Source organism: Natrix helvetica (genome assembly GCF_964273705.1).
Source record: "Natrix helvetica genome assembly, chromosome: 2".
Taxonomy (NCBI): Eukaryota; Metazoa; Chordata; class Lepidosauria; order Squamata; family Natricidae; genus Natrix; species Natrix helvetica.
The window spans coordinates 285,695,475-285,816,114 of record NC_138552.1 but is presented as its reverse complement, the minus strand read 5'-3'; the positions used below and the strand labels follow the sequence as shown (position 1 = coordinate 285,816,114).

The 120,640-nt window shown below is 45.4% G+C and overlaps 1 protein-coding gene across 2 annotated transcripts; it reads right to left on the bottom strand.

Annotated features, from left to right (window-relative positions):
* Positions 1 to 2,256: 2,256 nt before the first annotated feature.
* On the bottom strand, positions 2,257 to 109,811 carry CLUH (clustered mitochondria homolog). 2 transcript variants are annotated; one of them, XM_081944344.1, is made up of 26 exons: positions 109,565 to 109,811; positions 66,439 to 66,623; positions 61,357 to 61,528; positions 59,015 to 59,158; positions 58,011 to 58,138; positions 53,119 to 53,273; positions 50,870 to 50,995; positions 48,216 to 48,363; positions 43,765 to 43,857; positions 39,151 to 39,845; positions 32,308 to 32,537; positions 31,060 to 31,164; positions 30,761 to 30,861; positions 27,831 to 27,983; positions 25,119 to 25,181; positions 23,251 to 23,495; positions 20,961 to 21,045; positions 18,884 to 19,037; positions 16,456 to 16,595; positions 15,358 to 15,438; positions 14,110 to 14,235; positions 10,817 to 10,938; positions 9,691 to 9,784; positions 6,520 to 6,654; positions 4,652 to 4,725; positions 2,257 to 3,926 (listed from the first exon to the last, which is right to left on the bottom strand). In XM_081944344.1, exons 1-26 carry the CDS (start codon positions 109,659 to 109,661, stop codon positions 3,779 to 3,781), a joined length of 3,999 nt encoding a protein of 1,332 aa, XP_081800470.1. In that variant the 5' UTR covers positions 109,662 to 109,811; the 3' UTR covers positions 2,257 to 3,778. The 2 variants fall into 2 exon arrangements, with proteins under 2 accessions (XP_081800470.1, XP_081800471.1); XM_081944345.1 differs by lacking the exon at positions 109,565 to 109,811 and adding an exon at positions 108,949 to 109,082.
* Between the last annotated feature and the right edge of the window lie 10,829 nt (positions 109,812 to 120,640).

The following is a 120,640-nucleotide window of genomic DNA, read 5'->3' as shown; positions in this document are numbered from 1 at the left end:
TGGTGAAGAGTAAGGTTCTACATTTAGGCAGGAAAAACGAAATGCACAGGTACAGTATAGGTGGTACCTTGCTCAACAGTAGTAACTGTGAAAGGGATCTTGGAGTCCTAGTGGACAACCATCTAAATATGAGCCAGCAGTGTGCAGCAGCTGCCAAAAAAGCCAACACAGTTCTAGGCTGCATAAACAGAGGGATAGAATCAAGATCACGTGAAGGGTTAATACCACTTTATAATGCTTTGGTAAGGCCACACTTGGAATACTGCATTCAGTTTTGGTCACCACGATGTAGAAAAGATGTGGAGACTCTAGAAAGAGTGCAGAGAAGAGCAACAAAGGTGATTAGGGGACTGGAGATTAAAACATGAAGAACAGTTGCAGGAACTGGGTATGTTTAGCTTAAGAGAAAGAAGGACTAGGGAAGATATGATAGCAGTGTTCCAATATCTCAGGGGTTGCCACAAAGAAGAGGGAGTCAAACTATTCTCCAAAGCACCTAAGGGTAGAACAAGGAGCAATGGGTGGAAACTAATCAAGGAGAGAAGCAACTTAGAACTGAAGAGAAACTTCCTGACAGTTAGAACAATTAATCAGTGGAACAGAAGTTGCCTCCAGAAGTTGTGAATGCCCCAACACTGGAAGTCTTTAAGATGTTGGATAGCCATTTGTCTGAAACGGTATAGGGTTTCCTGCCTAGGCAGGGGGTTGGACTAGAAGACCTCTAAGGTCCCTTCCAACTCTGCTATTGTATTTGTATTACTCCTTCTTAGTTTATTTCAGAAAGCCCCCCAAAATCTAATTCATTGCCACATAGAATGGATTCTGCTTAAGCAGAATGGACAACTACAACTGAGGATTACAGGTAGTCCTTGATTTACAACAGTTCGTTTAGTGACTTCAAAGTCACAATGGCACTGAAAAGTGATTTATGACCATTTTTCAGACAACCATTAGTCATCTGATCAAAATTGAGATGCTTGTCAACTCACGTTTATGACGGCTGCAGCGTCTGGGCAATCTTCTAACAAGCTACTGTAAGTCACTGGAGAAACCAGATTCACTTAACCGTGTTACTTAACTGCAGTGTTTCACTTAACAACTGTGGCAAGGTTGTAAAGTGGAGCAACATACACTTAATAATGGTCTCACTTAGCAACAAATTTTGGGCTCAGGTATGGTCATAAGTTGAGGACTAGCTGTATTGCAAAATTTAACTAGAACAGTATTCTCTACTTTGGCTGCTTGTGTTGAGAGCTTCCTTCCAAAAGAATTCCGGGAGTTGAAGTCCAGACATCCTCACATGGTCCCCGGTTGAGAAGTGTTGGATTACACTTCATCGTCTAAACACTCTTCTTATTGGATTTGGGGGCAGGGGAGACACATTTTGAGGCCTAATATGTCTGCAAAGTACCTGTGAACTCTGAACAGCATTGTTTTACCTGTCCACAACAACACATTTTTAGGGTCGGCTAAGATGGATGCTGTACCCTGGCAGGAATGTCCCGATTTCTTCTGTTTCCATAGAACAGGGGTGTCAACCTTGGGGCCCGTGGGCCGGATGCGACACACGCTGGCCACGCCCATGCATTTTAGCGAAGGGGGGGGGGGTCGTGATATGTCACGTGACAACACGAGTTCGACACCCCTGACTTGGAAAAACAAAAGGACCCACAGTGGGGAGAGGTCTCTTGTTTTCAGCATTGGAGGCAAGGGTGAAATGCTCTGAACTCTGCTACCAATGCGCCTGCGCACTGCTGGTGCTTAGAAGCCTTTTCTGAGCCTGCAAAGGTAAGTAGAACAGCGAGGGGGGGGGAGAACATCTTTGCCGCACGATTTAGATTTGCTAGAAAGCGGGATTTCCTGCTTTCTAGCGAATATAAATTGCACAGGACAGCTGATCGTCAGAACTTTTTAAAAACTTTTTTTAAAGCATGCTTAAAAACTCCCGGTTCGGGAGTTAAAAATGCTTTAAAAAGTTTAAAAAAAAGTTCTGACGATCAGCTGTGCCGGCGATCATTGGAACTTTAAAAAAAAAACTTTTTAAAGCATTTTTACTACTGGTTTGGACAAACCGGTAGCATTTCACCCCTGATTGGAGACTGCCTTTTTGGAAAGCAGGACTGGCCCCAAGGCCAAGCTCTGAGAAGAGAGATAGCCAGCCCCACCATTCCCAAAACACGTCGGACCTGTACTTCTCTACCTGGGGAAAATATGTGGCTTCGCACAGAGAGAAGAGAAATGAAAGCAGATGCAGCATTAGATTCATGATTCTTGGTTTTTAATACATTCACAGATAAACCTTAGAAATAAAAGAGACATTGATTGATTCGATTCTACTGCTGGGGCAGTTGCTTGTTGTCCTTTTTCTCCATGGATGGTATTCGTGGTTGCATGTGTCCGCTGCTTCTCTCCCACCCACTTCCCAATCCCACCCCTCTGTTCCAAGGACGCTCTGGGCAAATGAGTTTCCTTTTGTGCAAATTGTCCCCCCTCTTCTGGAATTGGGGAGGGGGGCAGGGAGAGCACACAGGCACTGAGGGTTAGCCAAGAGGCAGGTGGGTGTGGGACAGTGCAGTGATGGAGAAGTTGACAGAATTGAAGGGCGGTACGAGACGATCAGCGCTTCTTCCCAAGTTCTGGAACTAAGTGGCAGTCAGTGGCACGCTCGTTCCCATTGCTTTGGGCCCCAGGTTTAACCATTCACTTGCAAATGCCTGGGAGGCGGGAGAGGGAGGGAAGGAGACACCTTCCTTGAACCAATATTAAAAATGGGGTTTTTAACATTCCGGTTCCTGTACTTTCTTTGGGATGTTTTTCATCTTATTCCATCTTGTGTAAACCCAAAGGAATATTATTGAGGCACTGTTTTCTTTTTCCTGGGACATGACGGGTTGCAAACCACAATAATAAAATGCTCCCTGTTTTTCTTACCCTCCCCTAAAATAAAGCTAAACCTGACACCTGAATGGAACACAGTGGCTTTTTCTTCCTAAATGTGAGCGCGGTGGGGGGGGGAGGGGGAGGGAGAGATAGGGAGGGATTTTTTTTTTTTTTAATGTGCCTTAAAATTTTTCTCTCTTCCGTACCAAATCCATTTGGGCTTTTTTAAAAAAATTGATATTCCAATAAAAATATGGCTGAATTTATATTTAATATATAATATTTATAATGTTGCAGACACCTAAACAGGGTTTAAGGGGCCGAGGCTTAAAGGCAGGACGAAAGAAGGAGAAGGGGAAAAAATACACTCTTAAAATCAATAGTTGGTGGGCTGATGGCCAAATATTTTTGCAAAGTTAAATGTCTTTTTTTTTTTTTTAAGTCAACATAAAAATGACCTGAGAAATATTATATTATCCCTCACTTGGAATTAAATCTCTTATGTACACAGTAGAAATGGATGGATGATACACTCACACACATACACGCAACGTACATCTCCTGCCCCTCTTCTTCCTCTCTCGCCACCTCGATGCGGCATCCTTGGTCTACGTCTAAAGTTGGGCCGTTTTGGGGCACAGACCTTTTGTTCTCTTCCATGCCACCTGAGATGCCTGCGGGTGGCTGTTTACATACAGGTAGACTTCATTTCTCAAAATTTTGTTCTTTTGCATTGTAAATTCATTGTACCAGTGCAAATCAAACACAAACAAAACAAAACAAAATTATCCCTCCCCAGAAACAAACAACATTGCCAAGATTGTCCCAGGGTGAGGTTTGAATCACCTGGGGCAAATTCTGTGGTGAGGACCAGTGAACTAAAAAGCTCTTTAAAGCTCTAAGGGGTGTTGGGACGGACGGGCTGGCTTCGGTCTTCCTCTTCGGGGGGCTTCTCTTCGGTCTCCGGCTGATCACTGCTCCGGAAGGATTCTTGCAGCTGCTGCCTTCTCTGTACTTCGGCCTTAAGGCTCTCTAAATCTTTTTGGCTGTGGGAAGAGAAGCAGAAAAATTGGTTCTGACCCAGGTTTCCTTAGAAAGCAAGAAGGAAACCTCTTTTATTTACACGACTGGATTCCTTTCATTCACACTCAGCAAGGCTTATTAAACAGTCTTTCAGAGGAATGTTTATCAACACAAACCTTATCTTGCTTGGACAGCTGCCAGATAACGACTGTATTTTTTGGAGTATAAGACACACCTTTTTTCCTCGAGAAAGCAGCTGAAAATCTGGGTGCTTCTTATACACTAAATACAGCATTTTTTGCCTCCCAAAACCCCACCCCCTTCACCAAAATGGCCGTGTATGGCCTTTATAAAGCTTTCAGAGTACTCCTGGGAGCTGGGGAAGGCAGAAATGAGTGAAAAAGGGGCTGTTTTTTGCTCAGTTTTGCCCACCCACCTCACAGCCCCAGGAGCTCAACAGCATCCTCGGAAAGTCTACTACGGTTTTACAAGTTAGGAACAAAGGCTGAAAGCAGGTAAGAGGACCAAAGGGATGTTTGGGAGAGAAGCAGGGGGAAAAATTTTGTCTTAAAGACAAAATTTAAACCAGTCAAAACACACCGGGCCCTGAAGAGATTTCTCTCTGCCCAACTTCCACCCCTTACGTACAACTTGCAAACTGTGTGGACGCCTCCTCAAGAGAACTGCGCCTGCTATTTGGCCTGAAGTGAAGCAACGTTAGGCAGTGAGTGCCATCCGGATCCCTTACCTTAGCGGAATGAAGAGGATTCCATTGATAATATTCAGCTGCTCTAAGACGCTGGCCATGCTGGGAGCTGTGAACTAGGACAAGGAACAAGCCGAGTTAGTGCCACGTTAAGAAAAGACGGCAACCCAAATTCACGTTTTGCTTCTCATCCGAGAAGCTTCTTCCGTTCTAACTCAGAACTGAAGAAGCTTCTTGGATGAGAAGCAAAATGTTTTAAGGAGAAAACACACACTGTCTCTCTCTCTCACACACACAAATCCACTTGCCTTTTGGAAAGCAGCTTTGGAACAAAAGCATGAATATGTTTTGTTTTGGGGAAGGGAGCTGTGTTCAAATCCATGCTCAACCAACAAGCTGGCTAATCTATCTTCAACATCTTTCAATTGAAAGACAGAGATTCTTCCCTTCATGTGGTGGCGATGTTCCTGCAGGCGCAGGGCAAAAATCTGAAGCCCATTTTTTTATTTGGAATTGTCAATAGTTAAGGCAAAATAAATGTGAAATGTTATGTCTAAGAAATGCTTCGTACAACTCTTTTTTATTTACAACCCCCCCCCGGGGGGGGGGGAAATGTTGCTACTGAAAAATATTCATCATCATCATCATCATCTTCATTTAATGACCCCATAATCCCTTGCAAGCTAGTCTGGGCAACTGAATGGAGCTAGCAGATTTTTTTAATGGCCGGATGCTCTTCCTGTTGCCAGTGCGGAGTTTTGTTCAGCAGATATAGTCTCAGTGTATCCAGAGAGAGAAATATCTGCCTCTATCTAGGCTCGAACTCACAGCCTCCTGATTCTAAGGCGAGAGCTCCACCTCTAGGCCACCACGCCTCTCCTTACTGAAAAATAACATTCTGTCCTCAAATTTGATTTTGAAATATTGGGGGGCTCTTAGAGCCCAGATGTGATTGGGGAACATCTTGAAGCATCATGAGATATGGCTGAGACTAGTCAAGAAGGGGCTGCAACCGACATGGACTCTCCCAGCTGTAAAACAAAAACCCCAATAACAGCGGCAGAGAATAAAATGGACAAGCTTGTTGAAGTACCGTATTTTTTGGAGTATAAGACGCACCTTTTTCCCTCAAAAAAGAGGGTGAAAATCTGGGTGTGTCTTATACACGGAATACAGCATTTTGGCCTATCGAAACCCCAGTCCCTTTGCAAAAATGGATGTGCATAGCCTTTAGGAGGCTTTCAGAGTGCTGCTGGGAACTGGGGAGGGCAAAAAAAGCAAAAAACAGGCCGTTTTTGTGTCCCCCCCCCAGGAGTACTCTACAAGCATCCCAAAGCCTCTGCATGCCCTTTTGTTTTGTAAAAAATGGGGCATTTTGGAAAAAAAATGGGCCGTTTTTTGCTCATTTTTGGCCCCCTCCAGCCCCCAAGAGCACTCTACAAGCCTCCCAAAGCTCTGTATGCCTTTTTTTTTTTTGCAAAAAATGAGGCATGCAGAGGGTTTGGGAGGCCTGCAGAGTGCAAAACCTTTTTTTAAAAAAATTTACCTCTTCAAAATCATGGTGCGGCTTACACTCTGAAAAATACGGTACATTGCACAGGTTACTTTCCAAAATTAGACTGGCCACTCCACCAGTGAAAATGGGAGAGATTGGGTTGGTCCATCTCTGACATCCCTGATAGGGCCGTAGCCCCCAACCTTTTGGGCACCAGGGACCGTTTCCATGGAGAGAGGTTTCTCCGCGGACCGGAGGGGGCATGGTTTCATGTACTGCCTGCATCCCTTCGATGGGGTTTCGCTTGTTTGCGCAGACCGGTTTCTGGCATGCTGTGGACCCGGTGCCGGTCCACGGAGCGGGGTGGGGTGTGTGTGGGGACCCCTGTGACAGGGGACAACTTTCAGCAACTCACTTTCAAGGGCATAATGTTGGCGTTGGATCCGTTTTTGTAGATCTCATTCATTGTGCGTTGGAGGGCCACAGCCTGTTGAGTCAAATATTTCAAGTACTCCGAGCTTTCTTTGGTCTTCTCGTGATGCTCACCAAGCTAGGCAGAAAAGACACAGGTGCGTCAAAGAGGAATTAAGAGGAAACCAACTGCAAAGCGTGGAGTTACGTGGAGCTATCCTCGAAGAGCATCTGGAAGCTGCAGCTGGTTCAGATGTCAGAGTTCCAAACAGCATCCAAAAGTAAATCAGAGACCAAGGCCAAGTATTGCTCAAAGTTCCAATTTATACAATAATACAGTAGTAGAGTTGGAAGGGACCTTGGAGGTCTTCTAGTCCAACCCCCTGCCTAGATAGGAAACCCTATACCGTTTCCTATAGCGATCCAACATCTTCTTAAAGACTTCCAGTGTTGGGGCATTCACAACTTCTGTGAATGCCCTCTCTTATTAAGAGAGCCATGTGGGCACATCTGGGAAAACCCGAATCTGAAAGTTTCCAGGTTTTCCCCACCCAGTTGAAAGTTCAAATTCTTGGCCCCACACCCACAAGTCCATCACACGGTCCAATCTCCTACTGCCATGCTGGCCGTTTCACCCGTCCAATTCCGGTCAGGTGCAGAGACAAAGGATGACCTTGGCTTTCTAGAAAGAATTTTGTTTTGGCTATACAGTAAGTAACTCTGTACAATCCTCCCTCCCATTTTCCCACAATAGAAAAAGGCATAGTAGAATAATAGAAAGTGTGGCAGGCCAAAGATCTAAAAGAAAACTGCAGGCCTGATAGCAGAATGCAGTGGCACGAGCAATACCAATAGCTCTTAGACTTCTATATGACTTCATAGTGCTTTAAAGCCCTCTCTAAGCGTTTTACAGAGTCATCATATTGCCCTCAACAATCTGGGTCCTCATTTTACCCACCTCGGAAGGATGGAGTCAACCTGGAATCGGTCAGGATCAAACTCCTGGCAGTGGGCAGATATGCAATATTGCATTCTAACCACCGTGCCACAGGGGCTCACTTTTGGTTGCGCGTGCAACACCTCTGCCAAGGAAGCTGCATTGAATGCCAGTTTGCTTCTGGGTCCAATTTAAGATGTTGGTCATTAGGGTCAAAGCCCTTCAGGGTATGAGATCAAGTTATCTGAGGAAGTATCTTGTCTCAATTAATCAACACATCCCACCTGGGCAGGTAATATTGAGGATGCTGCTGGTTAAAGAAGTTTGACTGGCAGAGTCTAGGAAGAGAAGCTTCTCTGCTGTGCCTCCACCTTCCTATGGAATTATTGTGGCCTGTCGGCCGCCGGTTCCTCCAGCAGCCAAATCAGAGGAGGCGAGGGAGGCGTGGGCATCAACGCAACGTGAGAGCTCCGAGGGGGAAGAGGGAATGGAGCTGGCAGAGAGAGAGGGACAGAGGCGGAGCTGGGGCCGTCCTTCAGCCCTCAGATAGAGAGTCAACAGCCCCCAGGTACTCCAGACTTTAAGTTGCCAAGGTTGGAGACCCCAGCTCTAAGACATCTCCAATTTGCCCAACTACTGTTTTCAGTACAGCATGGAGAAAGTACATTTTGGGGAAGCCCCCCCGCCCATTTTCTTTTCAAAGTTTTCTTTTTCAAATAGGCAGGGGGTTGGACTAGAAGACCTCCAAGGTCCCTTCCAACTCTACTATTGTATCGTATTGTATTGTAAATACACAGAACAATCTTAAAAGAGGAAGGAATCCCACTCGGTTAGCAAATAGGCTGTGCACAGATCCTAACATTTAAACAAGTGCTTTGTTTTCAGTTTGGTCGGACCGGTAGCGGCGGCTGCAGAGGCTCTGCCCACCTACCCTGACATAATGCGCGAGCGCTGCGCAGATTTGCGAACCGGTAAAAAAGGTAAGGGAATCCCAGCTCTGACCGAGGCACTTCTGGGTTCTTCTGGACTGAAAGGATTAGGAACCACTTCTGGGTTGAAAGGATTAGCTGGTAACATCACTTTCGCCCTGGGGAGGCCCAGTTGGGGGACTCCTTTCATGTCTCCGGAAGAAGCTGGAGTGAAGGATGAGAGCTCAACCCCACCCCACAGCAGCACACAGGGCTCGAACACGGGCTTGCTAAATTCCTACTCAGCAGCCCACCCACTTGAGCCCCCACCCTCCTTAACAAGTGCTAACTACACAATTTGTATTGGAACTTTGCTACCTGACGTCCAACGTACCATATTTTTCAGAGTATAAGAAGCACCAGAGTATAAGATGCACCAAGATTTTGAAGAGGCAAATAAAAAAAAAGTTTTTGCACTCTGCAGACCTCCCAAAAATGGCCCATTTTTCGTCAAAAAAGGGCATACATAACCTTTAGGAGGCTTCCAGAGTGCTCCTGGGGCCTGGGGGGGGGGGGAACGAGCAAAAAACAGCCTGTTTTTCACTCATTTCTGCCCTCCCCAGCCCCCAGGAGCACTCTGGAAGCCTCCTAAAGGCTATGCACGTCCATTTTTGCAAAGGGAGCGGGGTTTTGGGACACTAAAAATGCTGCATTCAGTGTATAAGAAGCACCCAGATTTTCACCCTCTTTTGGGGGGGAAAAAGGTGTGTGTCATACTCTGAAAAATATGGTACCTGTTGATCACTTCCCTGTTTCTCAACCATTTCCCCCCCGATTGTGAACATTCTACGACTGGATCTTGTTAGAATATTCATGACTGGGAGAGACATGGGGACAAGGTCAGCCAATGAATAGGCATAGCAACTAAGTCAGCCAATGGGAGTTCAAATAGATCTGAGTCTGTGCTGAGAATCGAAACTAAAACAGGACTGAACTCTGTCTGCTCTGAACTGAGAGTAACTGTTCTCTCCTGCTCGTGTTCTGCTTGTAGCTTCTACCACGTTGAAAGAATCTACTATTGGTATTGGTCATTTATTCATCGGTTATTATATATATAAAGAAGTTAATGTATCCAGATGAATCAGTGATCTGTGTGTGCTTTCTGGATTTGATTTTTCTGCAACAAGCTCTGACAGATCCCGCCTGAATGCCTGGTAGAAACACCACTTTCAAAATACATTGCTTAGTAACCTGCAGATTAATTTTGAAAGGACGGAAGACGTCCTCGCTCTATTAAGCCAAGCAAGGAAAAGAAAAAACAAAATCCAACCTGGTTTTTATAAATTGTGTAGCCTTCTTTCTCGTGCTGCAGTGCTGACCGAAATTCAGCTTTACTCTCATAGACCCGGGCTACCAAGTGATGGCTGAAAGACAGATAGAAGAACAGAAGATGGGAAAAAGTTTCTACACATCACTGAAAGAAAAGTGCGTGTGAGACAACCAGAAGGGTGAAACTGCCTGGGGTGGAAGAGTGGATACTTAACATCTCTTAGAGATAGCCTTCTCAGCCTACTTAAGAGCCAGTTTGGTCTAGGGCAGGGGTGTCCAAACTTGGCAACTTTAAGACTTGTGGACTTCATCTCCCAGAAAGCTCTGCTGGCTGGGGAATTCTAGGAGTTGAAGTCCACAAGTCTTAAAGTTACCAAGTTTGGACACCCCTGGTCTAGGGGTTAAGGCACCAGGCTAGAAAGCAAGAGACCGTGAGTTCAAGGCCCTTGCAAGCTAGCTGGGTGGCTTTGAACCAATCATTAAGAGACCGTGAGTTCTAATCCTGCCTTAGGCATGAAAGATGGCTGGGTGACTTTGAGCCATTCACTAATAGACTGGGAGTTCTAGTCCCTCTTTAGGCATGGAAGGTGGCTTTGGGCCAGGGGTCGGCAACCTTAAACACTCAAAGAGCCACAAACGTTCTAACCGGAAGCCCTCGTTCAATTCTGGAGCCGACCGGAAGTCCGGTTTCCCCACCATAGAGTCTCCACCTAGCAGAGTGTCCTTTTCCTCTACCTGTCCTAACCGAAAGCCCTATCAATTGTGGAGCTAACCGGCAACAGGGAGCCGCAGCAGAGGGATGAAAGAGCCACATGCGGCTCCAGAGCCACAGGTTGCTGATGCCTGCTTTGGGCCAATCACCAGGAGCCTGTGAGACCTTAGGCATGGAAAGTAACTTTGGGCCAATCACTGTCTGTCTGTCTGTCTGTCTGTCTGTCTGTCTGTCTGTCTGTCTCTCGTGTGTGTGTGTGTGTGTGTGTGTGTGTGTGTGTGTGTGTTTGAACACTTTCAGTTTCAGTTACCTCTACATGTTGCTGGCATACCCTGAATAGATTCATGCAAGTTTCTACAGAGGATGGGTGTTTTCTGTTGTCACCTGTTGACGCTCCTGGGAAGAGGAATCTCACCTCAGTGCAACTTTTAGGGACTTGGCCCCGTGGAACTTGGAGTTGATCACAAGCGCGTTCTCCAGGAATCGCAGTGAGAGGTCGTATTCCATAACTCCATGAAGGACCAGGCCGATATTGTTCTAGGAACGAAGATCAGGTGCCAGTTAGAGCCTAACAGGGCAAACGTTCAGCTCTTCTATGTACAGAATCACAGAAGGGTAAAAGGACCACCAAAGACGTCCATCTCAACCTACAAGTAGCCCTTGACTTCTGACTACATTTGGGACCATAAATTCTGTCACTGATCTGACCGAGGCTTCTCAAGAGCATGAAGCCGACTCCTTGTCCCGACAAAAACCCCTTTTATTAATTGCCTGTGAATTCTGCTCATTCAAGAAAGTCTTTCAAGGGAGGATTTACAGCCACAGACCTTATCTGGCTTGGAGAGCTGCCAGGCCGATATCTGCAAAACTTGGCAAGGAGTCTCAGAGTCACAAACCAATTAAGTGAACTAATTGTCTCCTGCAAACTCCACTCCCCTTTCGCTCCCCTTTTATTTCCTCTGGGAGGGGCCATTCATCGTCCATCTGTGGCTTTACTCCCAAGTCGACCCCTGTTCTTTAGCTGTTCCCATCATCTGGCAACTCTGTGCATGCGCACACTGGGAACAGGTTCCCGCTGTTCGTCTGTCTGACTCTGAAGGAAGCTGATAACTGGCATACGGCACTGGCCTCCTCTCTGCCTCCAACACAGAGCCCTCATCAGAGCCTTCCCCAGATTCCAGGATTTCCCAGGTTCCTCCCCAACCTCCTCACTGTCCGAATCTGTTGCCAGCTCTGCTGGGCCACAACACTAAGCAAAGTATTTCTCAAGTGAGTGGTGCCCCAATTTTATGACTTTTAAAATCATGGTTATTAAGTGAATCTCTGCAGTTAAGTGAATCACATGGTCATTAAGCGAATCTGGACTTTGCTTGTTGGAAGCCGGCTGGGCAAGTCGCAAAAGGTGATCACATGGTCCCAAGACAGTGCAACTGTCGTAACTACATGCCAGTTGCCAAGCACCCAAAGTTTGATCACATGACTGTGAGGATGCTGCAACAATTGTTAAGTGTGTGAGGATTGGTCACAAATTGTTTTTCAGTGCTCCTGTGACTTCAAATGGACACTAAACGAATGGTTGCAAGCCGAGGACTACTTATACAAAACACCAGGTTTGGATGCAAGATCAAAGTTTGAACAAAGAATTGGCAGGCCGATGCTGTTATTTCCGGCCTAACCCTCCCCAATTTTTAAAGTTCTGCTTATACATCAGGGTTTACCAAGTTAGTTTAAAGATTTAGCTGCTTCATTGGCAAAACGAAGGTAGACCTCGACTTAGTTCATTTAATGACCATTTGAAGTTGCAATGGGACCGAAAAAAGTAACTTCTGTTTTTCACCCTTAGGATTGTTGTAGCAACCTCATATCGTGTGATCAAAATTCAGAAGCTTGGCAACTGGCAGGTACTTATGACAATTATACTGTCCCAAGGTCATGTGATCAACTTCCTGCTCAGGCAGGAAACCCTACACCACTTCAGACAAATGGTTGTCCAATCTCCTCTTAAAAACCTCCAGTGTTGGGGCATTTATAACTTCTGGAGGCAAGTTGTTCCACTGATTAATTGTTCTCACTGTCAGGAAATTTCTCCTTAGTTCTAGGTTGCTTCTCTCCTTGATTAGTTTCCACCCATTGCTTCTTGTTCTACCCTCAGGTGCCTTGGAAAATAGTTTGACTCCCTCTTCTTTGTGGCAACCCCTGAGATATTGGAACACTGCTATCATGTCTCCCCTGGTCCTTCTTTTCATTAAACTAGACACACCCAGTTCCTGCAACCATTCATCATCTGTTTTAGCCTCCAGTCCCCTAATCCTCTTTGTTGCTCTTCTCTGCACTCTTTCTAGCATCTCAACATCTTTTTTGTATTTTGGTGGCCAAAACTGAACGCAAAATTGGTCATGTAATAGCTATGCAGAGAAGTGTTTTAGTCTGGCAAGATTCCTAAGCAACACTAAAGGAACTACTCTGTAGTAATTCCTCATGTCATTCTTGGTTCCTTGGCCCTGACAGACACAAACAATAACAGTCCTCTGAACTAAAAGCACTTTAATTCCCTTTAATTAATTCAATGATGGCTGGGGAATTCTGGGAGTTGAAGCCTCAGATGCTTTGGAGAATAGCTTGACTCCCTCTTCTTTGTGGCAGCCCCTGAGATATTGGAACACTGCATTTCAACACTTAAATTAAATTCAAGAGTGCAGAGAAGAGCAACAAAGATGATTAGGGGACTGGAGGCTAAAACATATGAAGAACGGTTGCAGGAACTGGGAATGTCTAGTTTAATGAAAACAAGGACTAGGGGAGACCTGATAGCATTGTTCCGATATCTCAGGGGTTGCCACAAAGGAGAGGGAGTCAAGCTACTCTCCAAGGTACCTGAGGGTAGGACAAGAAGCAATGGGTGGAAACTAATCAAGGAGAGAAGCAACTTAGAACAAAGGAGAAATTTCCTGACAGTTAGAACAATTAATCAGAGGAATAACTTGCCTCCAGAAGTTGTGAATGCTCCAACACTGGAAGTTTTTAAGAAGATGTTGGATAACCTCTTGTCCAATATGGTATTTCCTACTGAAGGTTGGACTGCTATTCTGGCTTCTCTCCAGTTATTTAGCTAATGGTCTCTCCCTTCCACTGCATCAAAACTACAATTTACTAACAACATTTGGAATTTTGGTGTCTGTTAAAAAAAAAAAAGAGCTTGAGGACTGCAAGCAGTCCTGGATTGTTAGATCTGATTAAGACAAAGAGTGACATGAATCACTGAACTGAATCAGGATGGCAACACTCGCCCCAGGGGGAGCATACACAGCTACAAGGGAGTTACAATTTTTATTTTCCAAAACAGGTCAGGCAAAGCAAAAAGCTATGAGTGAAGCACAGTTGGAAGAGATGGCTAAGCCGGGGTGTGTGTTTATTTACCCCACAAAACTCTCCAGCGATCCCCGGGGAGCCAAGAGGTGCATAATTTCCTACCCACTGGGTGCAACACATTCTTTGCATCTGAGACTTTGCAGAAGAGCCTCTTCTTCTGCAGATTCGTCAGATTTAAGCATCCTGTGCACTGCATCTGGCCCAAGGGCCGGATCCAGCCTACCTCTGGCTCTAGGGGAACTTCCCCTCCTAAGACCACAAACCCCATGAGCATCAAAAGCTGGAGAAGAAAAAAATCCATATTTTTCAGAGCATCGGTAAGCAGAAGGGGCGACTTACATCCAAAAGGGCCATCTCTGGGTGGTCCTCCCCAAATACCAACAGCATGAGGTAGCGTGCGCGGTACAGTAGATTGAGTGCTGTGGACAACTGGCTGTTTGCAAAGCAGTACAAAGCAAGATGCATCTGTAAAGGAAAGAAGGAAGGAAGGGGAGAGATCAGTGGTGGGTTTTAAAAAAAATTAGAACCTCTTCTGTAGGTGTGGCCTGCTTTGTGGGAGTGGCTTGCCGGCCATGCGACTGGGTGGGAGTGGCTTGCCAACTATGTGACTGAGTGGGAGTGGCTTGGCCCTTCGCAACCAAAATGTTGGCTCAGAAACTCTGGCATTTGAAGCACGGAAGACTTAAAGCTGTCAAGTTACAAGACCCTTGCACCCCTAACCCTTTAGAAAAAAAAACCCCGGGGGTGTTCAAACTTGACAGTTTTAAGACTTGTGGACTTCAACTCCCAGAATTCCTCCTCCAGTCATGTTGGCTCAGGAACTCTGGCATTGAAGCATGCAAGTCTTAAAGCTGTCAAGTTACAAGACCCTTGCACCCCTAACCCTTTAGAAAAAAAACCCCACGGGTGTTCAAACTTGACAGCTTTAAGACTTGTGGACTTCAACTCCCAGAATTCCTCCTCTCGCTCTTCATCTTGATGATGTGCGGACGGGCGGGGGGAGGGAGCTGGAACCGGTTCTAAACGGCACTGTAGATTTGTGGAACCTCTTCTATAGAAGAGGTTAGAACTGGCAGGAACCCACCCCTGGGAGAGATGCTCAGACACACAACGGCTGACCCACCAGGGTGTCCTCTTGATTGAATCCTTTTTTTAATTATTACTTTATAATATAAAATACAAAAATACCAAGGAAAATAGTAGGAAAATAAGGGAGGGAAAAGTGTAGGACGACAGAAAAGCCCCTTTGATTTCCAACTCCCTTTGGTGTAGTAGGATAAGACAATAGCGTCAAACGTCAACTTTTTACTGTTACATAATAATATAAAGTCGCCGTTTCGATAACAATGAATCTATCTCGTCGGTAAAACCCAAAACGGCGTTTCATTGGTGGAGTTAGCAGAGACGGCCAAACTAACTGCTTTGATCAAAGAAAAAAAAAATGCAATGACTTTTGTTTCTACTTGGAAACCACTTCTGGACTTTGTGCTTGAGATGGATCACCTTTTTTTAGGCCTCCGCTATGGCAGGGAAAGAAAGCAACCCCCTTCTTCCCACCAGCCCTCCCTGCTTTGTTATGCTACTTACATATTCTTGGATTGTGTTGGGATGCTCAATGCCCAGGACCCTTTCACTCATTAGCACCGCTTTCTGTTGATTGCTTAAGGCCTAAAAAAAGAAGAAAACGCAATTGGAGAAACTAAATTAGCTGTTGTGGCCGGCATTTATCGGAAAGCTCCCATTTTGTACAGGGGAAGCTGTAGCTCAGGGATTGGGGCTTCAGCTGCTGCAAGCCTCTAGACCAGGGGTGTCAAACTCAATTTCATTGAGGGCCGCATCAGGGTTGTGTTTGACCTCAGGGGGGCCGGGAGGGGGTGCTGCCCAGGATGGGCGTGGCCAGCTTGCCGTCACTCCACCGAGGCTCCATTTTCGGCCGCGATAGCCTCCTGCAGCCCTCTGTCAGCGAAAACTGAGCTCGGCGCACGGCTCGCCATAGCTCCATTTTCACTGGAGAGGCACTGCGGGCTCGGTCCTTTGCTGTTTCCAGGGCGGCTCCGCGGGCCAGATCTAAGCACCCCGCAGGCTGGATCTGCCCCACGGGCCTCAAAGTTTGACACCCCTAGTTAGGCAGAACAGAAGGAAACATTGGTTAAAAGCCCATGAAATATGGATTCTACAAGTTGTGGCAATGTCTTCCGACTAACGCTAAGTGGGAAAGCCCATCCATCATTAGGATTGAGAGAAGGGAACCCTCTGCCAGGTATGCAAAACCAGGTGTATATATGTCAGAGTTTGCTGCAGAAATCAAATCCAGAAAACACACATAGGTAACTGATGCAGCAGGATTCATTAACCTTCTCTTTACCTACATAACATAACACATAAGACATATATACAATACCAAGAGTGGCTCTTCCAACATGATAGAGAGGAGACAGATTGGTTTCGGTTCCAGCAACAGACTTAGTTTTTAGCTTTTGCACAGACTCAGAGCTAAAGAGCTAAGCCACGCCCAAGCTCCAAAGTGTTTCAGCCCCCATTGGCTGACCTGGTTGCTATGCCCTATTCCAGTTCATGAATATATCTACTCTGACAATATGTTTGTCTTGATTTGCCAAGGCTCTTCGTGATTACGTAGAACAAACAGAGGCTTTGAGCAGACTCACGGTTTCTGTTTCTCCGTACCTCTGAATAATCACCCATGATGTAGTTCAGGCGCGCCAGCAGCCGAAGGCAGGCACAGATCTCCACGTGCATCGCGCCGTACACGTTATTAAACAGGTTTAAGGCTTCGCTGATCAATTCACAACCCTCCTTCAAGAAACCTTAGGAGAGAGATGGAAAAGTAAGATCTCCTTCCCTTAAGACGCTAAACCAGGTTGCAGAAAGCTCTCTGCCGCTTTGCAAATCCATGTTTCTAATGCAGGGGTGTCCAAACTTGGGAACTTTAAGACTTGTGGACTTCAACTCCCAGAATTCCCCAGCCAGCATGGCTGGCTGGGGAATTCTGGGAGTTGAAGTCCACAAGTCTTAAAGTTCCCAAGTTTGGACACCCCTGTTCTAATGGAACATTCGGTTCTTCTTCTTGCTCATTTTAAATCCACGGTCCTAATCTTCATAGCAGTGGATACAAGGGTGGGATTCTACCAGTTCAGACCTTTTCGGGCGAACCGGTAGCTCCGACCATCAGCTGGGAGCGAACCGATTCGCTCTGAAGATGACGTGGGCCCGCCCACTCACCCCTGCGCTTAACTCACCTTTCTCTTCTCAGCTGAGTCGCGCAGCAGAGCCAATTGCTGCGCCTCAGCTGTTTCCCTCCCCGGCAGTCATGCGGAAGTTTAGTTTAGTTTAGTTTTATTGGATTTATATGCAATGCAGAAGATACTTTTTCTCAAAACTCTGCACATGCTCATACCGCCCGATCACCGAACCGGTGGTTAAACCGGTAGGATCCCACCACTAAGTGGATAGATAACCTGGTCCAGCCAGCTGATTGAAGGTGGGGCATTTAAAGGAGGAGATTTGTTGCTTCCAGGCCTGGTTTAAGAGCTTCCTCAACGTTTTTCCACCCTTAGCTTATACCCAGGTTATAAGGCTCAATAACTCAACATTTCCACTAATTCTGTGGGGAACAAAATTCCCCGCAGATCCAGTTATGGGAAAGGCTGAATTTCAGCAGCAGCTGGAAGATCAGAATTTTCCCATGCCCACTTCAGCACGTTTATTTATTTTTTCCCCTTGCCTTTATTATTTTTATAAATAACTCAGGGCAGCTAACATACCTAATGTTCCTTTCTCCTCTTATTCTCCCCACCACAGCAAGCAGGGGTGGAATTCACCCTGTTCGGATGAACCGGATGCTAATTTTACATCTAGTTCGCCGAACCGGTATTTCCAAGGACTGGCTGGCCCCGCCCACCCCGCTCTGCCCCTCTCAGGAGTCCCCACACGGCCCGTTTTGGATGCCAGGTAGGTGCAGGGCCCATGCGGAGGCTCTGGGAGGGCAAAAAATGGACCTCCTGGAAGTTCTGGAAGTCCGGAAACTGGCTGGTTTCCGGCCTCCGGAGAGCCTCCAGAGCCCGGGGAGGGTGAAAACACTCCTCCCCTGTGGTGCAGGAGGCCGAGTAGGCCACACCCACCCAGCAACCGGGCATACAACCGGTTGCTAAAAATTTTCAATCCCACCCCTGACAACCACCGTAAAGTCACCCAGCTGGCTTTCAGGGCTAATTCACAGCCTCCTGGTTTCTAACCTGGTGCCTTAAATTATTATAAAATAAATAATTGACTTTTTCTATGGAGATTTACAGTCATCTAGGTCATGGTTGTCCCAAAGGTGCTTTTTCAGGAGGCAACTGGACTTCCTTATTTTTTCTTTTGAAGACGTTTCGCTTCTCATCCAAGAAGCTTCTTCGGTTCTGACTGGATATTGGGGAATGGAAGGATTTATGCTCCTTGCAGACAGCTGGTCATTTGCATCCTTTTAGGGAGTTGTTGAGGCCACTTGGGGTTTTACCTGTGTCCTCAAGGTCACCTGAGTGGTGCAAATGGGTGTGGAGCCTTCTTGGAACTGCTGAAAGGACTGTGTTGTAGGCTGATGATGTCATATCCCCCCCTCTGTTGAGAGAGGTCTCTTTTGACAGAGGGGGAGGGATACGACATCATCTATCTCCAGTCTACAATACAGTCCTTTCAACAGTTCCAAGAAGGCTCCAAACCCATTTGTACCATTCAGATAAACCTGACAACAGACAAACCCCCAAGTGGCCTCAACTACCCTCTAAAAGAATGCAAATAACCAGCTATCTGCAGGGAATATAAATCCTTCCATTCCCCACCATCCAGTCAGAGCTGAAGAAGCTTCTTGGATGAGAAGCGAAACGTCTTCCAAAGAAAAAAAAGAAAGCCCAGATGCCTCTTGCAAAAAGCACCTTTGGGACATAATAACTGAATCCTTGAGATCTATATACCCCTGTAACTGAACTTAGGGAAAAATGGTACCACGCTCATTTCAAAAGGAGCCAGCATCAGATTTAATCGGCAACCCTCTCCCACCACCGACTCTTCCTTTCCCATGTGACGCTCGCAAGAGGATTCATCAGCAGTTCCCCACCTTGCTGAACTTTGGCCTGCCCACTCTGGAAGAAGTGGAACGCGTCCGAAGCTTTGGGGTTGACGTGCTTCACCACGGGGAAAATGTTGAGGATGTCCTCCTCGGTGAACGTTGGCTTGTGACGGCTATCAAAGTTATACTCTTTCAGCAGGATCTGAAATGCACAAAGGCCAGAGTTTTCTAGGCTTTCCTGATGTCCACAGGAAGACATACGGAAAGGAGATCACCTCCAGCTACCTAGGGACTGGACGCTGTGGTGGAATATACCGTATTTTTCGGAGTATAAGAAGCACTGGAGTATAAGATGCACCAAGATTTTGAAGAGGTAATTTTTTTTAAAAAAAGTTTTTGCACTCTGCAGGCCTCCCAAACCCTCTGCACGCCTCTTTTTTTGTGAAAAACGGGGCATGCAGAGAGTTTGAGAGGCCTGCAAAGTGCTCCTGGGGGCTGGGCAAAAACAAGTAAAAAATGGGCTCGTTTTTTGCCAAAAAAAAAAAGGGGGCATGCATAGGCTTTGGGAGGCTTGTAGAGTGGTCCTGGGGACTGGGGGCAGAAATGAGCAAAACATGACCTGGTTTTTGCTCATGTTTGCCCTCCCTAGCCCTCGGGAGCACTTTGCAGGTCTCCTAAACCCTCTGCACATCCGTTTTTGCGAAGGGGGCGGCATTTCGGGAGGCCAAAAATGCTGTATTCAGTGTATAAGACACACGCTGAGATTTTCACCCTCTTTTTTGTGTGTGGGGGGGAAAAAAGGTGCGTCTCATGCTCTGAAAAATACAGTAATCCAAATTTGCAGGAGGGAGGGGCTCTTTTCCAGGGAGCAAAGAGACATCATCGCTTGGACTTTTGGGTATGCAGAAAGAGGGTGGAGGGTGGACACCTTCTAGCACCGTGATGGTGGTTCTTCCCTTGGAGATGTGGCTGGGCTTGAAGCTGCTCTAGAACAGGGGTTGGCAACCTTAAACACTCAAAGAGCCACAAAGGTCCTAACTGGAAGCCCCACCCCTCCGTTCAATTCTCGAGCCAACCAGAAGTTCGGTCCCAACACCATAGAGTGTCCTCCTAGCACGGTATCCTTTTTCCTCTGCCAACTGGAAGTCCAGTTCCCCCACCGTGGTCTCCTCCTAGCACGGCGTCTTTTTCCTCTAACTGTCCTTAACCAAAAGCCCTAACCCTAACCTTATCAATTGCGCAGCTGGCGGGTGGAGCTGCAGCAGAGGGATGAAAGAGCCACATGTGGCTCCACAGCCGCGGGTTGCTGACCCCTGTTCTAGAAGGTCCAAAAGATAGTCTTTGAACAGGATTTGCCCAAAATAGGGCAATTCTTTTACACTTGTTATATTTCATGGTGTTTTTGATTTATGCTGCACACCACTCAAGAGTCCACTAACATTGGGCTGGTATAATAGAATTCTAAATAATTAATCTCGTTACTGTCTCCACCCAAATCAGGCATGCAGATGCTAAGGAGACGACCTAAGGAAGCTTTCATCATCCCATGGACTTCAAATGTCAACCCTGAAGCTGACCTGACCGAAGGCATCTTGGAGCTTCAGCGTTGCCACACTGGAGCTGAGGGATAAGAGGGGGGGGGGGGGGAGGGATTTGAGATAGTTGGGACTTTGTAGCCAAAATAAAACACCTTCTCTTGGGAACCAAGGACATTCTCACACCTGGTCAGAGGAAGGAGGAGCGATGTCACCAGGCAACCAAGACAGAGCCGTGATTGGACCATGTGACTGATTGTTTTGAGAAAGTGGAAAAAGTTTAATTAGGTGAAAACCATGGGAACTTTCAGAGCCGGTTTTCACCAGATCTGTGCCAAGACGATGTATCCAATGAAGCTATCCTTTGAGGAATCTACCTGCCTCCAAGTTTTGCTTGCTAAGGGTCTATTACTTGGAACCCTGACGTCAAAATTCTGCCACGGTTAACTACGCTGGCTGGAGAATTGCACGCTGGGAAGGAGTGCAGGTTGAAAAGGCGACCCTGTGCATGAAATATTAGCAACCGGCTTCCTTTGAATTTGGTTGAAGGTGTGGAGAACAGAACCATGGTTTATGCATGCCGATCTCACCTGAATTCCAGTTTTGAGAGAAATCTCCCGCAACAGGGTAATCTTCTGTAGGTTGTACATTTCTACTGCTTGATCAATACTTTCACTGCAAAAGGAAACAGAAGTTCAGGAGGAGGGAGCAGACAACCAAGCAGATCAAGTGGATCGACAAACCCCTCAGTTAAGGTAAAGATGCTACTTTGCAATCTAATTCAGTAGCAACAATGTGGAAGCAGTTGGGCTGTTTCTAAGATGTGTTTTTCCAACCTCTCGGTATAGTAATCCTCGACTTATGATCATTCATTCAGCGATTATTCAAAAGTACAACAATGCTGAAAAAATGACCTAGGTTTATGTCTAGCTCAGATCCCGATCCTGGCAGAATGGAAGATCAGCACAGAAAAGTGACAACGCTGGCACAGATGTTTGGCCAAGTGGAAAAAAAATGTGCATTTCAGCACAGTAATTTCAGCAAATGTTAGGGGGACAGAAAGCTTGCATCAGCGGGAACATTTATTTTATTAAATTTATCTGCTGCTCATCTCACTTTGCAAAGCAACTCTGGGTGGCTTATAGTTAAATGAGATGACTTTGCAAAGAGGCTCTACCAATTTCCGAATGATGGTGGTGGGTTTTTCAGAGTTAGTTGTCCCTGCCAAAAAAATCCTTCTAGAGGATCACTGCCTGCTTTATCTTTAGAGAGCGTCCTACTTCTCCCAAAGTGTCCAGAAAGGCATTAATGCTAAATCAAGGGGATGTTCTTATGTGGAGGCTGCCCAGACCTCTTTGGATGGTTCTCCCTTTGAGATGATACGGCCAAAAATGGGTGGCAAATGATACAACAGGGATGCAACTTTCCGTTTAAAAGCTTATTAAACCCATATTATGCTCAATGATCTTGTAACGGTGGAGAGAAAAACAAGAGGGATAATTGTCATTTCCTAAGGATCTTGATCAGGGGTGTCCAACTCAATTTAATTGAGGGCTGCATCAGGGCTGTGGTTGACCTCGGGGGGCGGGGCAGGCATGGCCAACTGGGTGGGCATCGCCATCTTGACACGATTTACTGGGTGTGGCCAACTGGGTGGGCTTGGCCAGCTTAATACTACTCCTCAAACTGCTGGCATGTTTCCCCTTTGCATTGGGTAGACCGGGTTGAAGCCACACTGGCCCGATGTTTCCCCTTTGTATTGGGTAGACTGGGTTGAAGCCACGCTATCCCGATGTTTCCCCTTTGCATTGGGTAGACCGGGTTGAAGCCACGCCGGCCCGATGTTTCCCCTTTGTATTGGGTAGACTGGGTTGAAGCCATGCTAGCCCGATGTTTTCTTTGCATTGGGTAGACTGGGTCCTAGCTCCTTACATTTTCCAGGATGGCCTTGCAGACCGGATCCGACCACATCGCAGGCCAGATCCAGCCTTGTGTTTGACACCCTGCCCTTAGACAAACATCACTCTACAGATCATAAAAAGTTGCCTACATCTCTGATGGCTTCCATGATAGCTAAGGGATTTTTCAACTTATAATGCACTAGATCCAGCCTCCTAGAACAGTGTTTCTCAATTTGGTTACTTGAGGAGGAGTGGACTTGCAGAATTCCCCAGCCAGCCGTGAATTATGGGAGTTGAAGTCCATTCATCTTCAAGATTGAGAAAAACTGCTCTAGAATCAAGGAAGGCTTTATAGTTCCAAGGGATACGACAGAAGCATCCTGCCAGACTCTGGATCTGCTCACAGCTTGGATGTGACAGCCACTGCATATAGGATCTCAAATTCTAGAAGGGAAATATGGTACTGGTAGTTCTCGACTTACAACAGTTCATTTAGTCACCATTCAAAGTTACAATGGCACTGATGAAGTGACTTAGGAGCGTTTTTCACACTTAGGACCCTTCTAGCAATCCCAGGGTCATGTGATCAAAATTCAGACACTTGGCAACTGGCATGTATTTATGACGGTTGCAGTGTCCCGTGTGTGTGTGTGTGTGTGTGTGTGTGATGGGATCCCCTTTTGCGACCTTCTGACAAGCAGAGTGAAAGAGGAATCCAGAGTCACTTAACAACGGTGTTATTAACTTAGCAAATGAAGCGATTCACTTTAACAACTGTTAGAAGGCGGCTGATAAAATGAGGCAGATTTCACTTCACTATCTTGTTTAGTAACAGAAATGTTGGCCTTCGTTGTGGCCGTCACTCGAGGATTAAATTAAAACATGCACGAAATACCCAAGGGCGTTGAGATCTCAAGTCGTGCGCTGCTGGCTTGATCTCTAAATCAAATCGGATTGCGACCGTTGGTTTTCCACTCACATTTCCAGGCCAAAGTCGAAGTAACTCTTGGCTTCCGAGCAAATATTCTTCCACAGCTCCTGGGGACTCATGGCAGCCCAGGCGGTGTTGTCGGCAGTGCCCAAGTTCCGGTTTTTCCTCCGCTTGTTCTTCTTCCGGGAGACCAGCTCGTCGGCAGGGAGGTGACCCACGGGGTTAGGGAATGAGCTTAGGAAGCAGTTGAGGAAGTGACTGATGGCAGCCGATAACCCCGAGAGTTCCACTCCCTGTGGGGGAAAGAGAAGAGCCGGGGTTGGTCTAGGATTCACTTAATGACCGCATTGCTTAGCAACCAAAACTCCATTCCTAATTACAGTCATAAGTTGAGGACTACCTCTGTAACTATTATTATGGGTGTGTGTGTGTGTGTGTTATTTATTTGCATCCCACCCTTCTTACTTTTAACAATGACTCAAGGCGGCGAACAGATCCCAACACACACCTTCCTCCTCCTATTTTCCACACAATGGCAACCCTGTGAGGTGGGTTGAGCTGAGAGAGAGGGATTGGCCCAAAAGTCAGCCAGCTGACTTTCATGGCTAAAGCGGGACTTGAACTCGTATAGTCTCTTGCTTTCTAGCCTGCTGCCTTATACACTAAACCAAATGGACCGTTTCTCTCCTGCACTATTAAAAGAGCGAGCGCAAAAAAACCCAAAAGGCCTCAGAGAGGTATTATACTGTAAACCACGCTCAACTATTGGGGAACCCACTTGTAGATGAGACCCCGGTTTAGAAACTGTTCCAGCCACACATACCGCATTTTTCGTACTATGAGACGCACTTCCCCACCCCCCACCCCCCAAAAAGTAGGTGGAAAAATCTGTGCGTCTTATAGAGCAAATATTGCGGTGGGCCGAGGGGGGTTGGTGACCACCTCCGCTTGTTACCGCTGCCGCCGTTAGCAGCCCGCCTGGGAACACTGCAGTCTTCACTGCCGAACAGCTGATTGGCAGATTGCCGAACAGCTGATTGGCCTCCGGCCTCCTGCTGATCACCTGTTCTAGGCGGCAATTGCTGCTGCCAATCGCCACCGCCGAATGGCAGCAACAGGTGAAGGTGGCGGCGAGTGGCAAATGGCGGCGATATTCTGGGAAGCCGATTCAACTGTCGATCAGTTGCTCGACAGCAAAGGGTCCAGTGTTTCCCGCCGGCGGCAGCAGCTCAGCTCAGTTGACTGGCAGTGGGCGGAAAGGAGCGGAGCTCTGACGGCAGATATTTTTTGTGTGTGTGTTTTCCTCTTCTAAAGCTAATGTGCGTCTTATAGTCCAAAAAATACGGGTAAATGTGCAGAGGTGTTTGGGAGTTAAGAGTTAGCATGCAAAATATATATATATATATTTTTAGCAAAGTGTCTTTATTCCAGAAAGAAATCCAAAGAAGGTTGCAAAGTGTCCCGAGATCTGGCTAACCAAGAATGCCGCTAAATGTCCCTTTTACTCAAGGTGAGACTTTCTTTTTAGCTGTGCCCAAAACAATCCACAACCTTCATCTGTCCCCACCCCCCCTTCCTTTGCTTTTCAAAGGGGAAACGCCAAGGAAGATGGAAACCTGGGTGTGAAATCTTTGCAACAGATGCCCGCATGCGTGCGTGCAAATGTTGCTGCAGCCATCAAGAGAGACATCCCCGCCCCACCCCCGCTCCGCACAGAGGCCTGTACCTATTTTAGGTCCTAATGAGATTGCATTTCCAGTTGCTAGGCAACCGTCCCAAGGGCCTAATGAGGAAATGGCTTCTCTTAGTTTGAGGAAGGAGACTGGGGAGGGCGCGAGTGGGTGGGTGGAGAAATAATCGCGCTAAGGAAAGGGTAGCGAGTGACGACATTCAAAGTCGGAGAACCCAATTCATACCTGCAGGTATATCTTGAAGATGTGCTTGGCTGACCGAGTGATCAGTTCCGTGATTCCTATTTTCTGTATTCCAAAGAACAAAAGCAGTTATTACAAAAGCCTCGGGCTGCCCTATGAAAACAAAACTTCTCCAGTTCGACATAGGATCTTGCTTGGCATTCTTTCTCTCAAAGACAGAAATAATTCTGGATTCTTGATTTGGGGCTCACTGGTATGTTAGAACTACATCTCCCAGAATTCCTTAGACCACTGAAGGTGAACCTTTTTCTTGCGGCGTGCCAAAATTGCGTGTGCGCGCTATCTCGCGCCACCACCCCCTCCCCGAGCATGCGCACATGACCCTTCCTCGGGCTCCGGAGGCTTTCCTGAAGCCTGGGGAGGGCGAAAACGGCCTCCCCCAGCCCACCAAAGACCCTCCGGAAGCTGGAAACAGATAATTTCTGAACTTCCGGTTGGCCCGTTGGGGCCGTTTTTCACCCTCTCTCAGCTTCAGAAAAGCCTCCGGAGCCTGGGGAGGGCGAAAAATGGCCCCAACGGGCCAACCGGAAGTTTGAAAACGATTGGGAATGAACTTCCAGTTGGCTTGTTGGGCCTGTTTTTTGCCCTCCCCAGGTACGGAGTCATTCCTGAAACCTGGGGAGGGTGAAAACGGCCTCCCCCGGCCTTCTGGAAGCCCAGAAAATCAGCTGGCCGGCATGCAGATTTGTGCCGGAGAGGACTGTTAGCATGCCAGCAAATATGGCTCTGCCTGCCACCTATGGCACGTATGCCATAGGTTCGCCATCACTGCCTTAGGCAGTGCTCAGGTTGGCTCCAAATTCAGGAAATGTTATGACTTTCCCTAAAGAAAGAATGGTAGAAAGTTCCAGGCTGCAGGAGTCACAAACTATCCCCGTTTGAGACTGGTGACTTTTCAAAAGAAGGAATTGTTATTTTATTTCTTTTAGATTTTCCCTCCCGCCTTTATTATTTTTACAAATAATTCAAGGGGGCAAAAATATTCCTTCCTTCTCCTATTTTGCCCCACCACAATAAACCTATGAGGTGAGTTGGGCTGAGAGAGAGAGAGAGAGAGAGAGAGAGAGACTGGCTCATAGTCACTCAGCTGGCTTTCATGATGAAGTTGGGACTAGAACTCACAGTCTCCTGGTTTCTAGCCTGGTGCTTTGACCTCCACACCTCGAACAGTTTGACACAATGGTCAGATATGGGAGATTCCATTCTATACCACACATTTGCAAAGTGACAGAGGTAGAAGACCTGGCTCACATCTTATTTGATTGTTGCTTGTATAAGGGGTTGAGAGACAGATACCTTGGTCTATATACCGAATGAAGGACCCATTGGGATCCCCATATCAAAACAACTGACTTTATGTGCGGCCAGAACCTTGAAATAATATTTAACACAGCACAGTGCTTAAAACAAAACGGTTCGGTTGAGACTGATTGGGGTCGATTGCACGGGTGACACCGAAGTGTAATTTTATCATATTTTATCTACATCTTAAATTATTGTATTCTATTCCAATTTCGTTTTAGGCTGCATTTTATTCCAATTCCATTTTAAAATTGTATTTTATCAAATCCTATTTTAAATTGTATTTTATCAAATTCCATTTTAAACTGCTTTTTATCCAATTTTAGTAATAACTTTGCACTTTGACATGGCCCAAGGGCTAATCGATAAAGACTCAATGCAAGCAAAAGAAAACCTCCACACCAAACTTGCTTTCTTAATGGAGCTTTTCAGCCCAAATCCCTGCTTGCCTTTGCTATTTTCATAGCATCACTGAATGGAGACTCGGTGACCCTATATGGGCTGTGTTCACGCTGCACGCTTTTCCCAGGGCAATTAAAAGCACAGTGGAGGTATCTGCATAATGAGTTTTAACCTTGATTTTGTTTTTCTAGGTTAGCATACTGTGCAAACCCAGGCTTTGGGTTAATTGATGATTCAGGTTTTGGGGGTAATGGTTCCAAATAGTAGGGAGCCATAACAAGATAAAGAGATCTTTTCTATGGTTCCCGAGTCACTGCTAACAATTCACCAATCTCTAACCAGGAACACCTTTATTTTAATGTAGAAGCCATCAGGTGTCCTATAGGTGTTTTTTAAAGAAGCAACAGGATTCTCTGGTTTTTCTTTGAAGAGGTTTCACTTCTCATTCAAGAAGCTTCTTCAGTTCTGACGGGATGATGGGGAATGGAAGCAGAGGTGGTATTCGGCCGGTTCTGACCGGTTCTAACGAACCGGTAGCAGAAATTTTGAATAGTTTGGCGATCTACGTATACTCGACATATACACATGATGGCGAACCTGTGGCATGCGTGCCTGAAGTGGCGCATCAAGCCATGTCGCCTGGCACATGTGGCATCGCCCATTCCTCTTCCAGATTTCTGGAGTACATGCGCACGCAACGATCAGCTGCCCTTTGTGTGTGCAGTAGTGCCAGAAACTGGAAGTGCTGATCTTCCATTTTCCGGTGTGAGCATGCACATCGGCCAGCTAATCAGCATGTGCACATGTGCGCCAGTACCCGGAAAACTTGCTGGTCGGCGCACATGTGCGTGCCGGAAACCAGGCAGCTCCTCTTCCAGGTCGCGGCCTTGACGAGCGCTTCAGCACTTTGTGCCAAAAAGCTTCGCCATCACTGTCATATACATTTGTTTAATTAATTAGAGGACAAGTGGGAAAAACCAGAAGGCTTACATGGATGTGATCAAGTTGATTCTGGGCGGGAGTCTCCAGGATGAAGGTGACCACTTTCCCCAGATAGCGCATGTTGATACCCCGCTGATGCATGGCTTCTGCTAAGGTAGTGCCATCCATTGGCAACATGGTGTGGTCGAGGCAGTCTTTGACCTTCAAGAGAAAATAAAACCGAAGAGGTGAAAAGGGTCTAGCAAGGTGGTAGTGGTAGGTAGTGTCACCGCTTTCCATCTCTGGAGGCTCTTAAATAGAAAGTGGACATCTACTTATCAAGGATGGTGTCAGGCCTGGAAGCCATATTTTGCATTGGGCCTTCTGTCAGCCACATTCAATGCTGTGGGAAAATGGGAGGGGGGATTATATGGAGTATGGGAGATATATAGTCCAAATAACATTCCTTTCTCAGAGAGTCAAGGTCATCCTGCCCTGCACCCGGAGTGGCGTGACTGGGAGGCATCTCCAGTTGGGACAGTGGCTGATTGGGCCATGTGATGGACATGTAGGTGCTGGGCAGGGAATTGGACTTTCTTTTGGGTGGGGAAAACCTGGAATCTTTCAGATTCGGGTTTTCCCAGATGTGCCAACATGACATCTCTAATAAAATGGAACTTTGAGGAAACTCAAGCCTCGGAGTCTTCTTTCGTTGGGGGGTTGTTACTTGGACCCCTGACGGATTAGTTTCTTACGATTTACAATTGTGATTAGTTTCTAATGATGGGTTAATAAGTACAGGTAGTCCTCAATTTGCAACAGTTCACTTAGTGATGGTTTGAAATGACTACAGCACTGAAAAAAGTGAGTTATGGCCATTTTCCACCACTGACGACCCTTGCATCTCTCAAGTGGTTTACCTTTCGGATGCTTGATAACTGGCTCACATCTATGACAGCTGCAGTGTCCTGGGGTCAAGTGATCCCCTTTTGCAACCTTCTGACAAGCAAAAGTCAAGAGGTGAAGCCGGATTCACTTAACAACCGTGTTACTAATTGAGCAACTTCAATGATTCACTTAACAACGGTGGCAAGGAAAGTCGTAAAATGGGGCCAAACTCCCTTAACCAAATTTCTTAGCAACATAAATTTTGGGCTCAATTGTAGTCGTAAGTTGAGGACTGTCTGTATCTTATGATTGATGATGATTGTATTTTAGGATTATGATCATGATTTATCACTTGTTGCTTGTCTGTACACTGAGAGCTCGTACACCAGAAACAAATTCCTTGTGTGTCCAATCACACTTGGCCAATAGAGAATTCTATTCTATTCTACTTTCCCTCTCCATTGTTGGGATGGACAAGAGCAGGGGTCTCCAACCTTGGCCACTTTTAAGACTTGTGGACTTCAACTCCCAGAATTCCTTGGCCAGCATGAGAGTTGAAGTCCAGAAGTCTTAAAATGGCCAAGGTTGGAGACCCCTGGGGCTAGAGGACCCTGGTGGTCAACTCCACAGTTCAACAATAACTCTTTTCTTTCGCCGTTCCTCAACCATGAGCCTGCTGATGTAGGTCCTAATCCACTGCAATGGCCTACTGAAATGAGGATGAGACTCCCAGGTTGCCAATCCCTAACTCAGAGGACAGACCAAAGTCATCTTTTTATATCAGATCATCCACAAAAGAGGAAGGGGATTAAAACCTCCCCCAAATAAGCAGCTTAGCAACCCAGAATATTCAAATGAAGCTTCTGAACACTCGTCCTTCGACCCAGCCAATCACCAGGGAATAATGAAGTAGGATTGTAACTTTGAGGTGGAAGGAAATGCTTTGGTTTGTCCATCCTTTACCCAACTCAGATGCTTTCCAGTCGTGTGGCCTTCAGCTCCCAGAACTCTCCTGCCAACATGGTGGCCATTGGTGAGAATTCTGGGAGTTGGAGTTTATACCTGTGGAAAATGCATAGGACGAGGGAGTCCAGTTTAGTCTATCATACTATTCTTTCAGGATATTTAACAAGATGCAATTTATTATCCATATCAACACTACTCATTCCTGTTCTTTATATACAGTGGTTAAATATATTACATATAAGTTCCATGGTGGCGCAGTGGTTAGAATGCAGTATTACAGGCTAACTCTGCTAACTGCCAGCCGTTCGATCCTGACCGGTTCAAGATTGACTCAGTCTTCTTCCGAGGTGGGTAAAATGAGGACCCAGATTTTTAGGGACAATATTCTGATTCTGTAAACCACGTAGAGAGGGCTATAAAGCACTATGAACGGTATATAAGTGTTAGTGCTATATTGCTTTTGTGATGAGATTGGCGCATATATTGCATTGAAATATTTGTTGGTAATCATAGGTTTTAGCAAAAGTATGTGGTGGGATTAATTTTGTTTCTTCTTGAAGAAATTGGACTGGAGGCTAAAACATACAAACGGTTACAGGAACTGGGTATGTCTAGTTCAATGAAAAGAAGGACTAGGGGAGACATGATAGCAGTGTTCTAATATCTCAGGGGCTGCCACAAAGAAGAGGGAGTCAAACTATTCTCCAAGGCACCTGAGGGTAGAACAAGAAGCAATGGGTAGAAACTAATCAAGGAGAGAAGCAACTTAGAACTAAGGAGAAATTTCCTGACAGTTAGAACAATTAATTAGTGGAACAGCTTGCCTCCAGAAGTTGTGAATGCTCCAACATTGGAAGTTTTTAAGATGATGTTGGATATCCATTTGTGTGAAGTGGTGTAGAGTTTCCTGCCTAAGTAGGGGGTTGGATTAGAAGACCTCCAAGGTCCCTTCCAACTCTGTTATTCTATTCTATTCTAAAGTGGGAACATAAACTCTTGGTAGACACGTGTATCGTTATGCATATCAGACATATCATTTGCAAACGCCAGGTGGCTCTTGTGTTTTTCTCAAACACAACACCCATCCCCCCTTAACCATGGTGCTTTCCCAATCCTGTTCCTTAACCTTTTGAATGTTCACTCACCAAGCCTGGAATTTGATACAATACTAGAAAAGCAGCTGCATCCTTCAGTAATCTCTTTTGATCCTGAATTTGCTCTTTGCTGGACTCTGGAAAGCGGACACCTGGGAGATAAGCAGATTGTGGGGTTTTTTTTTCCATTCCCTCTTTCAGATTAAGCCGAAGCAACCCCCACCTCCATCTGCAAACTGCACAAGATCTGCCACCCCTCAGTTCAAGGCTGGGCTGTTGAGATTGACAGCAGAGGGCCAAAGAGTAGGACCTGTTGGAAAATGCCAATCCACCTAAAACACGACCCTCACCTGGCGAGAAGATATCTGGATTAAACCGTATATCGAAGGATGTGTTACTGATGGAGCCAACAGCTTTGCAAGCATTCTGAATCACTTCTCTGCTTTTGGGGTCCACTGTGTGAGAAAAAGAGAAAATGATGTGAACCGGGGTCCGAGAAACATTTATAGACATTAAAAACTGAAAAGCAAAGGGTATCAGTAAGCAAATAGTTCTCAGTTTATGGTGTGATCCAATTTGAAAAAAATGATGTTTTTTGTGGACCTGCTGCAAAATTATAATAATAAAAAAATCCTGCAGACATGGGAAACACAAGTACTCAATTTCTCTCACTCCCAGAGCCCATGTGGTTCAACTGAATTAGGAATGGAGAGACCCAGGGTATAGCTCTCCCCTCAGCACCAAAGCACCTGGTGAATTTGTGCCTCAGGCAGGAATGAACTAATTGTCTCTTGCAAACTCCCCTTTCTCGCCTCTTTTATTCCCTATGGGGGGGGGGGGGGGGCAATTCACTGTCCACACTGTCCAGAGTCAATCCCTGTTCTTTAGCTGTTCCCTTCGTCTGGCAACTCTGCGCATGCACACACTGGGAACAGGCACAAGCTGTTCGTCTGCCTCACTGATGTCTGACTCCGAAGGCAGCTGATAACAGTCAGACGGCCCTGGCCTCCTCTCTGCCTCCAATGCAGAGCACTCATCAGAGCCTTCCCCAGACTCCAGGACTGGTCCATGTTCTTCCCAAACCTCCTCACTGTCCGAATCTGCTGCCAACCCTGCAGACCGCTGGTGGGCCACAACAGGAAGCTCCCTGGCTGACTTTAGGCCACGGGTGGGAACTATGGCAACTTTATGACCTGTGGACTTCAACTCCTAGCATGGCTGGCTCAGGAATTCTGGGAGTTGAAGTTCACAGATCATAAAGATGCCATAATTGCCCACACCCGCTTTAGGGCAATCTCGCAGTCATACAGCCATTGTGTTGCAGTGATGAAGGTATCTCACTGAGAGTGAGAAGAACCCAGTTCTAGTCCCTCCTTCAACCATGGAATCTCACAGAGCAATTTCGGGCCAGCTGTTCTCTCTCGACTCAACCTACCTTATAAGGTTGCTCTTAGGTGGAAAACGGGAGGAAGGACTACTATCTATGCCACCTTGAGCTCCTGTGTGAAAAACAGGATGTAAATCTAACCATAAATAAAACCACCTAGCATGCGGAGATGGAGGACGCTGAAATGGATTCCCACCACGAGAGTTGATACCTGCTCCATCATCTGATGCGATGGTCTCTGTGAGCTCTTTCACCTGCTCTAGACCGGGAGTATTATCCTCCATCTTGCTGTCTTCTAGCAGAGGGGTCTCCTTGTCTTCCACACCGTTCTCTGGAAAAGTGATAGGACTGCTGCTCCCGTTTCCCACCAAGGGGCTACTTGGCTTGTTCGCCTTTTGCTGCATTAACTGCAGAGCAGCCAACTTCATGAACATAAGATACCTGTTGTAGAGGGGGGAAAGAAGAAGAAAAGAGGAGTTGACTCGATGAGTAAGGAAGACAGAAGGAGCAGGGTATATTTAGCCATGAAGGTTCTGGATCTTCTAGAGCAGGGGTCTCCAACCTTGGTACCTTTAAGACTTGTGGACTTCAACTCTGGGAATTGAAGTCCACAAGTCTTAAAGGTGCCAAGGTTGGAGACCCCTGCTCTAGGGAACACTAGGAGCCTAGACATCACAGAAAGCAGTAAAACTAAAAGGGTTTGGATTATTGGTTTTGTAACTCTGCAAAAAAATTAAGGATGGGAATAAACAACACAAGATCCTTCCATTTCTCTGCAAAACACACACAGATGCATCTTTTTTAGGGGTGGGGAAATGGAGAAGCCAGGCCAAAATCAAGCTGCAGATTAAATCTGCAATTAAGCAATTAAATCTTGGCCTAAGTTTTCCTAAAGTCTGCAGCAAACAGACCCTTGCTGTTTTTAGAGTACTTCTGAACACAACAAACCAGAATCTGTGTGTGTGTGTGTGTGTGTAAAACAAAGGCGAATCACTGCAGTGGTTTCATTAGTAACACAGTCAAATTGGCTGTTAAGGGAATCTGGCTTCCCCATTGACTTTGCTTGTCATAAAGTCACAGAAAGTGACCCTATGACCTTGGGACACCGCCACGGTCGTAAGTATGAGTCAGTTGCCAAGCCTCTGAATTTTGACTATGTGACCATGGGGATGCTGCAACAGTCGTTAAGTGTGAAAAATGGCCCTAACTCACTTTTTACAGTGCCGTTGTAACTTCGAACCGTCATTAAACAAATGATTGTAAGTCAAGGACTAATTAGTAAGGAACTCTTACGGGCTCTCACTTTTCTGAAAACGGCGGTTAAGTTTGAAATAAAATCTGATTTTTCCTATATTCAAATGCTGGACAGATTTTGCTTCCATGTTAATATCATTTCAGAAGTATAGAAGCCGCGTATCTTCGCTGACTCTTCCCCCTTTTAGACCTAGAGTCTGCCCTGAAGATAAGCAACCGCTTAAAACAAGGTATTCTTTGTCTCCAACCTGTTTGTCACACCCATGCGCCACGGTTTGGTGTGGCCTTTTCTATGCTCACTGGAGCATGACTTTCTTACCCCCTTAGGCCAATTCCCAGCTGCAATAGTTAAGATTTTGATGTTTAACTGAGGCAACTGGGGAAAAAAAAAAGGTGTTGTGAAGACAGGAATGAATGGAGAAACATTTCTGGAACTGATGGCTTTTAACTGCCAATTTCACAAATGGATTGAACAGCAGGCGTTAAAAAAATAAAGAACCTCAAAATGGCTGTGAATGACCCCCTTTTTAAAAACACTCCACGTCGCCAGGCGTCAATTTTGGTGGTCAAAGATGAGATCGGAATTGGAAGATTACGTAAAAAGCTGTGCTACTTGCGCAACGATGAAAACACGGCCGGGGAAGCCCCCTGGATTACCACAACGAGTGGCCAGACCTAGCCGACCATGGGAGGAGATCGCAATGGACTTTATCATCCAGCTCCCAGATAGCAGCGGGAATAAAGTAATTTGGAGAGTTATTGATTTGTTTTCCAAGCAGGGGCATTTCATCGCTTGCTCAGGGTTGCCAAATCAAAATCACGTGAAGTGTTAATACCACTTTATAAGGCCTTGGTAAGACCACACTTGGAATACTGCATTCAGTTTTGGTTGCCACGAGGTAGAAAAGATGTGGAGACTCTAGAAAGTGTGCAGAGAAGAGCAACAAAGATGATTAGGGGACTGGAGACTAAAACATATGATGAACGGTTGCAGGAACTGGGTATGTTTAGTTTAATGAAAAGAAGAACTAGAGGAGACATGATAACATTGTTCCAATATCTCAGGGGTTGCCACAAAGAAGAGGGAGTCAAACTATTCTCCAAGGCACCTGAGGGTAGAACAAGAAGCAATGGGTGGAAACTAATCAAGGAGAGAAGCAACTTAGAACTGAGGAGAAATTTCCTGACTGTTAGAACAATTAATCAGTGGAACAGCTTGCCTCCAGAAGTTGTGAATGCCCCAACACTGGAAGTCTTTAAGAAGATGTTGGATAGCCATTTGTCTGAAACGGTATAGGGTTTCCTGCCTAGGCAAGGGGTTGGACTAGAAGACCCCCAAGGTCCCTTCCAACTCTGCTATTGTATAGTATTGTATTGTGTCCAAAGGAGGCGTGGCTTTGATCATTTGATTTATAGCTGGATTTTTCTGACCATGAGCCACAGATGTCCCTGAAAAATCACAGCAGTTAGATGCAGCACAGAAATCACATCCAATCTACACGATTGCTTCCTTGATTACTAGTTTTTTTTTAAAAAAACTCCATTGGTGCCAGTTGAATTTAGAAAATGAATCTGTCTGCTGATGCTCAAACCAGATGTGCAGATGGACCCACAGAGGTTCCAGCTATCTTGATACTTTCAGGTGCATGAACAAGCCTCTTCTTGTTCCTGAATTTTCCAGAAATATTGTCCCCAAATGTTCACAGTTACATTTTAAGGTTTAGAATTATGTTAGTTCCCCATCCTTTCAGAGGACAGTTTTTAAAATGTTGCTTTAAAAATACAGAATCACAGTTCTGTATATTGGTTTATCTAAACACGGCCATCTTATTGAACAACCAATTTTATATTCAGTTGCAGGGCGAGAATGTCTTTAATTTATGGAAAAAGTCATAAAAAGAAACCTTGCTCAAATAGACAGCCAGGGTCAATTTGAGACGGTTGGATTTAGAGCTTTGCAAAGGAAATTTTGCTAACAAATGAATATCAGGAGCCTTAATTTGGGAAAGTGTTATATATGAAAAGTGCTTTGTTTTTAAGAAACACTGGTTTGATTTTAATCTATGAACTCAAAAGTTGTTGGTAATATATGTTTTGTTCGCTGCCTGTGGAATGAGGTGTCAGTAAATAATACACTATATAAATACATTTTAATTAGCAGTTTCATATTTCCTCCCTTTTCTGTGCAGTTATAAATGTAACAATACACAGAGGTGAAATCTGTAATGTATTTCTGGTTTCTTCCCCCCTTTGGTTGTTTTTTAAATTATCTTTTGAGTTAATAACTTTAAAATTTAATTGCGTTGGGAGCTTCCAGGAAGCTTCAACAAGTATTTAGGCAATAAATCTTTTCGGAATAGAAATGCCCCCCTTAAGATCTCTGAACAGTTAGCATGTTCCACAATCACAAGATGTACCTCAAACAGAACCTCAACCATAACCTGCAACTCCTAATTAAGGAGAATACAGGTGGTCCTCGAGTTACAACCGTTCATTTAGTGACTGCTCAAGATTACAACCTCACTGAAGAAAGTTACTTATGACTTCTCACCTATGACCACCGTAGCATCCTCGGGTTAACGTGATCAAAATTTGGGCATTTGGCAACTGATATGTATTTACAACAGCTGCAGAATTCGGTGTTCACTTGATTGCCATTTGCAATCTTCCCAGTCAATTTCCGACAAGCAAAGACAATGGGGAAAGTCGGATTTGCTTAATAACCATCTGATTCACTTAACAACTGCAGCGATTAGCTTAACAACTGTGGCAAAAAAAGGTCATAAAATTGGCCTTGACTCTCTTAACAACTTCCCTGCTTAGGAATGGAAATTCTGATTCCATTTGATTCGAGCATTACCTGTAACTAGGTTCATAACAATAAACCACACCAGGTTAAAATGAGATTGGATATGTTGCATCACCTACGGTATGATTTAAGCTAGGATTCAGTTTATTCTGGACACAGCATGTTTGCTAGCCTAGATTCAGGGTTTGGGACATTGGGTGAACTCCATCAAAGAGTAAGGCAGGAAAGCAGAAAATTCAAAGGAGAACCTGGATTCCTAGACCTTCTTCTACTCCCTTACAGAGCTGAAGAAGCTTCTTGGATGAGAAGCAAAATGTCCTCAAAGAAAAACCAGAAAGTCCAGTTGCCTCTTGAATAAAGTACCTTTGGGACAACCATGACCTCATGACTGAGAATCTCCACAGACATCTCTTAACACCACAGACATCTCTTCATCATCTCAATGGTGAAAAGAGTAAGGTTCTACATTTAGGCAACAAAAACGAAATGCAGAGATACAGTATAGGTGGTACCTTGCTCAACAGTAGTAACTGTGAAAGGGATCTTTGAGTCCTAGTGGACAACCATTTAAATATGAGCCAGCCGTGTGCAGCAGCTGCCAAAAAAGCCAACACAGTTCTAGGCTGCATAAACAGAGGGAGAGAATCAAGATCACGTGAAGGGTTAATACCACTTTATAATGGTAAGGCCACACTTGGAATACTGCATTCAGTTCTGGTTGCCACAATGTAAAAAAGATGTGGAGACTCTAGAAAGAGTGCAGAGAAGAGCAACAAAGATGATTAGGGGACTGGAGACTAAAACATATGAAGAATGGTTGCAGGAACTGGGTATGTCTAGTTTAATAGAAAGAAGGACTAGTATAGACATGATAGCAGTGTTCCAACATCCCAGGGGTTGCCACAAAGAAGAGGGAGTCAAACTATTCTCCAAGGCACCTGAGGGTAGAACAAGAAGCAATAGGTGGAAACTAATCAAGGAGAGAAGCAACTTAGAACTGAGGAGAAATTTCCTGACAGTGAGAACAATTAATCAGTGGAACAACTTGCCTCCAGAAGTTGTGAATGCCCCAACACTGGAAGTCTTTAAGAAGATGTTGGATAGCCATCTGTCTGAAACGGTATAGGGTTTCCTGCCTAGGCAGGGGGTTGGATTAGAAGACCTCCAAGGTCCCTTCCAACTCTACTATTGTATTGTATTATTGTAACATTGAAAAAAAAATGCCTTGGAGATCCAATGTGACCAGTAAGTAATAAATTATTATTTATTATCTAGTGATTGCATTTTTATTGCCTCTTTCTTCCGAGAGCTCAAGGGAAGTCTTTCTTAATTTGTTTTCCACAATTCTTTTGGGAGGGTAGGTCAGACTTAGAAGCTGGCTATTTTCTGACAACGCGTTTAATATCTGAAATAACCTATTCTCAAGGTCTGATGCGGCTCTTGGCTAACAAAAATGGCTGAATTCACACAACCTGCTTGCTGAATGCGGATCCAATACTGGAATTCTTTGGTCCATGTTCAAGACCTCAACAAAATTACCCTGGTACTGGAATTGGTAGCCGTTTCGAAGTTTTGTGGGGAATCCTGAAGGGTGGAAAGTAAGCTCACCAATATGTTCAACTGAATTTTCCTTCAAATAAAATTGAAGGCTTCCAAAAGGCCGTGAAGAAAACCTCATGCCAACGTGCCTGCAGGCCCCAATGGGGTTGTGGCACTTGGGATGTGGATGGTAGAAAAGGCCCCACCATCTCCTTCCTGCTTAGTTTTAAATGTAATTGAAAATTTAAATTTACGATCCTTGTGTATTGTTTCCATGTTTCAAAGTGCGTATGAACGGAATGTCTGTAAGCCGCCTGTAGTCGCCCTCCGATGAGATGGGCAGCATACAGGTTTAATTAATAATACATGGAGCATTATATGGGTAGCCCTCGAGTTACGGATGTAATGGAGCCTGCCCATTACATTTGTAACCTGAGGATTCGTTGGAGTGAATCACGTCAAACAAACGTGACCACTCCCTGCTTTCGCCCATGCATTCCCTAATCAAATGCGCAAGTTGTTAAATGCACATGAGATGGGTGGGGAAGGCCATTGGGGGGGCGGGGAACAGGCTACCTGCTTAAGACCACCCAAGGCCTCCCCCAACCCACCGAGACACCTCATGCTTCCTCCCGTGGGGTGCCCACAATTGCTCCCACCCATCCTGCCATGCAGGTTCACTTATCTTGTGAAGATCTAGCGAGCTGTCTCCTTTGCAGTCACTCCGCCGCGGGTTTTTTGCCTGCTTCCAGTCTCGGCGCCCAAAGTGTTTGGAGCCAACAAGACTTTGGGGTGGCAAAATCTCATTGCTCCAAGCCTCCCATTGGCTTGCAAATGCTTTTCACGCCAAGAATGGAAGCTTCTGGGGGCTGTGATCTCGCGCAAGGTAGTCACCAACTCCACTGAGCCCAAAATTTCAGTTGCTAAGTGAGATTGTGCGAGTTTTGCCCCAATTTAGGATCTTTCCTGCCAGAGTACTTAAGTAAATCATTGCAGTTGTTAAGTCAGTAATACAGCTGTTAAGTAAATCTGGCTTCCCCACTGACTTTGCTTGACAGGAGGTCACAAAAAGTGATCACATGACCTTGGGGCACGGCAACCGTCGTAAGTATGAATCGGTTGTCAAGCAGCTGAATTTTGATGACATGACCATGAGGAATGCTGCAATGGTCATAAATGTGAAAAATGGTCATCAGTGGCTTTTTTTGAATGATGTTTCAATTTTGAACGGTCCCTAAATGAACTGTTGCAAGTCCAGGAGTTACTGTATTAACTTAACTGTAGTGAGTCACTTAACAACTGTGGCAAAAAAGGTTGTAAAATGAGGCAAAATTCACTCAACAAGAGTCTTGCTTAGAAACAGAAATTTTGGGCCCAGCCGTGGTTCATAAGAGGGTGGACTACCTGTAGTAAGATGGGAGCAAAAGAGAAAGGAATACCAAGGGGATTCACCTATGTTCCACAAAGGCATCAACCAGCTCTTGCCGGAGACAACAAAGCTTGTGCCGGTGTTGCTTGGGGAAGCCCATCTTCTGACATTCTTCTGGCATTTCCTCCCCCTCCACAGGTAGAAAATTCAGGTCGGGGGGAAAGGTGCGGAGCAAGTCAAGGATGTAATGGCGCCCGTCATTGCCAATGATCCCCTTGCATTCCACAGAAGAACACAACTCCACCTCCTCACTCTTGTCGTTGAGGACCAGGTGTTTCTGGATCTTCAGCGGTCGGCTGGTTTTCTCCAGCAGCTCCAGATACTTAGGGTGGGAGACGACTGTCTTGCCAAAGTCTATGGAGCCATAGATGACGCTCTGTTCTTGCTCCCGTTCCAGAATGCCTGGAATGATGGACTGAGCCGTCACCCGGTACCCTCGGTAGTCCACCACCACTGTGCCCAGGGTGTATAGTCCTTCAATGTCCACAGCATTGTACGTCCGGACCCCATTGAGGTCATTGGTTGGAGCCACGTAAGCGGCCACATCTCCTCCGAAGTCCTTATAGTGGTCCCGGACGTCAAAACCCAAGCTGAAGAAGATGTTGTTCCAGATAAACATCTGCATCTTGGTTTCCTCGCTCGGATTGATAGCCATCACGTTGCCATCAATGACAGCCATCGCACCTCTGGTGGCCGCTGCAGTGAAGTCACTGTGAACCTGGGAAGGACAAAACAGTCAAAGGATGACTAGATTGCAAGAACGGTGGCATTCCTTATTTTAGTCAAGTATTCTGCGTGTCTGTTCTCAAGTGCACGTGCTCAACTTACAAAATTCATTTAGTGACCGTTGGAAGTTACAGCAGTACTGAAAAAAGTGACTTATGACCGTTTTCCCCACACCTATGACCGTTGCAGCATCCTCATGATCACGCGATCAAAATTCGGATGCTTGGCAACTGACTTGGACTTATGACGGTTACAGTCTCCCGGGGTCATGCGATCAGCTTTTGTGACCTTCAGACAAGCAAAGGCAATGGGGGAGCCAGATTCACTTAGCAACCGTGTTACTAACTGAACAATTGCAGAGATTCGCTTAACAACCATGAGAAGAAAAATGGGGCAAAATTCATTTAACTGTCTTGCTTAGCAGCAGAAATTTTGGGCTCAGTTGTGGCCGTAGGTCTAGGACTGTCTGTATACCCCAGCCCTTCTGCTTTTGCTTAAAAAGAACTTCACTGGAAAATGTTGTTACAGACCCTGTGTCAGGCCTGCAGCCATCTTTTCTTTCGGATCTTTGGCCTGCCACACTTTCTATTATTCTACTATGCATTTTCTATTATGGGAAAATAGGAGGGGGGATTGTAGGAGTGACAGATGCTATGTAGCCATAACAGAATTCTTTCTAGAAAGCCAAGGTCATCCTTTGTCTTTGCACCTCACCGAAACTGGATGGGTGGAATTGCCAGCATGGCAGTGGGAGATTGGACCATGTGATGGACTTGTGGGTGTGGGGGCAAGATCTTGAACTTTCAACCGGGTGGGGAAAACCGGGAAGCTTTCAGATTTGGTTTTTCCCAGATGTGCTAACATGGCTCTCTTAATAAATTGGAACTTTGAGCAATACTTTGCCTTGGACTCTGATCTACTTTTGGATGCCGTTTGGAACCCTGACACCCTGGATGACTGCTGTCAATCAAAAATGTTGTATTTGCACACTGATCCCAGAGACCACATCTGCGCAGTGCGCTGTCAAATCCCGTGCACCTGGGCAAGATTAAGCAAGCACAGATTTTAGCAAAGCTCCTTTAATGCTAGGCTAGGATGAATACATGAAAACACTAGGATCACTTTCCCAGCTTCACGTATAATTAAAAGTTGAAGCTCTTTGAATGAAAAGTTTCTTCCCAAGCTTCTGGCCACCTGGGCTACGTTGCCCTCCATGTGCTCAGCTGCCAGTTCATTCACCTGTCTCTTGCTCGATAATGTCTGCGATCAGTTCCCTGCCCTTCCCCAGCCTTGTTAAACTCTCTCCTATTCACTAAGTGAGGGCTCAAATGGTTAAACACATTCCAGATGACACAGTAGATCACATCGGATGGTGGTTTCTCAATCCCCTTTTCTTTTTAGATCGACTATTGCTTGCTCAGATTTGGTTTTGGTTGCAAAAATGAATGAAATGTTTTCGTAGTTGCCCAACTGGAGTAGAAGTATTGCAGGCAAATACCTAATCATTTTCATGGCCTCCTTTCCATCCCTTCCCTTCCTTTCTTTTCCTTTCCTCTCCTTTCTCCCCTCTCTTCTTTTAATCTCAGATTTATTTTTTTATCAACTCATGGTGGGATATAGCCTCTATTTTCCCCACAACAGTCCTCTGCTTATGCTGTGTTTTTTAAATATCCGTTTTAATTTATTTGCATTTGTCACTTTGGTTTTTTTCATTTTGGTAATTGTACATTAAAAAAAAAACACAACATGAAAAAGGAATTCTCCCAGATATACCAAGATTACAATGAAAAGGAGAAAGCTTTTTCTTGGATTCCATCCTATCAAGCTGCAGAATATAACAGACAAAAATACTATCGTGAAATAACATTATTTTTTAAAATAAAGGGAACAACCTAATTTCACTTTTTCTTATCCTTTACATTTTAGGCCTCCAATATATAGAATCAGGCTCAGGTACTAAGGCCCTGGTGCTAAGTGAAGGACACTAAATCATTCACCGCATCAACAACAGGAATTTAGAAGCTGGGTTGATTCACCTCAGTGCTTCTCAATTGTGGCAACTGTAAGATACGTGGACTTCTAATCCCAGAATTCTGGCTGTGGATGAACTTCTACTATGTGTATGCTTCTACTGCCACCCTGGCTGGGGAATTCTGGGAATTGAAGTCCACACATCGTAAAGTTGCCAGTGGCCAAGACTGAGAAAGACAGAACTAGCTTAATACTACCTACAGCTGAAGTAGGTCATCTATTAGCTTCCAGATGTATATACTGTATTTTTCAGACTATAAAATGCACCAGAGTATAAGACGCACTATAATTTTGAAGAGGTAAATTAAAAAAAAAGTTTTTGCACTCTGCAGGCCTCCCAAACCCTCTGCACACCTCATTTTTTTAATGAAAAACGGGGCATGCAGAGAGTTTGAGAGGCCTGCAAAGTGCTCCTGGGGGAGGGGGAAGCAAAAAAATGGCCTGTTTTTCGTGAAAACGGGACCATTTTTTGCAAAACACAGGACATGCAGAGGCTTTGGGAAACTTGCAGAGTGCTCCTGGGGGCAAAAACGGCCAGTTATTCACTCGTTTTTGCTCTCCCCAGCCCTCAGGAGCACTTTGCAGTCCTCCCAAAGCCTATGCACGTCCATTTTCATGAAGGGGCGGGGTTTCAGTAGGCCAAAAATGCTATATTCAGTGTATAAGACGCACCTAGATTTTCTTCCTTTTGGGGGGGGGGGGTGCGTCTTATACTCTGAAAAATACGGTAACTTCACCTTCCACCAATTCCAACCATATAGTCTGAACAAGGTTGTTTAAAAGTTGTAATCCCGTAGTTGTAGGCTGCCAATTCTTCTAATTCTAGTAGTTTTAATCTGCCAATTCTTGATCTACCCTGACTGGCAGTGGCCATTACTATCCCCCCCTCCCCCCCCCAAGTCTTCCTGGAGATACTGTTGACTAAACTTTGGAGCAGTTCTGATGCTACGGTTGGGTCCTTCTCTATCACCTTCAGTCAGACGGACAATTTGAATCTCCCATTATCTGGAATTTAACTGAGGAAGGGAAGGATTAATCTTAGAACTTCTGGCATGCCAAATTACAAACCGCTAACCTTTGACCGCTAACCTATGATCTCTTTCTTAATGAGACTCTGAGGGCTTTGGGACTAAAACACCCAATGGTCACCTCTTATGCAAGAAATGTCCAGCCTTTTGCAATTTACCTTTGCTTTCCGCAATCCAGTGGCTTATGCCAACTGATTTTAGGGAAAGGATTAGTCCTGTAAACTTTAATTATTGACCAAAGGAAGCAAATTTATCTTGTACGGCGTCTTGCCTTAAACCAGACTCCATGCTCTTGCTGAAAAAACAGCCTTACCAGACAAATTTAGCACTGAGCACGAAAGGAAAATGTTAGACCTGGAAGCCAGCTTTAACATTTCAGCCTTCAGGCCTGCCACATTTTCTACTGTGGGGAAATGGGAGGGGGGATTATATATGGAGTATGGGTGATATAAAGTCAAAATAACATTCTTTTCTCAGAGAGTCAAGGCCATCTTGCCCTGCAGCTGCGATGATGTGACTGGGAGGCATCTCCAGTTTTGGATGGTGCCTGATTGGGCCATGTGACGGACACGTGGGTGCTGGGCAGGGACTTGGACTTTCATTTGGGTGGGGAACACCTGGAAACTTTCAGGTTCGGGTTTTCACAGAGGTGGCAATATGACGTCTCTAACAAAATGGAACTTTGAGGAAACTCAAGCCTCGGAGTCTTCTTTCGTTGGGGGGTATTACTTGGAACCCTGACATAAAATATGACTTAGGTTTCATCCTTCATAATGGTAAGGATTAGAAACCTGTGGTTGTTGCTGTGTCTTTCTGGATTTGTCTATTTCTCCCGCAGGGTTTGAAATTTACCTTAAAGATCGCTCGCTCCCTCAACAACCTTTCCGGCAGATTTTTTCGCGGCAGCTCTCGGGTTGTCTGCAATTCTTCATTCCAATCTCTGGTCTGAAAGGAGATCAGGGAAGAGGCTAAATATATTACATGCAAGCACACAAAGACACCAACTTTCCAACCTTGGCTCACTGAAAATTTCTGGCTTTTTCAAACCACGTTTCCTTTTTGAGCTGAGCTACTGCGTTTCATTCTACCCAGCGGTGGGTTGCACATTTTGTTACCACCCGTTCACCCGGCGCACATGTGCCTTCTGTGCATGCGCTTTGCTCGCACGCGCATCCAGCCTTAAAAACGTGCCCAAATAGGATAGCATAGAGCTGGGGGGCCCACCCACGATTTCCGCTACCAGTTCGGGTGAACTGGTTCGAACCGGCTGAATACCATCTCTGATTTTACCGTATTAACCAGGATTATCTGTGGCTTTCCAGTTCAAATGGATCAAGAAATGGTGGCTTCTCAGCAGTAAAACTGAGCAGGTGGCTCATTTGCAAGAGAACAACTCATGAGCTTTTTATTCCTTTTTTTAAATTTATCTATCAAATTTAGAGGGGAAAATCTCATCTCTCTCACAAAGCAACTTTTATTTTAAGAAGGCAGGAACTGATATTTTTGCATTTACCTTATTACCTTGTGGGAAACATAATTTAGAAGCTCCTAGAAATACTACAGTAAATAGTTTGGCGTAATTTGAAGAGAGCAGGTAATTTGCCATTTAAATCCAATTTGCATTGATTTATATAATCTGCATTATTGTAAACTGACATAAATGACACAGATGAACAAAGATGGGGGGGGAAAAGCAAGACTACATCAGAAACAACAAATGGTACGTTAAATGCGAGTAGTCTCCAAACGGCAAAAATGTCTGCTAATTGAGGTCTGTTAAAACAATGATTTATGGGGTGTGAACCACATAATGTACTCTTATTCGCTAAGTGGCTTTAAAGGATCAGTACATTTTTCTTTTTCCTTTAAAAAAAAGTAAGGTTTTAGTCCCTAAAAGGGCTTCTCAAAGCACTTGACTAAATGGAAGGAGACATAACGAGCACTTAAACAAAGACCTTAAGGTGAAATGGAACTGAATTACATCCTTGATTCATACATTAAAAGCACCTTTCAAGACTGCAAAGGGATGTTAATGTGTGCCAAAATAAAAGATGAAACAGTTCAAAACAAAAATGGTTATTTTAGTAGACCTGTGGGCTTTTTTTTTTTTTTTGGGTCGATGGAGATTCTCGATGGTGCTTTTGGAAAAAGGCAGTTGGACTTTCTTGGGTGTTTTTTTTCCCTTGAAAACATTTCGCTTCTCATCCAGTTCATCCAGTTCGCTTCTCATCCATTCTTCAGTTCTGACCAGTGGTGGGATTCAACCGGAGAAACAAACGGTTTGCTGAGTGTCCGCTTAGCGCACTTGCAGTGTGTTTGAAAACAGCTCTAAAACTTACCTTCTACTGCAGCCCCCTATGAATAAACAGCTGAGGTGTGGCAATCGGTTCTGCTGGGCCTATCAGCTGGACTTCAAACAAAGGAAATATAGGTCGGACTAGCGCAGGGACGGGTGGGCGGGGCCCACTGATCACCAGAATTACCGGTTCGCCCGAACCGGCTGAATCCCACACCTGGTTCTGACTGAATGGTGGGGATTGGAAGAATTTATATTCTTTGCAGCCATCTGGTCATTAGCACTCTAAAGGTGAGTTGTGAGCTCTCTGAGAGTCATTGAGGCCTCTGGGAATTATCTGTATATATCCTCAGGGTCCCCTGAATCAGAGCGCAAATGGGTGAGGAATCTTCTTGGGAATGTTGAAAGGACTGTGTCTAAACAAGAGGTAAGTGATGTCGGATCCTCCCCCCCCCACTCCACTTCCTATTGAGAGGGCTGTTCAATTTTCACATTAGGTAACTTCTTTAATCCCTCTTTCTGAGCCCTGGTGGCCCAGTGGTTAGAATGCAATATTACAGGATAATTCTGCTGACTGCCAGCAGTTCGATTCTGACCAGTTCAAGGTTGACTCAGTCTTCCGAGAACCCAGTAAAATGAGGAACCAGATTTTGGGGGGCAATTTGTTGACTCTGTAAATTGCTTAGAGAGGGCTGTAAAGCACTGTGAAGCAGTATAGAAGTTTAGATGCTATTGCTATTTCAAACCAGTGATAATCTCTGTCCAGAATGTGGACTTTGCTGCTTTCAAAAGAACAACCTTTGTATTTCGGAGGCCGATAGGCCATTGAACCTTATCCCGATGGGTTTTTTTCTCTTGTGTGAAGTGATTGTTTTATTTCCCCAATATATAATCAGTATCGGTCTCATTGCATTGTATTGCATCAATCACATTGCTCAGTTTGTATCTGGGCTTTTTATTCTTGGGGTGGATAAGCTCCTGCTTTAATGTATTCTTGGGTTTAAAGTGTGTGCGGATGTTGTGTTGGTTGAAAATCCTCCTGAGCTTTCTGGATAGTCCTGCAACATATGGAATGACAACATTGCTTCGTTTGTTCTCTTTGTTTGTGGGAACTGGGTATGTCTAATTTGATGAAAGGGAAGACCAGGGGTGACATGATAGCAATGTTTGAATATTTGAGGGGTTGCCACATTAGCTTGATCTAATAAACCAACTTTATATATATATATTTTTTTACTTCTCACAACCTTAATCTTTCGTCCACTCAAATAATGTCACAGGACTTGATTTATTTTCATTTCTTCTTTACCCATCCTCATGAAATTCTTCAAAGTTTTAACAACTTTAGTTTATAAGTGGTATCTAGAAAATGTATCCAGGTTATTCTCTTGCATATCCCTTTTAGTTATTTTAAAAAATCATATGGTTACTTTTGTAATGTCTTTGTAGCATCTTTTCCCATGTAATTCTTGTAGCCTATCACTCAGTCTATGTCGTCAGGTAAAACCTGCTCTTTTTCTCATGGCTTTTGGTCTATTCCTAGAGACAGATATTGCTGTTGACATTGTTAATATTAACCTTTGACTCGATTTTTAAAAAGCGTCCTTCAATATTTCCAGTGTTAAGAATATTTTGCAACAGTCTGTAACTGTTAATCGTATTTGTGTGCTCTTCCTTAACTGAAACCTTTCGTTCCCTCTAGTGTCCAATTTTTAAAGTCTTATTGTTTTTTTTAAAAAAATCAAAACAATTTAACTTTCCCACAGGAAGTATTCATTATAATTAATTCAAAAAGTCTTAGTTCAAATTTATTTGGACCTTTAATTAGTTTATGACTTTCTAAAATAAAAATAAAAGCTTTTTACTGTTTATTTCAATTTCTTTTTTAAGAACTGAAGTTTGCAGTTAGAATTTCTTTCATTAAGGATTGAATTACCAGTGTTTTCAGATCTGTCACTCCAAAGATTTCTGATAGCTGAGAAGTAGCTAGTAAGCAATTTCTGAATGGGATTAGAAAAGTATAAGGATACAAATCCAGTGTCCTTTTAAGATGCCAATCGTGGTTTGAACAAGAGGGCTATTACTTTTTCTTCCAGTGCGCAAAACCTATTTTTGTTTTGTAGCGTCCTAGAGAGGAGCAACTATCCCTTGTGGACAATCTCCTATCCACTCTTTGTTCAGAGAGATATATGAAGAAGCCATCTATTCATCAGCTCTTCGTTTTTCGCCATGGTTGTCTCCTCTACATTTGACAGGCCTGTCTTCAGCTTGTCATTTCTTCCTCCTTTTCTCCTTCTGATCTTTAATTATATTAGAAACAAGAAACTGCTCAGAGGTTATCAGCTTTCCTTTGGTCTCGTTAGGCCTCAAGACATTTGGTTCTCAAAGTAATTTTTTTTTACCTCATGAGACTTAAAAGGTGTGGTGGCCTGTCGGCTGCCGGCCCCTCCAGCAGCCGAATCAGAGGAAGAGGAGGCGACGTGGAAGTCAGGGTCAGCATCAAGGAAACCTGAGAGCTCTGAGGAGGAAAAGGAAATGGAGCTGGCAGAGACAGAGGTGGAACCTGGGCCATCCATCAGCCTTCAGATGGAGAGTCAACAGTCCCAGGTCTGGAGGTGGCTGATGAAGAAGAGGAGGAACAGCTGGGTCCAGTGCCTGAAACGCGGACGCATAGAAGGCAGAGGAGAGGAGAGCAGTGGAAACCTACAGGCCGATCCCTGGGATGGAAGAGCCACCACTGCAACTGAAGCCCCACCCTAGCTGTGGGGATAAAAGGCAGAGGGCGGAGATGAATAGATGTGGCAGACAACTATTCATCATCCTGATGGATGAACTTGTCAGCCTGCACTCCTACTAAAGGAATCTTTGAGTTCACTTCAGAGGGTTTAGTCGTGTTGAGGAGTGGATTCAGAGCAGAAGATGCCTCACAGACAGTAAGAATTAATGGAACATAGAGACTAACTGTAAAAGTAAATGAAGAGATCCACAAAGCCCAGTGTGCCTTTACCTGTCCCGGGATATGTTCTTCGTAGCCCAGTCTAGAGGTGTAAGCATCTTCTGCTCTCACACAATCCATGACATGTTCGGCTAGAGGAGCTGTCCATGTGTATACTTGGAAGGGGGTGGATATTCTCTCTAGTGGGTGCCTCTGGACCCTGGTTTGGAATAAAATGAAACACATCATTACCACTCTTCTGAAACACACCTCCCCCCCCCCCCCCAATAGTCTACAAATTCCAAACTAAGATTAATTTCCAGAGAGGAAATTTAGAACTTGAGAACCACATGATAAAAATGGAATTTGAAAGGATGTCTTTTTTCTTTAGATTTCAAAATGTAATTGAGACTGACATTGAAGACTTGAGGGAGATCATGACAAAAATGTTAGCTGAATATATTAAAAAAGACAAACAACAGTTAGGATGGGATATTGACGTGGTTTATAGAGTTAATTCAGCTTATGCTAGAACACACAATGTTCCAAGAGAGGTTCACATTAAATTTCTTAGAAAGGCTACAAGAGATGAGATTCTGGGGGCACAAAGGGGGCAAACGTTAAAATACAAGGACAGAGAGATAGCCACCCTGAAACAAAACCCGAAGAAAGTAAGAGATAAAAGAAAAAAAATGCACTATTAGCAAAAAAATTATTTGATAAAGGATTCTGGTTCCGGTGGCTTCTGCCAGAAGGTATGCTGATATTCTGGGAGGGCAGTAGAGTTAGAATTAATACAACTATGGAGGCGGAGGCCTTCATGGAAAAAAACAAAGCCCTCCTAGATAAAGTGGATGACACCACACAAGATATGGGAGGTGCCGAGGCTTTGCTGGCAGGCGGGGGGGAGGAGGCAACAATGAGAAAACTCAGATCACAGAAGTAAGTTAGAAAAATAGTGCAATTGCTGATATAAGGAATCTTTTTGTTTGATACAAAATAAATGATTGAAACCATTGAAAGATACAATGTAAAAATAAGCTGTCAAAATCTAGTTAAGCAATAAAATCTTGTTTATCATTATGTAAAAGTTATGAGAATTGGGGGGAACACCATTTCCTGCATGATGTAGCTGTCAAAATTTGTAACCATACCCATCACCCTTTTCCTTAAAATTTTGTAAAACTAATAAAAAAATTTTTTTTTTCAAACTAAGATTAACATATTGTTTAAAAATGGAATTAAAAGTTGTGGTAACTCGGCTGACTGTGAGGTTCTTCTTTTACAAAATCTGCTTTTCCCCCCTTTACTGTGGACGTTTTGTTCTAGTTCAGGGGTGTCAAACTCGATTTGAATGAGGGCCGCATCAGGGTTGTGTTTGACCTCAGGGGGCCAGGGTGGGCGTGGCCAGCTCAACATCCCTCCTGTGATCAAATGCCACTTTCACTAGTAAGTTTGTTTTGCTAGCAGTCTGCCAGGGAAAACTGAGCTCGTGAGGGCTACGCTCAGCCCTCCCGGGCTCCATTTTCACTGGCAAAGCGCTGCAGGAGGCCGTCATAGCTGAAAACGGAGACCGGGAGGGCCACCTGCGGCCCTCTCGAGCTCCGTTTTCACTGGCAGAGGCACTGCAGGCCAGTCCTTTGCTGTTTCCAGTGGGGTCAGATCTAAACACCCTGTGAGCTGGATGCGGTCCCTGGGCCTTGAATTTGACACGTCCTACTTCATTGTGGAAGTTCTTACTGTACTTGATTGTTGTATGCTATCAAGAGCCCAAATGATTCAGCCCCAGATGTGTTTATATAATAATAACAATTCCCCAGATAGGCTTTTTCAATGTGGGTTTTGAAATGAGATGTTAAGTATTTTTGCTGGTTTTTTTTTTAATGTTATCTGCCTCGGGTGCTCTACCAGCAAAAAGCAAGAATTACAAACAAACATGTAAAAAATAAACAAACAGCCAGTTTCATGTAAGATATTGGTCTAGAAATCAGGAAATGGTGAGTTCTAATCCTTCCTTAGGCATGAAAACCGGCTGGGTGACTTTGAGCTAGTCACTCTCTCTCTCTCCCTCTCTCTCTCTCTGCGCAGCCTACCTCACAGGGTTGTTGTTGTGGGGAAAATAGGAAAAAGAAAGGAGTAACAGGTATGTGCACTTCCTTGAGTTACTTATGAAGCAATAAAGGCAGAGATAAACATCTGATAAATAATAAACTGTGCATCCTTAAAATGCTAAAATGTAACACAAAGAATGGAAAGGAAACAACACATGAAAAAATGTTTATCAGCTGGAATGAATAAAGGGTGTGTGTGTATGAGAGAGAGAGGGAATAAGGGAGGAGGGATTGAGAGGGAGGGAGGAAGAGGGATTGAGAGGGAGGGAGGGAGAGGGATTGAGAGGGAGGGAGAGTGTGTGTGAGAGTGGGAGGGAGGGAGGAGAGAGAGGGAGAGGGAGGGAGAGGAAGGGAGGGAGAGAGTGAGAGGGAGGGAGAGGAAGGGAGGGAGAGAGTGAGAGGGAGGGAGGGGAAGGGAGGGAGAGGAATCGAGAGGGAGGGAGGGTGTGTGTGAGAGTGGGAGGGGGGAGAGAGAGTGAGAGGGAGGGAGGGAAGTGTGTGTGAGAGTGGGAGGGAGAGGGAGAGAGGGAGGAAGAGTGAGAAGGAGGGAGGGGGAGAGAGGGAAGAAGAGGGGGGGAAGAGAGCGACTGCAAAAGGCTAATAGAGAAAAAATACCGTTTCTTCTGCAGAGCTGCAAAATTTCTTTTGAAAGTGGGGCTAATTTGGTTCAGAAGCTCGACCAGGGAATGGCTGAGGAAGCTGGGATTAGCAGGTTTCGGGTTGAAGTTATAAGCTGTGGACCTGCAAGGAAGAAAGACAAAGATGTTTAGGGGCAATGCCACAGCTAACCACAGCCTAATCTTTAGGAGCGAGAAAAACCAAGTCACCAAGCCATTCAGCAAACCAGAAATCAACCCCCGTTTTGATTCTGCAGATTCCGGATATAACAGGCGAGTTGCGTGGCGCCTGATCAACTCAACTCTTCAACTCAAATGGTTTTTCATGGGGAACCAGGTCCCACTAACCTGTTTGTGAATGGCAATTTGACCTCTCTATAAAGAAATACCATGTTTCCCCGAAAATAAAGACAGGTTCTTATTTTCTTTTGACCCCCGAAATAAGCACTTGGCCTTATTTTCAGAGAGGTCTTATTATTTTTGAGATGCAGGAGGCAGTGAGCGGTGCAATATTTTCAGGGAGGGCTTATCTTCAGGGGATGGCTTATTTTAGCGCATGTGCTCAAAAGCCCGATTGGGCTTATTATCCGGGGAGGTCTTATTTTGGGGGAAACAGAGAATTACATTACACCGCTTGGAAGTTCAGGATTCAAGTGGAACATCCCAAGTCCTCCAAAAACAGATCCATGGTGAACACTCCTTGGGCTCGGAGCTTCTCCACTCAGTCCCCTGGCTCTTTGGGTATCTGAGTAGTTCTTGCCATAGGAATGGGCAGGCTCTATTATATTTGTATGTCACGACGGTCATCAAATGGATCAGTCCCAATTTTGTGGCCTTTTTTTTGCAGGGATCGTTAAAGCAAATGCAACAGTCGTAAAGTGAATGCAGCAGTTATTAAGCGAACGTTAGTTGTTAAACAAACCAATGGTTCACTAGGGCAGCAGTCCCCAATCTTTAGGGCTCGGAGGCCTCGTGGAGGGGGATGAGGAGAGGGGAACCGACACGCATAAGCAGCGGGCTGGTGCGTCTGCACACCAATCCGTCGCAGGCACACTCGTGCACCAGTCAACTGCTCACGTAGCTCGGTTCTGAACAGGCCATGGCCCAGTAGTGGGCCGCAGCCCGGGGGTTGGTGACCCCCTGCACTAGGGTAATAGTTTTCCCAAAAACTGGAAGTGCCAGTTGGCACTGGCAAAGAGAGTCATGTGACCAAGAGATGCTGCAAATGGCAATAAATAGGTCCAGGGTGTGACCATGGAGAGGGCCTGACTGTTAGTGCGTCAAATCCAAATTGTAAGTCCCTATTTTCAAGTTGATTGTAATTTGGAATAGTCGCTAAGCAACTAGGTGGTAAGTCTAGGAGTACCTGTTTGTCAAAAACTGATGCTCCCTTTGCCTGCCCCTGCTTCCTCTACTTGGGGGTGCAAAGATGGTGGTACAGGAACCCTATGCAACCTGCCAGCATTCATTTCGTGGCCCAAGTCCCACCCAAAACCCAACCGGGTCCAAATGTGGAGGTTAGTTTAAAGGAAAAATAATAGGTGTCTTTGGTATTGCTGATGCACAAGAAGCCCATTTTATCTCTTAAAATGCCTTCTTTCTTTCTTTCTTTCTTTCTTTCTTTCTTTCTTTCTTTCTTTCTTTCTTTCTTTCTTTCTTTCTCTCTCTCTCCCTCCCTCCTTCCTTCCTTCTTTCTTTCAAAAAGATTACCCAGACCCTGCCCTCTTTTGTCAATGAACAGCATTTTGGTGATATAAGCATCAGCTTATGAGATTCAAACCCAGCAACAACAGAAAAGATATTGGAACTTCCAAATTCGAATAGAAAAGTGATGCAGGATCCAATCTGGGTCAGCCACCGGGACCAGAGGAGCCCAAGTTTGGGAGACAAAACCTCTGGTCCCGGTGACCGACCCAGATTGGATCCTGCAATATTATCCTGTGTGTGTGTGTGTGTGTGTGTGTGTGTGTGTTTATATTTATATATCTCCATGTATATTTGTGAGAAAAATGGTAATAATCAGAAATGGTAAATTCTACCCACAGTGTGAACTTAATGTAACGTCTCACAGACTGTCTCCCAAAATCAATGAGAAGTCGTTTGTTCAAAGCTCAAATGTGCATCCAAACAAGAGGGACAAAATGGAATTGACCCCAAAATGAGACTCAGCATTAAAAACAAAACATTTGGCCTTTGACGAGGGGGCAGACAAAAAAAAAAAAAAAACCCAGTTATTTAGCTACTTACTGATTGAGGTAGAAACCTCGGGTGGATGCGGTAATGCTGACATGTCGATCTTCTACCGTGATGACATACAAGTACATGAGATCTCCGTGCATCTTGCGATTGCCAGGTGGTGGATTCCAGCCACTCATAGTTAGGACTTTTAGGCACTGCAGAGGCTTGGGGGGCAGGAGGGGGGGGTTATGGGAAGAGATAAGAGAGAGAAAAATTAAAAGCGAACAAGAGATTTAAATTCCCTCTTGGGAATGTCTTTAAAAAAAAAAAAGCAAAAGCACCATGCAAATAATTCAGATAATCAATCAACCAACCAACCAATCAATGATCTTGTGGTTTCTCTCCACTTTTGGTAGTTAGGATCTGCATTCCAGCCACTTCGTCTGAATTAAAATGGTGAATTCCAAAGCTTCCAGTTGGTGTATTACCCCTTACATGGGGAAAGCGGCAAGAATTCCTATACATTCCCAAATTATCTTTGGGATAATCTTTACTTGTCTTTCTGTTCTCAGTCGTTTCCAAAGCCTCCAATTTTAGACCATTTTCTCAACACCACAGACTCCAAACTCCCAGAATTCTTCATTCGCCCACATCTCTAATGTGGCTTTTGATACTATGCGTTTTGATTAGAGCACAATTGCTTGAGATAGTTATGCTGAGTGGGTTTACTCGTTTCCCTAAACCATGATTTGATTGGAACGAAGAGATTCCGTCACATCATATATCATGTTAAACTAGAGTTTACAAACTACAAATTAAAGGTAGTCTTTGACCTACAACTTTGTTTAGTGACTGTTCTAGGTCACAATATTAAAAAAAGTGACTTATGACCGGTTTCTCACACCTATGTTGTTTATAGCATTCCCCAGAGTCATGTGATCAAAATTTGGCTGCTTAGCAACCAGATATATATTTTTTATGACAGCTGCAGTGTCCCAGGGTTATGGGATTGTCATTTGTGGCCTTCCCAGCTGGCTTCCAATGAGCAAAGACAATGAGGGAAGCCAGATTTGCTTAATGACCAAGTGACCCACTTAACAACCGCAGTGATTCCCTTAACAACTGTGGGAGGGAAGATCATACAATTGGACATGACTCACTTAACACCTGCCTTGATTAGCAATGGAAATTCTGGTCCCAATTGTAGTCATATAATTCAAGGACGATCTGCATATTATATTTAGTGCAATGCAATAAACCACTTTTCTGCTTGACTGTTGTGCTGTGTTTATACTTCATATAGACTTGGTGGCATCTTAGCAGAAAAATGGTTTAAATGTAAGAGAAAAGCAGCTCTGGACTTTGTTCCTTCTAGTGACTGATTGCAGAGGAATAATTAACAGCCTCTTTTATGGGAAGGTCCTTGGATTCAGAAAATGGTTAACCCATAGTATTTCCACGAAACAGACTTGGGATCTTTCCTCTTGCAGTAAAATCCAGAGGTTTTTCCTAGTGGGTAGAATCAGAGGCAACCAGAAAAAAAGATGACAATTTGGGAGAAAGCAATTCCACGAAATCTCCAGAAAATGACACTCCTCAAATTGATCTGCATCTCCGACGACGTAAAAAGATTCTAGGTTTGCAGAAAAAGATCTGAACTCGGAATGACTTTGATGCAAGCAAAACTCTGCTCTTCATTCCTTGCAGCTGTTTTTCACCGAGGGGGCATTTTGCATTTGGAGCAGTTCACGCTCAAAATGTTACCCATTATTGTTAGAAATGTCCTCCTCTGCTATCGTGCCAGATTTCCAGAGCCAAGAAGCATGTGCTCTGTTAGGAAGCTTTGGGGTTTTCATGCAGCAGCTTCTTGCTGTGAGATCCTGGCGAGGCCCAGCAGCCACAATATACTTTGTGGGCAGTGGCTCGTAGGTCAGCGGAAAGTAGCTTCAAGCTGGACACAGAAAATTCTTATCCAAGATCAATCATTTAGAGGACAATTACAGTACTCAGTTCACTGGAAGGGGTACCTTTTGTCGGAAGCTACTTGGGTTAAAAGCTGGAACTTAAAGGCACACAGATTAGTGAAACAATTCCATATAAATATCCTGACAAGCCAAAGGGTCCTCCTGGGAGGGAGAGGTGGTTAACCCACTATGTTGCTCTCATTGCAGGATTCGATCATCAGATGAGGGGGGCGGCCTGTCAGCCATCTTGGGCATTGGATCTTTAGGCCTGCCACATTTAGCCTGTGGGAAACTGGGAGGGGGGATCGTATGGAGCTGGGGAGATATATAGTCATAAGAACATTCTTTTCTTCGAGAGTCAAGGACATTCTGCCCTGCACCTGGAAGGGAGTGACTGGAAAGCCTCTCCAGTTGGGACGGTGCCTGATTGGGCCATGTGACGGACATGTGGGTGCTTGGACTTTCGTTTGGGTGGGGAACACCTGGAAGCTTTCAGATTTGGGTTTTCCCAGATGTGCCAATATGACATATCGAATAAAATGGAACTTTGAGGAACTTCTTTTGTTGGGGGCATTACGTGGAACCCTGACAGGCAAGCTAATATGATTTGACAGCCAATTGTGAACCAGTTGACAAATGACCTGCCTTGGTACAAGAAGTCCTTGCTTAATGATGATAATCGGGGCTGTCATTAAGAGATGCGGCTATAAAGCAGCCCTGGCTGTCTGAAGATGCTGTTTTTGGATGAATCCTTTGTAGTTGCAGCATCCCACAATCACCACCCACAACCTCCTGTCAGCTTCCTTATTGATTTTGCTTGTTGGAAGCCAGCAGTGAAATGGTCTCCAATGGTCATCGCATGACTATGTCCATCATAATTCAGAACCAATTGTCATTTCCCCAGATCATAGATCATATGATTGTGGTGCTGCTGTGTTGGTCGCAACTATGAGGACCGATCGTAAGTCTCACTCATTCAGTGCCCTTATAACTGAAGAGCCACCAAAGGAGTGTAGTGGCAATGTGGAAAAGCATATTGTTCCTTCAAGGAGCTTCGTGACATATTTTGGTTTCTCCTTCAAATTAGAAGTCTAGATGTTTAGAGCTCATTCTGAGGTAAACCGCTTTTTTTTAAAAAAAATCTTGTTTATTGAATAAAGGAACCGTCATGAAGCTGTAAAACTTTCCTTACTGTGGAAGTCTCAGACTTTCAATTCCCATCCCAGAATTATGTGTCAGCCAGCCAAGATCAGATCTTGCAGTCTCCTCACCATAAAACAGGGACACTGGCTTTTAATAAAAAAAACCTTGGGGTTGTTGTTATTGCCTGTGAGGAAATTCTGCACAGAGCCTAAACCTGGATGTTGTGGAAACTGGCCACTCTTGGAGTATCTCCACTGTTGTTATTAAGGAGCTCCTGACAGCTTATAAGAGATCTGGATGTCAACTTTCATGGTGTATATGCTTTTTAAGTTATGTTTTTAAATTTGTTTGCTTGAGGTAATAATGAAATGCCTTAAATTCCCTTTATTTACTGTCTCTGGATCCAAAAGAACAAATTGCCTGGGTACCAGTGGTGGGTTCCTACCGGTTCGGACTGGTTCAGCCGAACCATTCCAAACCAATAGAAAATGGCAGCAAACCAGACCTGCCATGCCCTTGAAACGGTTCTTCTGGTTCCGTCATCTTGTTTTTTGGTTCTGCGCATGCGCAGATCAATTCTTATTGCCTATGACCGAACCGGCAGAACAACCAGAACCCACCCCTGTTGGGTACTCAATCACTGCCCCAACCCTTGGCAAAAAGAGTGGTCCAGGGGTGGGTTTCAAAGTTTTTAGCAACCGGTTCTCTGCCCGATTGCTGGATGGGCGTGGCCATGGTGGGAGTGGCCTACTCAGCTTCCTGCACCACAGCGGCTGGGGTGCGTTTTTGCCCTCCCCAGGCTCCAGAGGCTTTCCTCGAGCCTCCAGGGTGAAAACGGCCTCCCCCGGGCTCCGGAAATGGGGACATTTCCAGACTTCCGGGAGGCCCGTTTTTCGCCTTCCCAGAGCCTCTGCACAGGCCCTGCACTTACCTGGCATCCAAAACGGGTCATGCGGAGACTCCTGGGAGGGGTGGGCAGGGCAAGCCAGTCCTTGTAACTACCGGTTCGGCGAACCAGATGTAAAATTAGCATCTGGTTTGCCCGAACTGTTCCGTACCGGCTGAATCCCATCCCTGGAGTGGTTACTAAACAAGGGCTACAACTACCTGTATTAAAAATGGCTTCCTGTATTTTTAGAAGGAAAATAAACTTTGCATTTGGGGGCGGGGTTATTTGGCTTTCTACTTCCCTTTCAGTCTCTTTCTCTTTTTCTTTCTCTCTGTCCCTCCTTCCCTCTCCCACTCCACCAGCCAAAAAATACACAATACACAATACATAACATTACTGAATGGTAGTATTTCAATGTTCCCCCCCTCCCCTTTGGACTTGACATTAAAAATTGTTAAAATATTCATGACTGGGAGAGACATGGGAACAAGCTCAGCCAATGAATAGGCAAAGCAACTAAGCCAGCCAACAGGTCTGTGCAGAGAATTGAAACAGAAACTTAAAAAGGCTGCTGCTCTGAGAAGTAAACTAGCAGTCTGTCTGGGCTTGTCTGCTGAAATGAAGCTAATTGCTTGTGTTTGCCTGTAACTCTCCTGCCTTGTGTTTACTTGGAAGAACCACCTGTTGGTATTGTACATTTATTCATCTATTCTTATGTACATAAAGGAGTTAATGAATCCTGCTGCATCAGTTACCTGTGTGTGCTTTCTGGATTTGAATGCATGCAACAAACTCTGACAGAAATACCCACAATGCGGCTGACCAAGCAATGCCTGCCTCTTTGTTGGGCTTCCTTGACATGGAATAACAAAGGTGGGGGTTTATCTGGGAGGAGTGGAAAGAGGCATTTTGAACAAGTACTGGAAGAGAGTATCAGTTCCCGTGGGCAGATCTAGGGATGCTACCTTCCAGTCTCTGTTCTGAGGCTGAAGAGGGCAGAGGGGCCTCTCTTTGCTCCCGGGTAAGATGTGCTCAGGAGGGGTGCAGTCAATCTGTTCCATTTCTGTACCCTTCTTCTTCCTCTTGCCGCTCTCTAGAATTAAAACATGGGAGGGGGTGAGATTAAAAAAAAAGATATTAACACCCTCAGACCCAGTAGGTGAACTTAGAAGAGAGGACAAACGAATTTATCTCGTCATCTGTGGTCCAATTCCTGCCTCCAAGAAGAGACTGAAAAGTTAGCCCTTAGAAAGAAAGCTCAGAACTGCAGAACTGCAGAAAAAACAATTACTGCCAACCTGCCTTCCATTGAGGACCTGTACACTGCACGAGTCAAAAAGAGGGCTGTGAAAATATTTATAGACCCCTCACATCCTGGACATAAATTTTTCCAACTTCTGCCCTCAAAACGACACTATAGGGCACTACACACCAGAATTAGACACAAGAACAGTTTCCAGAACGCCAGGACTGTAACTTTATTGCTTGTACCCTTATGATTTATATTGATATTGTTTCCTGATTGCTTATTTGTACCCTATGACTGTCATTAAGTGTTGGATCTTATGATTCTTGACGAATGTACAGTATCTTGCCTTTTTATGTACACTGAGAGAATCCGCACCAAAGACAAATTCCTTGTGTGTCCAATCACTCTTGGCCAATAAAGAATTCTATTCTATTCTATTCTATTCTATTCTATTCTATTGAAGCTGAAGAAGCTTCTTCAATGAGAAGCGAAATGTCTTCAAACAAAACCCAAAAAGTCCAGGTGTCTTTTGAAAAAGCACCTTTTGGTGAACTTTCTTGGTGTTTTTTTTTTTCTCTTGAAAATGTTTCGCTTCTCATCCAAGAACTCCCTCAGTTCTAACTTAGAACTGGGACAATCACGACCTGAATTTTTGAGAAGCTCCAGAGACTCAGCAAGACATTTCCCTCCCACTGTACATGCACCCATATTTCTCAATACCTCCAAGGTCCCCATCGGTGAAGACGCAGAGGAATGACAGCGAGTTGCAATCAACACCGTTGAAGGCATCTGACGGATCAAGGCTCTTCAGGAGATCCCGGACGTGACGGACGTGTATCCGAGCTTCTCGAACTGTATATGGCTCTGGGAAGGTTTCGAGTATGGAGAGTAGACGACAAAAGTAAAAAAACAAACAAGCAAAAAAACCTCATTACAGATCTGGTGGCTTAGCAACCATTTGAAAGTACAAAGGACTCCCCCTAGTGGTAGGATTCAACGTTTTTTTTACTCCCAGTTCTGTGGGCGTGGCTTGGTGGGCATGGCATGGCTTGGTGGGCGTGCAGGGGAAGGATATTGTAAAATCTCCATTCCCTCCCCACTCCAGGGGAAGGATAGTGCAAAATCTCTATTCCCTCCCCGCTCCAGGGGAAGGATAGTGCAAAATCTCCATTCCTCCCCACTCCAGGGGAAGGATAGTGCAAAATCTCCATTCCCTCCCCACTCCAGGGGAAGGATACTGTAAAATCTCCATTCCCTCCCCACTCCAGGGGAAGGATACTGTAAAATCTCCATTCCCTCCCCACTCCAGGGGAAGGATACTGTAAAATCTCCATTCCCTCCCCACTCCAGGGGAAGGATACTGCAAAATCTCCATTCCCTCCCCACTCCAGGGGAAGGATACTGCAAAATCTCCATTCCCTCCCCACTCCAGGGGAAGGATACTGCAAAATCTCCATTCCCTCCCCACTCCAGGGGAAGGATACTGCAAAATCTCCATTCCCTCCCCACTCCAGGGGAAGGATACTGTAAAATCTCCATTCCTTCCCCACTCCAGGGGAAGGATACTGCAAAATCTCCATTCCCTCCCCACTCCAGGGAAAGGATACTGCAAAATCTCCATTCCCACCCCACTCCAGGGGAAGGATTACTGTAAAATCTCCATTCCTCCCCACTCCAGGGGAAGGATAGTGCAAAATCTCCATTCCCTCCCCACTCCAGGGGAAGGATACTGCAAAATCTCCATTCCCTCCCCACTCCAGGGGAAGGATACTGCAAAATCTCCATTCCCTCCCCACTCCAGGGGAAGGATACTGTAAAATCTCCATTCCCTCCCCACTCCAGGGGAAGGATACTGCAAAATCTCCATTCCCTCCCCACTCCAGGGGAAGGATACTGCAAAATCTCCATTCCCATCCCAATCCAGGGGAAGGATAGTGCAAAATCTCCATTTTCTCCTAAGCTAGGACTCGGGAGGCAGAGAATAGATGGGGGCAGGGCCAGTCAGAGGTGGTATTTTACCGGTTCTCCGAACTACTCAAAATTTCCAGCTACTGGTTCTCCAGATCTGGTCAGAACCTGCTGAATACCACATCTAACTCCCCATCCCCAAAAGATATTTACGACCCAGTTCCAAAGTTCTGATGGCCAGCCCACGCAAGCTCATGTGACTGCATTTTGGGCACTTGGCAACTGGCCCACTTTTACAGTCATTTGCAGCGTCCCATTGTCCCGAGACAATTCATGATGCTTTGGGCAAAAATATCTCCTAATGAGCAATATATTCGCATAACCACCTGGCATTCATTTAACAACCACCACAAAAAGAGAGTCATAAAATTGGGTCCGTCATATGATGGGCCATTTTACATCTGTCGTGACTAGTGGCCATAATTGGCCGGTTCCATTACAGTCTTAAGTTTGAAAACTTAAGCTGTATTCAGCTCTCTTCTTTATTAACTTATACCCTATCTTTCTACTTACATTAAAGAGAAGCACAACTTAGGATACTTGAAATTGAAATGCAATATCCAAAACAAGCATTAAAATGGATAATATTAAAAATGTTGGGTTCATCAGCTTCAATTGAGCGATGCCTGAAGTTAATATTCCATTTAATGTTGTAAGTTACCAATACAAAGTTACTTAATAAAATATATTCTGCACGGGTTGTCTTTAAAACTATTGCAGATGCAGCTACAAGCTCCTGGAATCTAAGAAATGTAACGTCTCCACTTTTTGTGCTTTTCACATGGTCTTTCCCTGAGCCTTATTTATCTTTAAGACGTTTCTTGATCAATTCCATCTTTTGAAAATCAAGAGGAACATCTGGATGCTTGAGCCCTCCGATACCAGATGTTACAGCAACCATCTTTAAAATAGTCCATGCAGATACATCAATTTTCCCCAAATTCCAAGCCAATATACTTGGAATCAACTATATCTGGAAGACACCATCTAGAGATAAATAGCTGACTGAATTCTTAGGAAGGACTTTCCTTCCATGAACCTTGCTCAAGATAGCAACTCTTGCCTTCAACTACTCCTTGTACATCCGTTCTTACCTTCAACTACCTTTAATACTGAATCTTCTTGTAAGCCTTCAATGGTCTTCAATTCAGCAAAGTTATCGAGAACATTGCCATCTAACTGCAGAGAGAAACATGTTCGGTGACAGGTATCCTCACGGTCCATCAAAACTTGGTGGATCTCCTGAACCATCTCTTGGGGAGACACCTTGCAGAGCAGGAAACAGACGAGAGAAGAGAGAGTCACAACTGTCCACAGTTTTCCTTTAGGATTTCTACAGGGCATGTGAAAAGAGTTTTCAAAATATACAATTCATGCATTTAAAGTCAAACACATTTTGAAGTCAGATCTACTCTACAAAAATCCATCCATCCCTCCATTCATCCCTCCATAAAAGGCTGTATGTACCGTGTTTCCCCAAAAATACAACCTGTCCCGAAACTAAAGCCTTGCCACATTTTTCGCGTGGGCAAAAATATAAGCCCACCCCCAAAAATAAACCCCCTGGACAACCCCCCCTTCCGGCCAGGCAGAGCACCGCTCACTAACCTAGCGTTATCCCGAAAGCACCAAGTCGCAGGAACCAGGGGGGGGAGAGCGCTCACGTTGCTTGCCGCCTTCGGGATACCGCTAGGTTGGGGAGTGGCGTTCTGTCTGGCCAGAGGGGAGAGTTGCCGGGTGGCTGCTCCCTTGTGAACTGGCTCCCGAAGAGCCGGGCACAGCCTCAGGGGCGAAGCAGCCATGAGGTAACCATGCTCACGAGCAGCCGCCCGGCAAATCCCCTCTCCAGCCGGGAAGAGCGCCATTCACTGACCTAGGGGGTATCTCTAAAGTGCCAAGCCATGTGGTGCTCTGCCCATCCCCCAGCTCCCGCGGCTTGGCACATTCGGGATACCCCCTAGGTCAGTGCATGGCGCTCTGCCCGGCTGGAGAAGGGGGTTGCGCGAGCGCCTGTTCCGCCCGCAGCTTCACCAAGCCCTTGCGCAGCTTTCCCAGGCCACCGCGCTGGCCGCTGCTGCCCGCCGCCGCCCCGCCCCGCTCCGAGCATAACTTCCAAACTCCAAAACTCGGGGTCGAGTCTTCCAGCATCGGCCGCTCTAGGAGTGCTCTCTATCGTGGGCCGGCTGCTGGAAGACTCTGTCCGGAAGACTCTCTGTCCGGCAGCCGGCCCACCATAGAGAGCACTCCTAGAGCGGCCAATGCTGGAAGACTCGGCCCCGAGTTTTGGAGTTTGGAAGTTATGCTCGGAGCGGGGCGGCGGCGGGTGGCGGCGGGTAGCCGCGGCCAGTGGTGGTGGCCTGGGAGAGCTGCGCAAGGGCTTGGTGACGCTGCGGGCTGAACAGGCGCTCGCGCAACCCCCTTCTCCAGCCGGGCAGAGCTCCATGCACTGACCTAGGGGGTATCCCGAATGTGCCAAGCCGCGGGAGCTGGGGCAGAGCACCACATGGCTTGGCGCCTTAGGGATACCCCCTAGGTCAGTGAATGGCGCTCTTCCCGGCTGGAGAGGGGATTTGCCGGGCGGCTGCTTGTGAGCATGGTTACCTCATGGCTGCTTCGCCCCTGAGGCTGTGCCCGGCTCTTCGGGAGCCAGTTCACAAGGGAGCAGCTGCCCAGCAGCCCCAAAACAATAAGCCCTCCCTGATAATAAGCCCAAGGGCATATTTCGTGGGGCAAAAGAAAATAAGCCCCTGTCGTATTTTCGGGGAAACACGGTATGTATGTATGTTCCAGCGTAACTCTGGAACACCTTGAGAAATTTCAACCAAACTTGGTACACAGATGACTTACTCTCTGGAAAAAAATACTGTGGGAGTAGGACACCCTTAATACCCCTCGGGATGTGTGTTCTGTTAAGATACAGCCTGTTGTGGATTAAAATGGCTTCTACTGTACTGCTTCTACTGTACAGTGCAGTGGAGTTGGCATGCGAACGGCTTCACAGTACTCCACAGGGGGGCTCCCTCTGGTAAGGGGGGAAATCCAACATTAGAAATTATGTTTTGGTCTGGACATTTCCCCCCTAAAATAAATACCTGGGCAATGCCAGGTTATCAGCTAGTAAGGGATAAAACCAAGTTTTTTTAGAAATGCAGTGGTAAGCAATTCACAAAGCCAGTGTTTCTCAATCACAGCAAGTTTAAGATATGTGGACTTCAAGTCCAAAATTCCTCAGCCACATGGCTGAATAATAAACCTCTTGGAGAAAAGGGGGAATATTAACCTTCTTTGAAAGCATCTGTCAAAAAGCTAAGGAATAATCATGTTAATTCAGAAAGGAGAAATGGGAAGAAAGATGGCCTCCATCTCAAATCCTACGGAAGAGGCAGAATACCTAAATGCACAAAGAGGAATACGATTCCTTCTGTAAATGAAGAGCCCCAGATTTTGGATCTGGAAAATGAGGTGGTGAAGGATACATAGGATGGCTTGATTTGGCTCCTCTGGACATGCAGGTCAAACTACCAGTCTGGCTTGATTTTGCTACAAATCGGCCATAATAGGTCTAGATATTATTCACCAGCCGTAATGGCCAAAATGAACAGTCAAAGCTTGCCAGATCTATCTGTGCTTATAGGAGACCTTATAATACTTTGCCCCCCAAAATACTTAAAATTCTGCAAAGTTACACAATGGCTTTAAAACATGTCTAACTCTCCTGCTAAACTGTAAGGTATTTTGTTTACCCTTTGCCCATAATAGCAATAGCACTTAAGACTTCTATACAGCTTCACAGTGCTTTACAGCCCTCTCCAAGCGGTTTACAGAGTCGGCATATGGCCCCCAACAACCTGGCTCCTCATTTTACTGACCTCGGGAGGATGGAAGGGTGAGTCGACCTTGAGCCTGGTGAGATTCGAACTGCCAAACTTCTGGCAGCTGACAGTCAGCAGAAGTAGCCTGCAGTACTGCATTCTAACCACTCCGCCACCATGATTCTTATAATGTTATATGACTGCGATGGCGAACCTATGGCACACGTGGCATCGCCTGTTCCTCTTCCAGGTTTCTGGCTTGCATGCGCATGTGACGATCAGCTGGCCTTTGTGCATCCCGCAGTGTCAGAAACTGGAAGAGCTGGTCTTCCATTTTCCATTGGGAGCATGCACGCTGGCCAGCTGACTGGTGCGTGCACTGGCAGTAACCGGAAGACTTGCTGGCCAGAAGTTTATTCTCCCTGGGCAGCTCCTCTTCCTGGTTGTGCCTCAGATGCCTGCGAAGTGCTCCCTTTTCTGCACTCAGTGCCCCATGCATGCATGTGCACTCCCTTTTTGGCACTCCCAAATCACTGTTATAGGGTCTTGGCTGTTATGGTTTTATGGGCTTCATCTGTTAATGGACCTAGCCATTTAACGGTTTGTTAATCAAACTATGGTTTAACACAGTGTGAACAAGATTTCTCACAGAATGGTGTGTGTGTGTCTTTGTGTCCGTGTTGACTCATGCCTGGACTAGTCCCTGGACTTTTCTTGCCAAGGTTTCAGAAGCTGTTTTCCATTGCTTGCTTCTTAGGGCTGAGAGAGAACGAATGGCCCACGATTCCCTAGTTGGCTTTGTGCCTCAGGCAGGACTAGAACTCACAGTCTCCTGATTTCTAGCCTGCAGCCTTAATCAGTATGCCAAAGTGGCTCTCTTTCAGAATAGCCTAAGCTAGGGTTTGTCAACCTTGGCAACTTTTAGGGTGTGTGGACTTCGACTCCCAGAATTCCCCGGCCAGCATATTTACGTGTGCCTCAATCTCTCCTCTAAAGACTACCCTATAGAAAATCTTCAACATGTCACTCCATCCAAATGCAGCTTTTCTTGTTTTTCTAATAAAAGTGCATCCAATCCGTTCCGACACTGCTCTAGAAGAATTTAACCCCGGGGGAGAATTATTGACTTTCTTGCTCACTTTATTTGAACTTTGGCTAAACTGCAGAGGATTGTGTAAACGGAACTGTGAAAGAAGCCAACATCTGCAGAAGCCTGGACTTTCCAGATTGTTCCCAGTCCTTAAAAGAGGAAAAGAGGTGAAGGCGAAGTGTGGATCTGGCAGGATTACTGAGTTACCCAGAGAGGGTTTGGGTGTTTAAAGGTCCACCACACCGTAGGTGGGATACATTTTCATACATTTCCTTTGACGAACGCCTGGAAAAATTAAGTAGAAGCCTCCTTTAGGAGGAAGTTACATAGAACTGAAGCAGCTTCTTGAAGGAGAAGCAAAAGGTTTTCAAAGGAAAAACAACAACTCCAGTTGCCTTTTGGTAAAATCAACTTTGGGACAACCAGGAACTGGATGATTAAGAATCTCCACAGATAACGAAAGCTTCGTTTATTTTGTAATTACTCCACATGGAACAGCAAGTAGTCATGCAACAAACTGACCACACCTAAAATATTGCATCCAGTTTTGGTCACTATAAAAAAGATGTTGAGACACTAGAAAAAGTGCAGAGAAGAGCAACTAGGATGATTAGGCAACTGGGGGCTAAAACATATGAAGAACGGTTGCAGGAACTGGGCATGGATAGTCTAGTGAAGAGAAGGACCAGAGGAGACATGATAGCAGTCTTCCAATATTTGAGGAGCTGCCACAGAGAGGAGGAGATCAAGCTATTTTCCAAGACACCCGAAGGCCAGGCAAGGAATAATGGATGGAAGCTGACCAAAGAGAGATTCAACCTAGAAATAAGGAGAAATTTCCTGACAGTGAGAACAATCAACCAATGGAACAGAAGTTGCCTTCAGAAGTTTTGGGAGCTTCATCACTGGAGGCTTTCAAGAAGAGATTGGACTGCCATTTGGCGGCATGGTGTAGGGTCTCCTGCTTGGGCGGGGTGGACTAGATGACCTACTAAGTCCCTTCCAACTCTGTTAATCTAATCTAATCTAAATTCAAAGCCTAGTTTTGATTCAATTCAGAATCCCATCTCAAATGAGATTTCATCTGGAAATGCCAACGCAGCTGGCTAGGGAATTTGGCAACTGTGGTTCCTGTGCATCTGGAGGGCACCAGGTTGGGGAAGATGAATTTGAGGCAATGACTGCTAATTAAACTGGCAGACGAACAGATGATTCATCAGGATTTGAGGACTTGCAGAGAAAGTTAGACCAAACGGCTTTGCAGAAATACTCACTTGTAGGGGAAAGGGTTCTACTGCCGGCGCATGGACTTTAACTGTGAAACCGGTGTCCTGGATGACAATGACCTCTTGGTCGTCTGTATGGTTTGGATCTTCGTGGTCATTTTGCCTGGCCTCCTCCTTGCCGTTCTCGTGCAAGCTGTCCCCATTCATCAGAGCGATGGTGGAAGGGTGCACTTCTGGTCATGGGAAAGAAGGAAAAGATGGTTTATAGCTATCTGGAGCCCTTGAATAGCACGGGTGCTAATCGCCCATAGCAATGAACTTTAGATCATGGGTGGGCCACTGTGTCAACTTTATAGCCTGTGGACTTCAACTCCCAGAATTCCTGACTCAGCCCTGCCGGCTCAGGAATTCTGGGAGTTAAAGTCACAGGTTGTAAAGTTGACATAGTTGCCCATCAGAGGTGGTATTTATTCAGCCGGTTCTCTCCGGTTTGGGCGAACCGGTAGCGGTGGCTGTGGGAGACTCCGCCCACTGACCCCGGCGTAATGCGTGAGCACTGCACATGCACAGAAGGTGCTGCACATGCATAGGCAGGGTATGCATGCACAGACACGGTGCGTGCACTCGCTCACATTTGCGAACTGGTAGGGAAGGTAAGTGAATCCCACTGCTGTTGCCCATCCTTGCTTTAGACCAGGGCTGTCAAACTCCTGGCCTGTGGGCCAGATGCATCACGCACTGGCCACACCCACACTCAATTTAGCGAAAGGGGGGGGAAGTCCCGATAGGTCATGTCACGCCACCATGACGAACAGAGTTTGACACCCCTGCTTTAGATCATGCCCTTGTGATTGGCATGCAGAAAGGATGCCTTAAAGCACTGGTCCTCAAGCATTTTGATCTGAGGACCCCTTTGTCAAGTGAGAAAGATCAGGTCCACAGGTGAAGGTCTAATTAAACCTGGGTTGTCAAACTGTCGGCCCATAGACCGGATGCGTCGCGCACAGGCTACACCAAACCCAGCTCCGTGAAGGGAAAAAAACATTGCGATACATCACATGATGCCGCGAGTTTGACACCTGTGAATTAAACTGATTTATTGCTAAGCAGCCTACGCACAGGAATCTTCTCAACTAATGATTGGCATCTCTTGGAGTTAGCTAATGGCCCATGGAATTCAAAGGAGTTTAGATTTAGTCTGCTTGTGGCTATGTAAGGATTCTAGACGGATTCCTCTTTTGACTCTGCCCCACCCCAGGTTCTGCCACTCCTTCTCCCACACCTTTTATGTTCCTAAAAATGCTTGAGCACCCCACAGAACTCTGGTTTATGTGGACTACATCTATCAATATTTACTGTATAAGAAATTAAAACTTATATTTGACTTCAGGGACCCCATGAAAACTTCTGGGGATCCCTGAGACAGGGGTGCCTTCACTACCAGTTTGCAAAAGTGAGCACACGCGCCACCTCCACGCATGCGCAGGTCTTTCCGTGCATGTGCAGAGCATCAAAAACAGACACGATGACGTCCAGGCGGGTGGGTGGAGCCTGCTACCGAGCACGCCTGCAAAGGTAAGGGGAACAGCAAGGGGGGAGGGGGAAATCCGCTGTGCCGTGCGATTTATATTAGCTAGAAAGCAGGAAATCCTGCTTTCTAGCTAATATAAATCGCCTGGCACAGCTGATCGTCAGAAACACCAGTTTGCCCGAACCGGTAGCATATTTAATTACCGGTTCGGGCGAACCAGTAGCATTTTTTACTTCCAGTTCGGGTGAACCAGTAGCATTTTTTACTACTGGTTCGGGCAGACCGGCCCGAACCGGTAGCATTTCACCCCTGCTCTGAGACCACATTTTCAGAACAGCTGCCCTAAAACAATGGAGAAAACCCCCACAACTTTCTCTATTTTATACGTTACATTAACAAGTTCAATTTCAGAGAACATTTTCTTTGGTTCTGATAGCCTAGTAATAAAAGCAGCTGCTTTGCAATTGTTCTAGTCATGAGAATTATTACAATAATTTGTGATCTAAGTTACCTGGACGTTTATCAGAAGGTTACGATCTTCCTTCTGCCCTCTTTAAGAGAGCCTTTTGGGTGTGTGGGAAACGCAATTTAAATCTCTCCATTAAATTTATAGAACACAATGAATGATTGCTGCCAAATTTCTTACAGGATCCTCCTCTTACCCGTTTTTTCTCAGCCCCAACAAGCATGGCTCACCACAGGTGCAAATAACCACAATCATTTATAAGATTTAACTGACCTGACCCAACTTGAATTAATATCCACTCTACTATCCTGCCTCTCAGATCAGCATTTAGGGCTCAGAAATTATTTGGGAACTGCAGGATGACTAATTGTGTCCTTTCATAAAGCAGCTCAGGATTTGAGATTCTTGCCTCTAAGTCAAAATGAGGTCATACTGGGGTGTAATTTGAGGAGGGAGGGAGGGAGGAAAGAAGGAAGGAAGAGGAGAAGGAAGAGGAAGAGGAGAAGAAAGAGAAGGGAGATGGGGAGGAAGACGAGGCAGCAGCAAATCAATTTGCTTTCTGCAAGAGGGAGTGTTAGGGATGTAACCCTAGGCTTGGCTTGGCAATGTATATAAACTATGATTACTTTACTGTTACTTTAAATGCTTAACAGATGTAATTGGCTTGTTACCTCAAGCAGCCATAAGAGGGAACCAGAATGGTTGTTAGATCTCTCTCTCTCTCTGTTTTGTTAGAAGCTGATCGGTGTATTTTGAGGTATTGTGGTTTGCTACTGTTTAGCTATACTTTGTGTGTTAAACTGAGAACATTGATAACTGAATTACTGAACCGTGTATGACTTGGATTGTTAACCGGACTCTGAATACTTCTATATTTCTACATAGTAAACTACTATATTTTTTATACTATTCAGTGTCTCTGTATGCTGGTTTGTGCGTGTTATTCCATATCACTCTCATTACACTTCTCTGCATACTTGCTCTTCTAACGGGGAGCTTAATTACTTAACAGGGAACATACCCAAATTCCTACTATAAAAAGAAGGCATTATAAAACAATACAGGTAGTCCTTCACTTACAACAATTTGTTTAGCGACGGTTCAAATTTACAACGGCACTGAAAAATGTGAGGTGCGATCGTTTTTCAGACTTATGACAATTGCAGCATCCCCATGACCAAAATTCAGAGGCTTGGCAATTGGTTTGTATTTATGATGGTCATAGTGTCCCAGGAACATGTGATCCTCTTTTGCGACCTTCTGACAAGCAAAGTCATGAGAAACCCAGATTCACTTTACAGCCAACTGAAAAGGTTCGCTTAAGAACTGGGGCAAGGAAGGTCATAAAATGGGGCAAAACTCAACAAGGGAGACATTAGCCAATGTCTCCCTTAACAGCAGAAATATTGGACTCAATTGTGGTCGTAAGTCGAGGATCACCTGTAACAGGCCCAAAGTTAACATCCTTTTGCTTTTTTTGCTCTTGCGTGTGAATGCTTAGAGGAGAAATTGATTTATTAAGCTGATCTTTCTTTTTTCCGTTTTTTTTTTTTTTTGCCTGGGGAAACGTATTTTGGAGAAAGGAGGCAACATGGCAGTTAATGGAGGAAGAAGCAGAGCAAAAAAGACACAGGAGAAAACAAATCACCTAATAATTCAGTTCGGCTTGAATCATCCTCTTTAATTAAAGCCGAAACGGGTGTAGACAAACTCCTGATGTAGCTTTGACCTATTTCCTGCCAAGACGCACGAACACCAAGCAACCCCAAAATCCAACCCTGTCTGCCTCAAAGCAACCTCTGAGTATATGTGGCATCTTCTTTCCATTGTGAAGAAACAAAACTTTTTTTTCCCCAAACTCAATCCATCGCAGGTAGCGTTTCAACAGAGACCAGATAGTTTAACGAAAAGAAGGACTAGGGGAGACATGATAGCAGTGTTCCAATATCTCAGGGGTTGCCACAAATAAGAGAGAGTCAAACTATTCTTCAAAGCATCTGAGGGCAGAACAAGAATCAATGGGTGGAAACTAATCAAGGAGAGAAGCAACTTAGAACTGAGGAGAAATTTCCTGACAGTTAGAACAATGAATCAGTGGAACAGAAGTTGCCTCCAGAAGTTGTGAATGCTCCAACACTGGAAGTCTTTAAGAAGATGTTGGATAGCCATTTGTCTGAAACGGTATAGGGTTTCCTGCCTAAGCAGGGGGTTGGACTAGAAGACCTCCAATGCCCCTTCCAACTCTGCTATTGTATTGTAATAGAGGGCCATCCCTGCAGTAGTAGTGGATTCTTGCCCCATATGGAGGGTTAGTCTACATCAGCGGTCAGCAACTGGTGGTCCGTTGACCACTGATGGTCTGTGAGAATATTTTGGTGGTCCGCAGAAAAATTAATTGCATTTTTTATATTGCATTAAATCAGGAGTCCTCAAACAAATCTGGCCTCTGGGCCAGATACATGCAATGAATGCTTGTGTTGCTGCAGAGAGTCTCCCCCTTCGGGGTCTTTTTGTGCGAGTCGGAGGTGGGCAGAAATTCCCACTTGGGGGCTGCTTCAGCCTCATGGTGCAGGGCTTCGAGCATAAGCTGGAGGGAAGTGCTGTTGGTGGCAGAGAGCCGGAGGGCCTCGTTCCAGTGGGACTGTATCAGGGCCTGGAACTGGCTGATCATCTCAGCCCACTGAGCCTCCAGGCACTCCCGCAGGTCTTCCCTCTGCTTATGCTCATAGTCCTCAGTGAGGTGCTTCCGCTGAGCTTACTCCTCGGTCAGATCCAATTTGAACTGAGCCAGATGTTTTGCCAACTCTTTCTCATGATGGCTGCTTAGCTCCAACAACTGCTTCCTAGTGGGGCCCTAAGGAGCCCAGGCGGGGAGGTGAGGAGTGGCTGGCAGGGGAGGGGGAAATAGAGGCCGGTGAGGCGCCCCTCGACATGAATGACATTGAGTTGGCCCTGCCCACCTAGTCATGTGACCACCTAGTCACAAGTCATTGGGCAGATCATATTTGTGGTCCGTGGGATTTTAAATTATGAATTTAGCGGTCCCTGAGGTCTGAAAGGTTGATGACCCCTCGTCTAGATCAGAGGTAGGGAACGATGGGCCCTTTATGACTCGTGGACTTCAACTCCCAGAATTCCTGAGCCAGCATGGATGCACTGAAGCCAGCACTGAGGTCCATAACTCATAAAAGAGCCGTCGTTTCCCTGCCCCTGGTCTAGATGATCTTCACGGTTCCTTTCAACATTTCCAATCTATAACATTGTAATCTTAGGGGGTTTTTTAAGGGCAAATTCAAATTGCAAATTCAATCTCTGTATAAGCCCCGTGACAGATGGCTTTGAACTACAGGCCGCCTCTCGGCCTTACTTACCCCACGGAATCGTTTTAGGAAGGAGACCAAATTCCTTACAAGAAAGGGAAGGATAAAAGATCAGCCCAGCAGGGTGGCAAAGCAAAGAATGCCATTTTAATCCTCGCCAAGGAAGGCAAGGAGGGGGCAAGGCTGCTCTTGAGCCATACGTTGTGCATTCCAGAACATTCCTCTTTCAGAATCTGTGCCGGGAGCAGCAGTTTATATGTGTGGGATGTGGTCTAAATTATAATTTGAACTAGGCACAGACTGCTAAACATTCACTGCCCTTATTTTGCTGTAGTATACACGTAGTCCCCGACTTACGGCCACAATTGAGCCCAAGCTTTCTGTGGCTAAGTGAAACACTTGTTAAGTGAGTTTTGCTTCATTTTACAACCCTTCTGGCCACAGTGATTAAGTGAATTGCTACAGTTGTTACCTGGCTTCCCCCTGGACTTTGCTTCACATGACCCTGGGACACTGCAATCATCATAAATATGAGTCCTTTGCCAAGCATTTGCATTCCGATCATGTGACCGTGGGGATGCTGCACCGGTCATAAATGTGAACAATGGTCATCAGTCACTTTCTGCCAGTCACTAAACCAATTAAGTGAACTCATTGTCTCCTGCAAACTCCACTCCCCTTTTGCTCCTCTTTTATTTCCTTTGGGAGGAGCCATTCATCGTCCACCTGTGGCCTTACTCCCAAGTCGCCCCCTGTTCTTTAGCTGTTCCTTTCATCTGGCAACTCTGCGCATGCGCACACTGGGAACAGGCGCCAGCTGTTTGTCTGCCTCACTGATGTCTGACTCCGAAGGCAGCTGATAACTGTCAGATGGCCCTGGTCCTATCTCTGCCTCTGACGCAGAGCCCTCATCAGAGTCTTCCCCAGCCTCCAGGACTGGCCCAATTTCCTCCCCAACCTCCTCACTGTCTGAATCTGCTGCCAGAACAAACAGCAGGAATTGGTCTCTCTGTGTGCATTTGCACACACACTTGTGGTGTTTGCACAAGCTAACTTTGATGCGACTGATGAACTTGATATGCTTGTGAACCCAATCTAAGAGGTGTTAATCAGAAATGGTTCTTAGGCAACTGAATTGTGACAGTTTAGTGTGTTTGGGTGTGTGCATCACCTCCTGCTTAAAAGACCAAAAATCTATACAAAGAAGAATCTACAGTACTTGCCTTGCTTGGTCTGACCTGCTTTGCATCAAGCCTTACTCCTGACAATGCCGTGTTTCCCCGAAAATAAGACAGGGTCTTATTTTCTTTTGACCCCCTGAATTAAGCACTTGGTCTTATTTTTGGGGAAGTCATATTATTTTTGAGGTCACCTCATGGCTGCTGCTGTGTTGCAATATTTTCGGGGAGGGCTTATTTTAGCGCATGCACTCAAAAGCCCAATTGGGCTTATTACCTGGGGAGGTCTTATTTTCGGGGAAACAGGGTAGAAGGAACATACACAACATAAAATCCCCAAGCTTGTTGGAACAGAGCAAATTGTTGTTTCGACTTTCAACAGTTCATTTGGTGACTGTTTGAAGTTACAACAGCATTGAAAAAAAAGTGACTTATGACCATTTTCACACTTATAACCCCTGCAGCATCCAAATGGTCACATAATCAAAATTCGCCCACTTTTCAACTGACTCACATTTATGACATTTGCACTCTCCTGGGGGGGGGGTGTCATGTAATCCCCTTTTACGACCTTCTGACAAGCAAAGTCGATGGGGGAAGACAGATTCACTTAACAGCTGTGTTACTAACTTAACACCTGCAGTGATTCACTTAAACCAGGGGTGTCCAAACTTGGGAACTTTAAGACTTGTGGACTTCAACTCCCAGAATTCCCCAGCCAGCCATGCTAGCTGGGGAATTCTGGGAGTTGAAGTCCACAAGTCTTAAAGTTCCCAAGTTTGGACACCCCTGACTTAAACTGTGACAAGAAAAATCGTAAAATGGGGACAAAGCTCACTTAACGAGTGCCTGACTTAACAACAGAAATATTGGTCTCAACTGTGGTCGCAAGTCAAGGACTTACATATACATCAAGCGTCTTTTCACTACTATCCCTTTCAAAAGAGTCTCCAGGCATCTCTCTTTTCTAGTGTCCTGAACTTCAAAGGCACCGTTCCCGATTCGGCTCTCTGGCAGATTCCCCAGAAAACACTAACAAGAGGGCAGAACTTTTGTCTGATAAAATTCCCCCCCATGGTGCTGAAAGATCAGACTGGAAAAGCCCTAAGTAGCAATCAGCCAAAAAGCAATTCCCCATGATTGTCTCAAAGGTGCTTTTTCAAAAGGCAACTAACTGGACTTAACTTTCTTTGTTTCACTTCTCATCCAAGAAGCTTCATTGGTTCTGGCAGGATGGTAGGGAAGAGAGAAGACCTTAAAGGTAAAGATTCCCCTCGCACCCAGAACAAGAAGCAATGGGTGGAAACTAATCAAGGAGAGAAGCAACTTAGAACTGAGGAGAAATTCACTGACAGGGAGAACAATTAATCAGTGGAACAGAAGTTGTGAATGCCTCAACACTGCAAGTCTTTAAGAAGATGTTGGATAGCTATTTGTCTGAAATGGTATAGGGTTTCCTGCCTAGGCAGGGGGTTGGACTAGAAGACCTCCAAGGTCCCTTCCAACTCTACTATTGTATTGTATTGTATTGCATATATGTGCTAGTTATTCCCTACTCTAGGGGGCATTGCTCATCTCCATTTCTTAGCTGAAGAGCCAGCGCTGTCCAAAGACGTCTCCGTGGTCATGTGGCCGGCATGACTAAACGCCGAAGGCGCACGGAACGCTGTTACCTTCCCACCAAAGGTGGTTCCTATTTTTTTCTACTTGCATTTTTACGTGCTTTCGAAGAACTGCTAGGTTGGCGGAAGCTGGGACAAGTAACAGGGGCTCACTCCATTATGCGGCGCTAGGGATTCAAATCACCGAAGTGCTAGACCTTTCTGATCGACAAGCTCAGCGCCTTAGCCACTGAGCCACCGCGTCCCTTGAAAAGGCCTTAGTTCTCCTCAATTAGTCTTCGAAGAAAAATAAAGGAAGTCCAGCTGCCTTTTGAAAAAGCACTTTTGAGAACAACCATGACCTGGATGACTGAGAATCTCCACGGACAATTCCCCAGGATCGTACAAAAGAGGAAAAACTACAGGCAGTCCTTGACATAGTAAGGCTGGTTGCTTGGTGACCGTTTGAAATGACGACAGCAACCTAGTTCTGATGACCGGGCCAACCCACTGTGGCCACATGTTTGCATTTCAGGTGCTCGGCCACCAGCTTTCGTTTACAGCTGTTTTTGCAGCAACCCACGGCCACGTGACTGCAAATTGTGATGTTTTTGCCACAAATCAAATCTACTTCTGTTTTTTGGCAAAACAATACCCCATAGAAAACCATGGGGTCACCCAGGGGTGGGCTGCTGGGGGTTGGCAAGGGTTCGGGAGAACCTCTAGCTAAGTTTCTGTGCAGTTCGGAGAATCTCCCCCCCCAAATCCCACTCCTGGCTGGCCCCGCCCACCCCTCCTCTCCCAGGAGTCCCCACACGGCCCGTTTTGGGTGCAGATAAGTGAAGGGCTCATGCGGAGGCTCAGGGAGGGCGAAAAATGAGACTACTGGAAGGTCAGGAATTCGGGAGGGCCTCCGGAGCCTGCGTTTTTGCCCTCCCTAAGGCTCAAGGAAAGCCTCCGGAGCCCGAGGTGGGCAACCCCACCCACCCCGCCATGGTGCAGGAGGTTGACTAGGCCATGCCCACCTAGCAACCGGGCAGAGAACCCCTTGCTAATATTTTTGAAGCCCTCCCCTGGGTTCACCTAACAACCACAGTGTTCATCTAACAACTGCAGTACTCTCTTAATGACCGTTGCAAAAAAAAGTTGTAAAATCAACCCTGGATATGTGGGTTATCTGCTTTACAAATGTCATGATTGAGGAACATAATGGGCAGGCTCCATTACAGTTGTAAATCAAGGACTACCTGTAGAATAAACCACGGCAGAAGCTCCCTGCGTTAGTGGCTTAATCCGCATGTAAAAACAATGCAGGTAGTCCTCGACTGACAAGAGTTTGTTTAGTGACCTTTCAAAGTTACAACGGCACTGGAAAAAGTGACTTAGGACTATTTTTCACACTTAGGACTGTCACAGCGTCCCTGTCATCATGTGATCAAAATTCAGCCGCTTGGCAACTGACTCACAATTATGAGGGTTCCAGAGTTATCGCCTTTTGCGAACTTCTGAGAAGCCAAGTCAACGGGGAAGACAGATTTACTTAGCAACCATGTTCCTAATTTAACAACTGCAGTCATTCACTTAACAACTGTGGCAAGAAAGGTCTTAAAATGCGGCAAAACTCACTTGACAAATGTCTCCCTTAACAACATACATGTTGATAGTATTTACGTATAATTCCTTTTCAATAGACATATTTTATTTCATGTTAACATTTCAATGGGGAAGCTGGATCCACTTAACGTCCGTGTTACTAACTTGGGAACCGCAGCAATTCACTTAGCAATGTTAATCCACTTAACAATGGTCTTGCTTAGCAACAGAAATTTTGGGCTCAATTGTCGTCATAAGTGGAGAACTACCTGTAGAGGCCATGAGTGAGAAGACATATAGTCTGCGTCTCTCCATTTTATCTTTAACTAGCTGATAACACGGCGCTGCCCAGGTATTTATTTATCCCAATCCTCCTTCCATGAACGTCACTGCAATTTCTAATGTTCGATTATCCCCCTTACCAGAGGGAGCCCCCTTGTGGAGTACTGTGAAATCGTTACCCTGGCAACTCCCCAGTGCTGTACAGTACAAGCCATTTTAAGGCAGTACGGTAGAAGCCATTTTAAGGCATAACAGGCTGTATCCTAACAGAAACACCCCCCCCCCCAGCGGTGTTAGAGGTATCTTACCCCCACAGTATGTTTCCAGAGAGTAAGTCATTTGTGTACCAATTGCTCAAGGCATTCCAGAATGTTGCGCTCTCTCTCTCTCTCTCTCTCTCTCACACACACACACACACACGGTTTGCAGAGGAAAATGCACAAGGTTTATGTATCCAGGTGGCAAGAGAAGATGTTGTACTTTGGATTTGAAGACACGGGCCAAGAAATGGTTCGCCCATCGCCTCTGTAACTGAGCCCATCCACCTTCTCTGCTGGTGGCCTCTTCTCTTTGCTTCTACCTGTCCCAACGTTACAGCTTCCTAAGGTTTCTTGTGGGTTTTTTTGGAGCTGAACAATAGAGAGCCTTGGAAAGAAATCCAGTAATCACATAAGGAGGTTGAGTCAAGCCAAATCTCTTGGTTTGTTTTTTTTAAGAATCTTCCCATTCTCCCCCCCCCCCTTTTAAAATCTGTATAAAATAGCAATCGTTTGCTAATATTTTGACAGCCAATTTGGTGAAGCAGGGAAGATGCTGGACTAAAAACCAAGAGACCACAAACTCTAGTTTTCCTTTGGGGCCGTGATGGCGAACCTAGGGGCACATGTGCCACAGGTGGTACGCGGAGGCCTATTTGTTGGCATGCGAGCCGTCACGCAGTTCAGCTCCATCGCGCATGCGTGCGCTCCTCCTGCTGGCCAGCTGATTTTCGGGTCTCTGGCGCATATACAGGAGAAGCGTGCACATGCACGGGGGAGTGGGGGGTCACATGGGCATGTGCAGGGGGTGGGGGGATTGTGGGGGGATGCGGTGCACCCCTGCACCCCCTTTTTGGTCCCAGGAGGCTTTAGGGAGGCCTGCTAGGCCCAAAAAGGGGGATGGGTGTGTGTGTTTGTGCGCGCATGCACGGGGGGGGCACACAGGGGGTGCTATCTCACGCGCGCACACGCTTTCGGCATGTGAAGACAAAAAGGTTAGCCATCACTACTTTAGGGCCTCATGCAGCCTGGAGAATTCTGGGAGTTGAAGTCCACACACGTTAAAGTTGTCATTTTTGAAACACTGGTCTAAGCTTAAGCACAGAGTCTCACAACTTTGAAGGGGCATTAAAAGTAGCAGATGAAAATTAATATCAAGCATTTACATGATTTTTTTGAGAGTGACAGTTTGAATGTTCTCTTTTCCCAATGCAGTGGCAAGATGTTGAAAAAGCAATGGTTCTTGGGCTATCAAAATGCATAACTGAAAACATTGTTCCGTGTTTATCGGGCACGGACTACATACAATCATGGATTTGATCACATGCAAAGGAAAATGCTTCCTATGAAGGAAAAAAAATCCACTCTTGTATTTATCTGAAGATTCCCGCTTTCTAAAAATACCCTTATTACTTATTAAAATATGTGTACATAACATTAATCAAACCAGACAGATTCCAGACTGTCATTTTGGTTCAGTAAATACTTCCCTCGAACTATGCATGAATCAAAAAGATTTTGGGCGTGGTACAATTACTATTTTAATAGCTTATACCCTTAATTGTCTTCGAGCAAAGCTTTGCTTTAATTGGACATTTTCTTGAGCCATCTTTCTTATCAAAGATCTTAATTTGGAACAAAAAATTCTTTTTGTGTGTTTAATGCAGTATGTCACCTTAATTTTATTACAAAATACATAATATGCTTAATTTGTCAAAAGTCTCAAGGGGTTCAGCTCAGATTCTAATGTTCTTCAGGATATGGAGTATGTACATTTGATGGCCAAACTTTTCAAAAACTTCCAATAAGGAGGCTTTGTGAGAACATGAAGCATTTCTTCCACATTATTAAATTTATTTGGGGCATATGCCCCCGCATCAACCTGCGCGGAAAGGGTTAATCAAGGGAATTTAGCCAGTTCCCACCCCACCCTAAGCATTTAACCTAAATAGTTTCACCAGGAGATTTTGGCACCTTGTCTGAAAGAGCAAACTCAAACGAAGGTGGAAAAATGGACTGGAATATTTAAGAAGTGTCAATGGCGGAATAGATTCTGCTGGAGAATCTACCGATGCGACTTAATCGGCCTCCCGAGGCTGTTTAAATGATTAATGGGTGTATATGTATATATTCCCCTGTATTTTCATAGAAGCTGTGCATTTAACACTTCCTGTCTTCTCGGCCGAACTCAATCCTCAGCCATTGAAAGCAGAAAAACTGGTATCGCTGGTTATCCCAGTTGATTGACAGCCATAACGCGGGGAGGTGTGGGGTGGGTTGAACGAAAAAGCCATCTAGGCACGGATCTCTTTTTCTTAGCTGTTTCCCAGAACTGCCATCGTACGTGCAGCATGGTAAATTAATTTTGCCTCGGGGAAAGCACGTTGCACAGTTAAAATTAAGCCATTCAAACCTATGTTGAGGTGGGGGTGGTCGTCATACTTAATTTCAAAAGGTTTTCCCTGTTTGCTCTCTCCCCAATGCATGTGTGAAAGCCATCTAACAGGTAGCTCTCGCTTTATGACCGCCATTGGCAGCAGAATTTTAAGTTGCTAAGCAAGGCAATCGTGGAGTGAATTGCGTCTGATTTTAAGGTTGTTCTGCCGTGGTTGTTAAGTGAATCACTGCAGTTGTTCTGCGAATCATGAGACTGTTAGTGAATCCAGCTTCCCCCAGTGACTTTGCTAGTCGGAAGATCCCAAAAGGCATAATCCCATGACCCAGGGATGCGGCAACTGAGATTTGATCATGTGACCATGGGGGGGGGGTGAATACAGTAACGGTCATAAGAGTAAGGACCTGTCATAAGTAATAATAATAATAAATAATAAATTTTTATTTGTTAGCCGCACCCTCTCCCGAAGGACTCGGGGCGGCGTACAATAAAAACACATAAAATATACAAACGAAGAATACATATACAGATAAAAATGAACACATACAACGCACGTACACATACACATATACATATATATGGAGGAGGTATCAAATATATAAAATAGAATTTAAAATAGACAATTTTAAAACACCCTCAATTAAAGTAGACTTTAAAAAACCCGTCAGGAGCGATAAGGTAAAACTATGGTTGAGCCAGGCCAGCTAATTGGAAGAGGTGGGTCTTTAGCTTTGCACGGAAGGAGCGGAGGTCAGAGGTAGTCCTGATATCAGGGGGGAGGTCATTCCACAGGGCTGGGCCCGACACAGAGAAGGCTCTGCTCCTAGGCGTCGCCCCCCGACATTGTTTGGTAGACGGCACCTGGAGAAGTCCCTCTCTGTGCGAGCGAATTGGTCGTAGGGATGTATGGGGCAGGATGCGATCCCGCAGGTAGCTAGGTCCTATGCCATGGAGCGCTTTAAAGATCGTAATCAGAACCTTGAAACGCACCCGGTAGACCACAGGAAGCCAGTGCAGCTCGCGCAGGAGAGGTGTCACATGGGAGTACCTTGTACTCCCCATAATCACCCGCGCGGCCGCATTCTGGACCAACTGCAGTCTCCGAGTGCATCTCAAGGGAAGCCCCATGTAGAGAGCATTGCAGTAGTCCAGGCGAGACGTCACCAGCGCATGAGTGACTGTGCGTAAGGCATCCCGGTTCAATAGGGGGCGCAATTGGCGCACCAGGCGAACCTGGTGGAACGCCCCCCTTGCCACGGCTGTCACATGGTCATCCATGGACAGCCGGGCATCCAGGAGGACGCCCAAGTCACTGTTTTCTGTTACTGTTCAGTAATTTTGAGCAGTTGCTAAACGAATGGTTGTAAGTTGAGGACTATACCTGTACTATGACCATGTTTCCTTGAAAATAAGACCAGGTCTTATATTTGGGGGGGAGGGTCCAAAGCAAGCATTAGGGCTTATTTTCGGGGAAACATGATATCAGGGTGATCAGCCCGGCTGGGCGGCCCTCCTCGTGCATGCACAAAAGGTGGCCAACACATGAGGGTTGAAGTTGTCCAGCAACAGATGCAGCCTGCAGGTCCCTTGGTCAGTGCACTCTGGGGCTGTGCAGCCCACGCAGCACAGGTGAGTTGATTACCTGTCCAAGTAGCAGATGGAGGTAGAGGCGGTGAGAGAAACACACAATCCAGCCACATCGCACGGGTAATGGGAAAGCCGACTTGGTGGGCCAGAGCAGGCACCGGCCGTGGGAGGCTTGGCTTTGTGTCTCTGGCCTTGCCTGAGGCCCATGACAAATCCGGATCGCCTGCCTCCCCCCCCCCCCTGTAACTGTCTGTTGCTGGTGCCACCACATGAAGACGAGTCGCTCGTGGCCACCTGCCTGCTCCAGCCCGACTCTCGACTTTCCCACAGCCCATCTGGATCGTGTGCCTCCCCCCTGCCTCTGCCTGCTGCTTGGACAGGTAATCAACTCACCTGCATTGCACAGCTGCTGCCGGACACTACCAATCCCCATGCCCATGCTGCCTCTGGCTGGCCACGCCCCTTGACGGCAACTTTAACGAGGGCTCATTTTTGAGGTAGGGCTTATACTAGGAGCATGCTAAAAAGCAGGTTAGGCCTTTTTTTCACTACAGGTCTTATTTTCGGGAAAACACGGTAGTAGCTTTTGAGATGATTTCATATAACTAATGTATTGATGCTTTTATGAATTCTGATGTTATGTATTGAGGGTTTAAGATTGTGAGGTAATTATGTGCCACCTTAGGAAGATTAACACCCAGAACAATGGCAGTTAAGCGTTGCTTCACAGCCCTGCTTGCAAGTCGGTATAATTTAAATATGCTACGCTCTGAATATCACTGAGAGGGGAAAATGCGACTCTTGAAAAACCCCAAATCTGGCCTTTTCAGGCAGCAGCTCAAGCGCGCAATTTTTTCGCAAGACGATTCAGACTTTTTTGCGTTCAGTTTCTACAAATACTTAAAGCGCCGGGCCCAATCCAGATCGCTGTGAAGTCACTATTCCTCAAACCTGGCAACTTTACGATGTATAGAACTCAATTCCCAATATGGAATTAATGTCAGGTTGGTTGGTCTGAGCTGCAAATAAAGCCACAGTGGAGAAGACCGGTTGAAGAAGGAGGAGGAGGTGGTGGCTGCTTTCACTGCCCAAGCAGCCGCTTGGTGACCCCTTTGTAAGGTGATATCCGCCTTCTTGTCTTCCTCCTTCAGTGCATCCTCTGGTTCCCCTGGCATGTTCGTGGGCATAGGCAGGGCCGTAACAGGTGCATCTATGGAGGGTTGTGATAGCGCCTGGGCCATGTCCTTATCTATGTTAAAGAACGTCTTGACTGTAGATGCAGGCAAAGGCCCCGCTGTGGGAGATGCCCATTGACGCTTGACCAGGTCCAGAAAGTACTTGGGTGTGGACACCGTGTCGACCTCGAAGGCCTGCTCCTCGAAGATGGTCTCTGCCAAGAAACCCTGGGGCTGAGGTGATGCTTCTGTTGCTCTGTTGCCTAGTTTGGCGGCTGTCTTGGCCTTGAACAGAAGTGATTTGTACAAAGAAGGCTGGAATAATCCGGAAAAAGTTGGCTTGGGAGGTGGCATGCCTTCATCTTCAGAGAGTTTGTCCTCTCTGATTTCGCCCTCCTCTGATTCCAAGTCACTGTCGTCCTGGGACAAGGCCGGGGAACTTGGAGGGTCCTCCCCCTGAGTCTCCAGTCCTTCTGGTACCTTAGGCAAGGGTGCCGCCTGTGGTTGTCTCTGTGGTTGTTGAAAGGCCGCTGCCATGCACTGCTGGAAGGCCTGCATCATCATGGTCTGGAAGTTGGGTACCTCTAAGGTGGGTAGCTGGTTGGTACCCATGCTCACTGGTGCAGAGGAAGTAGCTTGTGGCGAAGGCCCCGTGGGCGGTGGCCCCAATGATGCTGCGTGTGGGGGTGATTGCCACCCTTGTGCAGAACCCCAGAGGCTCGAGGTGTCAATGGGGATCCTTCCTTGTAAGGCTGGGTCTCCCTCTGTGGCCTTGCTGGGTGAGGAAATCTCTGGGGCCCTCCCCTCTGTTCCCAGCCTTGACCTGCTGCCTTGGCTGCCCGCCTTCTTGCAGAGTTGCTCCAAAGCCCTATGCCTCTGCTTTTCAAATTTAGAAGTGGGCTTGGCGGGTTTGGGGCCACCTTCAGCGTCTAATTCCATCCTGGGGGGAAAGTGCCTCTTCTTGCCTTTTGCTTTGGCAGCCCCCTCCCCCTTTCGCCTGAGGGGTGGTCACTGACCTGGATTGCTCCTCTCCCCCTCCGGAGGGGCTGCTGGAAATCGTTGGGAGGGCCAGGATCCTGCCGGCCTCCTCTGGTGTACTGGGGGCCACCATCTTTGATCACGTGGTCCTTTCCGGCTTCAAAATGGTGCTTCGCGCCAAAGAACTAAGGGCGTTGCCTTTGGAAATGCGCTTGCCAGTGGCTGGTGCTCGAAGGAGCTGCTGCGCGCCCGTGCAGCCAGGATTCCTCTCTCCTGCCTCCTCTGCGCTGCTGGCTGGCTCTGCTCGTGGCCTCTTCCCTGCCAGGCCATGTGGAAGTGGCGCGGGCGCTCCGTGGCATTTGAAAAAGCTGCGGTTTGTTGCTCAACCCCTGAGGGGAGCGGCGGAGTGCTCCGGCTCCGGTAGAGCCTCCTGAGCAAAGCTTGCCTTCAGTAAGGCCTGTGCCCTCGCTTTTCGGCTTCCCCGGTCACTGGTCCTCACTGAGTGACCCTGGACTCGCTCAGTGACCTGAGCAGTGCACTGTTTCTGAGCGCTAGTGGAGAGTGCTTACGATTCACGCCGGCAGGAGGATCACTTTGAATCTTTCTTGGTCTTTTTTCCCTTTTTCAGGAGTTCCAGGATGGTTCAACCGTCCAGTTGGGGACTGAGTCGATAATTGGGTGGGACCTGGTGACCAGGGCGTGACCCAAAGAGCTTATCTGACTCAGTCCAATCAACGAGAGGACAAGGTCAAATCCATCCTGGATACTCCTCCCCTTCACTATGGAGAAAAATTGGACAACCATTTGATTATAATAGTATACGGATTCCTGCCTTGGGCATGGGGATTGGACTAGAAGGCCTCCAAGGTCCCTTCCCCTCTACGATTCCTTATTCAATCCAACGATTTGTGGCTCTTTCTCTTTGAATGCTGTTAGTTGCCAAGTCGTGTCTGACCCATCGCGACCCCATGCACAACCTTCCTCCAGGACTTTCTGTCCTCTCCCATCCTCTAGAGTCCATTAAAGCTCACGGCAAATGCTTCGGTGACTCCATCCAGCCATCTCATTTTCTGTCGTCCCTTCTTCTTTTGCCCTCCATCTTTCCCAGCATTAGGCTCTTCTCCATGGAGTCCTTCCTTCTCATTAGGTGGCCAAAGTATTTGATCTCTTTGAATACTCGGCAAAAACTACCAACTGCATTACAGGTGGACACCTGAAGACCCATATATCCTGGGGGAAAAGCCACCCCATGCCTTCCCCCCCACCCCCAATTTTCCACCCCCTACCTTTTTGCAGATGGGCCAAAGGTTTTCCTTTTTATTCATTTGCAAGGGTTCAAATCCTGCAAGGATCGGGAGGGGCGAGCCGAGACATCTCCTTGGATGGCGCTCCGATTTGAAACCTCAAGAACGGTTTCCATGCATAGGTTGCCACACAACGCAAACTACATTGCGTTCGTATGGAGCTGCTGTAAACAAGTGTGCACTTTTACCCCACCAAACCCAGCCCTTTAATATGAAGGAGACATCTGCTGATCCGTGATGCAAGGGCAAAAGAAAACACCCCATAGAGATGCAGTTCACCAGGATCCTGTTATGCTGACATCAGCTTGTTAGCACCTCATAATATATTCCGTGCAGACTTAAAGAGATGGTGGAGAGATTGGTGGGGTGTGTTTTTTTCCCCCCCATTTCCAAACAGGGTTTGACAACTTGCAGCTTCGCGTCACCTTCCTCCTGCACACCTCAAAATCCCTTCTAATCCTAACGGCTGAAAAAAAACCACCCCAACAATGGAGCTTCCTGCCACTCTAAAATAAGAAGTTGAACATCCCCAACGTGTCTCAACAGTCTCCATTACAGTAGCCAAAAAAACTCCTGGCAAAGGGTTGTTTTTTTTTAGGGTTATCTCCCTTCCAGGCAGATCTTGTTCTCAACAGGTTGAGACAGAAACAGATGCTTAGAGCTCCTTCTGCAGCTGGGGTTGTTGTTTTTTTATACAAATGGTGAAGGCTTGGAAGAAAAATGCCAGTTTTCTACAAGGAACCATTGAAAAAAAAAATCTGCAAGGAAGGATGCCTCTTGTTTATTTTTTTCCCCCCCTTCGGACCTGTTCTAGGAAAATAAAGTGGGAAAACGGAGCGGCTGGGAAGTGCATTTTAAATTGGATTTCTGTATGCAACGATGAAGCTTGAGTCACATTTTGGCTTTCATCATGCTACTTTCCAAAAGCTTATCTGGGGAAGTGAAGATGTTGTTGCTGGGTGGGTGGGAGCGATTTTTAAGCCTTAAAAGAATCAGAAGGGATGCACCGCGCAGAATTAATGCTTAGCTCATGATTGCTACTGGTTATGTGCCATCAAGTTTGACTCTGACTGACTTCCCTAGACCCTTCCCCAGAACCTGGTCCTTTCAGGCCGTCTAATGAAGCCCTTGTCACTGCTGTAACTGAGTCCGTCCACTTTGCTCTTGGTTGTCCTCTTCTTCTCTTTCCCCAAAGGTACTTTTTCGGGAGGCAACTGGAATTGGTTCTCTTTCTTTGAAGATGTTTGGCTTTTCATCCAAGAAGCTTCTTCAGCTCTGACTGGATGGTGGAGAATGGAAAGATTTATATTCCATTTACATTTATATTCCATTCCCCACCATGCAGTCAGAGCTGAAGAAGCGTCTTGGAGGAGAAGCCAAATGTCTTCAAAGAAAAACAAAGTCCTGTTGCCTCCTGAAAAAGCATCTTTGGGACAACCATGACCTGGATGACTGAGAATCTCCATAGACATCTTCTTGTCTTTCCTTCCATCTTTCCCAGCATCAGAGCGGTCTCTTCAGAGCTGGATCTTGGCATAATGTAGTGTTTCTCAACCTTGACAACTTTAAGACAGAGTAGAGAATAACAGTGTTGGAAAGGACCTTGGAGGTCTTCTAGTCCAACCCTCTGCTCCATCAGATCTATACCATGTTTACCTGAAAATAAGACAGGGTCTTATTTTCTTTTGACAGCCCCCCAAATAAGCACTTGGCCTTATTTTTGGGGAGGTCTTATTATTTTTGAGGTGCAGGAGGTGGCGAGCATGGTCACCTCATGGCTGCTGCTGTGTTGCAATATTTTTGGGGAGGTCTTATTATTTTTGAGGTGCAGGAGGGGGCGAGCGTGGTCACCTCATGGCTGCTGCTGTGTTGCAATATTTTCGGGGAGGGCTTATGTTAGCGCACGCGCTCAAAAACCCAATTGGGGTTATTATCCAGGGAGGTCTTATTTTCAGGGAAACAGGGTACTTGATAAATGGCTATTCAATCTCTTCTTAAAAGCCTCCAGTGAGGGAAAACCCAGAACTTCTGAAGGCAAGCTGTTCCACTGATCTTCTGTCAGGAAATTGTCTTTATTTCTAAGTTGGATCTCTCCTGGATTAGTTTCCATTCATTGCTTTTTGTTCTGCGTTCAGGTGCTTTATTTGGAGGATAGGCATTGATCCCCTTCTTCTTTGTGGCAACCCTTAAGATGTTGGAAGACTATTATCATGCCACCCCCAGACCATCTCTTCACTAGAGATGAAGTTCACACATCTTAAAGTTGCCCGAGTTGAGAAACAATGGTATAATGTGTCTGAACTAGGAAAATTTGGGGCTGATCATTTGTGCCTCCACTGAGAACTCTGGAGTTAATTTTCTTCAATGATCCATTTGGTTTGAGTTTTTTGGCTGCCCACGGTATTCTCAGAAATCTTCTCTAACACCAAAGTTCAAAAGTCTCAATATTTTTTTCTGTTTTGTTTCTTCAACTTTTACTTCCATAGGATATCACAGAAAAATAGTCCACGCAGTTCTGATCTTGGCAGGTAAAGAGACATCGGAGCATCTGAACATATTTTACAAACCATCATGGCTAATCACCTGAGGGCAGGACAAGAAGCAATGGATGGAAACTAATCAAGGAGAGAAGCAACCTAGAAGTAAGAAGACATTTCCTGACAGTTAGAACAATTTAATCAGTGGAATGGCTTGCCTTTATCATTGGACTGGAGGCTTTTAAGAGGAAACTGGGCAACCATTTGTCTGAAATGGTATAGTGTTTTCTCCTTGAGCAGGGGGTTGGACTAGAAGACCTCCAAGGTCCCTTCCAGCTTCTATTTTATCCTATCCTATCCTATCCTACCCTAACCTACCTGACCCTATTTCTATTCTAATTCTAAACCTAATCCTAAACCTAATCCTATCCCTTATCCTCTATTCTATCCTTTGTTCACAGCATATTTGTTTGTTCTATTACTATGGACTGTGACCTTCAAATTACCTAAAAAAAAAGAACATGAAAAATTGCAACACACCCAATTGTGTTTTGCTCTGTTATTAAATATCTGGGAGGGAAATCCTGGAGTGATCCAGTTGCTGTAAACTGGGAGGGAGGCTACTTGTGCTTCAAAAGTTGTGGGATACCCAACCTCAATACAGTGCCATGCTTAAGCTTTATAAAAACTTTATGCTTCATAAAACATCCCTGTCCCAATTACAGTGTCAATTCGTCACAGGAGAGGCAGAAAGAATATGGAGTTGGTTCCATAAGGCATTGCAGGTAGTCCTTGACTTACGACCCAAGTCCAAATGGATTCAAAATTTATTTTGCTAAGCGAAATAGTTGTTAAGTGAGTTTTCCCCCATTTTATGATCTTTCTTGCCACAATTATTAAGTAAATTGTTAAGCAATTGTTAAGTTAGCAACCCAATTGTTAACTTAATCTGGTTTCCCCATTGATTTCGCTTGCCAGAAGGTCACAAAAGGTGATCGCATGACCCCGGGACATTGCAATCGTCATAAATATGAGTCAGTGGCCAAGCTGAGTTTTGATCACATGACCATGGGGGACATTGGGATGGTTGCTAAGTGTGAAAAACGGCCATAAGTCACTTTTTTTCAGTGCCGTTGTAACACTGAATGGCCACAAAATGAATGGTTGTAAGCTGAGGACTCTCTGTATGTGCCAATGTCTGGAAAACATCCTTGTATGCAAATGATCCCAAATTCAATCTCTAGTTACCACCCTGGGGGGAAAAAAACCCCAGTCTGCAAATTCCAAAATGTTGCCGATGGTTGCAACAGTCAAAACTGGGGTTTGGCAAGTTCAGGGGAAGTTTTCCATTTTTGCCATACTCACCATACCTATCTTTTCGTAACCCTACTTCTACCTTCTCTATCATAGCTCCCTCTGTACATGCACCAAGCCCAATTCCCAGCTAATGGAGCTTTTGGGAATCCCAACATTGCATCTGGTCAGAGAAGCCTGCTACAAAAGAAGCCACAATTATTGTCATCTCTTCCGAAGATGAGAAGATTGAGAGTGAGCTTTGCTTAAGGCAACCAGAATTCTTCCGGACAGCCTCTTCCATTCCTTCAATCCACAACTGCCTTTTTTCCCTCCAGTTCTGCAACGCTAAGAATGAAGAACAAAGGTAATTTCCATGCTCTGAAAATGAAAAAAAATAGACTGCCTGCACTTTCTGTTATTGTTTGAATTTTTGCTTCAGATCATATGCATTTATATTTCTCAGGTCATATGTAAAATAATGGCAGAAAGTGAAGAGGAACTAAAGTGCCTGTTGATGCGGGTGAAGAAGGAGAGTGCCAAAGTTGGCTTGAAACTCAACATTAAGAAAACTAAGATTGCCCGGCCCGGTGCGGAGAGCCGTCCGTCACGGGAGCGGAGCGCGGCCGGAAGGGGGCCGCCTCTCGCCCGCGGCGAAGCGCACGTTCGCGGGGAACCCGGTGCTAAATCATTCGTAGACGACCTGATTCTGGGTCGGGGTTTCGTGCGTAGCAGAGCAGCTCCCTCGCTGCGATCTATTGAAAGTCAGCCCTCGACACAAGCTTTTGTAAAAAAAAAAGAAAAAGAAAAAGAAAACTAAGATTATGGCATCCGGCCCTCTCAATTCCTGGCAAATAGATGGGGAAGAAATGGAGATAGTGACAGATTTTACTTTCGTGGGCTCCAAGATCACCGCAGATGGGAACTGCAGCCAAGAAATTAAAAGACGCTTGCTCCTGGCGAGGAAAGTTATGACAAATCTAGACAACATACTAAAAAGCAGAGGCATCTCCCTGCCAACAAAAGTGCGTATAATCAAGGCTGTGGTTTTCACAGTTGCAATGTATGGCTGTGAATGTTGGACCATAAGAATGGCTGAGCGCTAAAGAATGGAGGCCTTTGAACTATGGTGCTGGAGAAGACTCCTGCGAGTCCCTTGGACTGCAAGGCGATCAAACTGGTCAGTCCTAGAGGAGATCAACCCTGACTGCTCTTTAGAAGATTAGATCCTGAAGAGAAAACTCAAATACTTTGGCCACCTAATGAGAAGGAAGGACTCACTGGAGAAGAGCCTCATGCTGGGAAAGATGGAGGACAAAAGAAAAAGGGGACGACAGAGAATGAGGTGGCTGGATGGAGTCACCAAAGCAGTCAGCGTGAGCTTAAATGGACTCCAGGGGATGGTAGAGGATAGGAAGGCCTGGAGGAACGTTGTCCATAGGGTTGCGATGGGTCGGACATGACTTCGCAACTAACAACAACAACAATGTAAAATAAAACATTAAAAAATCTGAGCGGTTCCAGGGGAGGAACTGCAAAACTAGCAAGCTACCATTCTTTTTCAAAGACCTTCAGGGGTAAATGACACTCAGGAGACACAGTGAGGCTCCAGAGGGACAGTTCTGAAAAGTCATCACATTTTAAATAGGAGGTGAGCCTTATTGAAGTTTTAAATGCCCCCTACATAACCCAGAAAAAACTTGATTTGTTGCAATGCCACACACAGAAGTTTGAGATCGGTTTTGAAGCGGAACAATGCACAGTCTCAAAAGAAAAGCTGTAAAGTTGTATTCTGAATTAAAAACCCAGGCTTATACGGATTAAGGCTCCGCAGACTTAAATGGGGAGTCACCTCAGACGTGAAAACTCTTGACAGATTTACCATACGGGCATTGTAGTCCTCAACTCGGGACGAAATTACGATTGCAAGTTCCAGGGTTCATTAAGCAGGTCACCAAATGATCCTGGCCAATTTTATGAACTCTTCTGCAGCAATCATTAGGTGAATGGCAAGATTGTTAAGCAAAACAATCTTGGTGAAGGTGACAAGCAACAGGGAGAAAGCAGAACTATTTAACTCATGTTTTGCATCTGTCTTTACACAAAGGGATAAAACAGTCCAACCTATCAAAAGCAGCACCACAAAATTAGGAACACAAATTGAAATAGGGAAGAAAATGGTAAGTGAGCACCTGTCTACCCTAGACGAGTTCAAATCACCAGGACCGGATGGATTACACCCCAGAGTTCTGAAGGAACTAGCAGACGAGATCTCAGAACCACTGAATTATATCTTTCAGAGATCCTGGAACTACCAGAGGACTGGAAAAGAGCTGATGTGGTTCCCATCTTCAAAAAAGGGAAAAAATTAGATCCAGGAAACTACAGACCTATCAGCCTAACCTCAATACCAGGAAAGATTCTGGAAAAAATAATCAAGCAACGAATTTGCGAACACCTAGAAGCAAACAAAGTAATAGCCAAAAGCCAACATGGATTTGTCAAAAACAGATCATGCCAGACTAATCTTATTGCATTCTTTGATAATGTGACAAAATTAGTGGACCAGAGGAATGCCGTTGATATAGTTTACTTGGACTTCAGTAAGGCTTTTGATAAGGTAGACCATAACCTACTACTAGATAAAGTAGAAGAATGTGGGTTAGACAGCATCACCACCAGATGGATTGGTAACTGGCTGACCAACCGCACTCAACGTGTAGTTCTCAATGGAACTGCATCTACATGGAGGGAAGTATGCAGTGGAGTACCCCAAGGCTCTGTTTTAGGCCCAGTACTCTTCAACATCTTCATCAATGATTTGGATGAGGGAATAAATGGGGAACTCATCAAATTTGCAGATGATACCAAGCTGGCAGGAATAGCCAACACTCCAGAAGATAGGCTTAAGATACAGAAGGATCTTGACAAACTTGAACATTGGGCACTATCTAATAAAATGAAATTCAATGGTGAAAAGAGTAAGGTTCTACATTTAGGCAACAAAAACGGAATGCACAGGTACAGTATAGGTGATACCTTACTCAGTAGTAGTAACTGTGAAAGGGATCTTGGAGTCCTAGTGGACAACCATTTAAATATGAGCCAGCAGTGTGCAGCAGCTGCCAAAAAAGCCAACACAGTTCTAGGCTGCATCAACAGAGGGATAGAATCAAGATCACGTGAAGTGTTAATACCACTTTATAATGCCTTGGTAAGGCCACACTTGGAATACTGCATTCAGTTCTGGTCGCCATGATGTAAAAAAGATGTGGAGACTCTAGAAAGAGTGCAGAGAAGAGCAACAAAGATGATTAGGGGACTGGAGACTAAAACATATGAAGAACGGTTGCAGGAACTGGGTATGTTTAGCTTAAGAGAAAGAAGGACTAGGGGAGACATGATAGCATTATTCCAATATCTCAGAGGTTGCCACAAAGAAGAGGGAGTCAAGCTGTTCTCCAAGGCACCTGAGGGTAGAACAAGAAGCAATGGGTGGAAACTAATCAAGGAGAGAAGCAACTTAGAACTGAGGAGAAATTTCCTGACAGTGAGAACAATTAATCAGTGGAACAGCTTGCCTCCAGAAGTTGTGAATGCCCCAACACTGGAAGTCTTTAAGAAGATGTTGGATAGCTATTTGTCTGAAACGGTATAGGGTTTCCTGCCTAGGCAGGGGGTTGGACTAGAAGGCCTCCAAGGTCCCTTCCAACTCTACTATTGTATTGCATTGTATTGTATTGTATTGTATTGTATTGTATTGTATTGTATTGTATTGTATTGTAAAAGCAGATTTTACTCAATGGGCTTTTTTCTTCTTCTTCCAGAAACTGGAAGTAAATGTTGGAAACCGGCAAAAAAAAAAGCCTCACACAAAAGAATCACAATTGTGGGACACTGCAAATGGTATAATGCAAGTTGGTTGACAAGCACCCAAAATATGATCATGTGATGGAGGGAGGGGGCCACCACAGAACTCAAGAACCCAAACATAAGTTGCTTTGGGGAGGTCGGTCATAACTTGAAACATAGGAACCGGTAGCTCAGTGAGAACTGCCTGCATTTCTTCCTCTAATTGGGGCTTCCCTCACCTCAAACAATGCATTTTCCTTAGTTTATTAAATAACATACAGTGATTCCATTCCTGCAATAGGGCCTTTTTCCACCCGGACCATCTAATTTAACAATTAAAGCAGGCTAACTCAGAAAACAAAGGTGAGATTTGGAAGCATTCATGCATAGAGCAGAAAAATAATCCCAGTCCCTTCAGTCATAAATCAGATTTATTTTTCAAGCAAAAAACTGATTTATTTTCTTGTTCCCTTTGTTATATTTGGATATTCAAGTGGTGGCCTGGCTCTGCACTATGACAACTCAACTCTTTTTTTTCTGTTTAAATTAAAAAGAATTGCCTCTCCTAACTGAAGGTGGCATACATAAAAACATCTACATCCCTTTTCATTTCATCACAACAGTCTTAAGGTGATTATTTATCAGCTGCTTCATAATGCAGGCAAGTCCTCGACTTACTATCACAATGGAGCCCAAAATTTCCGTTGCTAAGCGAGATATTTGTTAAGTGAGTTTTGCCCCATTTTACGACCGGTTTAGCCACCGTTAAGTTAATAAGGCTGTTATTATGTGAACGGCAATTATTATGTGGAACTGCTCAGATTTTTTAACATGTTTTATTTTACATTGTAAAATAAACTTAGTTTGATCCCGTTTTACGACCTGTCTGGACGTAGTCGTTAAGTTAGTAACACGGTTGTAAAGTGAATCTGGCTTCCCCCTAGACTTTGCTTGTCAGAAGGTCGCAAAAGGGAATCACATGATCCCGGGACTCTGCAACCGTCATAAATACGAGTCAGTTGCCAAGCATCCAAATTCTGATCACATGAACCATGGGAATGCTGCAATGGCGGCAAGTGTGAAAAATGGTCATAATAAGTTCCTTTATTTCCAAGTGCTCTTGAACGGTCAGTTAAACGAACCATTGTAAGTCTTGGTTGCTCTTCTCTGCACTCTTTCTAGAGTCTCAACATTTTGTTTACATCGTGGCGACCAAAACTGAATGGAATACTGCATCCACTTATCATTGCTATGATATAGAAAAGATGTGGAGACTCTAGAAAGAGTGCAGAGAAGAGCAACAAAGAGGATTAGGGGACTGGAGACTAAAACATATGAAGAACGGTTGCAGGAACTGGGTATGTGTAGTCTGATGAAAAGAAGGACTAGGGGAGACATGGTAGCAGTGTTCCAATATCTCAGGGGTTGCCACAAAGAAGAGGGAGTCAAACTATTCTCCAAAGCACCTGAGGGCAGAACAAGAAGCAATGGGTGGAAACTAATCAAGGACAGAAGCAACCTGAAACTAAGGAGAAATTTTCTGACAGTTAGAACAATTAATCAGTGGAACAGCTTGCCTCCAGAAGTTGTGAATGCTCCAATACTGGCAGGTTTTAAGAAGAGATTGGACAACCATTTGTCTGAAGTGGTGTAGGGTTTCCTGCCTAAGCAGGGGGTTGGACTAGAAGACCTCCAAGGTCCTTTCCAACTCTGTTGTTCTATTCTATTCAAGAACCACCTGCAAAGGCAAGCCACCAGGGTAGAGAGGCATCTTCGTTAGCCTCCATTAACGCCCCATGGTTTTGGGGCAACCATCCATGCCCCTAAACTAGCCAATAAGTCAAGAGGGCATCCTTTGCCGACTTGCTGCTGTGACTTGGACGGGAAGGAAAAGAAGAAGAAAAAAATAACAATAAAAAAGCGACTGTCGCTTTAAATCTCTCTCCGGGCAACGGCGGGGGCGGAGTCACCGTTGCCAAGGGGGGAATCTTCGCTGACAGAGAAGCGGCCACGTGCGCGGGGGAAGGGCGGGAGGAGAGGGGAGGAGCAAAGGAGACATTCCTGCCCCGCCCCTCCCCTGCTCCAGAGCGGGCGCGCGCCCAAGGGCATCGGGATTCCCCTGCACGCTTCGCTTCCAATCCACTTTTCCCCAAATTCATGGGCCAGGTTTTTTTTTAGGACACGCGTCGGGGATGGGGGAAGAGTTACATCTATTTGAATGATGAGACGGATCGGGTTGGGGGAAATCCTCCCTCCCGTCTGCACGCACACACGCACGCCGCTAAAAGGTACATACAAAAGGACACCTTCCCTAAAGGGAACCCTGCGATCTTAATTAAGCCCAGCCCACACTCCGTTCGGATTGGCTGCGCGGGACTTGCACACCCCGGTGAAGGTGACCTTGAAGGGAGGAGGTGGTGGAAAGGAGACGGGAGGGGAGGGGGGGAAGAGAGGAGGAGGAACCCGCCGTAGAGAAGGTCGGGCCGTTGCAATTTGCACACAGGGCCAGCCTGAACGGGTGGTAGCCGTGTGTGCAAGATGGGGACTTGCAGCCAAGAAATCAAAAGGCGCTTGCTCCTGGAGAAGGGAAGCTATGGCACATCTAGACAGCAAATGTGAAAATTTTGAAATCTGAACTGCAAAGTAGGGCATACAAAACTTTTGCTAGACCAATTTTTTGAATACAGCTCACCTGTCTGGAACCCGCATCGCATATCAGACATTAATACAATTGAGCGAGTCCAGATTTATTTCACGCAAAGAGCCCTCCGCTCCTCTGCTCGCAACGGAATCCCTTATGCCACCAGGCCTGAAATTTTGGGCTTGGACAATTTAGAATTTAGCAGATTGGACCTAAACGTAACACATAAAATTATCTGCTACAATGTCCTACCTGTCAATGACTACTTCAGTTTCAACCACAAGCACACAATAGATACAAACTTATGGTAAACCGCTCCAAACTTGATTGCAGAAAATACGAATTCAGTAACAGAGTGGTCAATGCCTGGAATGCTCTACCTGACACTGTGGTTTCTTCCCGAAACCCCCAAAACTTTAACCTTAACACTGTCTACTGTCAACCTCACCCCATTCCTAAGAGGTCTGTCAGGGGCGTGCATAAGTGCACCAGTGGGTCTATTGTCCCCTAATATTCCCTTGTATTTGTATTCATTTCATGTATTTATAATCATGTCATCTATTATCCAATTCATGCTTGATGAAATAAAATAAATAAGCATAGTAAAAAGAAGAGACATCACCCTGCCAACAAAAGTGCGTATAGTCAAGGCTATGGTTTTCCCAGTTGCAATGTATGGTTGTGAATGTTGGACCATAAGAAAGGCTGAGTGCTAAAGAATGGAGGCCTTTGAACTCTGGTGCTGGAGAAGACTCCTGTGAGTCCCTTGGACTGCAAGGCGATCAAACCGGTCAGTCCTAGAGGAGATCAACCCTGACTGCTCTTTAGAAGGACAGATCCTGAAGGTGAAACTCAAATGCTTTGGCCACCTAATGGGAAGGAAAGACTCCCTGGAGAAGAGCCTAACGCTGGGAACAATGGAGGGCAAAAGAAGAAGGGGATGACAGAGAATGAGGTGGCTGGATGGAGTCACTGAAGCAGTAAGCATGAGCTTAAATGGACTCCAGGATGGTAGAGGACAGGAAGGCCTGGAGTTGTCCATGGGGTCGCGATGGGTCGGACGTGACTTCGCAACTAACAACCACCAGCCTGAACATGCGATCACTCCCCCCTCCCCTTCTGAAAGCAGTCCAGGTATAACCATTCAAACCCAAAAGTACTTTTTCAAGAGGCAACTGGACTTCCTGTTTTTTTCTTTGAAGACGTTTCACTTTTCATCCAAGAAGCTTTTTCAGCTGACTGGATTGGTGGGGGGAATGGAAGGATTTATAGTCCATTTATATTTATATTGCATTGCAGTCAGAGCTGAAGAAGCTTCTTGGATGAGATGAGAAACGTCTTCAAAGAAAAAACAGAAAGTCCAGTTGCCTCTTGGAAAAGGATCTTTGGGACAACCATGACCTGGATGACTGAGACTCTCCATAGACTCCACCAAACCTCTCCACCTCCCCACCTGTCTTACCCAATGCCAAATACATATGTATTGCTGTTCCCCCCCAACGGCCTTCTTTCCAGGATATTTTTATGCCTTCCCAATCTAAGCTAAAGCAGTGGAAATTCCTGGTGGTCTCCCATCCCAGCATTAACCAGGTTTGACCCTGCTTAACTTTTTTTAGATCTAGTCCAGGATTCATGTGGCTCAGCTTTAGGCTGATCTGAGAGGTTCTTTAATGGATAACTGTGCTAGCGTGAAGAACTGATGTTGCTCAGACATAAGACCCAAATCCCTCTAAAACCCATCAGCAACAGTAATCTGAACCTATCCTGGCAGTCACTAGCAGGTGTTTTGCGGAGGTAAAAAGACTGGGTAGGTCCTTTCGCTGAGTTTTTGTTCTGATCATTTGCGACTCGTTTTAGCCATGCCCACTGGCAGATTGTATAAGAACAGGAGTTAGCAAATTTTGGAGGGCACTACTGCATGCGTGAGCTTTTCCTTCGGTCCACTGCTTTGCCCTCTTGCTCACAAAACACGCAGGAGTGTTTGATGACTGCCCTTATCCCGATATGTCCTCTGAGCATGTCCCCAATATCTCCAAAGTCCAGTTAGATCACCCAAACCATGGGTCTCCTCCAACCTTGGCAACTTTTAAGACTTGTGGACTTCAACTCCCAGAGTTCCTCAGCAAAGCTGGCTGAGGAATTCTGGGAGTTGAAGTCCACAAGTCTTAAAAGTTGCCAAGGTTGGAGGCCCTGACCCAAACATCACCTGCTTCCACTCTAGAAAGCACTTCTGCTTTCAGGCTCTCCAAAAGCACCCCTAACTCTATTGGAGACAACAGATTTCTGATCTAGCACTTTCCAGATGGGCTAATTTAAAACCACCTTCAGTTTACATTATTGCAAGGTGCCTCTCACGGGGCTATTCTTGAAGATTACATTTAGCAATTTCTAGGGGGGATTGCTGATAAAGCTTGGGGATAATGGGATTTGGGGAAAAAAAAAACCAGGTTGAAAAATGGTCCAGCTCCAGCCCCAAGAAATGCAGGTAGTTCTTGATTTACATACATTCATTTAGGAACTGAAGTTACGGAGTTCGCAGCAGATTCAGACAGTGAGGAGGTTGGGGAGGAACCTGGGCCAGTCCTGGAGTCTGGGGAAGGCTCTGATGAGGGCTCTGCATCAGAGGAAGAGAGGGAACCAGAGCTGTATGCCAGTTATCAGCTGCCTTCAGAGTCAGACATCAGTGAGGCAGACAAACAGCTGGCGCCTGTTCCCAGTGTGTGCATGTGCAGAGTTGCCAGATGAAGGGAACAACTAAAGAACAGGGGTTGACTTGGGAGGAAGCCCAGATTGGTTCATGACTCTTCGAGACTCCTTGCCAACTTCTGCAGATATCGGTCTATTAGGTCTCCAAGCCAGATGAGGCCTGTGACCGTAAATCCTCCTTTGAAAGGTTTTGCCAGCTGTGAATGAGCAGAATTCACAGTAAATTAATAAAAGGGTTTTTTGTCGGGACAAGAAGTTTGTTTTATGGTCTTGGGAAGCCTCGGTCAGAACAAAAGGTTGTAAAAGCAGGGTGACTCACTTTAACCCCCTTGCTTAGCCATGGAAATGCTGGTTCCAATGATGATGGCAGTCTGTAGTTATGTTTCAAAAGTCAGTGTGAATAAGAGAAAAGCAGACCAAATGAAAAGTTGTGAAAGATTTCGACAATCAGGAAGACCAGCAAGAAGAAAACAGAGGTTTGTTTAAGGAAAGAACTGTCAAATGGACAGAGAATTATATTCCATAGGTGGAAGGAGGTAAAATGGGGGCAGATTAGCTTTGGGGGGGCCAAAGAAGAAATGTCATATAAAGGTCAGTGTTTTAAATAAAAAGATTATTTCCAAGTAGCTGTTAGGATTTGCAATCCTTGTTAAAGCCAACTGGATTCAGTTTACAAATAAGTAGATAATAAGACACCCCCTCAAACATACATATCCCCCCCCAACATTTTTCTCTGTTCATTTTCTTCTGAGTTAAGGTAGATTCAGTTTGCATGCTCTTGAACATGCTAATATCCTGATCCAATAGGAAAGAGATTGTTGAAATGGAAGATAAACTTATATGCCTTAACCAGGTCATTAACTTAAAAGACTGCCTTCATCCTATACTTTAACCCTAATAATCTGGTATTATTTATAACACTGGTATCATGCATTGTATAGAGTAGAAGATACTCTCAAGTTTACATAAAGACTTGATTTTCCAAAGCGTGCTAAGCAAATTTATGTTAATAATGGTTGACTGAACGTGGGTTTATATGACATCCTAGATCAGTGGTTCTCAACCTGTGGGTCGGGACCCCTTTGGGGGTCGAACGACCCTTTCACAGGGGTCGCCTAAGACCATTGGAAAACACACATTTTCGATGGTCTTAGGAACCGAGACACCAATTTTATGGCTGGGGGTCACCACAACATGAGGGACTGTATTAAAGGGTCGCGGCATTGGGAAGGTTGAGAACCACTGTCCTAGATTAAAAAGCATTCTACATTCCTTATCATTACACTAAGCCTGTGATGGTGAACTTATGCCACACGTGCCACATGTGGCACGCAGAGACCTCTCTGCGGGCACGTGAGCCGTTGCCCCAGCTCAGCTCCACCATGCATGCGTGCGCACCTCCCGCCGGCCAACTGGTTCCGGTCTCTGCTGTGCATGTGCGGGGCACATGCGGAACATGCATGTGCATGATGCACATGCGGGGGTCACGCACGCATTTGTGGGGCAGGGAGCATGCAGGGGGTCACACACATATGGGCAGGGAGGTGGAGGGGGTCACATGTGCATTGCATTAGACTTTCGGCACGCAACGACAAAAAGGTTAGCTATCACTACACTAAGCCAAGGTCCATTAGTCCTTGACTTACAATCATTCGTTTAGGAACAGTTCAAGGTTATAACAGCACTTAAGAATTGACTTGCAACATTGCTTGTATTGATGAACATCACAGATTCCCAGAGTCACTTAATTGCTATGTGTGACCTTCCCACCCTGCTTCCAATAAGCGAAGCCAATGGGAGAAGCTGGATATAGAATAGAACGGAATGACAGGAGTTGGAAGGGATCTTGGAGGTCTTCTAGTCCAGGCCACAGCTCACTTAGGAAACTCTATATGCCATTTCAGACAAACAAAATGTCCAATCTCTTCTTAGAAACTTCCAGTGTTGGAGCATTATACAATACAATACAATAGGAGAGTTGAAAGGGACCTTGGAGGTCTTCTAGTCCAACCCCCTGCCTAGGCAGGAAACCCTACACCATTTCAGACAAATGGCTATCCAACATCTTCTTAAAGACTTCCAGTGTTGGAGCATTCACAACTTCTGGAGGCAACTTCTGTTCCACTGATTAATTGTTCTGTCAGGAAGTTTCTCCTCAGTTCTAAGTTGCTTCTCTCCTTGATTAGTTTCCACCCATTGCTTCTTGTTCTACCCTCAGGTGCCTTGGAGAATAGTTTGACTCCCTCTTCTTTGTGGCAGCCCCTGAGATATTGGAACACTGTTATTATGTCTCCCCTAGTCCTTCTTTTCATTAAACTAGACATTCACAGCGTCAAATTCACAAATTTGCTTAACGTCGTCATGATTCACTTAACAACTGTGGCCAGGAAGGTTGTAAAATTGGGCGCGACTTACTTAAGAATTTCGTTTGGAAGAGAAATGTTGGTGCACAATTGTCGAGGGCCACCCAAGTTAAAAAATGGCTATTCCTGCAAGACTGGACTGTAAAACCACTCACTTTTTTAAGCTTTGACTGTTCTCATTTATGACCTATGAAAGATCAACTCACCCCAACTTCCTGACTTCCATGACATTAGTGCTCTCTGTAGTAACAACAGTGAAATAGGGTTTCCTGCCTAGGCAGGGGGTTGGACTAGAAGGCCTCCAAGGTCCCTTCCAACTCTACTATTGTATTGTATTGTATTGTATTATATTTACTAATAAAGCATATAGCCATATATATGAACCAGCTGCCAAGCATCCAAATTTTGATCATGTGACCATGGGGATGCTGTAAGTCTGAAAATGGCCATAAGTCACTCTTTTCAATGTCGTCGTCACTGAATTGGCAGTACATGAACTCTTGTTAAGTTGAGGACTGCCCGTATAGGTACAACATTGAGGCTGTGCAACAGACAGAATGTGTTTCTGTTTGCGCCATTAAAATTTAATACCACGGTCAGTTCCACTATCTCACTTCTAATAAATTGAGTTTTCCCTTGATGCACTTTTAGTACACCATTAAATCAAGTCAGGTGTATGATGGACAACCAGCCAAGATAAACGGAGATCATAGTATTGTGTGCAAAACGTGCTGTGATACGGAAGATGGACGGAGGTGAGAAAGGGCGTTGGTATCTTACCTGATACGACTCCTCTAAAGGCCTCAGGTGAGCACTAAGGTGACCTGGAAGGGGGGGGGTTGTGGGCCGCTGCCCTTTCGCCCAAGTGCTAAGAGGCCCGGTGGCAGGAGCAGGCAATACTCACAGCCCTTAGTGTTATAGCTCTAGAATTGAAATTCTGAGCAAAAGCAAGCAATTCAGGTGGGAATTCGAGGGATAACACGACTGCCCCAGAGTGGACTGAGTCGGAAAACTGGGCGGTACCATTAATGGAAGGGGTTATTATATAATGCCTAATTAATTAGTAATCAGACTCAGTCCAATCAGAGTACGGATAGTGTCAACCCATGCATGGATGCCATCTCCACCCTTATTGAGGACTTGGGTGGATCTTAATCAAATGGTTACATCTGAACACAGTCTGAGCTTCTGGTGATCTACTCAGAACTTTAATAAAAGCCTTCACGATGTGGAATGTGCCTCTGTTTAACCAAAATGTATAGCCTGCAGTTCATCTAATGTTGAAGATGAGCAATCAGTTCAACCCTTTTGCTTGTCTTTCTGTGAGCCAGGCCTGTGATAACTGCATGGACCACAAGTAGTCTTTGAATTACAACTAGAATTGAGCCCGGAATTACAGTCATAAATGAGGGGCCATTAGGTGGGTCATCACATGTTCAACCTGGTTTTATTAAGTTGTTTTGCAGTGCACATTAAGTGAATACCACGGCCATTAAGTGAGTCCATTTTCCCCAAAGGCGTTTTTTTTGTCAGAAATTAGAAATAAAAAGCCAGCAAGTTTCTGGAACTGGCAAAAAATATATATATATTAAAAATTATGGGATGCTGCAAGCGGCCAGAAATGCAAGCCTGGTGCCAAGTGCCCAAGATGCAATCATGTGACTGCTTGTGGCCATTGTAACTTCCCAAAATGGGTCATAAGAGAGACCAACTGATAAGCAAGAGTTTTGCAAAAGATCCAAAGTAGCTTGGTTTTCTATACAGGTAGTCCTCAACTTACAACAGTTTGTTTAGTGCTCGTTCAAAGTTACAACGGCACTGAAAGAAGTGACTTATGACCGTTTTTCACCTTTACAACCTTTGCAGCATCCCTACGATCGTGGGATCCAAATTCAGATGCTTGGCAACTGGTTCATACTTATGACCGTTGCTGTGTCCCCAGGTCATGTTGTCAGATTTTACAACCTTCTGACAAGCAAAGTCAGAATCGGGGGAAGCCAGATTCACTTAACCGTGTTACTAACTTATCAACCGCAGTGATTCACATAACAACTGTGGCAAGAAAAGTCACAAAATGGGACAAAACTCACTTGACAAATGTTTCACTTAACAACAGAAATTTGGGGCTCAATAAGTCGAGGACTACCTGTACATTGCAGTAAACCGTATTTTGTTCTTCGATTTACAACATAGGTGGTTGTATTTAACGACCATCATCGAACCCAAAATTTCCATTGCTAAGCAAAACAACTGCTAAGTGAGTTTTGCTCCACTTGGCAACCATTTTTTGCCACAGTTATTAAGTGAATCCTGCGGTCGTTGAACGAATCTGGCTTGCCAGATTGCCTTTGCTTATTGGAACCTAGCTGGGAAGGTTACAAAAGTTGATCGCGTGGGACACTGCAACCAACATAAATACATGCCAGTGGCCAAGTGCCTGAATTTTAATCACGTGACCATGAGAAGGTTGCAACCGTTGTAGGAGTGAAAGTGGTCATAAGTCACTTTTTTACAGTGCCGTTGTAATTTTGAACAGTCACTAAATGAATGCTTGTGAGTCAAGGACAACCTGTATTCCTCAAACCACAAACTCTTGGCGCCTGCAATTTACCGTTGTTCAATCATGACTTACAAACTTCACCCCAGGGTTCAGTAAGCTGTTGTTGTTAGTTGGGAAGTCATGTCCGACCCATCGCGACCTCATGGACAATGTTCCTCCAGGCCTTCCTCTCCTCTACCATCCTCTGGAGTCCATTGAAGCTCATGCCTTCTGCTTCAGTGACTCCATCCAGCCACCTCATTCTCTGTCGCCCCCTTCGTCTTTTGCCCTCAATCTTTCCCAGCATGAGGCTCTTCTCCAGGGACTCCTTCCTTCTCATTAGGTGGCCAAAATATTTGAGTTTCATCTTCAGGATCTGGCCATTTAAAGAACAGTTGATCTCCTCCAGGACTGACCAGTTTGATCGTCTTGCAGTCCAAAGGACTCGCAGGAGTCTTCTCCAGCACCAGAGTTCAAAGGCCTCCGTTCTTTGGCGCTCAGCCTTTCTTACAGTCCAACTTTCACAGCCATACATTGCGACTGCAAAAACCACAGCCTTGACTATACGCACTTTTGTTGGCTGTGTGATGCCTCTGCTTTTTAGTATGCTGTCTAGATTTGCCATAGCTTTCCTCCCCAGGAGCAAGTGTCTTTTAATTTCTTGGCTGCAGTCTGCATCTGCGGTGATCTTGGAGCCCAGGAAAGTAAAATCTGTCACTAACTCCATTTCTTCCCCATCTATTTTATTAAACTAGACTAAGCCAAAACTAAGGCTACTGTACAATTGTTATGGAGCAATGGGTGATACATTAGCACTGATTGCTCCTTGCCTGGATTAACTTAATGCAGCCAACATCCAATAGGTAAGTGTTTGGCTCTTCTTGCCACCTTGCCAACTCTCTTGCGGAAAAAAGGGAGGGGAAGAGGGTGCCCGATTAAGTCTTGGCAGCAGGAAGAGGCCAACGCCTTCTTAACACTTTCTCCTGCTTTCAAAACTTCCCAGGATCATAAATGATTGGCTGAGAGAAAGGGGCGTCAGTTAGCATTAACTCCTTCAAAAAGCAGTGTGGAAGGCAGGATTTATAGAGATCTATAAAAGAGGCTGTAATCCATTTTAGTAGAGAACCAGAAGAGGCAGCTTGCTTTTCCAGTGTTACAGGCATGAAAGAATGCGCTCTTATACAACGCAACCTAAGGCACCAATGCGCTGCGTCAGAAACACACCAAGAAGAAAAACTAATTCAGAAACTGTTCACCTCTGCCTAACACGTGGTGTTAATATAACACACACATCCATGTGCCAATTTCAGGCTTTTCTTTCCTCCCCAGGCCCAAACCTTCACAAATATATTTTATACATCTTCCCCTATCAACAGTCTTTGGAAAACTTTTTTTTTAAACCCTCAGTACTAAAATGGTTTCGTTATTTTTCCTCTTTCCCTCTGAGCCAAAGAGATATTCTGCAGAATTTGTTAAGTTGTGAAGGAGAGATTTGTGAGAGCAGGAAAGATGTGTTATACATTTTTATGAACAAAGCAGTCCCATCGCATCCCACGATCCCGGCCATTTTAGCGTAGATTGAAATTGCCAAAGGTGATTAACTTGTCTTCCTCAAAGGCTACACAGTTTAAGGTGCTTTGTAATGTCCATAATAATGATAATAAAAAACTTGGGAAAGTGCGAAATGGAGGTTGTGAAGGGACACAACATGGTTTCTGATTCTGTGGATGAATAATATAGCTCCATGATGGCGAACCTATGGCACGCCTGCCGGAAGTGGCGCACAGGGCCATCTCTCCGGGCACACCAGCCGCCACCCGTTGCTCTTCCGGGTTCCAGCTAGTCTTCATGCATGTGGGAGCACCGGAAAAGCAGTGTCCTTGGAGCGCATGGTGGTCGCAGATGGTCTTTGCATGTGCATGCATGCCGGAAACTTAATAACCAAGTGACTGACGCACATGCGCACTCCAGAAACTGGAAGTTCAGGTTCCTGGCACGTGCATGCGCGCCGGGGAACTGCACTTCCGGTTTTTGGCGCTCCTGCGTGTGCACTCCAGGGAGCTGCTCTTCTGATTTCCAGTGCTCCCCCATATATGTGTGCGTACTACCGTTTTGGCACTCGGTGCCGAAAAGGTTCGCCAACACTGATATGGCTCTTCTGATTCCCTTCCCATAACGACAGAATTCTTTCAAGCATGCAAATATGGAGAATATTTCCTCATTATCTCAGTCCGAGTATTAAATATGATATGATACATGCTGCACCAAGGTTTGTTATAACCCTGGTACATGGGGAGTGGAAGCACCAAATGAATCAAGTCATATACAATACAAGAAGCTACAACCAAATGAACGACATCAATCATGCAGATAATATTGCTGTTTTAGCTTACAGTGATGTAGAAATGGGGGGGTCACCGAATAAATTATATGTTTTACGACTCAATATGGTTAGCTTCCAGATTTCAACTCTTCCAAACATGACGTGTCAACAGAAAACTACGGTTAGGTTGCGAATTCTCAGCATGTAAGGAGTTTATTTCTATGTGCCAGACAGATCTCTATTCCAGCGTTTCTCAAACTTGAAAACTTTTAAGATATGGAGATTTCTTCTCCCATGATTCTTCAGCCAGCATGCTTGCTGGGGGATTCTGGGAGTTGAAGTTCTCACATCTCAACATTGCAAAGTTTGAGAAACATTGCTCCAATCAATCCATAGAGGTACAGAAGGGAGAGGACTAAAAAAGCATGTGAAAGTACTAAGAAGGGGTCAAACAAGATAATAGTCACTTTGCATGAGTAGCAAGACTGGTATTTAATGATGTTTTACCACAATGCAGCTAGTCCTTGACTTACAACCATTCGTTTAGTGACTGTACAATGGCACAGAAAAAAGTGACTTATAACTGGTTTTCATACTTACGACCATCAAAATTCAGATGCTTGGCAACTGGTTCACCTTTATGGCGGTTGCGGTGTCCTGAGGTCATATGACCACTTTTTGCAACCTTCTGACAGTCAATGGGGAAGCCAGATTCACTTAACAACCACGTAGCAACTTAACAACTGCACTTAACAATATGGCATGGAAGACTGTAAAGTGGGGCACAACTCAATTAACAAATGTCTTGCTTAGCAACAGACATTTTGGGCTCAATTGTGGTCATAAGTCAAGGACTACCTTTACGTGTTTGCTGTCTTAATGAATTCTCGGCCTAGGAATTCCCTGAAATACAAAAAATGAACACTACTGGTAAGCTGAAAATCCATTCCCAATACACCAAGCTCTATTTCAGGGGTGTCAAACTCACGTCATCACAGTGGCATCACATGATGTATTGGGACTTTCCCCCCCTTTACCTAAATCGGGCAGCGCCCGTGGGCTGCGAGTTTGACACTCTTGCTCTACTTTATCATCTTCTAATACCCAATAGATCAGGGGTGTCCAAACTTGGGAACTTTAAGACTTGTGGACTTCAACTCCCAGAATTCCCCAGCCAGCCATGCTGGCTGGGGAATTCTGGGAGTTGAAGTCCACAAGTCTTAAAGTTCCCAAGTTTGGACACCCCTGCAATAGATAAATCTAGCTCTATCTTTTATATGCTGCATAGTAAAATGCAGTATACACACGATACCAATTCAAGCAGAACCTCCAAATACCAAGACAGTCTATCTCAAGATATTACAAACTTTCAATTTTTAACATTTTTCTCTGCAATTTTCCACCCTGGTTAGCCATTAAGGGAAATTGGATGCTTAGTAGATCTTTTGATAGCAAACCACTCCCAAAAACTAGATATCAGGGTTTTTTTTCTTGAGGTAATCAGTTACATCAAGAGGAAAGCATTTAAACGTGTAGATCAGAGTGCAGAATGTTTGCATGTGAAAGGATGAGAAAAAATTCTACATAATCCCCCGCAGAGGCTGAGTGTCTTAAGTTATAATGCATTTTGGAGACATTCAGTAGCATGATCGGCAACCCATTCCTTGGGGTTTCTGATCCACGCTTTATGACATATTATGTGTGAGCCCAGCCAAACCACGGTTTATTAAATGAACCATGCTTATGCAAATTGTGGTTTAGGACAGCATATGAAGATAATCATGCAAAAGACTTCCATCCTTCTGAGGGTGGGTAACATGAGGACTCAGATTGTTGGGGACAATAGGCTGATTCTGTAAAATGGCTTAGGAGAGGGCTGTAAAGCACTATAAAGCGGTATATAAGTCTAAGTGCTCTTGCTAAAAGAAATTTGGTCCAGATTGGAATCTTCTCCTAATCTCTTTAAGAAAAAAATAAGATATTCAGATCAAGAAAAGTACTGTCAGTGAGGAAGATAAGAAAGTCTTACTGTTTGAAGGGGTTATAGTTTCTCATAAGTTACAAGAATGCATTATTATGTCAGATAGCAGCAGACCAAATGTAGTGTTTCTGAACTGCACCTTCTGAACTGCGTGGCCTTCCTCCAATGTTGTAAACCTTTGTTTACTGATGCACTCCAGATACATTTAGATCAGTGTTTCTCAACCGTGGCCATTTAAAGATAAGTGGACTTCAACTCCCAGAGTTCCCAGCCATCATAGTTGGCTGAGGAATTCTGGGAGTTGTAGTCCACCCAAGATTGAGAAACACTGATTTAGATTATATTACAGGTAGTCCTTGACTTACAGCCATTTGCTAAGAGACTGACGTTACAGTACTGGAAAAAGTGACTTCCCCATGGTCCCGTGATCACCTTCCAAGCTTATGTTCGACAAGCAAGGTCAATGGGGGGGGAGACAATTTGCTTAAAGACGACATGATTCACTTAAGGACTGGGGGAAAAGATCATAAAAGCTCACTTAAACTGTTTTGCTTAGCAACTGAAATTTTAGGCTCCATTGTGATCGTAAATTGAAGGCTACCTGGTGAGGAATTCTACAGTTGGAGGCACGACTCACCTGGAAAAGTAGGGAAGGGCTAGCACAAGGAATATCAACAGACAGCTAGCACCCCCCCTCCAAATGTTACCATGCTAACAGCTGGATTAGAGACATTGCTTACACATATCTAAAGCATTTTGTGTGGAAAGGAGACTGTGATTTCCCCTGCAAAGTATATACAATTGGATGGGGAACTCTGTATAACAGAGGCCTAGCTTTGTAGTTAGCCTGTGACCTGCAAAAGCAGACTCCAATTGCGTCTGGAGGTGTTCAGAAACTCATAAAATTCATTCCAACCAGCATTTTATGAAGAAAGGAGAGCTCAAATCATGGATAGTTTTGTTTCTTTATGGAGGAAATTGTGTTCTCTTGCACCGAGTAGCACTAAAATCACAACCTAGATTAGAAGTGCGCAACCAAGGGGCCTCTATGTTTTGGACTTCAACTCCCATAAGCCCCCAGAACAGCATGGGTCAAGGGTTTGTTGAGATCCCATGCATCTGGAGGACATTAAACACAGGTTAGCTGTTTCCGCAGGGCTAGGCCTTTGCAAGCCGAGAGTCCTAGGAAAGCTCTTTATCCAGAAGGTTATATAGGGGTCACAACATTTACAGAGCAGAACTGGCCTCCTGGAAGCCATGCGATGCGTGGGGGAATTGAATGCAAGCGGGACAAAGGTCACTACTACCTCCAAGACCATCATTCTGCATACGGAGGAATGTACCTATATGTTATACACACCGTACTGCTGCCTGACAGTAACTAGCGGGTTTATCCCCAGAAAAAATCATGCAAGAATAAAAAAAAATCCTGTACGCAAGAAGGGCAACACACGAAAACTACTCCTAATGTAGGTAAAAGGGGAGTTCTACAGTTCAACTAAGCTTTACTTCTTCACTCGCTCTCCTCCATATATGAAGGACAGAAGAATAAAAAGGATTTGATCCCACGGAGCTCCAGGCCCCAAGATTAACTCGCTCTATATTCTTAAAGCATGCAGGCTTCATTCATCGCTTTAAAACGCAGAAAACTGCACATACAACAAAGCATTTTATCCTACCTGCAAAATAATAATAATCGCAGGTATCATTAATATCATTTGCTATGCCCCCCCCATTCCAAAAGCCTCTGGTCAGGGAGATAAGCAAATATATAAGAAATATGTACTTGCACGCTAACCAAATTACACCAAGGGTTAAAACCTTCAGAGAGCATACCCTTTGAGGCTTACACCTGAGTAAAATTGCCTAAAATGGAAAACATTGCTGCATAGAAGTCTGGGTTAATGTGCTTTGAGGTTTTTTTTTGGGGGGGGGGGAGGGATCAGGCTGGTTGCATTAAGAGCAAACTATTGTTTTCCCTTTGCACAATCTCTTGAATTTTTTTAGGTTATAGTTATTGTGGCTACGATTGCTTCATGCGCTCCCAGCATGCACAATTTATATATCTATATCTGCAAAACCTCTATCATCTATCTATCTATCTATCTATCTATCTATCTATCTATCTATCTATCTATCTATCTATCTATCTATCATCTATCTATCTATCTATCTATCTATCTATCATCTATCTATCTATCTATCTATCTATCATCTATCTATCTATCTATCATCTATCTATCTATCATCTATCTATCTATCTATCTATCTATCTATCTATCTATCTATCATCTATCTATCTATCTATCTATCTATCTATCTATCATCTATCTACCTACCTACCACCTACCTACCTACCTACCTACCTACCTACCTACCTACCCATCTATCTAGATTGAATTAGCTCCCTAAACTTGACTTTGAAGGTTTACCAATCCCCACAACCGGTGGAAAGAAAGAGAGGACTCGAAGCCAGGGGATTATCACCACGTTGGGAAAAAAGCAAAGGCAAGGCTCGCTCTCATTTTCTCCAAACAGTCCTGGGAATTTTACTCAGGAGTAAACCTCACTTCTTCCAACACCTCCCCCCCCCCCCGCCCAAAGGGTGAGCAGCAGACTGCAGCCGCCCAAAGTCGCAGCCCTGCAACCTTTCATTCCCACCCCCCAAAGTAAAAAAAAAAAAAGAGGCTCCTCTCTTAAGAAAGAAAAGTGCAACCTTGGGTTGGCTTCGAGCAAGGTTACAAGACAGCCCGGGGGAGAAAGATAGGCCCGGTCGGCTAGAGAAAGAGCAAGAGAGGATCCCGAAGCTGACCCCAGGAATCCTTTCCTCCCAAATGCAAGGAGAAGGGGAGAGCCGAGAGGCCCCTTTGCCTGCCTCCCCAACCCCACCTCCACGGTTCAAATCCCACCCCAACGGCTTCCTCTCTTGGAAGACCCTCTTTAAAGACGGCAAGCTAAGTCTTTCCTACCTGGTTAAGAAACTCCCCAGGAATGCATCGGCCGCGTCGGGTGGGAGGGGGGCAGAAAAGACCCCCGCAGGACCCCCCCATAAACATACTACACCGACGGCTGGGGAGGGGGCAGAAAAGACCCCCTCAGGGGGCCGCATACACACTACACCGAGGGGAGGAACAGGGAGTTATTCCAGGATAGCTACCTCGCCAAGGTGGGGGGGGGAGACCGGATGAGGATCGGGCGCAGGAGGAAAGCAAGGGATCTCTCCCGACCGAAGGTATGGAAGATGATAGGGGAGAGCAGGAGGATCTACACCCCGGATCCTACTACTATTACTACTACTACTACTCCGGTTCCTCCTCCGCCTTCTCGCCCACCTGCGGGTTCCCTCGGCGTGTCCTTGCCGGCGCTCTGGCTGGGCTGCTCCGCTGCCGCTCCTCCCGCAGGAGTCATCTCGTCCGCCTTAATGACCATGGCCGGCCGCCGCCGCCGCTCGCGCTCTTCTACCGCTGCCCCGCCGGCCTTGCTTGCGCTGCCACTGGAAGGACAGTCGAGCCCGTCGCAACCCCACGTGGTCCGCACTTCACTTAGGCGGCCGCTCCGACCCCTGACACGCCGCCCTCGGCCGCTGGCCCCGCCCCTTCACCCCCGCCTGTCACGGAAGCCTCGCCCAGCCAGGCTGACGGCGGCCGGCCGGGGGCAAAATTCATGGCGTTTTTTTTTTTTGCAGGGGCGAGCCTTGCAAGTGCCTTAAAGGGGCAGAGCTGATGTAGAGGATATAGGGAATCCCCGAGAATTCTGGGAGCCGAAGTTCACACCTCTGAATAGGGCCAGATGAGAAAATGCGATGCAGGTCGTTTTCAATTTACGACCAGATAAGATAACAGATGAACAGAGTTGGAAGGGACCTTATAGGTCATCTAGTCCAACCTCCCCGCTCAAACAGGGGACCGTATACCATTCATGCAGTGACTGTTGGCATTGACAAAAGTGAGCTATGACTGCGTTGCACACAGGACTTAGAACAGTGATGGCTGCATTTCCCCATGTTCACGTGGATCAAGATTCAGATGCTTGGCAACTGGCATGTATTTATGACGGTTGCAGTGTCCAGGTGTAGTAAGTTATCACCCAACCCTCTCCCAGAAAAATGAAATATCCTAGGAAGTATTGAAAAGACAGAATATTTCTCTGGATGTGAAAAGGAAGAAACATGTTTTATTAAAGAGAGAATAGCTTCCTGCCCATCCCCCTTTGTCAACGGGCCATTGCCCAAGCCAGTCCCTTTACATAATAAAGAGTCCTCCCCTTCAGCTCCAAGGTGATGAGATTAAGGCATGATCAGTCATTACTCACCACATGATATCTGAGAACTCAACCAAACCTGGATTCAAAACACGGCCTAGAGAGTTGCCCCTGCATGGCCCCATGGGAGTCTGACAACCAATTAGAAGACAAGCTCAAGATCAAAGGCCAGAGAGGGCATAGAACCAGGGACTCAGAATCTCAGTCCTCCCTTCTCTTCTTCTCCACCAACACTGAAGCATGTGGTCACCTTTTCTGTTCAGGACTCAAGCCATGTGGTCTTGTCCACCATTAAAACCATCTTTCCAAGCAGCCTCCATGTCTCCAGTGTCTTTTTCCCCACTTGGAGCCGAACCCAGAAGGACATTTCTTCCAACATAGGCTTCTAACAAGCAAACTTAATGGGGAAGCCAGATTCACTTAGGGCAGAACTGCTAATTTTATAACTTCAGTGATTCACTTAATTGTTTTTATTTATTTTATTTTGTCAAGCATGAATTAGATAACAGATATAAGTATAGACATGGTTATAAATACATGAAATGGATATGAATAAAAGGGAAAATTAGGACAGGGACAGTAGGCACACTGGTGTGCTTATACATGCCCCTTACAGACATCTGAGGAATGGGGTGAGGTTGACAGTAGACAGTCTTAAGGTTAAAGTTTTGGTGGTTTGGGGAAGAAACCACAGTGTCAGGTAGTGCATTCTAGGCATTGACCACTGTTGCTGAAGTTGTATTTTCTGCAATCAAGTTTGGAGCGCTTTACTATAAATTTGTATCTATTGTGTGCTTGTTGTGTTGTTGGAGTTGAAGCTGAAGTATTCACTGACAGATAGGACATCGTAGCAGATAATTTTATGTACTACACTTAGGTCAGATCAATGACGGCGAAGTTCTAAGTCAGCGATGGCGAACCTTTTTTGGCTCGCGTGCCATAAGTGGGGGGAGCGCAGGGGGGGCGTGTGCGGGTGGGCGGCACCCATAATGCAACGTGCGACCCCCCCCAGTGAGCATGTGCGCACTACAGGCGCTCCCCCCCATTTTTACATGTTTTTTTCACCCTCCTCAGGCTCCAGAGGCTTTATAGGAGCCTGGGGAGGGTGAAAACAGCCCCCCCCCAGCCGCCCCGGACACCCTCCGGAGGCATCAGAGAAGCCTCGGGACAGTCCCTGAAGCCTTCGGAGCGCTCAAAATGACCCGCCGAGCAAACCGGAAGTCCGGTTTGCTCGGAGGGTCGTTTTGAGCGCTCCAAAGGTGTCAGGGAAGCTCATGAAGCCTCCGGGGCGGGCGGGGGGCCCTTTTTGCCCACCCCAGGCTCTTATAAAGCCTCTGGAGCCTGGGGAGGGCAAAAAATGGCTTTAAAAAAGGGTGGGCGAAAAAACTCAGCAGGCCAGCGCATGCATGAGCCCTGGCCAGCTAACAGGTCAGCGCCTCACGTGCCCTGACAAATGGCTCCGCATGCCACCTGTGGCACGCGTGCCAGAGGTTCACCATCACTGTTCTAAGTTGTCGAAGCCTAAAATTTCAAATCTGGTGGCATAAGGCGTTCTGTTGTGAGCAGAGGAGTGGAGGACTCTTCTCGTGAAATCTATCTGGACTTGTTCAATTGTATTAATGTCTGATATGCAGTGTGGGTTCCAGACCGATGAGCTTTTATTCAAGAATTGTGGCAAGAAATTCATTTTATCCCCTTCGATTTGATGCCGTTTGGTATAGTGATTAAGACACAGAGTTAGAAAGAAGGAGAACTGTGAATTTTAGTTCCACCTTAGGCATGAAAAAACGGGATGGGTGACTAAGGGCAATTTACTCATTCTCAGCCCAACCCACTTCACAGGGTTGTTGTTGTGAGAAAATATGTTGGCTGCCTTAAGTTATTTATAAAAACAATAAAGATAAAGCTCTGGACAAATGTACATCATTTTCTTCGCAACAGTATGACATTTCCTTCTTTCAGTGTTTTCCCCTCCAATTTCTCAGTTTAGTGTACAGTTCTATGATTTCCAATTAGTTCCCCATCCAAGTACGAACCAGATCCAACCTTGCCTTGTTTCCAAATCCAGAGCAGCTCAGCCAAATTTGCTTCCTTTCTGACAGTAGCAGCAGTAGGCAATGTATGATCATCCAGATCAATGTTTCTCAGATTTGGCAACTTTAAGACATAGATTTCAACTGACTGGGGAATTCTGAGGAATGTTTTAAAGTTCAGTCAATCAGAATAGAGCTGGAAGGGACCTTGGAGATCTTCTAGTCCAGTAATGGCTACCCTTTTTCGGCTCCCGTGCCAAAAGCGGGGGAAGCGCAGGGGGGTCGTGGGCGGGCAGGCCACACTCATAATGTTATGCGTGTGACCCAGCGTGCATTGTGTGCGCAAACTCACCCTCCACACATGCGCACACAACCATTGTCCCCACATACTTTTGCCGCATTTTTTTCATCCTCCCCAGGCACCAGAAGCTTTCTAGGAGCCTGGGGAGGGCGAAAACAGCCCCCCCCCCGGAGGTCTTCCAGAGGCTTCAGCAGCTTCTCTGAAGCCTCCGGAGGGCAAAAAACGGCCCTACGGGGAACCCGGAAGTTTGGGAATTGTGACTTCCAGTTTGTCTGTAGGGCTGATTTTCGACCTCCGGAGCCTTCAGGAGGCTTCCCTGAACTTAAAATATATTATCCCCTTAGCTTTCGTTAGCCTCTGCTAGCAACGTCAGAGTGTAAAAACTACCATTGAATAGATAGTTGCCTTTATACATCATTGATCAATTTGGCCATTGTGCACCTGATAGGCCCATCCACCTGCCTCTCCCCTCTAATTAGCTCTGTCATTTTTACTTCAGACATGAAGTAAAAGACATGAAGTATCGATGGAGGCTTAGCTCCTGTTGCTTCCTCCTCTATCAAGCACTGCTGGTATATAACAACTCAAGTGAGTCCCACCCCCCTCTTTTCATGTCATTGGGCAACCTCAAAGAAGAGTAAGATGATCCCTCCATTAAAGGTAGCAGTGCAAGCCACTTCAAAGCCCAGCTGAACTTTGTTTACAGAGTATTCAGTCCTGCTAACCAGACCAATTTGATTTGCAATGTTTTCAATGCCTCCTCTCCCATCGTGTGATTGCTTATCAATTAAATAAAAAGGGAGATTAGTCACTAAGCTTGTCTTTTGATCAAGAGAGGAATCCATTCAAAGCAAAGATTCTTGAACCCAGCAGTTCGGTATCTAGCTAGCAGAACCAGTGCTGCTTGGGACAACCTTCTGAAACCATTACAAGAACAGTCATTCTAATTATACTTCTACAATCCCATGGTTGCATGAACATTGCATAACATCTATGCTAACAAGAGAGTACTGTAGTAATGCTGTGGCCTAAGAGAGCACAGAAAAGCCACTGGGCTCTAAGAGAGTTTCAGAGAGTCTAGTCCTAAGAGAAGACATACCGTATTTTTGGAGTATAAGACGCACCTTTTTCCCTCAAAAAAAGAGGCTGAAAATCTGGGTGCATCTTATACTCCAGTGCGTCTTATACTCTGAAAAATATGGTAGATACCGACATAGACAGGGTAAAGGTAAAACAGGAGTGTCAGACTCAAGGCCCAGGGGCTGGATCTGGCCCAGGAGGTGCTTAGATCTGGCCCTTGGGGCCTCCCTGGAAACAGCAAAGGACCAGCGCTGGCAGAGCCCACAGTGCATCTGCCAGCGAAAACGGAGCTGGGAAGGCCTCCTGAGCTCTGTTTTCACTGCCAGCCGCGGGTTGCAGGATGCCGTTGCAGCCGAAAATTGAGCTTGCGAAGGCCACATGCAGCACTCCCGACTCTGTTTTCATTCGCAGAGGGTTGCAGGAGGCCATCACAGCCGAAAATGGAGCTTGGGAGCCCGTATTCGCTGGCAGTACACTTGGACCACCACAGGAGCCCCTGACATGAGTGACGTCGAGCTGGCGACACCCATCCCAGCCCACCAAGGTCAAACACAACCCTAATGCGGCCCGTACGTCTTAAAATCCCCAAGATTGAGAAACATTGCTCTAAGGCAGGGGTCCCCAACCCCCGGTCGGTGGACTGGCACCAGGCCTTGGCACACCGGAGATGGGGTCAGGCAAACAAGTGAAGAGACCAAGGTGCACAGAACACTGCCACCTACCCACTAAAGTAGTACCTATTTATCTATTTGCATTTGCCTGCTTTTGAACTGCTAGTTTGGCAGGAGCTGGAGCAAGGAATGGGAAATTATACAGTTCTTGGATTTCAAACTATCGACCTTCCGGTTGACATGTCAGCAACTTAACCGTTGGCCGCCGTGTCACTATAGACATAGAATCATAGTGCTGGGAAGGGATTTCAGAGATCATCTAGTTCAACATGAAGTAGCTCATGAAAATGGCCCATGTTTATTTATGCGCATTGTATTTGCATTGGTGTATTCATGAGGAGAAGCATTGTGTAGGCTTATGTATGTGATCCAGGAAACATCAGGACCTTTAAGAATGACATCAGCAACTATTTTACTTCTCTGCCCTTGTTGTCCTCCAGTTTTTGTGCCAGGAGACACAGGTAGCTGTTGCTAATGTTGTCGAGGTATCTTTTGTATGGAGATGAAAAGTGTGTCTAAAAATTGTTGGATGAGTTAGCACAGTGATGGCGAACCTTTTCGGCACTGAATGCTGAAAAAGGAGCATGCATACTTGGCGCCGGAAAAGAACTTCCAGTTTCCAGCACGTGCATGCGCGGTGGCATGCTAGTCTTCCAGTTACTAGCATGCATGTATGCACCACGATCAGCTGGCTGGCACGCATGCTCACACTGGAAAATGGAAGACCAGCTCTTCCAGTTTCTGGCACTGCCGCATGCACCAATGCCAGCTGATCATTGCACAAGCATGTGCGCCAGAAACCCAGAAGAGGAACAGGGACGCCGCTTGTGCCAGGCGACATGGCTCGGCATGCCTCACCACTGTCATCATAAAAAGAAAAAAAATGTAAAAGGAAAAAGCTGAGCTAGTTGCTGCCTCACCGTGGATGACTCTGCTTAACTGTTTAAAAAAGCCCCTAAAAAAGCGCCCTCTACTATGAGGCAGGAGAACTGCGTGCCTCGTTTGGGCAGGGCTTTTTCAGAGGACCCAAGGCAAGAGCAGAGTTGAAATCCTCTCTGAAACAGCTGGAAGAGGTACGTGTGGGTCGGAGGGAGGGGGAGGAATTCAAACTTCATCCTCCTGGTGCGGGGCTTTGGGCAAAGGCTGGAGGGAACGGTTAGGGTTTGATTGCAGGCACAACCACGTTGCCTTTTCAAACCTGTAATCAGTGCAGCTGGTCTGGATCCTTCTGGGGCTGGGGGAAAGTGTGTTTAGTCCAATCCAACGTGTGTGTGTGTGTGTGTGTGTGTGTGTTTGAGAGAGGGAGGAAGGAGGGGAAGGGAGAAGAAAAAGAAAAAGAAAGAAGGAAAATTCTTTCGCAAAGGAGAAAAACAAATGCTGTTGCTTTAAATCAGAACTGAGCATGCCTGGCTGTGGAATTCTGGGAGTTGAAGTCCACAAGTCTAAAATGAAACCCAACACTGGGTCAGTGACTCACCAGCCATAAACCTCACCGCACGTCACTGCACTTTGGGCACACGTGCCATAAGTTCGCCATCACGGAGTTAGCAGATACCAATCCTTCTCTTCCTCATCAGATTCTTGGTTTGCATCTTGAACTCTGCTTGGGGGAAAGACGGAGAGGTAATGAAGTTGGCATGAGTGATTTATGGCTCAGGGTAGAGAAGGGACTGGGAGGAGGCATGTAATGGGAAGAAGAAGTAACCTTGAGGAACAGGAGGAAGAGACACTATCAAGACAAGGCTCAGATAAAAGAAATCTGAGTCTGAGCCAGAACTGTAACCCAAGTAAGTGTCTCACACAAGACATTCCCTTGTCTTAGGAAGGGGGCACATTCAGACTGGCAAGATTCTGTTACCATAACTTTATAATAAATGTATTGCATGATTTTGGTTTCGTAGTCTGGTTAAGGCATGATAAAGAGAAGGATTTAGTTCAAGACTTTGCAAGCCGCTAGGCCAAATGAATGGGTACACCATCCCTAGTTTAAATACAGATTTATAATTACCATTTGAACAGAAACATTGTATGCTCTGGTGCAGAGAAAATTGCAATTTGATGGTACTTGTGATACTATTAAAAGTTAGTGGGTCATTTGTCAGGCCATTAAATAAAGGCTTATCCTTTGACGGTCCTTCCAATAAATGCTGGCTTCAAACTGAGGACTACACTGTAGGATGATCTATTCTAGATAATTAGAACCTAAGAGAGATACAAAAGCTGCAGAGAAATCTACACCCAACCCTAGCTATGCCGTACCACCATCAATGCCTCAGGGCTCAGGATAATTTGGATGCTACTGCTTGTCCAAAATGAGAAGAATCTGACCAGAATGTCTGTAGATCGGAAGTCTTTTTGTTGGTAGCTTCCATCTTTTCCAATAAGTGCTTGCTTAGAATGGTGTCCCAACAAATTATGCCCTCGATGGAGCATGGTGGCGCATGTGGTTAGAATGCTGTGCTGGAAGTTAGCAAAGGACATGTTTGAAACCCGAAAGCTGCTGCATTTCAGGGTGAGCTCCCGTCATTTGCTCCAGCTCCTTCCAGGGGTATGAAAGGAGACCCCATAGGTGTCCCCTGGGCAATGGCGATGTTCACCGGCCAATTCTTTCAACTCGGAAACGCCTTAAGTGATGCCTCTGACACAGGGCTGGGTTCCTGTAGAGACTACTGCCAGTTTGCTCAGGGACGCACCATGCGTGCTTGATGCACGCTGCGTGTGCATTTACAGTACAACTAAAATTGCTCTGCGCAGAAGCAAAATACAAGATCGTGCCACATTTGCCGCCGGCGGGAGAACTCTTTTGGGAGCATGGCAGGCCTGGGTCACTGCTGGTTGCAACGACCCAGGCTGCCAGGCCGAACTGGTAGGAACCTACCACTGCTCTGACACGAACAGGAGGTGATGTCTCTGATACAACGCATTTGACCAGAGAAAAAGCAGAGAAGAGCAACAGAGGATTAGTGGGAGTGGAGGCTAAAGCATACTGTGTTGTAGGAACTGGGTATGTCTAGTCTAATGAAGAGAAGGATTATGGGTGACATGATAGCAGTCTTCCAGGATTGGAAGGGATGTCTTCAAAGCATCTGAGAACAGGAGAAGAAGTAAAGCATGGAAGATCGTTAGAGAGAGATCCAACCTAGGACTAAGGAGAAATCACCTGACATTGAGAACAATTAATCAGTGGAACAGCTGATAGAAGTTGTGGGCACTCCATCACTGGGGGCTTTAAGAAGAGATTGAACAACCATTTGTCTGGAATGGTATAGTCTCCTGCCTGAGCAGGGGGTTGAGCTAGAAGACCTCCAAGCCAGGCCCTTTTCAACTCTGTTACTCTGGGTTGTATATTCTCAGGATAGGTGCTCCACCCCAGCAATTTCTTTATTGTTGGAAGCTTTCTTACACACCCAGTTTCGCTTGCTACCTTCAGGTGTGGTGGAATTCCCTGGTCCTTCCTCCATATTGATGTGAGATTCCAATGCTGACCTTTTTAGCTTTTGTTCATCTTAATTAAAACAGCAAGAAAATGAGGAGGTATTTCCCGTGTGCTGAATTCTAGCTAGAGAATTGGCAGGAACTAACTAACTAACTAACTAACTAATTAACTAACTACTAATTCAACTAGGTTGAAGGTTTGTGAAATAACCTCACGTCGCCCTGACTCTTCCCCGAATTAAGGAATTAGAAAGTTGTTAAAAGGGAGTTGTTTGCAAGTAAACTAACATTAACCATTATCTAAAGAGGGACCTCTGTGAGAGGTTACATTTCTCTAAAACAAGATTTAATGTGATTTAAATGTATTTTGGGTAGTCCAGAGGAGATGGTCTTGCGAAGTCTGGCAGCGCACAAGAGAAATCCTGCATGAATCAGCAGTTTATCTTGTTTCCCTCAAGACGGTGTTTTGACGCAATGAAATTAAGAATAGATTCTCAAGGACAACGATGGAATAAACATTCTCTCCTCTTATTCCATTTCTGGGATCTCTCTGCAGATCGGACTTAATCTTGGCATCTCAGGGTGAATGATTGACAAGAACAGACATGCCCAAAAGAGAGGCTCTTCCGTAGATTTTTGCAAGCAATTAATCTGAGAAACGCATCCAGATAAAGTTTAGCAGCATGAGGCGGCACACTTTTCAAAACTCAAAGGATTTACGTAGGGATGGGTGGGTGGAAATGCTGGGGCAAATTGAAACATGATGGCAAGGACAGTTCCTCTTCACTTGTGAGATGGGTGATCTCATCGGCAACACACCTAGAGCAGTGTTTCTCACTTAGGTGACTTTTTAAGACATGTGGACTTCCACTCCCAGAATTCCCCAGCCAGCATGAATGTCGTAAAGTGACCTAGATTGAGAAACACTGCCTCAGAGTATTCTGGGATATGTGCCCTCTCCTAGAACAGGGATCAGCAACTTGCAGCTCTGGAGCCACATGTGGCTCTTTCAATCCCTCTGCTGTGGCTCTCTGTCGCTCAAAATATGCATCACAACCACCAATGTGTGACACCTGCCGGCACGCAATTTATTGAGCTTTTCGACTCCCTGTAGGCCAACCACGGATAAATCCAGGAAAAGAAAAAAATTCAGAAGAAAACAGAATGTTTAATTCAACTACATATGCTAGTTTTGTGGCCCCTCAGAAACTAGTCAGGCATGGGAAGGTTTTTTGTAGCTCCCGGTGTTTTCTTTTCTTTGGGAAATGGGTCCAAATGGCTCCTTGGGTGTTTGAGGTTGCTGACCCCTGTCCTCAATCTCTCTCAATCATGGCAATTTTAAGATGTATGGACTTCAGTGTCACTGCGTTAAATTGTTTGCTAGCCTGAACTGAATAGCTGAACTGAAAGAGTTACTGCGCAGGTCATAAGGTCTTATCAGCAATGATGTACTGCGCCTGCTCATCACACATTCCAGAGACTTCTTTCCTTTTGATCTTTGTCCGTCTGCCAGGAAGCTGGTAGACAAACTGTTTCTGCCAAAATGTAACAATTAGATAGATTTGTTTATTTCTTTGTTTTATTATTTTTGTATTAAAGCTTGTTTTTAATTAGAATATGTTTTCCGGGATTTTATTTCATTTTTCACACCTTAAAGAAAATGCTGTTTGGAAAAGCCACGATCTAGGACCTCATCTAGTTCTCTGGCATGATGTCAGAATTCAGTGACCAACCTGCAGCTCAGTTTTGCACAGCAGAAAACGGAAACATCTCTAGGTGCTGGCAGTAGATCAGATGATTGATGACTAGAGCAAAACCCTCTGCATATGTTGGGACTACCACTCCCAAAATTCCTAATTATCTACAATTCTGGATGTGACTCACCTCAAAGGGTTGTTCCTGTGGAGAAAAATCACAGGAGGAAAGAGTGTTATGTATGTTTGCCACCTTGAATTACTTAATAAAGCAGTAACGGTGGGATTTTGAAAATCTAATGAATAAACAAACAAACAAACACATCTGAAGCTCGCTGATTTAAGATTGGGCCAAGGAGAACAGCCTTCCCACTTTTGTTTCTCATAATGTTAGAATTTGGGGACTAGCCAACAAAAATGATCAGCTGATCCAGGAGACAAAATAAACATTTGTACATGATGCATAATTTTCTAATTAACAATAGGCATGGTCTTGCCATGTTTTTGAGGAAGTAACACAGAGGAGGAGACTTTCCCCTCATCACCATTACCCATGAGAAAGCTCCCCATTCAGTTTATTTTTATTTTATTTATTTTCATCCTGCCTTGATTGTTTTTATAAATAACTCAAGGTGGTGAACATATTGTTAGGGTTCCAAATAGCATCCAAAAGTAAATCAGAATCCAAAGCAAAGGCTTCCTCCATCTTCCCTGAGTCTTTACGCCGCTTGGATTTGGGTCAGCACTGGGGCTTAGGACCCGGACAGCACCCCAAAGTTCGGGGTAACTGGTGAAGTATTTTAAGGCAGATTCGACTTAATGTCAGGGTTCCAAATAACATCCAAAATTAAATCACAGTCCGAAGCAAAGCATTCCTCAAAGTTCCAATTTATTAAGACAGCCATGTGGGCACATCTGGAAAACCCCAAATCTG

Bases quoted from the DNA above. Each gene is read 5' to 3' on its own strand.
- CLUH (XM_081944344.1), bottom strand. From the start codon at position 109,661: ATGGTCATTAAGGCGGACGAGATGACTCCTGCGGGAGGAGCGGCAGCG. The intron at 66,624-109,564 runs GTGGGCGAGAAG...TCCCATGACCAG, and splicing joins CACGCCGAGGGAACCCGCAG to AAGTGCACCCTTCCACCATC. The intron at 32,538-39,150 runs GTGAATCCCCTT...CCTCTACAACAG, and splicing joins GATGCCTTTGTGGAACATAG to GTATCTTATGTTCATGAAGT.